This window comes from Citrus clementina, unplaced genomic scaffold (genome assembly GCF_000493195.1).
Source record: "Citrus clementina cultivar Clemenules unplaced genomic scaffold, Citrus_clementina_v1.0 scaffold_1, whole genome shotgun sequence".
NCBI classification, from domain to species: domain Eukaryota; kingdom Viridiplantae; phylum Streptophyta; class Magnoliopsida; order Sapindales; family Rutaceae; genus Citrus; species Citrus x clementina.
The window spans coordinates 23,456,042-23,558,755 of record NW_006263303.1 but is presented as its reverse complement, the minus strand read 5'-3'; the positions used below and the strand labels follow the sequence as shown (position 1 = coordinate 23,558,755).

Here is a 102,714-nt window from a genome sequence, read left to right as displayed (position 1 = left end):
CCACCTTGAGTTAAATGAGAGAATGTTTTAGGGCCATGTGTCATACTTAGGGAAAAAGGAAAAGAATATTCCTTTTGTACTAGGTATATTTTTTCCCATAAATAAATTGAAGTGTCTAACCTTGACTATTGATTTCCAAGCCCACCCAATATAGCAAATTCATCAAAATGGTATTTTATATTTCTCCGGTATTTTGCCCTTAATAATTGTTCATGTATCATTCATTAATTAATCTAAAAATATCATTCCAAATTTACCCCTATACATCCCTCATTTCAATCAAATATATGAGACAAATGTGGAAACCCGTATATGGAGTATAGTTTCCTTTGTCTGTGGGAGGGTTTGGCTTGTCTAAGTTTGCTTCGCTCAAGTTACCTTTTCCAATGTAGAAGAAATTAGATAAGTTGCTTCAAATTATGTGACACCTTATGTTTTGATTTTCAGCAATGCAATTGCGAAAGATAAGCTGTGAGTTCTGAATTGATAGGGACAGTTATTCCTGATGAGGAAGTCTGTGTACTAATTCAGCAGTTGCCTGATATATGTAGCTACAAAATGTAGTGATTAATTCTGATTCTCTTAGAAAGTTCATAAAGTAAATTTTCCTGACCGAATCTTAACATTTTTGTGTCTTCGATAGTATGTTAAGCTTGTTATTATCTATTTATTTCTATTTTTTGAGTTTCCTGTGAAAGATAGCACTGATCATGGAATGTTGTTAAACTCTGCAGGTGAAGGGACCTGCTAGTGATCAGATTCATGATTTTCGTGATAAGATCAGTGAGAAATTTGAGTTTGTGGCCCATCATAAAGGAGTCCACCGCTTCTGCTTCACAAACAAGTCTCCGTATCATGAAACCATAGACTTTGATGTACATGTTGGCCACTTTTCATACTATGATGAGCATGCCAAAGATGGTAAGTGGGTGCACCTTGTTCTTTCCTGTTTTTATCTTCTTCAAAGAGGTGTTCTTACTATTACTCTCTCACATATGTGCAGAGCATTTTAATCCTTTGCTAGAACAGATATCCAAATTGGAGGAAGCCCTTTACAACATTCAGTTCGAACAGCATTGGCTTGAGGCGCAGACCGAACGCCAGGCAATAGGTATGTATTGAGCTGCACATATCTTAATTTTAAGTTAGATGGAAGCTTGTCCAGTTTGATGTTTTTCCTTCAATCTCATGTTTGTCATCCTCAAGAGTCTCAAGCCAAACAAATGATTTTAATGGTGAATTTGTTTCACTAGCCAATTGGATCTGAGGTTTGTGGAAATGAACTTGTCCATTAGATGATCAAAGCTTCTTAACCAAGTGACACCCCTACATATAAAGATTATATCATTCTTTTATTCTTACGCCACTAATGTGATTGGCACGTTAATGATTTTAGTTGTGACCATCACAGAAATGTTCTCCCCACAATCCTCAGACAAAATGATTTTAATTGATATCAATAATCTGTTTCCTTACAATTTTCATTCAATTGGAAATGCAGTAAATGAAGCAATGAGTCGGAGGGCAGTTTACAAAGCATTCTGGGAATCCACTGCACTTGTCGGTGCAAGTGTTCTTCAAGTCTACCTCCTCCGCCGCCTGTTCGAAAGGAAGCTTGGGATGTCCAGAGTTTAGCTCTGGTCCTCAAGCGATGAGTTGTAGGATTATACAGCCTAGTGCTGTTTCGTGTTTTTTGTTTCTTTTGTGATCTGCCGGCCAGAGAAGAACACTTACAGAAACTAAATTATACATTTGAATAGTTATCTCAATGATAATAGATCCAAGGACTTTACATTGGTCTTTTTAGTTACTTGAATCACATCTGTAAGCCACTAAACTTCATCTGCTTCTTGAAATCATGCCCGCCCCGGAATTATTATTATTATTTTTTGTTTGGAGAAGAAGCATGCCTTGGGAAAGTCGCGAAGCCGCATGAAAGTCATAAACGGCAATAGTTGTATAAATGCTATAGTCATAGTCATTTCGAAACCAGATTATTACCAACTTCCATAGCAAGTCGCGAATGTTGCATCACCGATTAATCCAAAGAAGCATTTTCCTTCGAATAGGCTTACGTATAACCCCTTTCAAAATCTAATCACAATACAACAGAAATCATCTTTGTTTCTCTCATGTTCATTATCTTCATATCAACTTTTGCGCTAAATTCTTTGTCACTAAAATCAAGATTCTGCTGTTCAATGCTTTTCATAAAGGCTTTTTTCATAAAAGTTGTTTCACAGACAATTTCAATTCACCAATACAACAAGCAGAAAGAATATATGTCACAAAACAAAAGATCTACAGCCCATAGAACAGAGAAAGGAAATACAATAAATAGCTTGGCTTTGTAATAATAATAACCCACAAAATCAGTACATATAGATACAGTAAGTATTTTTCTGCTTTCCCCCACCATGACTCAAATTTTTACAGCACAAAAACAAATTCCACCACAACTCATCACAGCTCTACAGCTTCTATATTCTTTTAATGTGGGGCACCAGTTACAGATGAAGATACTCTTACATCGAAGCTCTTAAGTGGGCAGGACCTCATCAAGATTGAGCAGAAGGGCTTTGGATGCAGCAAAACCACTTTCGCTGTAAACAGTGCATTCCCACAAACACAAACCATTAATATGCGAAAAAACTTACATGTCCTTTTACAGCCATTAATTTCAAAGAAAAAAGGCTAGTGCAGTGATAAAAACGGAAGACTTACAGGCTGAGGTTTTGCAGGATCCACCCCATGCCTAATAGGAGGATCAACCTTTCCAGGCGAGTCTGGTTTGCCACCTGTCTTTTTCTCATCCCTGGCCTTGTTAAAGATCACAGTAAATCCTTCAGCTGAAGCTGGATCATTGACGTCCCATTCACCAAATTTAGGCAATGGGCGACCCTTGTCCTGTTTGGTGAGAACTCATAGTTGTTAGCCATGGGTAACCATCTTAGGCAACCGTATATTGCAACAGTTCTATTGTTTGCCAAAATTATACGGACTCCAGGAATTCAAATTTAACAAAACTAAGACCTTGCAAGAAATGTTGTCTAGATCAATCAAAGTGCTCTTCCAGGTCTTACATGATTTGATAAAACTCTTCTACAGAATTCCTAATCCAACTTAAAGTACTTAACCACAAAAGATGTCAAAAATGGGCACCATCATCAAACAAGACAATGATAAACAACGATAGCCTAATGAAACAGTTTCCAAGAATTGCAATCCTTACACGCTTAGCCTGATAGGGTCCATGAAGTTGTTGATTGCCAGGATCAATGTACCTCCATACTAAATGAAATTTTTACTATAGTAAACCTGGGTTGAATGACACTAATATCTTCTCTATTGATTAGATATCCAAATGCCAGTATCAATTTGTCAAGCCATTGACAATCCAATCTTGTCACGACACAAACTCAAAAATATAGACAATTGAAGCTGATCATTTTCAGAAAGCCCTGATCACACAAGTACAAAGCCAATGTTCCTAACAGACTGATGGCCTAAGATACATTAAACTGCAAGAAAAATAAAATCTTTTTTTTTTTTTTTGGTACCTGATGTCAACAAAAATGTAGAAAGATGTTGTGAAAAACAGACTAATAGTTGATTTGGAATTCTTTTTAAATTATCTACATCTAAAACCCAAGTTCTAAACTATGAGAACTCACAGTAACCATTATTGTATTTGATAAAAGTGCACGAAGTTAGTACCATACAGCTACAGCAATTAAATAAAAGATACTTTCAGTAGATTGAAAAAATGTCATGTCAAAACATGGATTTTTTTATAACTATAAAACATCTTTACAATCAACTTCGAAGTCCAAGCAGATCTCACAAATAAGCATTCAGAAATATCACTGACCAACCAAGAAAGTGGCATGCACACAGAAGGCCAACAATTTCTGAAAAAAAAAAACTCTACTCTGCCTAACACTTATTTTGCATAACAGAAATGAACAACCAAGAATTTCAAATAATTCAGCAAACCATCATAAGAGAACTAATGTAATTCCACTATAAAGCCATACATGACTCCTCTAATAAAGAGGTCATTCCCATTCTGCAGAATATCTAGCACACAAATCCGTCATCTTGAATGAAGTCACCAAAAGAAAGAAGGAACCAACATCATAAAAAATGGGATTGAATTGCTTCTTGGAATTAGTTAAATGCCCCGTGATAAAACAAATCCAAATTTACAATATTAATATACACTCTGTAACATCTCCATCCACGGCATTCAACTTTGGCACTTCAAAACCACACAAGTCAACAGTTTGCAAGTAAAATTCCATCGACCAACCAAGCTTGCCCTATATACTTTATAGATTCTTAAATGATGCTAACCCATTTAATTCATAACTTCAATCTTCTAATTATATCTGAAAAGACCAAACCAGCTTCTACCATACCACCCACCAAATAATTGTTCCACAACATTTTTGACATCTATACATTAATGAGTAATCTACCAGCTCAAATTACCATAAAAATTTCTTGATTCTCATTCACAACAGGAATCTAGAAACATACAAGACATAACTTTTCAGTTTGAAGCAAACTTCTTCATGTTTCCTCGATCAGATTCCAGAAAACTTCTTAATCATGTACTATTTGATTAAAAACCAAAATTATCACAAGAAAAAGTAATCAATTACAAGTGTAGCAGAAACAAATGAAATAGTACGCAATTCATTAATCGCAATCAAAGATGAACACGAACCATAAAATAACAAGCAGAACTTAGAAATTGAACACAAAATTTAGCATCATTCAAGCTCATCAAAGTTACATCCAAATCAATCAAAGATCACATCAATGAACAATAAACCCATTTCAGTAAATCTCAAGTTGAGCCGAAAATCAACACAATCAACGCTCAAATCGGTCGAATTAAATCAAAAGCAACCCCACAAAAAAAGAGGAAATTACGAATATAGAAACTTAAAAAAAAAAATTAGAAACTTTACAATAAAAATGGAAACTTTAAGGAGAGAGAAAGTGATTACGTACCGACATGAATGAATTCTAGAGAGAGAAAGAGAGGGGGACTTCTTTTTGTTTTCTGGGAAATGAAAAGAAAGAGACAAATTTAGAGATAGAAAGAGAGAATTTAGAGAGAGATTTGTAAACAGTGGAATGGAGTTTTAAGGGCTTATATTTGACGGTGACGGCCTGATGACGGTAAGCTGAAAACGTCGTCGTTTGGGGAGCATAGCGAAAAGAGATAACGGAACGGGAGATGAGCTGGCGAACGGAGGAAATTGTTGGGTTGCGCGGAGGCAAATGAATGCAAGCTGAGTAGCTGGCTCTGTTTTTTAAACAAGTTGGGTTTCCCGAGATTTTGTATTTGTATTTGTATCTGTTTTTGTAATTCAATTAATTAATTGTGGTTTCTGTTTCTGTTTTCGTTTTCTGTTTTCTGTTTTCTGTTTTTGTGTTTTATTTTATTTATTTATTTTTATTTTTTTGAGAGATGTTCAATTAGAATAAAAATTTGATGAGAGCTATAATATCATCAACCAATTCAAATATTCAATGCAATTTCTCAATTGTTTTATTTTTAATTCATGGCATGCATTTCTATTATTCTCATATTTTTTGAGAAGGCAATTAGGAGCGGATACTTTGGAAAACATAGGGGTTTTAAGTTCTTTTTTTATATGGTGGGATTAGAAATGGCAAAACAACCCATAAGTATGGGTTTGTAAGGCCGCTATATTAGGGCTAAGTATAGAATTCAATTTTATTTTATTTTATAAAAAAGATCAAGGATTTATATCTGTTGATTAAGTATATGGGAGTAAAATACTAAAATAGTGTTTACTTTTCGGATTGGATTGGAAATCACGAGAAGTAAGAATCTTAAGATTGAGAGTGTGGAGTGAGAGTGTGAGTATATTGTTTACTTGTACAAAAATGAGAGAGTGGAATAGGAATTAGAATATCATTTATGTATTTATTTTGTCTTAAATTGGGAGTGAATTGTTTCAAATTATAATTTTACCTTTATTTAAAGAATTGTAGCTTTTAATTATAAAGTAAATAAAAAATATATGTGTAAAATAAACTATGTATTTTATTATCAATTTAAATTATATAAATTAATAATAATATTCTTAATTATGTAAATCATAATTTTTTTTTATTAATTTTGATTTTAGTTATGTAAATTAAAAATTATTAATAAGAGCAATACATGAAACATTATTATTAATAAATAATAATATAGTACAAAATTAATTTTTTTTAGAACAAACTATTTGTTATTATTAATTATTAACACTAAATAAATATAATCCTATTAAAATTAAATAATAGTAATATTTATTAATTCTCCATGAATATAATAATATTATTTTAAAATAATTTTTACATAGATTAAATAAATTATTATGTGTAACTAAATATACTAATATTATATTTAATAAAGCAAAGTGTAAAAAAGAAAGATGTGAGAGTGAATTCCCGCTCCCCCTTCCCTCATGGGAGTGGAAGTGGGAATTCTACTCCACGCTCAAAAAATATTTATGATTAACTTTTGTTTTCGATCCTAATATTTAATAGTATATTGATTAAAATTGAACTTAATAATCATCAAATTATGATTAACAGTTGCCTAAAATTGTAAAATTATCAGTTCAACCTGTACCAATTCAAGCACAGAATGGGTAAGAGTTGTTGACGAGGATGTCTTCTACCAAATAGGTATTGCCTATTGGCATCCTGCATAAAACTAGCCTGTTGCCATTATGGAAGTGGGACTGTGGGATGACTGCAAAAGAGTCTACCAGAGGATTCATTGGTCTCTTATGAAACCCTTATCTTTTCTCTATAACAAAATTTTCATTCCAAAAAAAAAAAAAAAGTCTATGCAATTTTATTGTTTTAAACAGTAAATTGTATTGTGTTTTATCTTTTTATTGATTGAAATTGAATGAATAAAATTGAAGAAATTAAAAAGTAATGGGAACTCGGTAGTTTCACTTTTCTTTTGTATATATGTGAATTTAATTAAATTTATTTTTCTGGTCTTAGGATAGCTCTTGACAACAACATCTATAGAATTTTTTTATCAAAAAATATATAAATCTTATGAACTTTCAATTCTTTATGGATTTAAATTCTTTTTTATTTTTGAAAATAATTTATTCATAAAAGCAAACTTATAAAGTACCACAATTAATTGTTGGAAAAATCCTACAATAAAACAGTAAAAGAAGGAGTCTTTAAAACTAATTTAGCTAACCTATATTTAATAAAGAGAACTTGAATTCTTAAAAAAGTTAGTTAAAATTAACATTTATTTACCATTCAAAATATAAATATAAATAGGAATTACGTTGATGAAAATTTTTATTAAATTTTTGTTTTCTTAATGATATATCGGGGCCGGTTAATATTTTTAATAGTTTGAGGTATAAATTGAAGCATATCAATTTATCTAAGGCAGACAAATCCTTAAAAAAAAAAAACCACGTGATATTCTTATAATAAATAATTGATTTATTTATCTTTTTTTAAGAAAAGTGAGAAATTATTGAAGACGATTGACGTTCGCACATCACTTTCATTGAAAGAACCACTAGTTAGGACGTGGGTATCAATTCTAAAGGATGGTGACGTCATAAAATGAAAAAGGAAAATATTTATATTACAATTAAGCAATAATTTAATTCAAGTTGAAGATAAAAAAAAAAAATATAATCGCTTTCTTGCTCTTTTGGGATGGAAAAGCTAAAACTAAAATAATTTGGCCACAAAGAAGCTGTGACGTCTATTTTGAGCTTTTTATTGAACACAAAAGCCGGCCGACCAAATTATATTTTATGGAACCGCACCTAGTTTTAGTTGTAGGAACTGTGTTGGCGAGCTGCATTTCTGGCACTTAAATTAAAAAATATTAAGAGCTTACAATTAATTTCCTTTTTTTTTTTTTGGGAAATATGTTTACAATTAATTAATTTGCTTTTTAATTGGTATGGATGTGAACACAAGATATGAAAGTTCCAACAATAATTAAAAGAGAGAATATTTTCATTGCTGTGGCAACAGAATTAAACTAAAGATAAAGAGATGCATTTAATACTAAAACATATAAAAATCTAAACCGATAACCCAATTAATTAAATGGATGGTACAATAAGATCAATTACATTTCTACTTTTGGGATCGCGATTTTCTCATAATCTGATAATGTTTTGAGTAAATAACTCAATTACTGATGAGTAGTTAATAAAAATAAAAAAATAAAAGAAGTTGAATTTTATCCATACACTACCACTAAAAGACACATGACATAAAATCTTAAAAAACTCAGAAGAAATTTGATCAAGAAAAGATCATTTTCCCTGCCTTTGATATGACACAATACAATCTGTTTAATCAACTCAAGGATGATCATTCAAACCATATTACCTTTTTTTTTCTATATATATTTTTTAAATTTTAACTGTTATAGTCTATATGTATACATGTTACAAGAGGTATATTAGGAAATGGGATACATACATTTATAATTTACCAAGTGATTTACCAAACATAGTCTCGCTATTAAATATTTAGTGGAGAAATCTGCCCCTATTTTATATTTTGTATGAAAAGAGAAGAGCTCCCACAGGCCACAGATGCTTGAACCGGTACTCTCAACAATCTATTTTCTGTAAGTTAAAGGAATGGAGCTGTAAGAAAATATAAAGCTATGAGCATATAGTTGAAAAAAAACAAACGATGAGGATGATTAAATATGATCAGAACCAATACTGTTATTCTATCCCCAAAAAAAAAAAAAGATTATAATTTTATTTCAAAAACAATTATAGTAGGCACATCAAGTTATCTTTGCTAGATTCTGTCTGCCACGCCGATGGCAACGTATCATATTTTGTAAGATTTGAAGACCTTATGCTTCCATTGTCAAGCTCAAATTCCACAGAGAGATTGAGACAGGTTATTTATTAGGTTCCCTTAACATTGAGTCGTTAACTCCATATCTGCTGCACTGCTAGCTAGAATGAGTGCTGGCTTTTCCTGAAATCATTCATACAAAAAGACATAGATCAGGGAAACAATGTAAAGGGTACGTTTTGTTGACGTACGGAGTTTTAGCACGAGTTTCGCTTACTGATTGAGTATAAAGACCCACATATCAATGATTCATGGCCCTCCAATGGCTGTTGAAAATATAGCAAATGCCAGATGTGGTTTGATCCATGAGACTCACATGCAGAAAGGACAAGGCTCTATATTATTATTTTCTTCCTAACACTGGCAATGAGGAACAAACTTGAAGACCTATTCCATTTAATCAGCAAAATCAAAGAAAAGGACAAAAAATAAGCTAGGTCCACAGATCAAAGATGATTTACATTGCTCCGTGTAGCATTCAGTATTTGGTAGAAAAGTCAACTCACTACATATTTGAATACTGCTTTAGGCAATTTAGGCAAGCGGTTCCATCTGCATTCAGGCTAATGAAATGCCCAGGATACCAGCAAGTCATTCCAAGTGTTGCCTCTATGCTGCATCTTGTGGCTGGCCGGAAATTAACCAATCAAAAGCAAGGTAGATCATTAGAAGCCAAGATCAAGATTTAGTGACAAACCAATTTTAGGTCAAAATGGTTACTTAACAATAGACCTCTGCTCAACTAATAACACATCAGATCAGTTCAACTTCAATAAAATTAGTTGCTGATTAAAGAATATCCTGCTAATCAAGTCAATAATTAATAATTGATATCCAGGAGTGGAAAAAAAAAAGAACTATTGAGGCCTTAACCCCCAAAACAAAGAAAGAACCATGCAAGCACATATGTATCAAACAAAGACATGAACATGCATATAGCAAGCAAAGGACTCCTTTAGCATATCAGAAATAGTAGAAAGTCTATATTTTGTTGTTTTACACACCTGCTTCGACATCAATGCATCAAAAACCCTTTCAATATCACAATTCTGAGATTCTCATGACATCCAGAAATGAAGCCAAAAGCTTTTCACCCAAAGAAAGCAAACCGATAATAGACTGTATAAGTAAACAAAAATACTTTTAGATGAAAAACTAACTGAATATAGAACAAACTAAATCATCATCATCGCAACTGATTAACACATGTACCATCTTAGCTTCATTTGAAATCGAGGTTTTTTTTTTTCAAAAACAAAAGCTGATTAGAGTGGAGTGGAGTCCAGATTGAACAGAGTACAATAATTCATTTATTGGCAATTAGCATAATGCAATCTCTATTCATCGTCCAAACCCAACCAACCACCTTATTTTTCTAAACAATGATTTGTTTGTAAATTTCGATGATTGATACAGATTTATATTTCTAAATAAAAAAATTTTGCAGGTATTCCAGAGCAAATTAACCGTAAAATAGAATATTGCTTTACCCGAGTTAATCGTGAAAGTTGGATCAAGGCTTTCAGTGCATTTGCATCAGAAGAGGCTCTACTTTAATTTCCTTCCTTTCAAGCTATCTGCAATAGCAGAAGCTGCTCTTCTACCTATTGTAACCCCAACACCCTTGTCCATCACTGTCTGCTCTTCTACCTTCTTCATTACTTCCTCCAAAGAGACTGCAGGTCCGATAATGACTCTTTGCTTGGACCCTTGATATATGAGCTTCAGCAAGTAATGAAGAAGGCAGCACGGACAAAACAGCTTCTGAAGAAGTCAAAAGTACCTGGAATAACACCAAAAGCAGAAAGGTTATTGCAGTTTGATTAGTAACTTAAAGAAAAATTTAAAAAATGGCACCTCTTCACATAAATCAGCAGGAAAAGTTGCAATAACTGAAGCATTATCCATGTCAACTGGCTGTCCTTCTCCGTGATGAGCCAACCCCTGTGCTATCTGTTGGGCCAAAACTATGCTCGGATATCAGGAGGAAGAGCAGCTGAAAACTGAGGATCGATATCATCAGCAGAAGGTGGTGCGTAAGTTAGGTTGAACAGATGAAGCTTGCTGGGAAGCTAGCACTTCTGCCAGCAAGTCCTCAGGTAATGCCTCCATGAAAGTAGGATCAACTGATCAATGGCACTAGCACCAAGACCCTCATTATTCGTGCTAGTTTGATCAGTCTGGTTAGTGTCCTGAGAATCCAGTGTGTTCTCCCTTGAAGATGAATATTTTGTGAGTCTAACCCATTACATTGCTTTTTACTAACTTTTTGCATTATTTCTTCTATTTTTCTTGAAGGACTTCAACTTTCTCAGGGCATTGATCAAGCCCTCGTGCAAATGTTGAGTGCTCCCATCCCAATTCCAAGATATGAATCCTCTCTCCTGTATATCTTTCAAAAGGATTTCACCCTTCACAAGATTGTTCTCTTTTTTGGAAATGGCATCAATGAGAACACTATAGGTGGTGGAGTTGGGACAAAGGCCTTTATGTTTCATCTCCTCATACAGTTCAAATGCAGGCATAACATCACCATTAGCACAGAGGCCTGAAATTAGAACATTGTAAGAAACTACATCGAGCTTCACACCACTGAGTTCCATTGTGCCTTTCAACTTCAGTGCGTCTACAAATTTTGCTTCCTTGCAGAACTTGTGGATTAGCGTTGTAAACGTGGCAATAGTTGGAACAAGTCGCATCCTAAGCATGCGATTCAAAACCAGCATTGCTTCTTCAACCTTTCCACAGTGGGCAAGGCCCCTTACCATAGCACTTTCAGCTACATCAGAGGAACTGATGCCAAGCGCCTCCATTTCATCTTTTAGCTTGAATGCTCCTTGGAAATTGCCTACCCTACACATACCATTAATTAAAGTAATATATTGTGTGCACTTGGGTGTTAAACCTTTCTCTGCCATTCCACGCAAAACAAAATGGGATTCTTGGAAAGCAGCAATTCTCTTCAGTCCCATTATGATAGCATCCTGGGTATTTGTATCAGGAACAACTCCCAACATATTCATAATATTGAACAGATCAAAGGCCTTCCCCATCTCACCAGCTTCACAACACTTCCTCATGAGCACGTTAAATGTAAAACAGTCAACCATGGTACCTTCCGCTATCATCTTTTTCAAGAATTTAAAACCAACTTCCAACATACCAGTCTCACAAAATCCAAGAATAAGAGAATGACATGTTAACTTGTCAGGCAAAAGACCCTCCATCTTCATGGTATTGAGTAACATGGAGCACATCAATAAATCCTTTTTCTTTGAATAACCATGCAAGAGAATATTATATGTAGCCAAACTAGGGCACAATTTTCTGCTCCTCATTGTGGATAGCAGATCATTGGCCATCATCATATTTCCCATCCTTGAGAATCCATCCATAACTGCATTAAAAGCAATGGTATCAGGGTACACACCTTCTTTGTCCATTATTTTGCTGATATGCATTGCAGCCTTGGATTGGCCAGCCTTGAAAAGACCGTCAACCAAGCAGGTAAACATTACATTATTTGGGGAAAAAGTACGTTTAGACACCACTTTCTCGAAGAAAAGGAGAGCACTAACCACTTTTCCTTTTCTACATAAACCAGCAAGAAGAATAGTATATGTGTAACGATCCGGCAGCAAATTGAACTGAACCATCTCATCAAGAAGAACAATTGCCTCCCATAAATTCCCAGATTTGCATGTCTCAGCAAGGATTGTGTTGTAGGCAACAGTATCAACAGCAGAAGGAATATGGTGAAGGCTATTCAAAAATCTCTTTGCCTCCTTCAAATTCCCACCTTTACACAGTCCTTTAAGTAAACTCCCATATGTGAAAATACTTGGGTGATGACCTAATTTAACCATTTCATCAAACATAGAAAATGCTTTTAACCCATCTCCCAAGGTTCCATAGCCATCTATCATACAATCAAAAGTAATGGAGTTAGGGACAACACCAATCCTCTTCATGTGACCCACGTAATCCTCTGCCTCGCAAACTTTTCCACCTTTACAAAGAGAAGCGACTAGCATGTTACATGTAAAATGATCCGAACCCTGAGCATTGCGATTCATAACTGCATAGACCTTCATTGCTTCCATAACTTTCCCCATCTTGCAAAAGTAATAGATTAATGTAGAATATATGATTTTGTTCGGAACAAGTCCATCTCTATACATTTTACATAATACTGCCTTCGCTTTTCTGGTCATCCCGACTTTGCAAAATCCATTTATAAGTACAGAAAAAGTGATAAGATCAGGATTCAGTCCATCCTTGAACATCTTATTGAACACTTGCATAGCTTCATCAAGCAGCCCACACTTGCATAACCCATCAATGACTGATGTATATGCAATACAACTGATACTTATTCCATTAGTCCTCATTCTCTCAAGCAAACTCCTTGCCAGGTCAAATTTGGCATGTTTGCAAAACCCATTTAAAAGAGCTCCATAGCTGACTTCGTTTGGTCTTAATCCCATCTCTTCCATCATAGCCAAAAGTCTAAAAGCTTCTTTAAAATTGCCCTTGCAGCAATGCCCATCAATCAATTCATTGTAAGTGATACTGTTTGGTGAAAAATTAAGCATAGACATCTCATCAAAAACCCGAGATGCTACCTGAATCTTTCCTTCCTTAACAAACCCATTAATAAGATTATTATAGGTGACTTCATTGGGTGTTATCATCCTCTTCCTCATGTTTTTCAGCAGTAAATAACCTTTGGCACTTCTATTGTTTCTGCACAAATCATCTATGAACATATTATATGTACATACATCAGCTTCAATACCCTTAGATGCCATACAATCAATCAACTTGAAAGCTGCTTTATATCTCCCCTTCTTACAATACCAGTTGAGCAAAGTATTATAAGTAACTATATTTGGAACATAACCACTCTCTTCCATTTTTCTTAACAAATAACCAGCTTTCTTAAGCTTGCCTTCCACACATGAGACATTTATCAGTATATTAAAAGTAGCAACATTAGGACAAATCTTCCTACCAAGCATATCATCAAAAAGCAGCCAAGCCGAATCAACTCTACGGTCTTTCAGCATAAAACTTAACATCATATTACAAGTGTATACAGAAGGGTTAAACCCTCTAAAACCCATCAACTGAAAAGTCTCTAAAGCATACTCAACCATTCCTTCTCTCAAATACACCCTAATCAACAAGTCAAAAACCGAAGGGTTTGAGTTACAAAGTGGATATGTATTCATTAGAGAACCAAAAACAGAGTTTTGACCGATACCCATTTGAGCCAACTGCCTCAATATCAACTTGGCATCCTCATACATTCTAGTTTTAACAAGTACATGAGTTGTCAAACAAAGTATATGAGTTAAGTGTTTGAGTTCCAAACCAGGCTGGTTCATGACCCAGTTGAGGAATTTCAAAGCTAACCTCCCATGAACTGGTCTGAGTGAAGCTAGCTTGTATTCCATGTGGTTCAGCGACTCCCAACGGTCTATGGTGAGAAGTGTGTATATGCTCTTCTCCATATCTGCAAATGAAAGAAAGTTCAAAACTTTGCACTTAAAAGCACAGTGATTGAGGCATAAATACAAACAGAAAGGAAGAGAGACAGGGAGAGAGAGGGAAATACCAGAGGTTTGTGAATAAGTTGAGTTAGTGGCATTATTTCTTAAGTTTTTGCTGTGATTAGAGGGTGCACGCATACAAGAGCAGGCTCTAAGTTGTGAGAATTTGTGGGGAAATTGAGAGATTCTTTTGGCAGTTGAAGAACAACTGAAACAGGACATGAGTGCAGTCCTTGTCAGAGTGGGCAAGTTAGAGAGTTTAAATTCGAAGGACGAAGGGTGGTTGCGCTGCCGCTGGGTGTCTTGCAAATCCGGCCCATACCCCCATCACATAAGTACGTTACTACGTTTGACATCGTCCCTCAAAATTTCTCGTAAGACTTTCGAATTTGAGAGTAACTAAATAATTAAAAAGAAAGTTAAAAAAGTTTTATCTTAAAAAATATTTTACACCCACCACATTTTCATAATTATATTTATATTTTTGAAATTTAAATTTTAAAAAAAAAATCGTAAGAATTTAAAATTATAGAGATAAAAACTATCTAATAAAAAGAAAATAATTCAAAATGTTTATATATTTTATAGATAAAAATATATGGGTTACTGATTGATTTTAATATATGGGTTACTTTTTTCATAAATTAATCTTGGGCCTTTTAAGAAATAAAATTGGAAAAAGGGTGTATAAAGAATTTTAGAAGGGTGTTAAAAACTCTCTAACTCCATTTATAAATTATTATTACTCTTACAAAAATTATTTTGTTATCTTTAGCTAATCTATGTGATTTTTTTTTTCTTATTTGATCTAGTTCATTCTAAATTATTATAGAATGAAGTTATATACACTCTTAACATTTACTTTAAATTTAGAAGGTGGCAAAAACATAAATCTTTAGTTAATTTATATGATCTTTTTCTCTTTTGAGCTTGTCAATTCTAAATTGCTATAAGATAAGGTTTAAAATTTACTCGAAATTCAATAAAATAATTTATTACGTAAATATCTTTTAATCAAAACACCGATATAGATATAGATGTATTTAACCCACGTCTTAAATACTATGAGAGAAACATAAATATAACACTCAATACCACGTTTTAGCAATCCAAAAATATATCTACGTATGGGTATTTTTGTTTTTAAAATATGATTGGATATTAGCAAAGTTGACGAGGAATCTGTGAGTTTGAAAGTGTTCGTGATGAGATTGCTCAAGAACAATACTCAGAGAAATCACTGCAATTGGGTGAATTTAGCATTTGTCGGTGTTTTGTCCACAAATTTTCTAATAGGTATTTTTTTGGAATTGTACATTCTGCCATTTCATTGTTGATCAAAAGCTAGCCGAGACCACCGCCATTTGGCCATAATCTGCCAGAAATTGTGCGACACTATCGTTGGCTATTTGTCCAGCACCACCATCAAACAACTCCTCTCCACCAGCACCTCTTTCTAACAATTTACCACCACGATCGCTGAAATCAAAGTCAACATAAACAGCCAATTATTAGTGATTGTTATTGTAACTAGCTTTTGATCTTCTTCTTTTATCATGAGCATGAAATGAAATGAAGTTAAGATTTTAGGTACAAATAATACATGGAACTATGGATTATTCTTGAATAATGGATTAAATTCATTCGGTTTTAGGAGAAAGTTAAGCCAAATGGGATGTTAAACAGTCTTGGGACAAATTTCAGTGAAAATTGAAAATTAAATTGGATCTCTAACTCTAAGCAAAAATTCCAACCCTTATGAATAACGGTATGTTCATAATTTTATTAACAATCTATAGGTATGCAGCTAGAGGGAGATAATTTCCTCTTTCCTTGGAGATATATCGGTCCTTTTCCTTAAATTTTTTAAAATTTTTATGCGTAAAATACATACAAAACCAATTATTGTTTTTCTCATCATATAATTTTTATTTTCATAACTCTAAACTATTATAATTAAAAAAAAAACATTTTTCATTAAAATAAAGCTAATGGGATGGGTGTCAAATATAAGTTAAAAGAACAATATATTCAAATGTTTGTTAAATAATAATTTTGTAAAAATTTAAATGAGCGTTAAGAGTAAATGTGTGTTCCCTACTGGTCACATCGACATTTCATGCATGAACAGAGCGCTCTCTGTACTACTACAATACCTGTTGGATGCCAAATACTCTTGACGCGCAAGCGCGCACACACACCTCCCCGCTCAATTCATTTACTTGGACAAAAATAGGTAGAAAATTTATAAACCATTAAAAAAAGGGGTGCAAACAAATCTCTTCTATTTCTTATTTATTTAAATGCCCTTATGCTCAAGGCAATGGTCAAAAGAAAAACCCTACTATTAACAATGATACCATCATCCATCAACATTCTATACCCACTTTTGAATCCATTGGCTTTAAATAAAGCCAGAGAAAAAAAATTCCCAGCTCAACATGAATAATGAAGAGCTTCCCACCCCACCACTTTGATCAAAGCATAACTACCATTGCGGTTATGCCGAGATACTTCCAGGAATCCCTCTACAATCTGATTTTGACAATGATTTGCGGCTTGTCCCCCAACTTATCGATATTTCTATCTACCCGAATCAGTTGGCTTCTGCAGGACAACAAAACTAGCCTAGTTTCAGTGGTTAGATGATGATGAACTTTATCAACAAATAAAAAAACTGAACACAATAAGCCTCAGTTAACTCATGAATAAAATATGAAAAATTGAAAGGCAAGGAACGAGAAAGATGTCTTTACTGACATGTACATGGAAATGTGGAGTCTGACGGCTGGTGCTGCTGGCGCAACACTGACGTAAAAGAATATTTAACCAAAGCCAAAACCTTCACTGGCTTCATGTATAGCAAGCAACAAGCGCTCTTGAAGCTGTTCCTTGGACGAATACTCAGGAAGATCTAGTTGATTGAAGCTGAAAATAAAGAAAAAGAAAAATAAAAATAAATGTTAGGTAAAAGACAAGATGATTGCAAGTTTTACCGATAAAAAAAATTTCAAATACAAAACAGAACGAATCAAGTGATTTTCACCAACCATGTATGAGCCGAAGGCAGCCGCTCAGGGGCTCCATATGCCTTGTGAATCTGGAACTTCTGGGGACCAGAGATACCCTGCAATGCCTTGAAACCCTCCAGTGGAACCTGAAAAACCAGAATAATATGGTGTCGTTACTCATAATCAGAATTGTGACCAAGAAAGCTTCGGGTCCTGTCCACTAACCCAAGGATAAATCTCATGTTTATCAACTTATCAAAAAATCATTTTACATAGTTTATCAAATTACCTTTGAAGTTCCAGTGACAAATTGAAGCAGTCTAGCCATGTCTTCTTTGTTGAAAGCTTTAGCAACCTCCCAAAACCACTGGACAACAGTAGATGCTGCTGTATAGCCAGTGTATTCGGTATTGGCCCTTAAGTCATCCACTGCATGGACAATAATATCAGTAAGATACTGTAATTAAATGCAACTAGCTAAACTCATTAAATGTAAATATAGATGAATCTACTTACAATCAATCTCAGGAAGCCCACTGATTAGGAGCTCTAGCTCTTTGTCATTAAATATTGAAATAAGTTCCCGCGGAACCAATTCACCAAAACCTTCCAAGAACGAGGTGATTTGAGGACGAATGGCATTTGTCAAGATATGATCAGCCACAAGGTCTACATACTCATGTTTTGTTTCTTCCGTAACCCTTATGTTTCTTCCTCCAGGTTTAAGCTCATAATCAGTAACCTATGTTTATTAAAACAAAAAAGACAAAAAAAAAGGAGTGTTACATGAAAAGCATTCAGAAATTCTCAAAGGAAATTTTTAAAACATAACAAGTTACTTCAACCACTCCCATATGACATACCTCAGTTTTCTCATACAGAATGTGCTTTTCCTCGTCAGCATCCATGCTGAATGTCAGGTCAGGTATGTCACTCACATCATTCTGAAAGACAGAAAAAAGATAGAAAATGTCACTAAAATTTTTTTAACGTACTACATTTGCAAATTATAGTTGAAAAGCCGAGGAGGAAAAGAATGAAGAAGAAGAAGACAAGATTATAAACTCCGAAATTATATCCACTCACCTCCAGCATCCACTTCAAATTCTTGTAATAATCAGGGTCAACAGCCTCTATGTCATGATAAGTCACCTTTACACCTAGCATGTGCTTATAGAAGGACCTAGTAAAATGAACATCCAAAAGCTGACCATCAAATAGAGCCTTGGCAACCTGCATAAAGATCATGGCAAAACATTATCAATCAGAAAGAAAAATCACCACAAACAAAAGCAAGCTCAAAATTTCATCAGTCCAGGAGAATTACCACACGGCCCACAAATTTGAAGTACGAGAGATGCTCCGTTTGGTAGACAGAATTGGGGTTTGGCTGGAAAGATGCATTGTTGCCCACAGTGGTGAAAAGCAACGCCCCTTTGTCGAATATAACCCTGGACAGTAATTGATACCATTCTCTCGTCAGACCTCCAGCATCAATACCCTCTTCACCTTGAAAATGCACATTCAATCTCCCTTTTAAATCTTGAGTGGACCGCATCCGCAGTTGATTGTATGAATCCTCTAAAACATATGCCCGTCGAACACTGATTCGCAGTGGGCCTGAGAGGTGTTGTTCATGTTGTTGCCTTATTTTTGAGCGGAAATACGCTCTCTTGTTGTCAAAGTCAATCAGCCTTGGGGCCTTCAGCATCATAGATAGTGATTTCTCCAACAAACTGGGATTCTGTCTGATAAAAGCATTCAAAAGCCTGCGATGCTTCTCAGAAAACCTTGCAAATGTGACCGCACCATCAAGCTTTCTCTGAGAATCATCAGAGCATTTAGGGGTCGAGGAATATGAACATCCGGCAGACTCTTTGACTTCTGTTGCAGTTACATCTGCATGATCTTGCTGGATCATAATATGGTTTGCTTGTAGCTTTTCACACAAAACAAAGAAAGCCTCAATGAAAGGCAGGAGTCTCTGAGTTCCTGGCGGAAGAGGTGATGTACTGGAGGTTCCAGGTAGAGGCTCCCCAACATTCATATTTGACACACTCGGGCAGAAAGAGCTCTGACCCAGCTGTGTTTCAGTCATGGTAATACAATCACTCAATTCTTGCCACAATGGCTCCAGTGCAAGATTTAAATTCCACATGGTTGCTTGCTCCTCCTGTTCTCCATCACACCCCTGACCTCCACTCTCCCCAATACTAGCTGATGTGAGCGAGCTAAGTGCTTGTAACACACGTAAAATTGCAGCTCCAGCCATGGAACCAGCACTCAGACCCAGCATATGTGTATCTCTCAGTGTCACAAGCTCATTCACAGCTGAAATGCTCAAACTATGAGCCAGTTGAGAAAGCTCTGAAGCAAAGAACTTGCGATGAAGTGCAGCAACTGAGGCTAACTTCTTTAGCACCTCACCAGCTAACATGTAAACTTTATCTGATAGCCTAAACAATTTATTATAACAGATTAGTCACTATTGTGTTACTATCATACTGCACTAGAGAAAAACATATATGGAAAACATGAAGAGAAGATGAAAATTATGGAAATAGGAAGCAGATACAGCTAATGAGAACTGCTGTTTTAGTTATTTCATAGAATATACAATTTAAAACAACAGTATACTAGAGAGGACTCTATATATAGTACGAGATAAGAATCAGAGAAGAAAAACGTACCCCTCATGACCAAGAAGGCTGCACAGGTTACGCAAATCAGATTGTGGCAGCTTCGAGAGAATATCATATGTGTCAATGCTTCTCTTTCCATCTGAAGAAGATGTCTTGATACAGGCATGTTTATCCTCTTGACTTGACTCTGGTTCAGTCGAAGAAGGATCTTTACAAACATCACCAGAGGCTTCGTCTATCATTGGTTTCTGGGAGTTCTCAACTGCAGGCTCAGATTGTGACTGACATTCTAATTTTGATGCTGCTGTATAAACAATTACATGAAGCAAACCCATGACCTGAACCATAAAGAGTACATCATAAACCACATGTAAAAATTAGAGCAACTGATCAAACTGTAACATAACCATACAGCTATGAATCTCACATGAACGTTAAGGCCCAGCATATGGTATATACATAGAGTCATGTACAACTTTAAGCAAGAGGACCATTCTAAAAAGTTTTATTCATCCAAACAACTATTTTACCTGCTCAAGGTGTGCAGTGCTGCGTAAAAATAAGGGTCGATTCAAGAGTTTCAGGAACAGAACTAAAGGAACATCCCCACCCTCTAAGTTCCCCAAAGGTTCAGTTGAAGCAGCCCCATCCATAATTTTCTCCTTGCCTTTGGCCTTTGTCTCAGAATATTTTGGGCTTGAAGACTCAAGTACAATCGAGGTATCGAAGTAAAACAACATATTTGCAACAGCTGAATGGTTTGTAGCCAAATACGCCATAATCTCAAGAATCCGCCGGAACACCAAAGGAGGGAGACCTGTGCCCAGAAAAAGGAAAAATATAATAATATAATCAATAAAAGGATATATTACATGCAACACAAAATAGTGCAGATAAGAGTGATCATAACAGAGGTGGAAGTAATACCATCCAACAACTGCGACCGGCCATAAACAACATTTGACTGACAACCATAAAGCCTCTGCGAATTAATAGCTGCCAATCCAGTAACCGAACCTTCAGCCTCAGGTTTTATCATATCAAGCAAAAGACGAACTAAAGTTGCCCTTGTAACACTGTGTGCACATAGGTTCAACAACAGTCTTTGCAGAAGACCTTTCCCAAGAGGCTAACAGAGGTAAAAACAAAACACACAATTAGAAACAAAGATGTCATTGCCAAGCAATTTATTGCATCTTCTAAAGATTTTGATTTTGACAAGCTATCTTGAAACTACTAAAACTTCTCTTTAAATTTATGTTAAAAGTATAGAAGGCTTCGGAATGCTTTTTTTTCTACAAAAAATATCCTGGAATCTCATCAGTTGTAGGTTTTTCTATTTTAAAAACAAAAGCTGATTTAGAATAGAGTCCAAATCTGACAGAGTACAATATTTCATTTCATCTATTAACATAATGCAAACTCCATTCATCATCAGTACCCAACCACCCACCTTATATTTCTAGATAACTAATTTAGATGAATTGATATGATTAGAAGTGTAAATTTGCAAAAATAAAATAAAATAAAATATTACTTTACCTGAGCTAACCGTAGAAGTCGGATCAAGGCTTTCAATGCATTTGCATCCAGAAGAGGCTCTCCTTCAATTTCCTTCACTTTCAAGCTATCTGTAATAGCAGAAGCTGCCCTTCGACCTATTGTAACTCCAACACCCCTGTCCATCACCGTCTGCCTATCAAACCCCAAACCAGTTCTTCGACCATTTAGCCGGTGGCTTCCTCCAAAAAGACTGCGGGCCTGGTAGTGACTCATTGCTCGGTCTCTTAACATTTGAGCTTCAGCGAGTAATGGAGAAGGCAGCGCAGACAGAACAGCTTCTGAAGAAGTCAAAAGTACCTGGAATAACAACAAAAGCAGAAAGGTTATTGCAGTTTGATTAGTAACTCAAAGAAAAATTTTAAAAATGCACACCTCTTCACGTAAATCAGCAGGAAAAGTAGCAATAATCGAAGCATTATCCATGTCAACTGGCTGTCCTTCTCCTTGATGAGCCAACCTCTGTGCTCTCTGTTGGGCCAAAACTTCTGCTTGGATATCAGGAGGAAGAGCAGCTAAAAACTCAGGATCAATATCATCTGCAGAAGGCGGTGTGTAAGTCGGAGGTTGAACAGACTGAGATTGCTGGGAAGCTAGCACTTCTGCCCGCAAGTCCTCAGGCAGTGCCTCCAAGAAAGTAGGATCAATGGCACTAGCACTAGGACCCTCATTATTCGTGCTAGTTTGATCAGTCTGGTTAGCGTCCTGAGAATCCAGTGTGTTCTGCCTGGACAATGTCACATCAACACCAAGTTCTGCAGCAGGCATGGGTTGCTCAGTTTGATTTCCTTCAACATCAGCACCAGTCATATCAATATCAGTATTTACACTAACAGAAGAAGCATGAACATCATTTGTATTGGGCATCTCCAAACCAGAATCCAACAAATGATTACCAGAATGATCATCCATTCTTGAAGATTCATCACCGCCCCCTACCGGAGCTGACATATCATGCAAATTTGCAGAAACTTCAGATGCACCTCTGTGCTGCAAATCACCATGACTGTCCGGAGCTGAGCTGATAGTCTCTGGAATTGCCTCTACTTGCTCAGCAGTGGTGCCATTACCTTCCCCAATTTCCATGATATCATCCCCATTTGAAGAAGTGTTCAAAGAAAGCGGTTGAATAACCATATGTTCGTTTTCAACAGCATCAGAATTAATTGGCTCACTTCCAACTGTTGGGTTAGATTGCTGATCTGCTGTTTCACTACCATTTTCTGGATCCAGACCTTCATTTTCCTGCCTACCAACATTTTCACCCTCTGCCGCTGTTTGATCCTCAATGATCGGAGGAATATCTGTTGGTTGCCGCTCCTGCTCTCCTGAGTTCTGAGACTGCCTTTCAACTAGATTGCTTTCTGGAGTTACACTGCGCAATTGGGATACAAAGTGTTCTTCCACTGCCTGTGCAATTGCAGAAGCTTGTGCACCTGCCTGTGGCTGACCATCATCTGTCCACCGACCATCACCTGGCCCTCTTCTTCCTGATAAGTGCAAAGAGTCCATACCCACGGAGTAATCAGTCAAAGGTGGGGGTGCAGCACCACCCAAGCGATCACCAAAAAGACTACCTGAAACGTGATCATATGGAAGAACAGGGGCATCAAACATGTAGAAGTGGGCAACATCAAAACTCCCAGATGACAAAGCTTCTAAATCCCGGGATGAGTTCCCACCTGACCACATTGAGACCAGGTCCCCTGACTGAGATGGCCTTGAGAGGAGAGGATGTTGAAATCCACTTGCTTCTGTAACAGATCTTTCAAAGGACGATCTACCAGCCTGGCGACGACGTTCAAACCCTAAAGGCCTACTGCGAAGACCAAACAGGTCATCCACATTTACCCCTTCAAACGGTTCAGCCGCAACATCAATTAGACCACTAGCAGCTCCAGGTTGACCAAGTACCTGCAAATGATCCAAACCATCAAGGGCCTCCCTCCAGCGCACCTCTATGACACGATTCTCATGAAAATCATCATCCTCTTCATCATTCATCTCATCATTATAGTCATCTCCCAAACCAGTATCATCATGATCTTCCACATCTGTGTCAGCAAGAGACATCATGCCAGCACCATCTTCTGCTATATCCTCATCATCATCATCCCCCTCATCATCATCCTCGTCATCCTCACCGTCATCCCCCATGTCATCGTCATCATCACCCATATCATCATCTGCCCTATTCTCAACACGGAAAGTCATCTCAATTTGGTCGGTGTTGTTTATCACACCACCTTCTTCTATTTCATCCCGCATGAAATCCTCACCAAGCTCCATAGGTGGGTTGGCAGTCGTTGCCTCTTCCACTTCTACTCCCATATCTTGCTCAGCAGATTGGTTTGCATTTGTTTCATGGTTTCCTTCACTTCTAGAATTTCCTTGGTGTTGTTCACTGTCTTCCACATCTGCAACTTCCGGCTGATTGCTCCTATTCTGATTATGCTCCATGGTCCCAGCAGCTGAAGCAGTTAGCTGATCATGTCTTCCATTTGACCCCATTGATTTTTTCTTGTTTCCCCCATCAGATTTAAATACTTGCTCACTGGCATTAGCAGCCCTTGTTAGGCTCTCCAGAACCTTCAGTATAAGGTTTACAGTTTTTGGAGCATCAGGATAGTCCAGATCAATCACTTGAAGAATGCTGGTTAGACATTGAACCATTCCACCATCAATCATGCTTTTTGCTATGTCTGGGGAGCACCCAGGACCAGGTAAGTTGGTGGAAGATGAATTTTTAGACAAGATTGAATATGCCAAATCGACGAACCCATAAACCTTTTTATCAGGCAACAAACTGCTCTTTGTTGAATTGCTCTCCATATTTGAGAACGAGGATAAGGCTTTTACAAGTTCATTAATTACTCGTTTACGACCCTCACCAGAACGACCACACAGTACCACCAGAAACCATGAAGCTTTTTCAGACAGCTTATCTCTCCATTCATCAGGTCCTGCAGAATTTTCAATAGATAGAGGAAGCAACCGATGTAAAACATGATGAATAATTCCTCCATGTCCAAAACCATCAGGATGATTGGATCCACGGAGTAGACCCTCTAAATCCCTTTTCAATATAACCCCAACTGCATGTACATACATAAGGAGAATATCACTCAATAATTTGAGGACAAAGGTCACTTTGGCAAGCCCAGCTGATCTTTCAGATTCAGTCTCTGTCTTCCTTGTCTCATCAATCTTTGACTTACCCTTTACCTTGGTAGCAGGTTCATCTACCTCCATTGAAGCCAAGTCATCTTCCCCACTTTTTGGCAAAGGGTATTTCAACACTATTTCAAGAAGCTGATCAATTACTTGTGTAAGATTAGCAGGGATCTTTTTGTGGCCTTTTGAACATTTAACCAACCCATCTTGATTCTTATTTTCAGAAATCCGAACAGAATCATTAGATGAAAGTCCAAGTTCCATACCTGATGATTTTGATTTGTCCTTGTCTTTTTCTTTTTCCTTTGCCAAAACCACATAGGCCCTCCCTCCCGATGATTCCAACTGACAGATTGCAGCTGCAGCTTTCATAAAAACGACAGGATCTCTAGAAATAACAGGTGCCATTGATGTCAGGAATGTTCTAGGAAGGATACGCCCCGAATGCCGATTTGAACTTAAAGTCTGTCGTATCTCCCATTCCATAGCCGTTTGCAGTGTCTGAGGATCTTCAAGGAGATGGCGTATTATAGCAGATGCAACAGTGTCATATCCCGGAAAAAAACAACTCCTTGGGAGACTAAACAGAGCAACCAAGCCTCCATTTTCTAGAAATTGCAAAGCTAGGGCATGTGTTTTTGTCAGACGAGCACATAGCTGCAAAACAGCCTGCATGATCATGGCCGGCACATGTTGTTTTATTAGATCACAAGCAACAAGTAGCACTTTATGACTCTCTTCCATCGTCAAGTAACCAGTAGATGTCCCCAATACTTTTTCAAATGGCAAGCCTGATTTTTTCTCATCAATATCTAAATCCAATTTTTTCTCATCAGCTGATGCTGGAGTTGACAGAGCATGCTCCCCAGATGGGTCGGGTTGAGGTTCAGTCTGAGCTCCATCAGTGGATTCAGAAACTACTCCAGGCCGGGACTGCAACATATTATCTAAAATAAGCAACAGAGCACTAACACATTTTGGTGCCCCAATTTCATTCCTTATCTCATTTCTAGCTGTAAAATTCATCAAAATATCTACCACTGCAGGCACAACACCATTCTGCGCAGCAATCTCTCGGGTACTTCCATCCTCAGAAATAAGCAATGTTATAATATGTGATATCATACATAATGGACTGGTATCCCTTGAAAAGTCCAAAGAACAAAGTTTCAGCTGCTGCACAAAATAAGATACAACCCGTGGCCGGTCTTCTCCTTTGTTCCGATGGCAAAGAGTCACAAGCAAATCCGTTAAAGGGAATGCCAATGAATCACCACTTTGAAACAATTTGACAGATGAAGCAAGAACATCATCAACGGGAGGCACCTTCACTTGACCCTCTTCAATTGGAACATCCATTGCCTTGTCAACACTGTCAGCTTTTGTGGTCTCCGATGAATTTCCAAGAGACAGAGCTAGTGCTCGCGCCAATTCATCATCCTCTTGAACAGGATCCTCAGCATGAGTTAACAGCCACTCCATAGCCATCTCAACACTGTTTGTCTCCACCCGTCTCAATGCCTCCTCCGCTCTTGGCCTTGAAAAGCCCATGTCAACAATGGTGGCAATGGTATTTTCATCAGGAGGTGGGGGCATGAAACGCTGGCTTGTACTTCCAGCAATACCATTGCGATTTCGCTTTACTTCTCCAACACCAGAATATGCATGTGTAACAAGCGAAATAACAGAAGCGATGAAACCTGGACTGCAATTTGGAAACAAAGGATGGTTCCAGACAGGAAGTATGACATCCAGGACCTGAGACTGCAGCATACGCACAAATGTTTCTGGGTCCCTTGGAACAGGGAAAAGTCCAATTGATAAACCAACAGCCACCGGCTGAACAAGCAGCTGGGCCTGGGATGCAGAGGTTGGAGACAATAGTAAACCTGAATTAACAAAATACTCAAGCACACGGCAGTAACTTTGCAGTGTATCAAGCAGCCATGTGCTGTGATTCAATTTACTGCCTTCACCTGCGTTCTGAGGATCAATACCGGATGCTGGAACTGAAAATGGTAGCGTCCATAACAGCTGACTAGTTGCTTCAAACGTAGTGAGTAGCTCCTTAAAGGTTCCATGGACATAAAAGTTATTAACCATTGCTGTGTAACAAGTACGTCGTCTACTGTCAAATGTAAGTGCTGCCATATCATCCACAACCTTCCCCAGATACCGACACTTCACTGAAAGTGACATATCAAGCCCAGAGCACGAAGAAGAAGAAGAAGAAGAAGAAGAATACTCAGAGAAACTAAGGGCCTCAAGGAAAGTTTTTGCCAAAGCAGTCCCAAGGGTCTTTGAAGCTGAACTCAATGACCCTGAATCAGCTCTACGACGATTCGGCGAGGTGAAACCTTTCACAAGAGCAGTAAAGAAAGCACGTAATGTGGAAGCCAATTTGTTAAGCATTTCCATGACAAGCACATCAGGACTTTTCTTCTTCAAATCCTGCGATGAGGATGTCTCAGGTAAATTAGGCAGAACTTCAGAATCAATGTTTAAAGCCTCTAGGTGCCGACTAGTCCGTCCACCCCGAATGCGTGACAACCCATGTCGATTACGACGATGTAAGCCTTCACCAGCACGAACAACTGATAGAAAATCTCTTTCTCCACCCCATAGTGATTGTGAACCATTCCTGATAGAAACTGGGTTCATATATCTCACTGCTGGAATATTCTCATCATGATCGCTCTCTCTTCCAGTAACAGTAGATGGAGCTGCCTCTACATTCTCAGCCTCCTGATCACCATTCCTCTTTTCATCTGCCTTAGTTTCATTACATAAAGAAATTTGCCAAACTATTTCCCGATATGTTCTCCCAAGATCTTTCAATACATCAGCATCTGCAGTGCTCAATTCAGAAATAACAGTACTAGTCCCCTTCAACAAAAAATTTGAGAGCGAAAGAAGACCCTCAAGACTGCAAAGATGTCTCAAAATCTTATTTTGCTTTCCAGATTCTACAGCAGCAAGCTGAGTACCTCCAAGAGAAAGTAATAGCTCATTTGTTAATTTCAAATGTTCTCTCAAAAATGAGCATACAGTTCGAGCCAGAGAAGCAGAATGTTGAGGCGAGAAGTTCTTAAAAGCAGCAGAGATACTCTGACCAACTGAAGCAGAAAGAGGCATTAAAGGCAAGGTAAACAACTGCAGGACAGCATCAATCCCCTTCTTCTCAACAAATATGCGACATGTGTCAGCATTCTGAAGAATTGTTTCAAGAAGACGAGCAACATTGCTAACACAATCAGGAAGAAACAGTTCAATATTCACTAAAGATGCATCAGAAGACGACTCAGCTGATTGTTCTGAACTCTCCATCTTAGAAGATTCCCTATCATCTGGCAGGACCAAGTTCCTATCTTCAGCATCAGTTTCCATGGGAACAGGTGCAGAATCAGACTGAGGATCAGTGGACAAGCCAGAAGCATCAACCCCAGATCCAACTTTTATTATGGCATTCAAGATCTCAATCACCATATCTACTCCAGGACTACGCAATGAAGAAGCATGACGCATAAGTTCATCCAGTCCACTAGAAAGAGATCCTGGTGTATCACCGGCAAGGACACGAGAATAAGCTCGGGATGTGAAAATTTTAACAAAGCACCTCAACGCATTGCGATCTTTCACTGCCTGAAGGCCATTATTGTTTAGGCACAAGGCATCCAAACACTGAGGTATGCATATTATGGCTTCTGCAGAGCAGAGAACTCCATCCATTATAGCATCTAGAAATGCAGAAGGAAGGCCTGCTGCATCTAAGACAGGATAACAGGTAGGATCTTTGTGAATTAAATCACTCATAACAGTTGCTGCAAGTGAAAACACCCCACCACCAAAATCCTTTGCCCTTCTAAAAATTATGCATAAGCATTGCGGCAACAAACTCTCCTCAGAGCCATAAACACGGGCAGTGTTTCCTGGAGCATAAGTTCCAAGAGATATAGCGCGTAATAAAGCTTTCATAAGAAGTCGCCGGTGATATGAAACTAATGCTTCAGAATATAAAGGTTGCATGTTGTCTAGATCTGAGGAAGAACCTGCAACAATCTGTGAACTGTTTCCACTACAATCAGAATCTTTCCGTTGCTTTGAACCTGCTTCTACATAGGATACCTCTACATTTAGGCGATATATGGTATCATCTAAACCACCCAAGTCTCTAAACAATGCAGCAGCTGGATTACTATAATCCATGAAAGCTTCCAGAATATGCACAGCTGTGCTGACCAAATGCAGGTGCTGAGGATCTGTGTCTTTGAGAAGAGGTAGAAGAGTAGGAATAAACCCTGCCTCACGCATAGCTGAACAACCCGATGATGATGAAACCAAAACAGTGACAAGAGATAACAAAGCCTCAGCAAAAACAACGGACCACTTTGAGGAATTGCTAAGGACTGAATCGATAGTTTTCTGCATAAGGCTGGATAGAATGCCACAATGCCCACCAGATGTCACAGCAGTCAACACAGTTGGTTGGCGAGATCGATCCTGACATAGGGCAACCAATGAAAGCAGGCATAGAATCCGAATTTTCTCAGGCACAGCATCTTCATAGCTCAACAATGTAACTAACTCATTGACAAACTCAGGCTCAGAGTTAAAGAAAGAAACTAGGTCATCAGCATCACTGCTTGCTTGAACCAGAACTATGAAGGCATATAGCCGAATGCATGTGTACTGCTGTCGAGCAGCTAAAGAGCCAAAAGCCCTTGCAAACCGCAATCTTGACAAAAGAGAAAATCTTAAACTGGCAGGAACCTTGAACTCCACAACCAGCTTATTTAAAAGCTCCAGATCAGTCTCTGGACGAGTGTTGATGTTTGGCAAATGAATGATTTGTAAGCCTCGGGTTGACTGTTCTTCAACAGAGAATTCTCCTGATGACTCATTCAATGCATAGAACTCAAAATGAAAGGTACACCCCAGCTCATAAGCAATTGGGTCACACCCATCTTGTACAGCACATTCAATTAATCCAAGACCCTCTTCCTTTCCCCCCCAACCTTGGGCAAGAGCAAATAACTTTGAATTTAATGAAGAATCTCTAATGGTATATTTCCCAATGGTTTTCTTCAAAAACGCAGCCAAAGTTTGAAGGCAAGCCTCAACCACATCAGGATCGGTGGAAGCAAGCAGAGCTGAAAGATGCTGCTGCAATAACATAAGAACGAACAAAAAGAAATCTAAGCACAGAGATTAGGGAAATAAGTGAAGGAAAATAAATGAAGCACTAGCAAATACTTCAAATCATTAAAAATCATGTTGAGAAAAAAGGAGTTCACATGCACCAGATAAAAAATACACTAAAGAAATATGCATTAATAAAATAGGCTAACCACCATAGAAGAGATAAATTCTCACTTACTAAACACAGATCATAAATGAGTAAAGAATGATTTTTAAAACAGAAAAACATACCTCGTAAGAACTATAAAAATGCTTGTTTGTACAATTCTCCAAAATTATCCTTATTACACGAAGAATTTGAAGAACCGCTTCTCTTGGAAAAGGAGGATCGGATTCCAAAAAGTTATCCTCAACCTGCAAATCCTTTCTGGATTTTATGTGCTTGTCAAAAAACGAATCAAAATGGTTGAAAAGATCAACCCAGTGATGGAAATCTCCCTGCACCAACAAGCAATAAGTATAAATCACATTGCATTAAAACATCAACAGCATTACACTAGATAAAAGCTATAAAGGCACCTTATCAAACTCCCATAAGAAATTTTTTAGTGGCTCGTCTATATTCTCCAACGGCACAGCAGTGATGCTATTAATGACGGATCTGATCTTGGGAGGCTGACATAAATTAAAAATAAAAGAGTTAGTGATAACAATAAGATAACAAATTCCAAGTCAAATTTATATCTCACTGAGAAAGACATAGGGGCAACAAATAGATCACACATATAAGTGTGTAATAAAATACATACACCGATAATAGCACTTGCCCACAAGTGGAAAAGAACCTGGCTGCCTTACTCCATATCAAGGATAATATATTACTTAAAAAAAGAGTTAAATATAAGTATCACATGGTTTCTACATAATTTTTATGATCAATATAAATTTTTGTGTAAATTTCTAAAAGTTGGGACACATGTGACCATTGCACGGTGTAAAATTGTCAAGTTCAAAGAAACATATCAGAACTAGTACACACATTCTTAATGCAATCTAAAGCATGAAAAGCAGTGAAAAAGGCCATTGTCATTCCAATTCAACAAGTACCAGTACAATCACGGACAAAAAGTCACAACTTAAAGACCAAAAACAAATCCTAAGCAATCAAAAGAAGTTAACAGACTAATAGAAATTCTATAGAACACATGCTAACGAATACCTACACAAATAAATAAACATATATGTATACAAGTACAAATGCCCACACAAATAAATAAACATACATGTATACAAGTACAATCAAATAAAGAACAAATGAACAATATCTGCAAGCTTGAATAATCCCAAGATTAATATTATTTATAAACCTTCTAAAAATCAATGAATCATACACCCAAACAAACATAAAAATAATTGAGATATTAATTCTTTTTACATTTCCAGCATCCCCCAATCACTGCCTCAGCCATCCAATAATCAAAACAAACAAGGCTGCATGAAACTACTCTTTAATGCTATAAAAAGAATTTTAATTTTAACATCTAAACAAAAACCTAGGTAAACGAACAAACACATATAAATAAACAATACACACCCCATACAAAAATAATCATTAATTCTATGACCAAAAAAAGAAATCCATTTTTGACAAGCTACACACTGCCTCAGCTACGAGGAAAGGGGGGACATTAACAATACACGTACAGACACCCGAACATTAGTTCAACGAAGATAAAGCATCTATTCAACTCGATGCATGAAATAGCTAAGTTCAGTACCAACCAAGCTATAAAAATAACAAAAATTTAAACATTTATACACAAAATACGTGTAGCAATACAGAAAAAAGTAAAATTATATAAATATTAAATAAAAAATAAAAAGTGAAGAAAACTGTACCACTTCTAGAGCCCTCCGTCGTTTGAGCTTCATCGTGAAACAAAAAGCATTGCACGAACCGGAAACAAAGTCAGGAACCGATCAATTCTCAATAAATCGAGAACTGATCGAGAATTGAAGAGGTCTGAAATTGAGATTAAGAAAAAGGTAGGGTTTAATTACAAAATTGTGTACGGTTCAAAAGCATATATATGTATACGTATGTGGTGGTTTTTGTGAATATACAGTTTGATGACGATGATGATCGGATGATCGGACAGCCGAAATTCAATTGAAAATTAGGGTTTGGAATTGAAAGTTAGGGTTTTGCGATGAGATCGCAGAGAGAAAGGAAAAAATTTTGCAAGTGAAGAGGAGAAGGGAAAAGAAGCTAAAGTGTTTGTGTTTGGCTGTGGTGTTCATATATATATATAGGAGCAGCAGATTTAAGGGACAAAATATTAATAAAACAAAACTTCTGAAGGAAATGGATATTCTATTTTAAATATTTATTTATCTACTAGAATTTGTTTTGTTGATTAAACATATTTTTTATTATTTAAATTCTTTGATAATTCTGAGATAACAAGGGTTGATAAAATCTATTAGTGCAAAAAATATTTAAAAAATAAAAATATTAAAACTAATTATTTTTGTTTGATTAATTTACATGTCTAATCTAGCAACATGGTGTGTGGCAATTCCATGTAATTGTTACCTTTAGAGGGTTTGATTGGTAAAATGAGTCGCAAGCCTTTGGCTGGAACTTGCTTAGTAATGAAGCAAGAGTTATCGAAAAGATTTTAAGGTTTGAACAACTCAAGATTATAATCAATGCTCAATTCTAAAAAAGGCTATTCTTAAAACTGTTTGTCAAAAAATAATCTCGTGTCAATTGTGACATAAAAATATAACACAAAATCGGGAGAAAAGAATAAAAAAGAGTGATGATACAGTCACAAATTCTTATACAAACTAATATGACATTAATTTATTAGTTGAATGAAAATATAAAATAATATAAATAAATAATGTGGGTCAAGAGATATTTAATTCAACCAATGAATTAATACCACATTAGTTTATACAAGATAAATTTATACAAGAGTTTGTGACTATATTATTACTCAAAAAAAAAATCCAACTACGATATTGTGTTAGCTAAATTAATTTAAAAATTGAAGTTAGAAGAACAAAACGTGACATGATAATATCATAATTAAAAGGTACATATCAAAGCCACTAAAATTAAATAGAGATTCTATGGCAAGACTATATATTTTTTTTATAATATTAACCCAAATATTCTCATTTTGTATAGGAAAATCGTGTGCCCTTGATAATTGTGAATACATGAAGTGATAATATTTCCCACATAAAATATTTACAACTTTTGATAATACTTCCCACATTAAATGTATACAACTTTCTCACCCAAGCCACCAAGTTTCTTGTTACTTTGGGGGAAAAGATTCCTTAAAGAACATATTTTCCTTATCAATAGTGAAAAAGTTCATAGAAAAAAGTTAATGCAATTAAAGTAAACATTGTTTTATTATTCCTTTCTTTAGATTCAATTCAAACTCAGCTGGGAAATAAATTAAAGCCCACATGCAGGGGCATTTGGCTTTATGGTTTCACTTCAAAGCTTCTTATATCAACAGCAAGCATAGTTATTTACACGGTGAATTGATGGAAGATAACATTTGGACAGGCGCTTGCTCCACTTCACTGTGCTTGATTACAATGAAATGTTTACAACAAAATCGTAAAAGACACTTGATTCTTGCCCCTTAACCAAACTTGATGTGACTGATGGTTTCTGCCGCAGCTTTTCCTATGCTTAGCTAGAGTGAAACCCTTTGTTTGGCTCCATAGTTCTCACGCTTGATTAACACTTGGGTTACCAGCCTGGAGTGTTCTTACACAAACTTGATTACAGCAAAGAAATTATATGTCAAGGTGGGAATCCATTGCAAAATGGGATTCATTCATTGAGACATGCATGAACTTATTGGCTGCAGAAAATGAACACCTATTTTGCATGAGCTTGCACTTTAAACAACGCATGTCAGGTTCACCAGAAGGTGCTATGGAGTTCTTCAGTCATCGCTGTCACTGATTTCAAAGGCTAAATATTTAGCCATAGATGAAGCACTGCCGTGTAACAGTTTTTTATTCTTCAATCTGCAAATTGAAATTGTGGGGCTTGTCTTACACACAGAAATGCTGATGTTCTTTGAGGCTTTTACAAGACGTTTCCCAACCTGAGGTCCACCAGGCTTATTCCTTGATGTTCCAGGCCTTGGTTTGGTCGGCAATGGAAAACTCGACATCCTTGGGGGAGATTTGACTGCAAACACTGGCAAAGCATTTACATGTATGTTTGTACAGTTATCGTCCCTTTCAGTTATCAGTTGTTTATGCAAGTGATTCTGACTGGCCATCCAAGTAACATCAGCACTTGAAGGACAGCCAAGCCTGGCCATCCCACTGTAATTTGATAAACATCTTTTGACACAATCTGCCGCAACTACTGTTTCCAATAATCTCTTATCAGGGATATCTACCAATCGGCTAGAATTGCATGCTACTGCAGACTCCACTCTCTTTTCTTTCTTCCCCTTTCTCTTGCACAGAGATTCACTTCTTGAAAGCTTTTTTGATACAGATGCAGTGCCACAGGCGCCTTTTATCCTCCCCGCTTCACCATTGCTTATGATGTGATTCTTTTCAGTGCTTTTATTAAGATTATGACGCCTAATGTTTGCATCCATGAACTGATGTAAACATGATCCATCCAAATCAAACAAAGGCTTTGCTTCCCCACGAAGAAACCATGTTCCTTTAAGACCCTGGAAAGCATGCTTTATAGGCACTGAATTGGGTAGATGGTAAAAGCTCGACTTCCGCTTCACCTACTAGAAAATGGAGTGTGTAAATGCAGCATGGACATAAAAAATAAAATCAAGACAAGGAAATATTCTAATAAAGAAAAGTACCAGTAATCCATAAACTTTGATCTCCCCAAATTTTGGGAAACAACTTAAGTGTCTTCTCTCTAGTTCTCCTACAAAAAATCATTTTTTATCAGATTACTTTGACATGAATTGGAGAAAATTAACATGAAAATACACTACAAGCCAATGACTAAGCATCAATTCTCAGAGCACATAAAAGACTGGGAACGCTTCTTCCACAGAAGATAAAGTCTGAGACCTTTTTGTGGGAGCAGATGAGACTTGAGAGCATAAACAGACAAAAAAAGGACTTGATGATATATTATGGAATGAATCGGAGGTCTCCTAATAATTAAATTGATAAAATATAGATTAGATATGATACCAGCTATAAAATAAAAACTACAGCATCCAAAGTGAGTTTTGTTTTGTATATCTTATAAGAAAGTTTCTCCATTGACATTCTGCAACTTTATTTTTCCACAAAAATCTAACCCGTGAACATCTGGTGTAAGTTCAGTGAGCAAATTAATGATCCATGTACAAACTTCTCTCTCCAAAAATACCATTATCAATGAAATAAACATGGTTGAAGGTAATTTTTGTCAAATCCATTCAATCTCCAATGTGACAGTGTCGTAAGAGTTGATTGGAGGAAAAATGTTCATCTCAAGCTGCAACATCAAAAGTTCAATTTCGTAATTCCCTTTCCTCTCAAACTTCTCATCTTTCATTCATATTTTCCCACAAACAAGCCCTAAGTTCCGTTACCATAACTAAGTTTGAAGCGGAGCCTGAAGCAGCCATTCTTGCCGAAAACATAGAATGCTAATGACCAATAAATCTTTAGCCCATATAGAATACGGTATCGTATAAATTTCAATAATCTGAACAACTAACGAGCTATGTACAGTTTTAAAGAAACATACAACAATCGATACAACAAGAAAAAAACTGAAAAAAAAAGAAAAAAAATCTGAACCCAATCAGCAACACCCAGATAACAAAATTTCAAAAAGAAGTGATTTTGGAATTTATAAGTAAATAATGGAAGAAGTAGAAAGTAAAGATAGTGTTCTGTGAAGAGATTTACTCTTGAAATCTCCAGCTTTGATGTCTGGAGAGACGGGCACGGCAATGTGAGTTCCTAAGTTTGTGTCTGTAAAAACTGCAATCTCTTTACTCGTCGATGAAGCCATACGCTTTCTTTTCCCTGGAGCAATGGCTCCTAAATGCTGCAAGATGATATATTTCCTGCAATTTTCTTAGTGGACATTTTTGGAGCAAAAATAGATAATACATCTGGATCCCTATATCGTAGGGAAATGACAAATTAATGCACAGTCTTTATTTCTTTTATTGGGGTTACCAACGTCAAATTCTACTAAGACTCACTTTTAATCATTTTATTCTTGCCAAACTAATTTTATTATTATAAAAAAACTGATGAAATGTAATTACAAAAAATTATTATTTTAACTTCATTATTTTGAGCGTAAGAAATATATAAGGTATGTGTTACTTTGCCAATTAATTAATAGAGTATGACAAATCTAACATATACATACTGATAAATAGGATGGGTATAATTTTAAAAAATTAGTACATAAATCTATTATTTGTGTAGTATTAGAAATATATAAAATCATCTTATTAAATTTTAAGAGTAAATTAGAGTTCCAAACTTCTTTAGAAAAATATTTTATTTTATCTTAAACTTTTAATGTAACTAGTATTTTTTTTACAGTATACGAATAATTATTACTATATAAAAGCGAGTTTCTTAAGAAGAGATTTAAAAAGTTATAACTTAGAAGAATATGATGTTCATTCTTATTTATAACTAATTTAAATTAAAACTTAAATTTTTATGCCTATATAAAGGTTATTCTTATATAGAACATTACTACAAAGAAATATTGTTGTAACACCAAAACTAATAATTTAATAATAATATCAGTGATACCGTATTATTTTGGAGTAACGTATGTTATTTTATTTATATATTCAATCATATAGATGATATGTTGTATATAATTTCATTTTATATATAAAATATCATTTATAATTTCATCACATAAATGTTTTGGGGTATATGCTTTTCTCCAGGGTAAAATTTGTACGACATAGCATTTTTACCAGTAATATGACATGTCGTTTATTGATTTATCACATAGATTCACATTGTAAGATCACAGTCCGGAATACTAATCTATTACCCCCCAAACCAATTCTGTATGTTTGTGTCATCCACTGTCCAGCGGGAAAAGAAGTAACCATTATCACTTATCAGCGGCATGTCTATGGCACAAGCTGTCTCTCTTCCGAGAATTCTCGTCTCTACAGACGCAAGCAAAGCTTTATCTAAGCAAGCGGCGAGCACCCGCAAGCCCAGAACCTCCATTTCCACAAAAAAAAGAGGTAATTTGACTTTCTTGTTTGGTATCGGAAAAAATAAGCTTAAGAAAAAGAAAAAGAAACTTTTTAGACCGGCTAAAGTTAAATTTTTTTTAGCCAAAACAGACTATTATAACCCATTTGGCAACCTGGTTAGAGTTGACTAATGAATAACGTTCATGTTTGTTAGTAAGGAAGTAAGGTTTCTGTTTGTTTTCCTAGAAAATGCAGGAAAAAAGAAGGAAATTGTTTTAAAACTGAGCTTAAAATCAGCGTATAGCTCAGTTGACGTTGATGGGTAGTGCTAAGCACTGTTTTAAGGAATTATGACAGTGAATATGGTTTTGCTTGAAGTTTAGTGAAAGTTTTGTCTTATTGTGTTTTGCTAACAACAATTTGGTATTCTGTTTCCAGCAAAAGTGAGTCCTTCACGCAGAACTCAGAATTTGAATTTGGAGGTTTCTCCCCATAGAGCTGGTGATTATGTCTTTGCTCTCATCCTCTTTTTCATGTTAAGATTGATTTTGATGTGTTGCTAATGCTCCTCTTTGAGTTGACCCGGTTAATGATTTTTATTTTTGCTTATGTATTGCTCATATCAGTTTGTTAATTTTGTTAATATGTTGTGGATTTATTTTTGGCTTGTATAGTGTCTGCCGTACGGTTAATGAGAATACAGTTCGGTGGTGCATTTGCTGATCTTTTAAACAAGAAAGGGAAAGGGTCTGGTGATAATGAGATGGGATATGTTGAACGAACGCTTGGGTTTCGCACCAAAGATTTGGACGATCGTGATCTTAGACTGGTGTTCTCTCTTTCCCATTCTCTTTTCTTGTACTTATGCATTCTTTTTACTCCATTTGTGTTGGAGGTGTTCACTTAAAAATGATTGGAATAAATTTTAATCTGTCTAGGAGGATTGGACCATGTAATATGTCTATCATAAGGGGAAAAAATATCTAATTAAATTGTATTAATCTGAATCCAGATTATACAATGAATGTAAACTCATTTCCTTCTTTTAATCAAAATATATAGGTCACTGACATTGTTGGAGGTACAATTCGTTGGAGGAGATATCTTGATCATTTGATCTGTTTACTATGCCATGATGAGAAAACATTTAGCAGTATGGAACCTCTACTGTTACAGGTATTTTTGCTTTGTATATTTCATGTTGAATTTATTTTCATTTGCAATGTCAAACTACTAAGGTTGATTACCTGCTACATGGAAAAGTTTAGAAAATATTAATAAGACATACTAGAGTAAGATCCTCTACTTGCTATATATGCCAAGGCAAATATTATGAGATTGACAAGGAGACAGTAGTTCCCTCAGCCAACAATAGCATGATTTCTGGACTTATTTTCAACTATTTACCTAAATTCGCCAGCTTTCTCGTTGGTGGAACATTGATGATCACCAATTCCATCGAGTTACATTCTTTTCACAGAAGTTGTTTGAAATATTATTGGATGATAGATCTGCATTAATTTCCTTTGACTTTATTTATTTATTTTTTTGTGCTTGCATTTTTCAGATTCTTCGAATTGGTTTCTATGAAATTGTCAAGCTTGATATGCCACCATATGCTGTTGTAGATGAGGTATATCTTATTCTCCCCCCAACCAAAAAAAAAAAAAAAAACCTATAGTCTTGAAAAGTTGAACTATATGATTTATTGCTTTATCACTACGTTTGTTAGATTTCATGAAGCATAAGAGGAATTCGAAGCAACACCCAATTTTATAGGACTTTTGGATTCTTGTGGTGAATATGCTCTTTTTTTTTTTTGACTTACCTTTTTTCCTTTAAGTTGGAAATACATTATCGGAAAATTTGTATCTGAATATTTTATTTGTGACATTCATCATCTATGTGGTCTGGGATATAAAAGTTTATGAATTTTGTATAAAGTTGGATTTTTGTAGTCTATTTCTGGCCCTAATGCTCATTTAGTCTTAAGAACTTTTAACATTATTTCACTTTTAATGCCCATGTTTCATGCATTTTGAGTTGGTGTCTCTTGGAGAAAACAAAACCAGACAGCCTTATATTTTTGTTGATGACCAGTTATGCATTTGACTGCAGAACGTAAGACTAGCAAAGGTTGCCCTTAGACCTGGTGCTGGTAACTTGGTAAATGGGATTCTGCGAAAGCTAGTGCTACTTAAGGTTTACCATTTTCTACCCATTGTGGTTAATGGAATAACACTTGCTGGTTTTTATGAACTTGTAATTTTTTTTTTCTTTTGGGTTCTAGGACAATAATTCCCTTCCTCTGCCAAAATTGGAAGGTAATGATCGTGCCCAAGCACGTGCTCTTGCCACTATTTATTCTCATCCTGTTGTGAGTTTATTCTGCCACCTCTCCTCTTCTGTTAGTTACAACATTACTTGGTATTGTTACTTGATTGTTTTATTGGGTTTAGATTTCTCAACTTGGACTCAAGTTCCTCTAGCAGGTTGAGAATTCTTAATTACTGAAACAAAGATTTATTTTTAGTGGATGGTAAGGCGATGGACAAAGTATCTTGGGCAAGAAGAAGCAATTAAATTGATGGTGTGGAACAACAGTGATCCCAGTTTTAGCTTGAGGTTTCTGGCTCAATTTGTGCTTTCATTTATTTCTAAATCTCACAGATCTTATAGCTACATATTCTGATATTGTTGACAGGGCAAATAGCAGAAAAGGTGTTACAAGAGCTGACCTAGTGATGCAGCTCAATTTGTTGAAGGTGCTTAAAAGTTTTTCTTTGATTTCTTTTCAGTTCAATTGGTATCCATAAGATATTGATATTCCTAGATCTATTCTTTTCATCTTGAGTTTCAAATCTAGATAGCAATTACTAGTGTTCTGCTCTTAAGCTGCAGGTTCCACATGAGCTTTCATTGCATTTGGACGAATTTATCCGCGTTAAAACAGGATTGCAGGTATGAGCAATATACAGATCTTCTAGTTTCTTTAATGCAAGGGTCTAAACCAACGGTTTAGTTTATTTTGGTGTCAAATACAGTTACCTCCGCTGCAGTACTAGAATGAAATACAAATTTGTAATGTAGCTAATTGTTAATGTTTGGAGATTTACTACAGTGTTCTTCATGGATCAACACAGTTGATTGTCACAGTTATAGCTTCAGTTGTAGAGTTTGCATTCAAGTGAGATACCTTCATGGACCAACATTGAGTTTGCCTTTGCGTGGTTTATCCCCTGTGAAAAGAATCAATGATAAGTTTATGTACATGGACTTAAGCCACATTAATAATTTAGCCTCTCTTTTAGCAAGTTAAAATGCTTCTCTCACAGAAGAGCATGACATCAATGCACTATTGCTTACTGACTGATAGTGGGGAAACAAAGTACAATCGAGGTCCTAATTAGCTCATTTTCCTTGCTTTAGAATGTCATACAAGCGGGATTACTGAAGGAAGGTCTATGTGCAGTTCAAGATGAGAGTGCAGGTTAATATTTTCATCCTTCTTCCAGTACGGCTTTACCTAAGGCATTTGGTGCTGTAGCAAGTGGTTTTCAATACATATATCTTTGGAATTTTTGTACTTCTTCCATAATCTAGTCATGTCTCGGTCAATTTAATGTTTTCATCAACACTGGCTCTAGTTTTTTCATTATAACTAATTGGACCTTATATGATGGCATTCTCTGAATGTTCATGTCATAAAATTGCAGGCCTGGTAGTTGCTGTTGTGGATCCTCAACCTGGCCAGAGCATTGTTGACTGTTGTGCTGCTCCTGGAGGAAAGACACTATATATGGCATCCCGTTTGAGTGGCCAAGGTAATTTATTGGCTTAGAAAGGACAACCTGCCAGGTTCAAGTGATTGTTGATTCTTTTATCTTAGTAACCAGAAATTCATTGTGGCAGAGACCCTTTCCTATACTTATCCTTGCTTAACCCACAGAGTTGGCTCAATTGTTCGGCTACAATTCTATTTTCTTGGATGTTATATAAACCCTTTTTCCTTGAATGATCTGGAGCCAGTGATAAAACTACATACTTATGTTCATTGATATGATTTTGCTGATGGCTTGTTGGATTATAGGCCTGGTATATGCAATTGACATTAACAAAGGACGGTTGAGAATCCTTAATGAGACAGCCAAGTTGCACCAAGTTAATAGTGTTATCCGAACTATCCACGCTGATCTTCGTACATTTGCTGTAAGTTATCAAATGGTAGAAACATAGTATATCCAGGAAGATTTAATTTCTTATTTATTGCTTTCCTTTTGTAAATCTTTGTTAGGACAATAGTACAGTGAAGTATGATAAAGTACTCTTGGATGCTCCATGTTCCGGACTTGGTGTTCTTTCCAAGGTACATCAACAGATGAACTGTGAATATTTTAGTTGCATCAAGTTGACACTTGATAACATTAGGACTTTTGTTTCATCTATCTTTAATATCTTTTATTCTCTCCTATGACTTCATATTTTAAATGAAGTTAAGAGGTCTATCTAATTCTTGAGTTCCACTTTTTACCTTTTTGAAGAGGGCAGACTTGCGTTGGAATAGGAGATTGGAGGATATGGAAGAGCTTAAGATATTGCAAGACGAGCTTCTTGATGCAGCATCTTTGTGAGACCAAATATCTCCTCTTATGATGCTCAACATCATGCTTCATCTGCACACACGTACCTTTTAGTTGAAAAATAAAACTTGACAAAATAGACTTTCTGAAAAAGCTACTCGAACAGCTTTGGGTGTTCTGTTGTATTTTTCTGAAATTAGAAGCAGAGCAGCATATATCTATTAATGGTGTTAGACTTCTAGTCTTTGATCAAATGTATTATTTTGTTGGTGCTCTAAAAATGTTTTTTTTTTCCTTTTTTTTTCTTTTTTTTTTACATTTATAGGCTGGTAAAACCTGGTGGGGTCTTAGTTTACAGTACCTGCTCTATAGACCCAGAAGAGAATGAAGAGAGGGTTGAAGCATTTCTTCTCAGGCATCCTGTAAGATCTCTTGCTCTATATATGTGCAAGAGTGTGGTATATATATTTGCGTGCCTTTTCTTACTTTCGTACTCTAAGCTCATACATTTTAAACATACTAGTGTTTTCTAATATTTTTGAGGTTTCTGAGGATAATTTCAATCTTTCCAGTTGAATCGCTGAGTAGCTGAGTAAAATACTTTTTCTGATATGTATGATGAATACCTTCTTATATACTGGTAATTATTTCTTTCCCTCTTGTTGCTAGGAATTTTCCATTGATCCTGCTGATGGATTAGTTCCTTCGGATTTTGTAACAAAACATGGTTTCTTTTCCTCTGACCCCGTAAAACATTCATTAGATGGAGCCTTTGCCGCTCGTCTAGTTCGGGCTTTCTGATGAAATGTAAGGCAATGCTAGACTTTCTACATTTAAAACGTTTTCTATGATTACAAACCATTCCTGCGCTCACCGATGATTTATGGTGCTCTATTGCAGATTAGCAATCCTTGGAAACTATTTTGGAAGATGAAAATACAGAGACCGGTTTACAACAGTGCATGTCCAAAATGCAGGATTTGTGCTAAAAGCTAAAATGCTTGTGAAGTGTGCTCTGCATAGTCCTGCATACCCATTCTGGAAACAAAACCAAGATGATGAGATGAAAATTTAAGTGTGGTTCACTAACTGGATTCTGATAAACTCTTAACACATTGAGTGATTACATCAAACAGCTGCTTGGGGAGCTCCTAAGCATGTATCGTGATAAATTTGGACCTGGAAGCAGAGCCGCAGAACAAGCTTTTGTAGCATTAGTTTCTCCATCTATGAACTGCAAATATTTACTAATCATAACCATTCCTAAATTGTTGTCCTTATGCTGCACTGCTTCCTTTGTGGCAGTGACTTTGATTATTCTGTAAAGCTGCTAAAGTATGTATGCATACGTACGTTCAAATGCAAATAGCCTTGCTTGTAAACTTTTGATTTGATTAATGTATGATTTCATCGGTGCTCTAAAATGTTTAATCAAGTCCGGTAAATAAATAAATAAGTCAACTTTACATGTTAGTTAATTACAGACGAAATGAACTCATATTTATTATGATTAAAGAATGAGTTAAAATGACAATATGATTTTAAAACGCTGCGTTTTATAGAGCGTTTAAAACAGCGCCGTATCCCTCTCTTAAACCCCGAAGGCAACTGTCTGGCTATCCCCCCACTTTCCACGGACGCTTGCGAATGAAGAAACGATGGCCGATTACGATTCTCTATCGCGCCTTCAGCTCTTCGACGACGTCGACGACGGCGTCGTTTCCTCTAAAACACGTGAAGAAATCAAACTTCGACTCGGCGCTCAGCTCGCTTCGCCACCACGTCCAGGCCGCTGATTTCGTTGCAATCGACCTCGAAATGACCGGCATCACCAGCGCGCCGTGGCGCGACTCCTTCGAGTTTGACCGATTCGATGTTCGCTACCTCAAGGTAAAAGATTCCGCCGAGAAGTTCGCCGTCATTCAGTTCGGTGTATCGCCCTTTCGCTGGGACCCACTCAAGCAGTCCTTCATCACCCATCCGTAAATTCTATCTCACTCTCTCTTTCGGTATAATAAATTAAGGTGCAATTGCTAGTGCTTTCGTTATAACCTCTTCCAGTTAAATGGCATTTATGTGAGAAAGCACTTGCGTATGGCTGAAATATGCAAAAGTGCTTTCTCGGAGCACTGAGATTACAAAAAATACCTAGGTAGTATTGTTACGCTGATGCATGTGTGCTCTATCCATTGCTGAATTTTGATATGATGGCGTTTTTTGGCAGACACAATTTCTTTATATTTCAACGTCAAGAGCTTCCACTTGATGGTGCTGCTTATGAATTCCTTTGTCAGACAACATCAATGGATTTCTTGGCCAAATACCAGTTTGATTTCAATGCCTGCATTCATGAAGGTACCTCATTTTATCTTCTTTTATATTCCCAGGCTGCTTTAAGTAATCAAAGTTGTAATTGTAACTTGGTAATTGATGTGAATGCTTGCATTGGTATCATGGGCATTTTTAAATGTTAAAGTTTGGCTTGCAAGCTCTAAGTTGAAATACGAACGAAGGTGTTGTTTAGTGGTGCTTTTGTAGAAAGTTCTTCTTCAGTGAACTCTTTCCACAAAAGGAACAGAAAATCCCTTTTTTGAAAGATCACCTGTCGAGTGCCTCTCCATAAGACGCTCCTAATATATTCTGACTTAAAAAGTGTGTTGAGAAAAACAAATCTCTAGTTTGTCTTCAAAGATCATTTCATAAGCTTCTTCAATCTCCAAATGTGCATGTGTATTTATGTATTTATTTAGTCAAAAACTGCCAAATGGAAATAAATGTGTTTTTGGCAATTTGAAGTTGCCTTTAATAGTGCTGAAAGGATTGCCTGAGTTGTACTAAATACTTATCTTAGAATGCTTTCAGTTTGAGAATTTACAATCTTAAATAATCCCAGGTGTATCTTATTTATCCAGAGAACAAGAAGATAAAGCTCTTAAACATGTGAATTCAACATATGAGGATGAGTCATTGGATTCATGGCATAGTCTAAAGGAAATTAGAGATACTCATTTGTTCAACATACCTGATATCCTCTTTGCCGAAAGAATGAAGGACAGATTGAGTGAATGGCTTGGTGGATTGTTGCGGAATAGAGATGGAGGTTCTGAAGTTCAACCAAGTTTTAATGACTCGAAGCAGCAGTTTGAAACCATTTTCTTCAAGATGCGTCCTGCGATTAGTCTGAATGGTTTCACTTCTCATCAACTTCTGTTGATTCAATTGGTAATGTTGTTTTATCTTTGAAATCAATTGGTCGTGCTATCTTTTTATCTTACAGTTCTGTCCAATATGCTCTTGAGTTCTCGTCTCAAGATTGTTGTGTTGAAGCATAATTATAAAGGGATGGTGTGGACAAGACCATTTGGTTTGTAGTACCTGCGTTTTATATGAGTTTTTGCTTGATTCGTTTAAGTGTAGAATATCTCATTAATGATCATCCACTGTGAAGGAATTGTATTTTCCCACATATACTATGCCCCTTTTCCTCTCATAATGGATTTACCTTTTAATAACTGAATATGTTAACTGTACTAATGAGTGAAACTAATAATATCAGGTTGTAAGAAAGCATTTCAAAGATCTTGCTTATCTTCGTGTCAGTGGGGAAAATTCTTGTTCACAAAACGTTATAGTGTATATAGAGTCAGAAAGTGACAAAAAGATGCTGATGGTAAGTAATGACTTTGAGGAAGTATATATGCCTTTGTTTCAGATGTTCCTACTATCCATGTCATCACTTGCATCTTATAGAGGAGTTGGTGTCTCATTGCCTTAAATTTTTTCTGCAGAAAGAAGTGAAGGATGAACAAAAAATAGATGCAGAGATGAGCATCAAAGCTTCTATTGGATTTCGCCATGTTATTGACTTGCTTTCCTCAGAGAAGAAGTTGATTGTTGGTCACAATTGCTTCCTTGGTATGAATATCAGTCTTGAGATAGATGAAGATTGTTATTTATCAATTGTTTCATTTAAATGTTTCTTTCATTGTGATACAGATATTGCACATATTTACAGCAAATTCTTTGGTCCTCTTCCTTTGACTGCTGAAGAATTCATTTCCTCTGTTAACAAATACTTTCCGCACATCATTGATACCAAAATATTGTTGAATTCAAATTCTATTCTTCAACAAAGGATGAAGAAATCTAGCACTTCATTGTCCAAGGCATTTTCTGTTTTGTGTCCACAAATTGCTCTTGGCTCTAAAAGCACCCATCTGGCTCTTCAGCCGTCTGTGAAAGTAGAGGTTGAAGTGGATGATATAAGGTTTGTATTTTCTTTGTTCCCTATGAATTATGAAGTTGATACTGCTCGATTGTATTTGTAATGGTATTTACTGGGCTCTATATAAAATATTTTGCATCAGATGAATAATGTGTCTTATTTACCTTAGTGACAATTGAGGGAGGCCATGAACTCAATTTCTTCAATATTGAAGCTAATCATTTATTGATTTCAGTATCTTTCCCGTTTATTTAGTCCATATAAAACAATACGGGAGTGTCCTTTAAGATAATTGTTAATTGATGTTAAAGTGTTCAAGACTTGCATTGTTGATCAAAAGTTACTGGTCTTTCCAGATTTCATATGTTCATTGGACGTTTGATCCAGGCAACAATAATTTTGTGTGATAATTTACTTGATGAAATGAATTAATAATTGCTGTTTCTCTCTTTTCTATTAAAGTCTAATGGAATCTCAAATTTAATATCTATTTGCAGGTCATCCAACTGGAACTCTGGAGTGAAGCATGAAGCTGGATATGATGCTTTTATGACTGGGTGCGTCTTTGCTCAAGCATGCAGTCACCTTGGTATTGATTTTAAACAACAGTCATCCTCTGAAAATTTAGCTCACAATGAAAAGCTCCGGGAACACGTCAACCTTCTGTATCTCAGTTGGACTAATGGAGAGATTATCAATCTAAGCACTGGAAATAGGACTTCTGAGTCTTTGGCCTCTAATAAGCGCAAAAACCACTACCCAAAGATTTTATTTGAGTGTATTGTTATAGTATGGGGATTCCCATCTCACCTCAAGGCTTGGGACATTAGAGAATGCATCTCTAAAGTCTATGGCCCTACCTCAGTGATTTCAGTCTATCATGTGGATGAAACTGCAGTTTTCGTGCAGTTCAGCAGGGCAGAAATGGTTTCCAAATTTCTTGATTTGAAGGGAAGCTTAGATAGAAATAACGATCCAATCTCGGTTTTGCATCCTCTTGCAAAATTGCTCGAAGGTGGAAATACCTGTGCTGCTAGCTATGAAACTTACAAAGAAATATGTAGTTCAACTGTCTCAAAAGTCTTATTTGCGGATCAAGCAAAGGCAGTTGGTATCAAATGGAAGACCAAGTTGGTGGAATCCTCGGATAAGACCAAAGAACATGAAAGTCTCCGTAAAGTAAAAGCAGTGAATTCTGATCCAAGTTGTGGTGAAAGAACTAAGAATAAGAATTTTGATGATGTATCAAATGATTCATCATACAGCCAATTATCATCTGATGAGATCATTGATTCCTTTTATACGCGGGAGGCAAAGCAGATTTGAAGCAGTAACTTTTGACTTGGACTTTAAAAAAAATTATGTTTTATTTTACTTTTAGGAGCTATTTCTCCAGTTAAGCTACAGATCCTTAGCGCAATTCTTCTGCTTGAAATTGTCATTTGGGAGCAATCTGTCATTGTAAACTAGTTATGATTGTAACAGTATTATCGTTAGGAAGCACTGGAAAATTTAACTAGTATTTGGTATGTGTTTTCTTTTCTTTTTGAATCCCTTGGTATGTGTTTTCGAGATGGCTATTTTGTCCATCCAGATTGCATCTTCAGTATATGATTCTTTTTTTTTTCGTGTGTGTTTTTATCAGTGTCTGATTTCTCCTGGCTCTCTATTAATAACAAAAATTAACCACACAAGTAATACTTTTGTGAAAAGAGTTCTTCAGTAGTCCTGGGTATACGCGTGTGTGTGAACGTGTGTATATATTTATATGAATAACTTTTTATGGTATATTAAAATCTCTGTTTTCTTTTTTCTATGATTCTTTGAGACACATAAAACCCAATTCTGATGTGTTTATAGTTTATTGTTGTCTTTGCATTGCAGCATCCTTGTTCATTCAATGGCAGCAGAAGAACCAACACTAATCTTCCGATCGAACTCCTATCCGAAATCTTCGAAGAACTCACAGACTGTGAGAATATCTCGCACCGTGCAGCAGTATGCATGTCTTTCATGGCAAGCTGTCATCAGAACTTTTTACCATCGACTTTCATCTCCTCTTCAATCTCCTTTTTACATTGCTCTCATAATCATCATCAGAATCTTGCACTCTCTTCCAACGTCCAAACACATAAACATCACCAAATGTTTCTTCCGCAATTAAAAGAAAGCCGGTGTGCTTCGACTTCATACGACGGCTGGTTGCTAACACTACCCTTCGACAGGAAACAGAATCTATACCTTTCAAATCCTTTCGCAAGAGATCGAATCAAGCTCGGAACAGCACAGGCCTTAAGAGTGGTCACGTCAATCAGCCCTTTGGATCCTAAATGTGTCGTTCTTGATATTCACAAATGACAATATAAAACTTAGACGACTGATTATACCAACAATAGCGGTAACTGGAGTCGCAGTTGGGGTGATGCTATTTGTTGTAAGGGTGAATTTTAGGCTGAATGTGGAAGTGGAATATATCATTTAAAATTTAATAGTTACGGCGAATTGCGGTGAGAAAAATTATTTCGTGGAGTTGGATGGTGAATTGTCACTTGTTCAAGTAAGCGTTAAAAGTCGAATTCCTGCAGACGATTGTATATCTAATGTATACATTTACAGGTTGGACTGGCTGGGGAAAGATTGGATTGAGCTGAAACATATTGCCCATAATGCAATTTTATTGGGAAAAACATGGTTCCAAATCGCTTGGAGGAGACTTCAAAGCAAATTGCATTTATTTCATTACTTCCTTGTCAAAAAGCTGTTGTTTATCACTTGGAAAAAGAATCATTATGTGATTCTTCATCAACTTTCTTCGATTTGTACAAGTACTCCAACGAATTGGCTTATACTTGAATCATCAGCAGAAATGTAAGTGAACTATTACTTTTTCTCTGGCATATATTTGTAATGCATTTGAAAATTATTCAGTAGTAATATACTGATGGTACTAATTCGACTTGGCATTGGTTTTAGAATATTTTGCTATATTTTGGGTGCAGCATGGCTTCAAAGGATGATCAAATTGATTATTGTTGCTACATGGCCAATTATCGAGGAGCACTTTGTTAAGCTACTGCGCAAAGTTGCGAAATATGAATTATTTGTAAAATTCGGTAAGAGATATACATTTTCTAAGTTATATGATCACTTATATGTAGGTTACTACGTGAATTTTCAAAACTTTGGCTCATCCGAGCATGGCTTGGGATCCAAAGACCAACGGAGTTTAGGCATGCAGATGAAGATGTTTAGGAATAACAGAGCATCATCATGATAACTTTCTAAATCATCTCTGTTTCAATTGTGCAGAAAAATCCTTTTGGAAAGCGATTTCGGAATAAGGGATTCAAATACTATCATCTCTGCTTAATGAAAGTATTACCTACAGACAGGTAAGAGCATCAACGTGTACTTTGGTATTAAAGATGGTGCAGAAAACATTGCCAATAACAGAGCATCAAAGACACCTCAAACATCAGTGATAGATTCATAAAACCTCCTTTGGAGGAAATGAACAATTTCATCAACTGAAGAGGGTAACAAATTAATATTGGAGGTTATATAGGGGCGATTTGGGATGTCTACGTTAAAGCTTGTGATAATTTATTATTAAATACGGATTGGAGGACAATGACTTAATAGTCCATGGGTACATTTTATTTTGATTATTATGACTGTCTTATTTTTTAATTATGTCACAGAAGTATGCAATTTAAATTTTCATTTGTTATATGCGTTTTACTTGTGAGAAATTATGTTCGTATTATTATTGCCTGCATGCATGTCTGCGAGTTGGGTTCTTGGCATATGACGATGGGTTGTGATAGAATGCTAGCTAACACAGCAAGTTATAAAAATCACGATATCAATTAATCATTTTTATATAAAAAGTTCAAAAGTTATAAAAACAAAAATTTAATTAATAATTCCTATAATAATTCACACACATATATATACACACACGCGCGCACATGAGAAACCATTCAAAAGTCAAAACCCTAATCTGGAATGTTTAATTAGGGTTTATAAGTTGTGTTGCAGGCCACCCTTCTTCATTCAATGGCCGCACCAGATGAAGCATTATTATCACGAAGATCATGGTCATCGGATCTGCCCGTGGAACTCCTATTCGGAATCTTCCAAAAACTCACAGATTGTAATGATATCTCGCAGTGTGCAGCCGTCTGTCTTTCATGGCGATCCGTCATCAGAAATTTTTACCGTCAACTTAAATCTCTTCAGTCTCCTTTCCTATTGCTCGAATCATCATCAGCATCATATCTTGTACGCAGCAGGTGCTCTTGCACTCTCTTCAACCCGCAAACACACGAACGCCACGAAATATTTCTTCCTCAACTGAAAGAAAGCACCTCCACTTGGAGCTCATATGACGGTTGGTTGCTAGTGCTTCCTTTCAGCATGTTAAAGAATTTATGCCTTTTGAATCCTTTCACGAGAGATCGAATCAAGTTACCGCCACATCTTATAGAATTCGACTCCGACGAAGGTCCGGATATGATAAGAGTGCTCGCATCAACCAGCCCTTTGGATCCCGAGTGCGTTTTTTTTCTTTTTGAAAACGGAAACTTGTTCATCTGCAGGCCAGGAGACAAATCTTGGACCAAGGTGGTCATCAACAATACCAGTCACAAACATTATCGCCGTTGTGGTGATACGATTTGCTTTAAGGGTGAATTCTATGCTGAATACGAGTGTCGAATATATCATATAAAATTGAATGGTTCTGGGGTCGCCGAGGCTATAAAATTGCCCGTTCCTTACATTGCCTACGGCTCAGCATCAGATAATTATCTAGTGGAGTTGAATGGGGAATTGTTACTTGTTCAAACACTGACTGGCCATCGAATCCTTGAAAACTGTAGTAGTGCAAGCGCATCTGATGTGCATGTTTTTAGGTTGGACTGGCACAGGAAATTATGGATTGAGGTGAAAAATATCGGCCCCGCTGCAATCTTATTAAGAAATCATGGTTCCACGACGCTCGATGTTACAAATTTTGGAGGATACTTCAAACCAAATTGCATTTATTACGTTGATGGTTATAAGCAAGAAGTGGTTGTCTATAACTTGGAAACGAATCACTCCGAGACTCTTCATCAATTTTCTTCGTACTGGGGAAATACTCTACCGGATTGGCTTAGAGTTGAATCAGCAAAAATGTAAGTGATAAATTACTTTTCTTCGCATATTTTGTACTTTTCTTTCTTTCATTTTTTTTTTTACGACAAAATATATTTATAATGCGTTTTTAAACTGAGTATTAATTAATAATGAGATACTAATTCGATTTTGGATTGGCCTTAAAACGTTTTGCTATACCTTGTGTAGCATGGCTTCAAAGCATGATCAAATTGATGATGTTGCTCCATGGCCAATCATTGAGGAGCACTTTGTTAAGGTATTGGACAAAGTAGCAGAAAAGGGGCTTCTAACCTTAACTTGGGCGGAAGAAAGGGCATGGGCTACCATCGACGATAATATATTCGAGGAATTTGGCAAGAGATACACAGTGTCTAAGTTGAAGTCCAAATATGATCACTTCCGTACGTTACATCATGAATTTTCAAAACTTTTGGCACATTCGGGTATGGTTTGGGATCCAAAGACCAACATAGTTCGGGCAGATGAAGAAGTTTGGGAATCTTACGTCAAGGTCTGTGTATACATATATATTATTTACCGTTGATGTAATCATGGTGATGGTTTTTTTCTAATTCATCTTGCTTTCTTTCGAATGTACAGAAACACCCTTTCGGTAAGCGATTTAAGAGTAAGGGATTCGAGTATTATCACTTGCTTGGTGAAATTATTGCATACACTCAATCCTCTCAATTCTATAATACGAAGATAGGGTTGAAGATTCGAGGGATTTCAGACGCAGCAAATGTGTACTTCGAAATTAAAGGTGCTAAAACATCAACATTCCCGGGAGGAAATGAAGAATTCAGAAGACAAGAACATCATCCGTCAATCGAAGAGTGCATTAAAATTTTGGAGGCTATGGACGATTTGGATGATAATATACACGTTAAAGCTCGCGAAAAATTTATTAGTATAGATTGGAGAAGAATGTTTGTTGCAATGTCCGAAGCAAAGAAGAGAAACTGGCTTTATAGTCTAACTTGTAAAAGTCCCCGTTGGAGGTATTGATTTTCTTCCAATCATATATATCTTTACAAACCTTTGATATCTCACGGTGTCATCATCGATGCAATCAACTCAAATCTCTTTTACCACCTTTCATATTGCTCTCAAACATAGACTTGAGACGGTCCCGCAACACTATATATGTGGAAGGACTCAAGGCTTAGTCATTGACTCGTGGCTGGATTTACAAGTTGAATTGGCAAAGTAAAAATTCGACTAACTTGGAAATTCTATATTTTAATTATCGACTTTTTAGAGCAAATCACTTATCACTTATGTGTCCTTGATACGTGATTGCCCCGGTTCACTACTTGATCAATAGTAAAGGTGTTTTCTACTTGGCAACCAATAGTTTTCACTTGTTTGGTTAGTTTACTTACTGATTCCGAAAACTCCAACGCACTGGCTGAGTTTAAATTTAATTGTTATTTTCATGGTTTTGATCCCTCTAACTCCAATTAAAATGATAATCATTTTACTGGAGATTGATTTAGAAACATATATACTTGAGGTAAAGAGAGAACCAATGAGAACAGGCACACATCGATTGCGGCTCTCGCTCACAAGCAGAAAGCGAAACGATAATAGTAGCAATCATTAATTAATTCTTGAAACTTGGTATTGTCAAGCAGCAACATTGGGGCAGGGTACCAAAGAGTACTCTGTGCAGAGTTCAAGCAGCTTGGATCCTTATTCTGATTCAATAATGATGATATAAGATATAGGATAATATTATTTCAGGAAAGAAATTATTTTTCAATATTAAAAAAAGAAAATAGCAATCTTATTTAAAAAATTTAATTTAAATAGTTTTTTAAATTTTTATCGTGGATGTAACTTTTAAAATAAGCAGTGAAATCTTGAGTGTTTGGGCAGTACTCATTTCCTTAATGAAGTTGAGGATCGGATTTTACACATGCTTGTGAGTGGATTATTTATCATTTTTCGTATCAGATTACTCCATTTTAACACATATTTTGTGACTGTATAATTTATTTTGTTGGGTGCAGCGGATTCAAACCCCAATGGCACAATTGCGAAAATCATTTTTGAAGGTAATAAAAAACAAACTGAATCCAGTGAGGGATTATCATTTTTATTTTTATTTTATTTTTATTTTTATTTTTTGTCCCCTAAAGCAACCAAGTCAGGTGCCTTGACCAAGCAGGCAAGTTCAAAGCCAAATCGGAAAGGGAAAACCCTAACACAATACTAAAAAAGGAGCAGGGTTCTTCCAGACTCTTCCGTTAAAAAACCAAACTACCCTCCGCCTCCCCCTTTTGCAAGTCCCCTTATAATTTGGAGGCCTCAAAATTTGGGTGATTGCTGTATTGGGCAAGCTTCGAACCACATTTTAACTAGGTTTTCAAAGAGATCTTGGTGTAGCAGCTGTGTATCGTCGTTTACCCATTTTTCTAGATCTAGCTAGTTCCGCAAGTGTACTGGGGCAGTAATTCGGAGTATCGATATTTGAATCAGCTGGAGCACCCGAAGATCCACCCATCATATTTTGCGTATTTTGGTGAGAGTTAGAAGAAGGAAGTTCAGGAGTGGAGGCAGCAGGGTTTGAATTAGAGCTGTGTAATGGAAAATTATTATTCGGAGCAGTGGTAATGGAACCCCAAGATCCATTGATTATATCTGTCATATTTTGGCAAAAGTTAGGAGGAAAAAACAGGGGTTGTTCAAAAGTGACGGCTACAGGGTTTTCAGTAGAGTTTAATGGAGGATTCGAATTAGGAGAACACGTTTGACTGATCAGCTGTGTCCAATCAAGATCCAATATTTGGCATATTTGGGCCTTAAAAACCCTATCTTCGGTTTGTTGTTTACGTTGCGTGTCCTTCTTCATAATGGCGGCAGCAGAACCAATGCTAGTTAGGTCATGGTCCGATCTTCCCATGCGACTCCTATCCGAAATCTTCCAAAAGCTCACTGACTGCGTTGATATCTCGCACTGTGCAGCCGTCTGTCTCTCATGGCAATCTCTCCTCAGAACTCTATACCGTCAACTTGTATGTCTTCAATCTCCTTTCCTATTGCTCTCCTCATCATCCCACTACTCATCTTGCACTCTCTTCAACGCCCAAACAAACAAACTTCACCAAATATTTCTTCCGCAATTAAAAGAAAGCTGGTGTTCAAGTTCACACGACGGTTGGTTGCTAATAATTCCTTTCAGGAGGGAAAAAAATCTATGCCTTCTAAATCCTTTCACGAGAGATCGAGTAGAGTTACCGCCACATTTAGTAGAATCATCGTCCGGAAAAGCAAAGGACTTGAGAGTGGTCACATCAACCAGTCCTTTGGATCCCGAATGTGTGGTCCTTGCCATTGACGAGCAAAAGTTGTACAGCTGCAGACCAGGAGACAAATCTTGGACCAAGGTGGTGACCAATTATAAAGGTGTCTGTAATCACAGTTGGGGCGATACGGTTAGCTATAAGGGTGAATTTTATGCCGAATATGGGTGTCGAATATTTCATATAAAAGTAAATGGTTCTGGGGGCGTCGTCGAAGCTGTAGATTTGCCCGTACCTTATGTTGTGTACGACTTTAATAGTTATTTAGTGGAGTTGAAGGGCGAATTGGTACTTGTTCAAATAACAATTGAAAATCGGTTCCGAAAAGACTATAGTCTATCTGGCGTACGTGTTTACAGGTTGGACTGGCACCGGAAGCAATGGATTAAGGTGAAAAATATTGGCTCTAATAATACTGCATTGTTATTGGGAAAACATGATTCCACGTCGCTTTGTGTTACGGATTTTACAGGATTTTTGAAAGCAAATTGCATTTATTTCATTACCATCCATCAAGAGATGGTTGTCTACGACTTGGATACGGTCGTCATGAGATTCTTCATCAATTTTCATCGACTTGGACATTTACTCCACCGAATTGGCTTAGAGTTGAGTCAGCAGAAATGTAAGTCATCAAAACTTACTTTTCTTAATTTCAGTATTGCATATTATCTCGGCTTCTTTTTCTTTTTTTTTTTTAAATTTATGACAAAATATATTTGTAATACGTATTTTTAAATTAAGTGTTAATTAATACTGAGATACTAATTCGATTTTGGATTGGCCTTAAAACGTTTTGCTATACCTTGTGCAGCATGGCTTCAAAGCATGATCAAATTGATTATGTTGCTCCATGGCCAATTATTGAGGAGCACTTCGTTAAGGTACTGCACAAGATAGCAAAGAATGGGCTGCTAACATCAACTTGGGAAGAAATGGCATGGGCTGCCATCAGCGATAATATGTTTGAGGAATTTGGTAAGAGATACACAATTTCTGCGTTGAAGTTCAAATATGATCACTTGTGTAGGTTACATCATGAATTTTCAAAACTTTTGGCACATACGGGTATGGTTTGGGATCCAAAGACCAACAAAGTTCGGGCAGATGAAGATGTTTGGGAATCTTATATCAAGGTATGTATATACATATATATATTAATTACCGTTGATGTAAATGTAATCATGGTGATGGTTTTTTTTTTTTTTCCCCTAATTCATCTTTATTTCTTTCTTTCAAATGTACAGAAAAACCCTTTTGGTAAGCGATTTAAGAGTAAGGGATTCGAGTATTCTCATCTGTTTGATGAAATTATTGCCCACACTCATCAACCCTCTCAATCCTATAAAACAAAGATTGAGTTGACAATCCGAGGAGTTTCAGATGCTGCAGAGGTGTACTTTGATATTAAAGGTGGCGTAGAAAGCATTTTCGACAACAAGCGACATTGCTCTCTAAACAAGCTAAAAGATATCCTTGCCCAACAACGAAAGCAAAGACAGTTCGACTACGAAAGTTCGATTAATTCAACTAGTAAAACATCCTCCGAAGCAAATGAAGAATTTAGAAAACAAGAACATCATGCTCTTGTTTTTGAAGATGCATCCATTGAAGAGTGCATTAAGATTTTGGAGGCTATGGACGATTTGGATGAAGATGTCTACATTAAAGGTTGTCAGAAACTTATTAGTGTAGATTGGAGGAGAATGTTTGTTGCGATATCGGATGCAACCAAGAGAGAGTGGCTTTATAGTCTAATATGAGTATGTTTTATTCTTTATTTTTTGGGCTGTAGTTTTATTTATGTTAGTGAACCATGCAATTTGATTATTTATTTTAGCTTGTATTTATGGAATTAGTAAGTGGGATTCTTATTTTTAGTTTAAAGTCGAACCCCATTCCTTCAAAACAAGGTTGCTTGCTTCTAAGAAATATTATGCTGACTATTTTAAAACTCTATATGTTATAGATTAAATTATGTACGGAAATAAAAGCGTGGCTTGTTCCCAATGCTATACTGATCAAGTGATACTGAGGATATTTATTTCAATATCTAGTTTGATTCCCTACACAGTGATTTACTGCTTTAGATGGCTTAGATTTATCCTACAAGTTACAGAGATGTACTCATTATAAATATATAAAACTGTGGAACTCTCGCTCTAACACAGTTCCGGTATCAACTCTTAAGCTCAGGTTTCCAGATCCAATCAGCAACAAAACATGTTCTTTACGAGGACTGAGTATGATAGAGGAGTGAACACTTTCTCTCCAGAAGGAAGATTGTTTCAGGTCGAATATGCTATTGAGGCCATTAAGCTGGGTTCAACTGCAATTGGGTTGAAGACGAAAGTAACAGCTAATTATATTATCCTTAACTGTAACTTATTCAAATATTTTTAGTTTTGTATTTTCTTCCAAACTTTTCTCAACTGTAAATATAACAGCACTAGTTTTAAGGATCTGTAACAATATTAGTTTTAAGGGGTTGTGCTTGCTGTCGAGAAACGCATTACTTCACCGCTGCTGGAGCCCAGCAGTGTGGAGAAGATTAAGGAAATTGATGAGCATATAGGATGTGCTATGAGTGGATTGATTGCTGATGCTCGTACACTTGTTGAACATGCAAGGGTTGAAACTCAAAATCATAGATTCTCATACGGTGAGCCAATGACCGTAGAATCTACTACACAAGCACTCTGTGATCTGGTGCTACGCTTTGGTGAAGGCGATGAAGAATCCATGTCTCGACCATTTGGAGTATCCCTTCTTATTGCTGGATCTGACGAGAATGGACCTAGCCTGTACTATACAGATCCATCTGGCACATTCTGGCAATGCAATGCAAAGGCTATTGGTTCAGGTTCAGAAGGAGCTGACAGTTCTCTCCAAGAGCAATATAACAAGGATTTAACCCTTCAGGAGGCAGAGACAATTGCTCTATCAATTTTGAAGCAAGTTATGGAAGAAAAGGTCACTCCAAACAATGTTGATATCGCCAGGGTAGCTCCAACGTATCATCTCTATACCCCTTCTGAGGTGGAGGCTGTCATCAATCGCCCTATGAGTATCCGGAGAAAATCATCTTTAAAAATTCTTCCCTGGCTTCAGCGGTGTTTCTTCAGTTCTTTGCAGTGCAAGTGCACTTCGTTGTTTGTTTGTTAGGGGAAACAATTATATTTGTTTATGATTGGGATTGCACCCATTTGAACCTTTCTGTTTTGGTGCTGGATTTGAGCTGCCTATCATACCCCCGAAATCTGTGTCCGTGCATAACTGAAGTACTTCTCAGTTGTATAAACGATATGAACCTAATGGAAATTTAGACTATAATCTTGTTTTTAAGTTAAACACATGATGATGCTACTTCGTGCTTATGATAATTTAACGGATGGTAATTCCATTTTTTCTCTATCTTTTTTTTTTTTTTTTTTTTTTTTTTGTATTCTTAAAACTACACTAATGCCTAATGACATAGCTGAATGGTTTCAAATAATATTTTTTATTGGTCATTTGGATTCAAATCCTGGTGAGACAGACAGCCATATTTATCAAGACTCTCCTATTCCTATATCATCATCAATACAATCAACTTGATCAAATCTCTTTCACCGGCACCGTCTTATGTGGAAGGACTCAGGCTCAAGTGCTGACTCGTGGTTGTACGACAAGCTTGGTCGAGTTAAAGGGCGAGTTATCACTCGTTAAGAAATTCAGCGAACATGTTGAGATTCACAAGGTGAATTGGCAAAGGAAAATTTGGATTAAGTTGAAAAATATGGGTGCGTGATAATGCATTGCTATTAAGTAAACACAATTCTACATCTCTTGCGATTGGAAATGGATATTTTTAACGGACTTTTCAGAGAAAATCATCAAATATTTCATTTCGTTGAAAATTGCTCGGGTTCACTATTTGATCAACGTAAAAGTGTTTTCTACTTGGCATATAGCAGCCAGTAGTTTTCAATTGTTTGGTTAGTCTTTACCGCATTGGCTGGTTCACTATTAGAAAATAGAACAAGATCTCCTGCATCAATTGATCGAAGAGACATTATTGGAGGCTATCAACGATTCGGATGATGATGATGATCATATAATGAATAATATGTGAGCTCTCCTCTTGAAATCGGGGTCATGAGAATTAGATATCCTAATTATATATTCATGTTTATTTCATTATTTGATTTTTTTTTTGTTTTTTGAAATATGATCCTCTTTTCATTAGATATCCTAAGTTTTATCTCTCCTTTTATCATTAATTTTTTTTAAAGAAAAATTATCCATGCTTATTTAATTCTCTCTCTATTCATATGAGTCGAGTTCAAATTCTGAATTTCTGAATAAATATTCTTTAAGATTCAAGCAAGTTAATGAAAAATAATATTGGGGATGGTTGATAAAAAATGAATGAATAATTAAGATTATAAGATGGCATTAGTTAATGTCAAAATTGGTGTTAAAAAACTAATGTAAAAGCTATCCACATATGCTTTCACTTGCACGGGGAGAGAGTTCCAAGTGCTCATAAGCTCATATGTAAACTTATTGAATCCAACTGTTTATAAGCCCACGTGTCAAGCCTTGACTTAAATATTAGGTTTAGGGTTTATTGTTTTCAATCCAATCATAATTAAGAATGGCAGCAGCAGAACCGTTATTACGAAGGTCATGGTCATCGGATCTTCCCATCGAACTCCTTTCAGAAATCTTCCAAAAACTCACAGATTGTGAAGATATCTCGCAATGTGCAGCCGTCTGCCTTTCATGGAGATCTCTCATCAGAACTCTATACCGCCAACTTACATCCCTGCAGTCTCCTTTTCTATTGCTCTCCTCATCATCATCATCATCATCATCATTAGCATTAGCATCAGCATCGTCGAATAATGATAAAAAGCAGTGCTACTCTTGCACTCTCTTCAGCACCCAAACAAAGAACCTTCACCAAATATTTCTTCCACAATTGAAGGAAAGATGGTGTTCGAGCTCATCCGACGGCTGGTTGCTAACAATTCCATTCGACAGGAAAAAAAATCCATCCCTTTTGAATCCCTTTACTAGAGATCAAATCAAGATACCATATTTAGGGACATTCTGCAAACCACAAGATTTGAGAGTGGTGACATCAACTAGCCCTTTGGATCCCGAATGTGTTGTTCTTGCTATTGATGGTACTAATTTGTACGTCTGCAGACCAGGAGACAAAACTTGGACCCCGGTAATGATGATCCATAAATGTAACTACAATGGTTTCAACTGGGGTGATACTATTTGTTATAAGGGTGAATTTTACGCCGATCTTGCGGGTCAAATATTTCATTTAAAATTTTCTAGATCTGGTTCTGTTGAAGCAGTTTCATTGCCCGTATCTTCTACTGGACCGTACGGAAATAATTACTTCGTCGAGTTGAAGGGCGAATTGTTACTTGTTCGAGTAAGTCAAAAATATGATGTTTATAGGTTGGATTGGCACAGGAAACGGTGGATTGAGGTGAGAAATATCGGCCCTAATGCAATCTTCTTGGGAAAACATAGCTCCACATCGCTATGTGTTAGCAAGTTTAGAGATGACTTCGAAGAAAATTGCATATATTTCGTTACTAATACTCGAGATGTGGTTGTCCATCACTTGGGAACCAATAATTATAAGACTCTTTATCATTCTTCTTTATTTTGCAAAATCCCACCGAATTGGCTTAGAGTTGAATCAGCAGAATTGTAAGTCACAAATTCATAGTTAATTTCTTATATATGACCAAATATATTTTGTAACATTTTGCTGTATTTTGTGCAGCATGGGTTCGAAGGATGAGCAAATCGATTATGTTGCTCCATGGCCAATTATTGAGGAGCATTTCGTTAAGCTACTGCACAAAGTAGCGAAAAATGGACTGCTAGCCTTAACTTGGGAAGAAATGGCATGGACTTCCATAGAAGATAATATGTTTGAAGAATTTGGCAAGAGATATACTGTTTCTAAGTTGAAGTCTAAATACGATCACTTGTGTAGGGTACATCATGAATTTTCAAAACTTTTGGCACATACGGGCATGGCTTGGGATCCAAAGACCAACATAGTTCGGGCACATGAAGATGTTTGGGAATTTTATATCGAGGTTATAATTACTCTCATCCTATATATGATTAAGATATATGGTTTTTGGATAGTATCTAATTAATTTATCATTCTTTTAAATGCACAGAAAAACCCTTTTGCAAAACAATTTCAGAATAAGGGATGCGAGTATTATCATCTGCTTGATGAAACTATCGCGTACATTCAATCCTCTCAATCCTATAATACGAAGATAGAGTTGAAAATTCGAGGGGTTCTGGATGCGGCAAACATGTACTTTGACATTGAAGGTGGTAAACAAAGCATTGTGAAAAACAAGCGACGCTGCTCTCTCAACGACCTAAACAATCTTTGTCCAAGCAAAAGATCAAAGACACCTCAAATATCAGGAAATGAAAACGAACGCTCTCCTCTTTTTCTTGAACATGCGTCCATCGAAGAATGCATTCAAATATTGGAGGCTATGGACGATTTGGGCGATGATGTCTACGTAAAAGCTTGTGAGAAATTTACTAGTATAGACTGGAGAAGGATGTTTGTTGCGATGTCCAATGGAAGGAAGAGAAAGTGGCTCCATAGTCTAAAATGAGTACGTTTTATTTTGATCTTTGGGACTATATTCTTGTATAATAAATTTTAGAACCATGCAATTTCAATTTTATTGTTATCTATTTTACTGCTTGTGAGAAATAATGGCTGTATTATTGTCTGCATAATAGCCGAGCAACCTTCGATTTATGGGGTAGCTTTTGAGATATGGTCAGTGGTAATATACCTGGGGCTGAGTGATAATTTACTTGATTTTTGAATAGAACAAAACATACAGAACGTCGCTTCTGTTCTGCACTGAGGCTTTGATAATTTACTGAGGAAAAACATACAATTCACAGCTTGTTGGATGGAGTTGAAAATGATAATTCACGTACAACTTTTTTGGATTTGAAGATGAGTTGATATTTTTATTAAGATTCACGGATCTTAGTACTGAAAAAAAAAATTCAAATTTTGTTATTTAGTAACATTGTCACATATTAATTCATTGATCCAGTAAAAAAATATCCTCAATTGAGAAAGCACAAATTTCCAGGGATCTGGTTGGCATATTTCAATGTCAATTGGGTTATTTTCCAACCCGGGTCCGACTGTCAATTGATCAACCCGGCGGCCTAGCCCAGCCCAGCCCGTTTTATCCCAAAATTCAAATTCCCAAACGCGCTCATCACAAAGTCAATCTCCACCGTCGATCACAGAACGCGCAAATTCCCTCGCTGGTCCTTCCCCTTCACTCTTGCTTTCTCTCTTAAGAAGAACTCTATCGTCTAGATTCCGAATCTATCAAATGGAGTAGAAAGAACGTGAAATAAAGGAAGAGACAATGGGAACGATAGAGAAGCTGTTCGTGCAGATCTTCGAGAGGAAGAAGTGGATCGAAGACCAGGTCAAACGCCAGACGCTTCTCTTCGATCATCAACTCGCCTCCAAATGTCTTATTGACGAAATCGCCCCTCCTCCTTGGCTCTTTTCCTGTCCTCCCAATGGTAATTTCACCTCTTCCGTTATCTTTCTTCTTCAATCCATTCAATTTGTTGCTATCGTTTCGGAATTTTTTAAATAATTTCTGCTTAGGTTTCTTTATTTTTTCCTCCAATTTATCTTCATTTTTTAACTTTATTATTATAATTTTGTAGTTTGTGCTCCGATTTGAGTGTTAATTTGAAAATAAAAGCAAAATTTAAGTTCTTTTTGCCTCTTAAAATGAGTAATCAGTAAGCTTTGGGCTCTTGAAACTGAGAATTTATGGTTGAAGTGTCGAGTTTCGGATGTAGAAATATTTAGGGCATTGTTTTGGTAGTGTTTAGGAGGTGAAATTTTGCATTACTTTTTGTTCGATTAGACTGATAACTTAATAGGAAAAGGATTAGTCACATATAATTTAAAGTATTTACACTGAACATAGCTTGCTAGTTTGAAGAGTAAATAAAATTGATGTCACTGGACCCTTTTACTTTGTTATTAAGGCTTTAGTTGAATTTACAACAAATTTGAAATTTGATGTTTTCTACTTTTCTTTGCTGATCAGTATCGAATTTGGTAAATAATAAACAATTGTGTCTTGAAATTTTTTGATTGCTGGGAATTTTTTATAACATTGGTTAATTTATAGTTGTTTTGTTGACGTCATGGCAGATTTGAATAAGGAGGAACTTATATCGGGGCTCTTACTCCCACGTCCACCGTTGGCAGTGCCATATTCCGGCAGTTGCTGCTCACTCTACAACAAGCCTGATGTCCCAGCTGATAAAGGGGATTTTCCTGCTAATTCATTCACAGAAGTTCACACTTTGTCTAAAGGTTTTGATGCAGGAGACCGATTGTCTGTTTCACCTCAGCTTCCAGTTAATGATGTTGAAGGTGCCTCAAATGGCGTTCAGAAGGGGGATTCTGATGATGTTATATCACTGCTGGATCAGGGATTTGAAAAACTGTCTAATGATTCTCCTGAGCCAGCCCAGTCGCTGGAAAACTTTCAAAGATCCAAGTCAAGGCAAAGGGCTTTGGCTCTTCGTAAGAGTGCAAAATTATTTCAAAGTAATTTACAAGATGAGAATAATGCTGGTGTTTTGGATGGTGGAATTACAGTTTCTGAGAGTGCTCCCGTACAGCATGACCATGTACAAGAATTGGAACTGGATGAATCTGTTCATATTAGTAAGGAAAGCTGCAAGGTGGAAGAAGCAAATCTAAGTGAATTCCATGGCAAGGAAAATGGTATGGTTCTTTTAAGTGTTTTATGTTGTCAGTTTTGCATCCTAAATCCTTTTTTTAACAGTATTTTTCATGCTTTTGAAAGCACAATTTCAAAATATTTGTGCTCTTATAAACAAGCAACGGAATTATTTTAGTATGATAATGAAGAAGTACCTAGGTGATTCCATGTTTGATTTATTCTCAAGTAGATGTAGGCGGGTAGGGTTAATCAATCAAGTGATCCACCAATAGATCAATCCTCAAGTAGTCATCAGAGAAAGAAGATATGTTACCATGGAGAAATAAAATAGTGCTTGAGAAATCATTGTTTGTCATTCAAAAAAAAAAAAAATACGACAGAGAACTTGAAGGCTTTTGCACCATGTTTTAGTATGTTGTGAAATATTGTAATTTCTAGCATTTGTCATGATAATTAAAATTGCAAAAATTATATGAACTTGATGGCCATAAGAGTGGTGATTCATTGGACCCAACCTTACCATGAGAGATACCACTACATGTCGCTGCCATAGATATAAGTGGTAAGAGTTATCTCGGTGGCTTTCCTTAAAAATCTTCGGTATCATTGCAGAGTCATGTGTGGAGGAGCTTATTTCACCCCTAATCCTAGGTCTGCAGCCTGTGACATCTCGTTCCAGCTATAAATGTGTTCCCTTCAATAAGCTGGCTGTTACGGATGAAAATGAAGAGCCGGTAGATGTTTCAAACAAAGAACTTCATGCTTCAAACAAAGGATTAGTCGCAGAAGATGGTCTGTCTAATCTGCATCAGTTTACTGTCAATGATACTGTGTGTGACTCAAATGGTGTGCTCAAGATGGATTTTGGTGCTGCATCTCCCCAAGATCAGATAGGTTCAAGAATTTCAGACATTGACCCTGAGCCACTTCAATCATTGGCCAGGGTTCAAAGATCAAAATCAAGGCAATGGGCTCTAGAGGCTCGTAATAGTGCAAAAGCAGAGAAAATTTATTTATCATTTGAGAATGATTTTTGTGTAAATTCTAGCCTATGTACGAGGTCTGGGATCACTTCCCTAGAGTTTGATCAAATTGGTTGGTCAGAATTGGTTCAAACTGCTGATTTTGATAATGAAAGCTGTGACGTGGAAGGAGGAAAAGTACATGATCTCGTGAGCAAGGAAAAGAGTAGCAATACTTACCGTGGAAATATTACAAGATCTAAAAAATCTGTTCAACTACCTAGCTCTATGGGAGAGTCCTCACATGCGGATAGCCTTTCTTCTGCTGGGAAATCTAGTAGGGATCAAAACAATGTATGTTGTCTTGAATCAAATGAACAGCAGATTGAAGATTCTGATTCCTTTGGCTCTGGCATGGTGAATTCATCAAATCAGCTCAAGCAAAGAAAGGTTGGTGGTAGGCCAAATTATGCTGTATCTTCTGCCCCAAGCTTGAGGGTAAGGCCACACACACACACTCACACACACATAATTGCAGCCATTTTCCTTATGAAGATAACTTGGTGCCTGATGTAGAATGTCACTACTTTTGCTTGTCTCAGGAGGATGATGTTGTGCAATTAAATAAGGATAGAAGACCAGTTGACAAAATGGATCATGTGGATCAGATCGTGTCTGAAGGATCTAAATCATCTCCAGTGGGGATTTTTCACCTACAACTCAACCAGATTCATGAATCAAAGTTGGTAGAAACTGCTGATTTTGATAATGAAAGCTGTGAAGTGGAAGGAGCAAAAGCACATAATTATGATAGCAAGGAAAGGAGCAGCAATATTTCTTCTGGCAGGATTACGCGATCTCGAGATTCAGTTCGACAACCTTGCTCTATGAGGGAGTCCTCACATGCAGGTACCCTTGCTTATGCTGGGAGATCTAGTAAGACTGACGACAATGTAGGCAGTCTTGAATCAAGTGAACAGCAGATTGAAGAGAATTATGCTTCCTTTGGAAGGGGATTTGGCTCTGGCACGGTGGGTTCATTGCCTGAGCTCAAGCAAACAAAGGTTGGAGGTAAACTATTTGATGCTGTGTCACCTGCTCCAAGCTTCAGGGTAAAGCCACATCTGTGTGTTTACTATCATTTTATTTATGAAGACAACTTAGGTTCCCTTTGCTATTGTGGTGTTATGGCTTAAAAGCCATGGCTGTTGTAAAATGAAAGCTGAAATTGTTTGATAGAATACTTCTAAAGTTAATAGTTTTAAAACATGGTAATATAAGTTTTCATCAAATATTATAGTTAAAAATCATCTTAACTTACAAACCATAGTGGTAGGTGTTTGCGAAACAATATTTTTCCTTTTCATTTTTCTTTTTAAATTTTTATTCTCATTCAGCCTAACAACTCAATTCCCTCCTAACAATGAAAGCGGAGCTCGAACCCTAAACCTTTTGTTTTTTCATCACAATAGTTTTTACCGACTCAACTAGTTGGCACCCACTGACACTTAAAAAGCCACAACTGCTAAACATCAATGTCAACAAAGCCTTAATGCCTGATATTAAATGTCCATACTTTTCTTTTATCTCAGGAGGATGATCTTATACAATCAAATGAGAATAGTAGTCCAGTAGACAAAATGGAGCATGTGGATCAGCTTGTGACTGATGGATCTAAATCACATCCAGCTGGGATTTCTCCCGTACAGACTGACCAATTTCATCAACCAGAATTGATAGAAACTTCTAATTTTGATAGTGAAAGCTGCGAGGAGGAAGGAGCAAAAGTATATGATTTCCAGGTCAAGGAAAAGAGCAGCAATATTTATTCTGTCAGGATTACGAAATCTCAAAGTTCTGGTCAACAACCTAGCTCTACGAGGAAGTTCTCACAAGCTGGTAGCCTTGTTTATGCTGGGATACCTGGTAGAAATAACAACTATGTAGGTTGTCCTAACTCTAGTGAACAGCTGATTGAAAAGAATTCAGTTTCCTTTGGAAGGGGTGGCTCTGACTTGGTGGGTTCATCGCCTCAGTTCAAGCAAAGAAAGGATGGAGATAGACTAACTGATGCCATGTCTGGTGGTTCAAGCTGGAGGGTAAAACCATATCTTTATGTTCTACAATCATTTATTTGTGTGTGATTGAAAATGTCATTCCTTTTGTTTATCTCAGGAGGATGTTGTTTTTCAATCAAATGAGGATAGAAGTCCTGTTGACAAATTGGACCATGTGGAAGAGATCATGACTGAAGGTTTCAAATCATCTACTGTTGGGATTTCTTCCCTACAGCCTGTCCAAATTCATGAATCAGAATTGGTAAAAGCTGCTGATTTTGATAAGGAAAGCTGTGAGGTGGAAGGAGCAAAATTATATGATTTCCTGAGCAAGGAAAAGAGCAGCAGCATTTATTATGGCAGGATTAGAAGATCTCAAAGTTCTGTTCCACAATATAGCTCTATGAGAGAGTCCTCATATGCAGGTAGCCTTGCTTATTCTGGGAGATCTAGTAGGACTGACAAAAATGTAGATTGTCCTGAATCAGGTGAACAAAAGATTGAAGAGAATTCTACTTCCTTAGAAAGAGGTCTAGGCTCTTATATGGTGGGTTCATTGCCTCAGTTAAAGCAAAGAAAGGTTGGAAGTAGAACTAATGCTGTGTCTGCTGCTCCAAGCTTGAGAGTAAGGCCATATCTGCATATTTACAATCATTATAGTTATGAAGACAACTTAGTGCCTGATCTAATATGTCAATCTTTTGTTTATCTCAGGAGGATGATGTTGTGCAATCAAATGAGGATAGAAGTGCACTTGTCAAAATGGATCATCTGGAAAAGGTCGTAACCGAAGGATCTAAATTATCTCTCGTTGGGATTTATTCTTTACAACCCGATCCTGCTTATGAGTTGGAATATAGCAAGCCTGCTGATGCATGTTGTGAAAGCTGTGTGGTGAAAGAAGCAACCATTGGTGATATCCAGAGTGAGGAAAACAGTAGCATTGCAGGTTCTACTGGGATTACAATATCTCAAACTTATAACCAACAACACTTTTCTACAACGGACTCCTTTAACAAAGTTAACTCATTTTGTACCGAGAGGTCTAATGGTGAAGACAAGAATGTTGATTCTTCTGAATGGAGGCGGAAAAGTGGAAAGAAGTCTATTCTGCCAGGAAATAATTTTAGCTGTGGTGCAGAGGATTCATGGTCTCAGCATAAGCGAAGAAAAGTTGAAGGTCACCTCAATGACTCCCTTTCTGCTTCAGCAAGCATGAGGGTAAAGCCGCCTTTGTCTTTCACAGGCTTCTTATACAGTAGAAAATTAGATTGTGTAGATGATGAAACTAAAGGCTGTTTGAAATATCAATGCTTTTCTATATCTCAGGAAGAGGTTGTTGCACAATCAGGTGTCAACAAGAGCCTAGTTTGTGAAATGGATCAGAATGGGCATCACAACATGAAAGTGGAATCACAATCTTCAGATAAGCTGCAAGTTGATGAGGTACTTGACTGTCTGTTGCATTTAAAGCCTTTTAGCACCAAAAAAGAGCCTTTAACCAGAACTCTTGTGAGATGTTCCTTTGATCGCCTGAGATTTCAAAGAATATTTGGGCAGATCAGTTAATATGTATACAAAATGTTTTCATTGATTCGTGGCCCGAGTACTATTTGACAAGCTTTAGTCTTCTATTTTTCTATTAATATAAGCAATTTTTAACCTTATTATAGAATATTTTTGCACTTTCAATGAATCGTCTTTTGAACTTTTTAATTAAAATTGCAAGTTTTTGATGCATTATAACATGATCTCATCATGAAGTTGTCATCTTTTAAATCACAATCCAAACTCATAGAATTGAATGGGCATTATTTTATGCATAGATGGACTGCTTGGTTGGTGTGATTTTTAGCCGATCTAATGGGTCAGAAGAGGAATAGGTTGTTTACGTATCTGGGGGCTACATGCTATTTTAATACTTTCTTCACTTCATAATAACAGTGCTTGAGGGTCTGGACCATGTTTTCACAGAGTACATGTGTTTGTTTCCTGCTTGTGTTGCAGCTCTTTTGACTGTTTGTATTACTGACAGGATAAATCTAACTCCAAGGAGAGGGACAGTACCCATTTCTCTTTTGTACAGGAGCTGGAAGTGCCATTAGTTTCAAGTTTCAACAATCAGGGTGCCAATTCTAAATATTGTTCAGTTGTGGAAGGAGCTGTGTCAAATTCAACTAGGGCTATCCTTGATCCAGATAAGCAGCGTGCTATGGGTGGGAATGAAGCCCTATTGCATCTTAGTGAGAAAACTGAACAGTGGAATTCAGAACACTTAAGTTTTGATGAAATAGGCATGCAAGAAGGGAAATGCCATCTGGAAGGAAACGGCAGAGCTTCACAATGTTCAGTTGGCTCTCCTCAAAGAAAATTGGTTGATTTGATTGGTTCTGACCAAATTATGCCTGAATTTGAGGGGTTCATTTTGGAAACAGATAATGGGCATTCAGGCACGGCTGGAGAGGATATTAACTTCGATAAACTGGACCTTCCAAAAACTACAATAGAACGTGCTAGTGTGTTGGAGCAGCTTTGCAAATCGGCTTGCATGAATACACCATTATCCCATTTTTTCACTACATATAAATTGCATCAAGCGCCAAATTTATGTCAGTCAGTTCCGAATAGGCTTTTAGAGTGCATTGACCTGAGGAATAATCCCTCATTAAATGATAATATTGTCAAACAACTTAAGGCTAGTTATAGTTGCTTTGATGAGGAAGCCGACCATGCTTATCAAGGAAGGTCCTATTCTGACTGCTCACTGTTTTCTAGTATGCAGCCGGCCTCGGAAATCAGGAAACCTTTTGGATCACCAATTGGGAAATTCTGGGATAGAATCACATCAAACTCTGCAAGTTCAGAGAAGCGAGGTGGTTCAAATCCAGAGCTTCCCTGCATTAGTGAAGAAAATGAAAACACAGATGAGGTGGTTAATGTATTTCAAGAAGGCATCAGTTTGGAAGTTGCATCACCAGTTGGGGAACTATGGGATTGGACAAAATCAAACTCCTCAAGTTCAGATAAACAAGGTAGCTTAAATCCAGAGCTTCCCTTTATTAGTGAAGAAGATGAGAACACAGACATGGTGACTGGTGTTCATCAAGGCATCAATTTAGAAGTGATGCCTTCCTCAGTCAAAAGAGAACCACTTGCTGACATTACCAAGAATCCAAACCTTACTGGATCTGTTCCCAAAACAGATGTATTTGCAGCTAGAAGTAGTCTAGAATCTGTAAAAACAGAATTCAGTTTCTCCAGGACTGTTAGGGCAAAGCAGAAGCATGTAGAGCATATCAGCAATAAGAAAAATAGAAGGCAGGCAAAAATGAGCCATGGTCCATTGTCATTTGGAGAAAATTGTGTAAATAGGGTGAGTCATAACAGGTTCACTAAGCCAAAATTATCTGAAAAACCCAGTTTGAGAAAAGGAGGCCCGAGTTTTGCAGATAGAGAAAGTAAGCATAATAACATTGTATCCAACATCACTTCCTTTATTCCGCTAGTTCAACAAAAACAAGCAGCTGCAATTATTACAGGTAATTTCAGCAATATCGTGATTTGCAACATAAATGCATAGTACTAGAAGCTTTAAGTTATTGTACTGGATTATGAGCTCAGGGATAAATCATTGGATTTTTTCCAATGGTATTCCTGTTGGATTTTTTTCTGATTGCTGAAGCTGAAAACTACAAGTTCTGTAATGGTTTGCAATCTAGGGCAACTAATTATATGAGATTTATTCATCGAGTTTGTTATTGGCTAAACGATCGAGTGACTGAAGATGCATGCATCACTTTCTGGTACCCTTTTATTTTTCTTGTCCTTCCTGGCTTGGTGTCTGATTTTTAGATGTGCTTTCTTTAGGGAAGAGGGATGTTAAAGTGAAGGCACTAGAAGCAGCTGAGGCTGCAAAGCGACTTGCAGTAGAGAAAGAGAATGAACGTAAGATGAAGAAGGAAGCCTTGAAACTTGAGCGTGCAAAACTAGAGCAAGAAAATTTGAAGCAACTGGAGCTGCAGAAGAAAAAGAAAGAAGAGGAAAAAAAGAAGAAAGAGGCTGATATGGCTGCAAGAAAGAGACAAAGGGAAGAAGAAGAAAGGAAGGAGAAGGAACGGAAAAGAAAGCGTGTTATGGAATCTAGGAAGCAGCAGCAAGAACATGAGGAAAAATTACGTGCAAAGAAAGAAGAGGAAAGAAAGAAGAAAGAGGCTGATTTGCTGATGGTAAGATCTCTTATGATGCGAAGTGCTTTGATTGCTCTCTCATTGCTGTATTAGGAACAGATATAATTTTTGGTTTCTGTTACATGATGAACAATTAAATTTAACGAAGGTATCCAAGGATGAAACATGGAGGGATTATAAAAGGGTAAAAGACCAAGGAGAAGAAAATCCTGCAAAAATGAAAAAGACTGAATCTAAGGCAACTGTGGTTTCAACAAGCGATGCCAGAGAAACAAGCATTGTCCTTCAAGTTAGTGAGCCTTCAACTGATTGTGGGGATAAATCAAAGGTAATTTATCTGTTAGAATTGATTTAATCAAACTTTATTGTGAATTACTTCATATTATATAAGATTAGTAATAGTTACAAATAACTTGAAGATGCAACCTATATAGATTGAAGTCATAAAAATTTATATTTCTTGCATTACAGACTCATGCTAAGACATCATTTTCTCTTTTCTAGGCAACAGGCCATTTAGAGAAAGCAACAGAAAATGACCTTGTCACCAACCAAAATCAAGAACCGTCATATGATATCTCCCCATATAAAGATTCAGACAATGAAGAGGAAGAAGATGATGACGACAGACTGAATACTAAATTTATTCCTTCATGGGCCAGGTATGTTACTTGTTTGTTGTGTATAGTTAAATATTGTATTAAACTTTTAAAGCAGAAGAAGAAATGTTAAACATTGCATACGCAACCTGCCTTTCTGTTTTTCAAGGCTATATTAGACTATTGCTCATATTACAACTCATATTATATGAGATTACATATTTACAATTACATAATTACTGAGACTAGTTGAGAAAGGAAATTAAACCCTGATAATTACTTTTTGTGAGGGTTCGAACACTTGATATTCTCTCAGTAGGCCTATTGATTGATAAGATATTTACAGCACGAGTCTCGGTGAGAACCAAAAACTCACGTGTCTTTGAGGCTGTACCTTGGGTAATTAAACATCATAATTTGTACTTTCGTTATGCAGTAAACGTGCCTCGGCTCTGATCATTCCATCTCTGCTAAGTGTAAGCCCAGAAGTGATATTTCCCCCAGGAAGTTTTTGCAGCATATCTGAAGGTAGTGCTCATACATTATGTGAAACAGTAGACTATATAAGCTATATTGCTGGACTAAATAAGGAAAACTTCACTTCTTTTTTGTAGTTCTCTTGCCTCGGAGACAGCAGCAAAAGATGAGGCCATGAATATAATCAGATTGTGTTGATTCCCGTATTATGCTTATTATTCAGTCAATGAGACAGGTTCTTGTTCTCTTGAGGTATGGTTTTCCAACTGCAATGTCTTAAAACCACTGAGTCTTGATTGTGACTATGCAATCAATTTCATTTTTTTCCCTTCTTGTTCATTGGGCAGGTTTCGCAGCAACTCACCATGAAGAAGAGTTAAGTGGCAGGTAATTCCTGTTGAGCTCATTGGTAGCTGAAGATTACACAGTTGCAGCGATGTACATACTTCCATCATTTCTAGATCAGACATTTGTGAACTTAATACAACTAACAAGCTCAATTATTTAGTTGCTTCTTGGTATGTTTTGTAAAAATACGAATGGTCCATGAAGCACTAGAGCAGATGTAATATATCTGACGAAAGTCCCTCTCGTAGTTCCTAATCCTTAATGAACCTTTTGCTTGTCGGTAGCTTATTAACTGCCAATGCGAAAGCAACATTAACTTTTAATAATTAGAATGTATTTTAGCCTTGTGATGTTGGCAAGTGGAACGACCTCAGCTTACGAATTTTGTTAATGGTCTTCTACTAATCTCGGTTACGAGATTTTAAATTTAAAAAAAAAAATCAAGCAAGCTTTATGCTTCTTATTTTACACACTTGATTAGCAATTAAGCAATGCGAATCTAATATTCTAGGCTTTATATTAATTTATAGCAATCTAATACGCTGCTGTTGTTTACTAACTACGAAGAAATGAATGTATAAAATATGTACACTTTATAATCTTAGTAACGGCTATATGGCCTGTGATGCTATGATTTCCCTTTTTGAAAAATTGAATTTGGACCGACGTGCGCTCACATGGTCACCTTATCTTTGTCAATCATAGTGACATTCCAGTGATCCCCCGTCCGAAGTTCAGTTCACTGAATAATTTTCCAATTGCTATGTTACCGTTTAAGATTCCATTTTTCTTTTTAAATCTGTTGTTTGATTTTCTCAAGAAACGTCATCGTCATCGTCATCGTCCTTCGTTAGTTCCCTTATCAAAAGTCTAACTAAAGTACAAATTGTAAAATTTTGTGCCCTAAAGGCTAAAGCTCCTTCCACGTGGGCAAAATACTTGGGATCCCACATTTTTTTTTTTTAATTTTTTCTTATCAGATTGTTATTTCAATTGACCTGTAAGATTAATGGGGTAGTGGTGGGTCAAAGTGAACGTGGCTTTTGATTGATAGCACTAGCAGGCAGCAGCAAAATTAAAGAACAAAAGGAGACCAATTCCCTAAGAACGGTCATCTTTGAACTCTCTATACAAAAGCCTAAAATGTGACCCACATCTGATGCTTTTGTCAAATACCCAAAAATCTTTGACTCAGTCCAATCAAAATTCATGAAGAAACACCTCTGCTCGCATCCTGAAACGCTGTCGTTTAATCTGCAATTTTCTTGATAACCGTTATAGACCCATTAACTCTCTCAACTGTTTAAACCCCATTTTCCCACCCAAAGATTCCCACCACCACATTCTCTCTCCCTCTCCCTCTCTCTCTCTCTCTCTCTCTCTCTCTCTTCCATTAAACCAATCTTCAAGAAACCTAAAAACACTTCGTCTTCTTCAACAACTCCTTAGCTAATTTCTCTCCATTCTTGAAATTTCTTGAGCAATTTCAAAATATGCCTCCAAAAAAGCTACTTGTTTTCTTCCCCATCTTCTTGCTCAACTTCTCTTTTGTTTTATCAAATAACATGAACTTCGATTTCACTTCTTTCAATCTCCGTAACATCACTCTCCTAGGTGACTCTTATCTCCGCAATGGTGTCATAGGCCTTACAAGAGAGCTTGGTGTCCCTGCTTCAAGCTCAGGCAGTCTTATCTACAACAACCCGGTTCCCTTTTTCGATCAAGAAACCAACACCACAGCTTCTTTTACCACAAGATTCTCTTTTTCCATCAACAATGTGAATCCAAGCTCTTTCGGCGATGGTTTAGCCTTTTTTATATCCCCTGACAATCAGATTCTTGGGAGTGCTGGTGGGTGTCTTGGTCTTGTTAATTCTTCACAGTTAACCAAGAACAAGTTTGTAGCTGTTGAGTTTGACACAAGGCTTGATCCTCATTTTGATGATCCTGATGAGAATCATATTGGTTTGGATATTGACAGTCTTGAGTCAATCAAGACTGCTGATCCAATCTTGCAAGGGATTGATTTGAAGAGTGGGAATGTGATCACAGCTTGGATTGATTACAAGAATGATTTGAGGATGTTGAAAGTTTTTATGAGTTATTCAAATTTGAAGCCTGTGACGCCATTGTTGAAAGTTAATATTGATCTCTCTGGGTATCTAAAAGGCAATATGTATGTGGGGTTTTCAGCTTCAACAGAAGGGAGTACTGAGCTTCATATGATTCAGAGTTGGAGTTTTCAAACTTCTGGGTTCCGGCCTGTGCGGCCGAAATTGCATCCTCACAATGTGTCTGATAGTTCAGTGGTTGTAGAAACTGATTTTCCCACATCAAATTCTACAAATAAACATCACAATAAGATTGGTTTGGGTCTTGGGATTGCTGGCCCGGCCTTCTTTTGTGTGGTTCTTGCAGTTTTTGGTTACATTTCTATCAAGAAATGGAAGAATATGAGAACGGGAATTTGCCTAAGAGCAGACCTGGTGCCAGGACCAAGGGAGTTTAGTTACAGAGAGCTACGTTCAGCCACTAGAGGGTTTCACTCAAATAGAATCTTAGGCCGTGGAGCATTTGGGAATGTTTACAAGGCCTATTTTGCGTCATCAGGCTCTGTGGCTGCTGTCAAAAGATCAAAACATTCCCATGAAGGTAAAACTGAATTTTTAGCTGAACTGTCGATTATAGCTTGCTTGAGGCACAAGAATTTGGTTCAGCTCCTTGGTTGGTGCGCTGAGAAGGGTGAACTGTTGCTTGTTTATGAGTATATGCCCAATGGGAGCCTTGATAGAATGCTATACCAAGATTCTGAAAATGGTGTATTGTTGAGTTGGTATCATAGGTTAAACATTGTGGTTGGTTTGGCTTCTGCTCTTACATACTTGCATCAAGAATGTGAACAGCAAGTGATTCACAGAGATATCAAGGCTAGCAACATAATGCTGGACGCGAATTTCAATGCAAGGCTTGGTGATTTTGGATTGGCAAGGCTCATGGATCATGATAAGAGTCCAGTTTCAACGCTTACAGCAGGAACGATGGGGTACCTTGCTCCAGAGTATCTGCAGTATGGAACAGCAACTGAGAAAACTGATGTTTTCAGCTATGGCGTTGTTGTCCTTGAAGTTGCTTGTGGGAGGAGGCCAATTGAGAGAGAAACAGAAGGTCATAAAATGGTGAATTTGGTTGACTGGGTATGGGGATTATACTCTGAGGGAAGGATCATTGAAGCAGAAGACAAAAGGTTGAATGGGGCGTTTAATAAGGATGAAATGAAGAGGCTTTTGCTTGTAGGATTGAGCTGCGCAAACCCCGATAGCTCAGAGAGACCTTCAATGAGAAGAGTCTTCCAGATCCTAAACAATGAAGCAGAGCCATTAGTTGTGCCAAAGTTGAAGCCATGTCTTACTTTCTCTAGTGTGTCTTTGACTCTAGAGGACATTGTTTCAGAAGATGAAGAGAGTGATTGAGAACTGAAGTTTGGTTAACATTTCATATTCTTTGTTGCTCAAAGTTTATTCATTGTTTGATTCTTTCATTGTTTGTCCACCTTTATTGTAGTGTTGTCAGTTTGCCACTGTAAGATTCGACTGACCTGAGTTCAAAACAATTCTATTGAACTTTGTGGTCTCTGCTGTATCCCCCCCCCCCCCCCCCCCCCCCCCCCCCCCCTTTCTCTCTTTTTATTCTTCCTTTTTACCAGAAGTTGCTTTCTTTTAACAGTTTTGTATATTTTGGGCTAAGCCCTAGTCCAATTCAATTGACAAGTTTTTTTGGGCATTATCTTTTAATAATTGATTCTAGCTTCCACTGTAAATATAAAACAAAACCAATTGAAGAAGCCCTTCATCTTTTCAAATTGATTGTATGGCCAGCAGAAAAAAGTTTCTTTACAGGTTAATGCCTTTTGGCTTTTACACATTATGTCATGTGATTATTATGCATTGCTCGAAAATAATAATTAACTGTCATTTGAGTTCAGATACAGACGACTTTCTCTGATATAATCGATCACCTTATCTTCAGTCAGATACTTTATCGACAACCCTCTACAAATGCAATCCCTGTAATAAAACGGGGAAAAAAGATCATTATGTCATTGCAGTAGTAAGTAACTACTCTTACAGAAGGCCAAGAAAGGATGCCACTCACCTTATCCTTGTTGAACTAATTTGATTTGGTACAAGCTCATCTACAAGCTTGATATTGCCCTGAAAACGGAAAAGGAAAAGATGAACTAATAATTGTAAAACAAGGCAGCGTGCAATAAACAGTGAAAGCAATTAGATGTGCAATTTTCTTTTTTCCTGAATGAAACCACTCAAAAACTCCAGTCAAGACAATTATGAATTCTGAAAACTTCATGGTGATTACTGAAGCTTTTAACGTTTGGAATTGTAGACAAGTAACAACTTTCCATACAAAATGTCCAATAACCAAATGACCTGAGATTTCTTTTCAAGGTTGACCATATCAACTCATGAATTGTGACCAAAATTAAGACATCAAAACCACTTTGAACTAACAAATAAAAGTAGGAAAAGTCATTAAAAAACTCAGCCAAAATAATACGGTAGTTTATTAACACGCCTACTCACCTTATTTTTATCCAATATTTCGTTGTCAGAAATGATTTTCTCAACATCTTGTCCTTCTCTGCGTATACAAATCACACCAAAATTTCTGCATATGGTCCATACCTAAACAATGAAAACTCTTATAGTTGAAATTAGCTGTAAAAAATTTCCAAGAATTATATATTCATATTGATGCACATTTATTCATCTAGAGGTCCAACTACCATCCCTCTCTTTTACCTTGCAGCTAAACCTCCAAAAAAATGTGTTTTCCTACCACCTAAAGAAGCCATTCAACTATCACATTCTTATGGATTAGTATCCCTACTGACCCAATAATCTTATGCACCTATCTATATAAATCACGATATGGAACAAGTAAATACCTGCTCAGGCATCCAAAATCCAGGAATGGCAAAAGACTCAAGTAAATCAGAACCACATACAAGCATGACCTTGAGGGACTCTACAAGAAGCACAGAAAGCCAATGTCAGGGTTGCCTTGGACAAACAAATAAAACACGTACAAACAAAATAATTCTCCCGTGACGAAGTCAGTGACGCTATTAAATCTATACATCTTATTTTGAAGCTAGAACCAGAGTTCTACTCCACAACAACCAAAATAAGAAAAAAAGAAGGGAGGTCTCCAAATTGTGAACCACAACATACCTAAATTCTCTTGAAGTGTATTATCTCTATTCTTAAGACCTTGTACAAACACTTAAAGTTAGCACAAGTAAATACAAAGTACATCCAAATGAGGGTAGAAGGCATAGGAAGTGTTCTGTGAATCAGAATCACTATCTAAATCTTCGATTACATCAAGAAAATGATTATGCATTAACTTGCCATAACATTGACGATTCAATTTGATGCATGTGCTAGTATGAAGTAATGTGTTTATCTGTTTCATATATACATGAATACTTGTGGAAGATCAAATAAATTAAGCATAGACTCACACTCATGCAACTCAATTCCACAGACGCAGAGCAAGGGGGGAAAATGTAATTCTGCTTCTTACCCGTGGATATCAACCCAGCCTCAATCAAAAAATTCTTGACTCTTGACAAAACTGTCAAAGTGCGCTGATAGCCACTCTGGTTTGCCTGCAACATCATTACGATACTAATATCATCTTACAGAGCCATGAAAAGATGATATAACTAATTAACAAGCACTATAAATTATGACATAACAAATAATGCTAAAAGATTAATCATTTAAATCATCATGAATTTTCACAATGAAGTGTGAGAGCAAAAAAGCGAGAATACCTCCCATGGATCAACCATGATGAAGTCAGAACTTTTGCAGGCCAGGTTACACAAATTTATACGATGTTCAGCAGATATAAGGCCCTGTATCATGTCAATGCTTCAGCAAATCAAATTCATATATGGCCATAGAAGTAGGAACAAATTCAACCAAAAAACTCTGAGCACTGCTAAGTGACAACCATTAGATACGGTCAAAATCAGATTTATTGATTATCAACATCCCAGTAACTTGAATAGAACATTGATTATTGCAAACACCAGTAAAATATCTGAATACTAAAAAAAGCTCCAATAAGTTCGACCTCTAATTACAGAAGGTACACGCTAATCTGCCTACAATCAATCACGAAATCTTCTCCATAAAATAAAAATGACATCCATCACCACTACATCCCTATCAATATGCTACAACAAAAAGCCACATACCCTTTTCTTGTACGCATCATTAACAGGCGACATATAGCCTCCAATGACACAATAGCCCTCTGAATTCAGTGTGTCTCTCGCCAGCTCTAGGCATAAAAGTGGAATGATCAATTGCACATAGACCAGTATTTCCCAATGAAATACTACTTACTAATATGATCAAAGCAGAGCAAAGGCAAAATAAAGAAGTGGATATTAGCAAAGTCTCAAGGGTAAGTGGAAAACTTACCAAACATACGTAAGTGCATAAAAGTGGGCGGATTGAAACTTCCAGTAGCAACTAAAACAACATAAGTTTTGCCCCTACTTACAGATAATTAATCATAAAAAGAATGATTTCAATATATGATCAACATAATAAAAATAAAAATAATAATTCTTAGCAGAACATGTAAACATGATACTTTGCTGAGATATATAACTTACTGGGTTTTGGATTCTAGTGATAATTTTTCCAGTGGCAATGGAACATCCATGGCACCTGAAAAAAAAAAATCTCATATAATGAAAATAAGGGGACAAACCAAAAAAAAAAAAAATTCTATGTTCACACTCGTATTGTCCTATAATTCCTATAAACGTTGTAATCAACGCACCGTTTCAAAGCTTTTTTTTTTTTTGGGTGGGGGGAAGTACAGGTGGGAGCAGAAGCCACAACTTAACAACCTTCCAATCGAGCTTCCCTTAAGTAGCCAGCAGCTGACAAGCAAAAGAAATGAAAGAACAGAAATCAGAGGGTTATTGACCCTGCAGTCTGAGTGGCTGACCGCAAAATCAAAAGGAAATTGTAGTTTGCAAATCGTGTCAAATAAGTCCTACGTGATTCAAAATTTCAAAGTTTTAGGTCCATTGGTCAAGTTGACCGTTATGAACAAAGAAACCGAAATTTGAAACATTTAATTTTACCCTCGAAATATGAAGCAGACAAAAACGACGGCAGAGCGAAAGATCTTGAAGCATCAGCAACAATATAAGGGGATTCACCCTTTATTCATCCTTCAGTTCAAAAACTAGCAATGTGGAAAAAAAAAAAAATCAACTTTCTTTGTATCTTTATAACCAAAAAAAAAAAAGGGGGGCCGTCGAACGCCGGGGACCGTCGACCGGAAGAGTGGCGGCGGTCACTTGGGAGCTCTTTAGATTTTTTTAATGATATTTTTTAATTGTTCACAAGTGCTAATATCGATTTGAAATGACATTATTGACCTTACATTGTTACTATGTTTGACGGTCAACTTTAGTTAAGGGACTAATGTGGAAAAGACAAAACAAACAAAACTTGTTTGACAAGATTCGACCTGTTTGAGATTTTGTTAGGGTAGTAAGATTTTGACGGGGAGTTAAAATTAGTATAGCCGGCAAAACAGGTCATGAGGTTATATTCATATAGTATTATATTTATATTAAATTAAATATGATCAATTTAATAATTGTGTTAAGATATTGAAATTTTAACCCAACATAAAAAATAAATGAATTATTTAATAATTTTTTTAATGTTTAAATATCTAATAAAATTTATATTAAATATTTGTACACTATATATATATATATAATATTTATTGATATATATATATATATATATATATATATATATATATATATTATTTATTGATATTATAAAATATACATATCTACCAAAATATTACATATTTATACTATTAAAGTTCTAAATCTATATAAAATTTTATAAATGAAACATTTTGTATATATTCATTCTTCCATAAAATAAAAATAAAAATAGAGAATCATATCTAATATTTGAGTTCTGATGAAAAGAACTTATAAATTGATTTAAAATATAAAATATAATCGTATCATTAATCTGGTAAATAAGTTCAGAATTTTAAACTTTAACCCGACGTGAAAAAAATTGTGTTGACTCGAATCTAGCCCATTTAATAATCATGTTAAATTTAATAACTCATATTCATTTATTCATGGTGTGTTCGTATCGAGTGATCAGATGGTGTTAAAATATTCAGATCTGGTCCAAATCCCCAAAGATCCTGAAGATCCAAATCCAAAAAAATCTGGTTCCACACATCAAAAAAATGCAGATTCAAATCCTAAAACTTAGAATCCATGCAGATCCAAATTTAAATATGGATGCAAATGCATCTGAAAAACTAGATATTCGAATCAGCATTATTTATGTGGATTTGTAGTGTTTTTATAATTTTATTTGTAGATTTGTGGTAGTGTTAGACTTAAATTTATATTATTCTTGATGTTTGATTTATGTTGTGGTATTTTTATTGGTGACCTTATGGTACAATATGTTATTATAGGTATTAAATTGTTAATTATCGAATTATGATTGTATTTTATTTGATATTATTAAATAAACTGTTGAATTTTAAATTATATTGTAAATTATTAAATTATAATTTCTGCAAATCTAAATATCCAAAACATTTGCCCCAATCCGTACAAATATTACTGGCATTTAGATATGCATATTTTTTTTCTCGTATCTGAATGCAAATCCAAATAAAAACATATTAATTCAAATCCTGATTCGGGTTCACCTACATCCGGATTTTACCATCCCAATTACTTTGTTCAAATTTACAAATAATCTCATCACTAATGGGTCCTAACATATAGCTCCCTGATTTTGGAGAAACAACATCCAAGAGCATAGTTTTCATTTTGTTTCAAGTACGTCCATGAAGTATTGAAACGTCAAGGCGGGCAACCTCAGAAAAAACACCACCAACTTCATATTCATGGGCAATGACCAGTTTCATTAATTAACATCCTCGCAGTAAAATTTAAACATTGAAATAAAAAAATTGAAATTCAAATTATGCCTTCCTCAACGCATAAAAGTACTCGTTTTAGATTATTAAGCTATCTTCCCTGCAGGAGACATCATAACAAACTTCCTCGAATCTTTATTAGTAAACTGAATTCTCACAAAGTTTATTATTGATCAAATTATCATCTCATCGGTAACCTCTATTGTTGTGAGATGGTTTTGCAGAAGGGGTTTTTAAAAATTTCACTAAGCATATGATAACAACGAGGTCCCTTTTCGCCAAGTTTTTTCTCCATTAGGATTTTCCTGCTCACTTGAAAACAAATTAAAAAGGAAATTGGAAAATTACCATGCATTATGACTAATTACAGTTAACAACTCTTGAAAATAATTTGTGCATGATTATATTTAATTTTGCTTGACCTTCGTATAAGACTGCCAAACATCTTCACATGCATGGATGGACTCTGTTGATCTTTGAATCCCTCTACCCATCCCCTCACGAGCCTTGAATTTTTTAAAATTACGATACAACTTACATAATTTGATCATATTTTCACTTCAGATTATTGACTGCATATGTCTTACAAAACGAATTTAGTGAAGAGATGATTGCCAAATGCGACCCATGCTCTTCAAATTTGAAGTTTAATTGCATTTCCCATCTTGTTGCTTTGTAGAGTATCTTAATGAAACGCTCGTCTATAGGCATTGTCCACAGAGCATCATCACCATCCTCTCTCTTTGAAGCCCTGCTAGCAACATCTGTTAAAACCTAATCAATATAGGTAGGTAGAACGTGACAATACTGAAATTTCAAACCCATATAAATTATTTATGCTTAATAATTAATGTCAAGTAAGAGAGGTGTTGCTGCCCTCCGAGACCTAAATGTTATGCTCGTTTTAACATTCACTTCAGCAAATACATAAATGCACACAAATTGGTGGCTTATTGAAAGTAAAAACAGTAACTTAACTTGAGAGACTCTTTTTATCAGCCAATGAGAGACACACAAAACAATTAATAATATACAGGTGTGTAAAATCTTTAAAAGTTAAAGGAGACAGAGATGAGTCGATCAACTTTATCCCTCCTGCAATCCCACTTCTGTATATGCAACTTATATAAGCTGTAAGCAATTAATAAATTAATAAAAGAAATAAAGCAGAAGCACTGACAAAATACATGTATATCTGTACTGCTAGGTTACGCATAAATGACTTACATTTTTTTGTCCAACTCTCAGCCGATGCGGTAGATTTTCCCAAAGCAAGGGAGCCTCCTTGTGAAAAGATTGACAACGAAGGGTCTTAATGTTGAAGACATGCACCCTTACAAGTTCCAAAAAGAACTCGCGGGATTAAAACTCATCATCAATGAAATAAATGCAATTTGCTTCAAAGTCGGGTCCACTACTAAAATGCCCAGTGGCAAGAGAACAATATTTCATTATCACCCATATTTCTCGCCTCAATCCACTCCAATCTTGGCCAACCCTACCTGTAAACCTAAAAATATAGGGTATCCTTGGAATCGTAGAACAAGCAACAATTCACCCTCCAACTCCACCAAGTAGCCTGTTCTACTAAGCTTCTTAACATCAGTGACAAGCAGTTTTATTGCTTCAGCCCCAGAGTTAACAAAATTTATATGCAAGAGGGCACCATGATGATAAGCACCAAGGGCATAGAATTCATTCCTGTAACATATGATATCATGAAAAACTTACATTATTCCCATTTACCCTCGTCTAGTTACTGTCTCCAGGTCTACAATTACTCAATTTCATGTCACATATGTTTCTAGCAAGAACTCAGCAGTCGGAGTCCAAAGGGTGATCAATCTAAAATTCTGATCCGGTCAGCAGCTTGGCTCTTTCGTTGTCGGTACTGGCGGTGGCGGTAAATTGATTCGGTCCCTGGTGAAAAGGTTTATGAGGTAAATATTTTTATTTTTGTTGATTCTACTAATTATTTACTAACTTTGATATGATTATCTTAGTTGTGTTATTTTGACATGTATGGTTAGTAGGGAAGGAAGGATTTTGAGAAACAAATCAGGGCCCCCATCGCCTACATTTGTCAATAAAACTAATGTAAATATCGTTTGGCACACAAACAACGCATTTCTTCAGTATCCTAACATATATTATGTATGAACAAAATTTAAAAGAAACAACGAAAATGTGTTCTTTTTCTATAAATTTGTATTAAAAGAATCCGTATCACTATTAATCTTCTCTTTTCTTTTTTCTTTTCTCTGGTATGTGATAAACATTGTTTTATACTCTCCTAATAAATTTAATACTAATAAAATAATGTTAAAAATATAGGTACACAGATGAAATATTGAAAGAAATTGATCTTCTAAAAATTTTTGTCGAAAAAAGCCTATTTAACAAGTAGGGTGATTTCGATGGTGGTTCAAACGACTTAGGTGAATAATAACAATTGACTAAGAAAACAAGCAACTAGTTGTTCAATTTTTTGCTGATCTAAAAAGTTGAAGATGTGTTATGCTGTAAGTATAATGTATTATGTAAGAGAATAACTACATTAATTTTATTTCCTATGAATATATATGTAGATAATTTTATTTCCTAAAGATATGTAGCTACTAAAATTTACAATAATTAAGAGCAAAAAAAAAATATAATTAAATGCAAAATAATAAATAATTGTAACAATGAAAGTACATATATAGTTTAAGAATAATAATAATAATAATTTGATAATGAGTAGATGAATATCCAAAAATAAATAAATAAATAAAATTATGAATTTCAAAATCTCTAAAAGTTAAAATTACGCATAAAAAGATATGCAAAGCATAACAAATAATTAAATGACAAATAAAAATAACTCAATGACAGGAGAAGAGAGAGCACACTCCCAACAAAAGCAAAGACTCTTTAGCTAATGGCGGGTTGTACTCTCTCTCTTCTGTCATCAAACCAAGCTATTAGTTAAGCAAGTTACCATCAATGTAAATATAATACGCACACGCTACACAAATTAACAAACAAAGAAAACGAAACAAGCAGCTTCATCATGCGAGATCATGATATTTTCTGAAGAGATCAAACAAACAAGAATGAAAGGGAAAATGAGAGAAACGTACAAGCTCAGCACTCCATCGTTGCATTTGCTCATACTTGATATATATGTAGAATGAGCTAGCGCCTTTTATAGAGATTTTTTTTTGATCGCTCACCGTCACGGTCACGGTCACGGTCACGTTCACAGTCACAGTCACAGTCACCGTCACCGGACGCTAGCCAATAACGCATGCATTGTAATTAATACGGCCTATAAGTAAGCAGCTCTGTACTTACTTGACCGTTTCTACACAGACAAAGACTCTTCTCGTAAGCAATTGGCTTCTTTCATTTAATTAATTAATTGTCGCATTCAATTATTAATTGCCTTTTCCAGAAGATTTTGCTTTTGCTTGTTCATGCACAGTGCTTATACTGCCAAGAAAAGCGACAGACAACGAACCCTGAGACGGTGACCGCCTACCGCAGCTGCCCACACAGTCGCGACCCTGGGCTGCTCGATTGGGACACGTGGTTTGCATGCCGGATTGACCGTCCCGTCCCGTCCCGTCCCACACGGATCACGTAATCTTGTCAAAGTTGACTAATATTAGGAACCGCCTTAATTTATTTGATATTTTGCTAACAATTAATTAATGGGTTCCCTTAAATGTAACTTACTACCCACCAATTCACTTGACTCCACTAGTTTGTTACTCATTTTTATACTAAAATATCTAATTATAAGTTAAAATAAATATGACTTAGAAATACCTTTAATTAATATGTTCTGGGGCTGACAATGTTACTGAATCACCTGAAAATAGGTTTGCCCAAATTTGGAATGGCTGCTGTATTGAGAATTTGACGTTATTTTGTGCAGAAAAAACTACAGAGGAGCGTGCATAGAAAATTTGTCAGGAATATGGAAAAGTAATTCTCATATTTCCTAAAACGTAGCTGTGGCCAAGTTTTCGATCTAGTTTAATTAAGGCAACTTCTTAGGTCACCGTGACATTTACAAGCCCAAAGATCACAGCCGTCCAATTAGCTGACCGCATCACAATTCTGAAATAATTAAAAAAAGATATTTTTAATTCAAGAAAATTAATTTCAACCATCACTGTTTTTTCCTCCCCAACGTTTGTATTAATGATTTCAAAATACAAATAAATAGGGATAGGAAAAATAAATTATTAGAAAATCCAACCAATGTCATCTTTCCATTCTTAAACAGTTTCAATTGTGTCTTATTATTGTAACAATAAGAACTCTGGGTTCAAAAGCCAATTAATTAGCCCAAATCATTTGAACTGAGCAAACGGGTCAAAGCCGGGAAGATGATTATGACCGGTAGCCTGGGAGGAGGATCCACTGCCAGAGCCGGACCCTTCCCTCAAGAACCCGCCGATAGACGGATCGAAAACGCCTTGCTGGGGGCCCATGTTGAAGACGGGCCCAAAAGGGCCGGGGGGCAGTCCAAACAACCCGTAATCCACAGAAGGGCCGCGCCTCGGCATTGGTATGGGCTCCTTGTGTTGAGCGGCAGTACGCTCGTGCTCACTGTCGCGGAACCGGTTCAGGAAAATAGAGAGCGGCTCGACGTAGTTGTCGAAGCCCAATTTGCCCATGGCCCAGACGACATCCTCGGCGGTGATGGTCTTGCGCTGCTCGCGATGGCAGCGTTCGTTGGCCTCCCCAGTGATAAAGCTGATGTACTCGGAGACACACTCTTGGACGGTCTCTTTTGCGTCGTCGGAGATTTTGGCGTGAGGCGGGAGGATGCGACGCATAATGCGTATCACGTTGGCTATCGGCATGTATTGGTCCTGCTCGCGGACAACGCATGGTGCTCCGGCAGGCGGTAGCAGTGACTGCAATGGAAGCTGTTGTTGTTGCTCATTTGGGACGTTGTTATAGCTGCTGCTGCTGTTGTTGTCGACGTTGGCGTGTATCGCGGCGGCGATGGCGGCGGAGTCACGCCTTGGATGAGTTGTCGAGGCTGAAACCAAATGTGACACCATTAGTGCATGTATTTGTACTAAATTACTACCATGTTATGAAATGTACATGATAAATAAAATGATATTAATTAAATTAAATAATAAAAAAAATGTGTTGTTTTTTTTTTTAAAAAAATTTGGCTGGCAGCCACGTCAGCAGAAAAATACAAACGGAATAAACCTGAAATAGTGGGAAAAACGGACGCCAGGTCATACATTTGCGCGGCATACGTGGCGAAAAGGAGCGCATGCCAGGCGCAAAGAAGGTGTGGGGGTCCCGCGAAAGGCAATCTGAGGATTAGGGCCCCACCACTTCACCACTGTTGAGATTCTTTGTTTTATTTGTTGTTTTTGTCAAAGTCAAAGCCTTTTCCTCTTCTCCATGGTGAATTTATTATTAAGGGTTGAATGTTCCCTATGAAATCCGTGGACACATTCTTGATTTGAAAGGAAAAAAATGTGTTTGTTTTCATAGAAAATCAAAAATTACGAAAAGAAAAATGAGTTTAATTTTTAGGGTTCGTAGTTATAATTTATAAATAAATCTATTAATTTGCTGATTGGAGGTCCACAGTCAAGGAGACTTCATGCATGCAAGCCATGTCAGTAAAAGTATAAAAGAGCAAACAATTGTTTCGAGTATACTTTTTCTGAATATATTTATGAAGGGTAAAGATAAAATAGAAGATATATTATCAAGAGAGAAAAAAAAAACACTAAGCAAAATAGAAACAGAGCCGACCAGCCGTTACCGTAAAATAGAATGGAGAGCAAAAAGGTGGCTAATTTTTTTTTCTTTTTTTTTTTTTAATTTTTGGGGGCAAAACTCAGCCTAAGATGATGTTCGAATCACGTCAAATCATTACGAAAAGAAAGGAAAAAAATCGAAAATGAAGAAGAAAAACGTTTGCATGGGTATCTAATAATTAACACAGGTAAATCAAAATCTGCCCAAAATCAAAAGCATATTAATTTATCTATTTAGTTTCAAATAGAAGATCGATCAATTGAGGAAAAAAAAGCCATGCATGCATGAAATAAAGAATATGAATATACAAAATTAGATAAAAGTAAAATGAAAAAGTGTAGAAGAAACAAAATCTAACTAATTAAAAAGCTAGGGTACATAAAAATGTTGTTACCGGTACTTGCTCTTGCAAGCTTGTTGGGATAGCCTCTGAATCCGTCTTCACGTTCCATAGGAGCTAATTATCTCAAAATAATTTTATAATATAGTTTATTTCTCTCTTTCTCTCTAAGGGCTTGTGTTTGGGCAGACAATATACCAATAAGCCGTCGAGTGAATTTATAGAGAGGCTCCGTTGGGAAACCACAAATGGGAAACACGGCGTTTTTACCAAGAATAAATAACCCAGTATTGCCGGTGAGTACAGTCTCTCTGATTGGGAACTTGATGCTTTTACCGGGAGTAAAAGGTGGAAAATTTACAACCCCAAATAGATTGATTTTCTTTCAAATACTTACAAAAAGGTAGTACTAAGCCTTGTTTAATGATAACCTAACTATGGAGACTTGAAACTTTGAGAGAGAGTGTGGTAATTTTCGGTGTTAATTTGAAATTTGCCATATTTGAAGAGTGTTTCTTTAGCCATGCATTTATTTTTGAAGTTGGTGGAATTTTTTTTTTTTGTGGGAGGTTAAATATATATGGGTTTGTCTTAATAATTTACAGAATTCTAGTGACAAAACCTAATAAAGACATTTCTTTTGGGTTGTGTGATTCTTTTGTTTTACAATTTTCAACGCTGAGTCATTCCTTTTTAAGTTGGTGAATTTGCCCCCCGCAATGTAAATATTTCTTTTATACCCACTTCTCAAAATGATTTTGTATGTTTTCAAATTTATAATATGTGTATGAAATGAATTTATGATAAACGTAAGTAAATTGAAATACATTACAATAAAGATTAATAAATTTTGGTATGTTTCAATATATATATGATTCTAGTTATCATTATCTTAATATGAATAGTTGTAATTTGTCGTGCGCAATAAATTTATTATTAATTCATTAAATGAAGTAGTGGAATTGACATCTCATATTTTGTTTTAATTCTGAAACATCATGTTCATGACCTATTTATTGAATTCGAGCCAATAAAGCATCGGCGCATGTTGAAGCTAGCCGTTAAACTAATCCGTCATACTCAATAAGAATTCCCAATATTAATTTACCGGACGTACATGTGCATAATAACTATAAAGCCAGCGATATCCATTGAGCAGCCGAACATCTTTAATTCTTCGTCACCTTTAATCAATTGAATGTGTCGTCCTAATAGCATTTCACCATGAAGCCTAGGAGCTGGGAAAGTATACTGCATTAAGAATGTGTTTGTCACTATACATTGAATAAATGATACCACTAGCAGCTCTTTGAGAAAGGCCTGCTATGGGTCATCTAAGCATTCAAAATCTGGTGAATCAAGTTGCCGTCTATCCTAACCCATTGCTGGGGGAGACTGAGTGTGAAATCTAACAAAATTCACTCAGTTCAAACTTACGGGTTTCATTCATTCAGATGAACTATGACATATGTACAAGTACCAAATTGAAAGCCTAGACCTTATGATCTTGATTTACGCTTACGACTATTTGACCGCTTCTTGGATGTTTCAGTACCATTCACACCATCTTTTAGCCATTTCAGATCGCCGTTACTCAGACAATTGGATTCAAAAGTTTTGACATTGCTTACAATGGCATAGACTGTGACCTCACTTTTGGGGGATGATAAGACCTTTCTCTCAATTACTTCATTCTGGCCACAGCCTAAATCTTGAAATGCTGTCTCTCTTAGCCTTTGGAATATGTCGTCCTTGTCAAGTTCAAAACACTTGGGCGGAACCTGCACAGCAATAAGGAGTTATGTTGTCAGGCTGGCATAACAATGCCACCTAGAAATATACAAACAAGTACGACAAAATTCAGTTGGGTTTCCTTAACTCCTCTCACCTTAAAATCAAAAGGGATATTAATTTGGGTGCAAGGACATCCACAACCATCGCTAAAGTTGAGTTTCAACTTGATGTCAAATGTTTCATTAATAACAGTTCTCCTGATAGACAAAATGAAAATGTGAGAGGAGAACAAGTTTGAATAAAATGTAAATGTTTGCATGAAATCAAACCCATCTTTCTCAATAAAAAGGTAAGCTGCAAATATAATTTTTCAATTGTATTTTACAGAGTGTAACAAAGGATAGGATAGGATTGGATTTACCTTTTCAGCTGAAATGGCTGCTTATCCAAACTAGCTTCTTTGTACTTTTGCCTGTCTGAGAAGGAAACCTAGGATGCAGATCAAGCAGAAAGTTGAAGAGTAGGTAAGATAACAACAACACGTGAATTAGCTACAACAATGTCCATTTGAAACAGGCATCATGAGCAATATAATCAACAGTGTCAACAGTTGCTGTGCGAAGTAAAATTAACATGACTTCACAAAAAACAATCCAATAAACATTCCCATCGAATCTTGTGGTCCTTGATTTTCATTAAGAGAAAAGCAAAACATGGCAAAGAACATGGTGCTTGACTGATATCAAAGGGACTTCAGAGAGTACTTCCAAAAGAAAATGTGCACAATGGCATGGCAAAGGAAATTCACCTCAACAGACTTGATGAATGGCAATTGAGCAGTTTGTCCATGTACACTTGTTATCCGAAGAGTCCAGTTCACAAATTTTTTATCTGTAATATTAATGAATGGACCATGTGAGAAAGCTATAAACTGAAGCCAAAAATGCTGGACACGGCAAATAAAATAATGGTAGATGTTTCACGCTGCCAACAATCTTGGCTCACTTAATTTGATTAATTTGAGATGCATGTAAGGTTCTTGGTTCAAGGTTTTGTTATGTTCTCATAATACATAGATCAGGAAGCATTTTATTCTTAAGGAACAGATACTCATACATTTCAGTGAAACAAATAGACATCATTTTGCAAGTGGTATGAGAGTCATGAAAGCCATAGACAACTCGTTCTACAAGGGACATCGTACAAGACTCATGAAAGCTGGTCAGCTCGTTTTACAAGGGACATCGTACAGGACTTGCGAAAGCTGGTCAGCCAAAGAAGAAGCTCTATCACCAGATCCAATAAAAACAAAAAAGTTCCCATTGATAATCCCAAGAAAACTATTAGATCTATTGACTGGTTAGTAACATTATATTCTCTATATTTTGTCGATGAACCATAAAAGAAGAATAAAATGCATTGGCCAAGCACGTAGAACATGCATGAATATGTACTTCTCAGTATACCTGGACAGAATAATTAATTGATGGATTACAAACTCAGAAAAAGATACCTGAACTCAAAGATTGTGTTACAATGATCTGCAAGAGGTCAATCCTGATATATGGAGGAATCCGCAAATTAAGCAAGTCCATCACTCCTGCAACAACCTGTTCTTTTCCAAATTAATATAGGATATATGGATAAGGAGAATTATATTGGAAATGCATACTTTAGGCGAATATCTAAGCTAAAAGCTCCAGGTAAGTATACTTTTCAGTTTTCACTGCAAAAGTAGCAGAACAGTAAACGAATACCAAAAATATATTGATATTCTAAAGTGGATTTTCAACTTCAGCTGCACTGAAGGAGATAAAAACTTTTAGGTAAATGCAACTTTAAGGCTAATTCATCAATTTAGAGCCAAGGGGGGAACTCCAAAGGAAAAGGAGGAAGAAACAAATGAAAATCATTCGGCCTCAACACGAAAAATCAATTACCTTATCTACAAACCCATGGATCACCAAACTTGCTTTCTTGTCCTTCGGAGTTTTCTGTGAAACACAACACAACGCAGCAAACAAGGTAACTAGAATAGCATTGAACAAGAAGATATGAAAGTCAATAGCCTTACAAAAAAAAATATATAACAGGGAAACAACAATTAGTTATTGCATTACTTATAATCCCCATAAAATTACAGCATTTTATGTGATTTTTAGAGGTGTAAATATGACAATTTCTGATTGTGGTATAATTCTATCGCGAAGGTTTGTATAGCTCAGCACTCTCATTAGACAAAGTACAAATTTATGGCACAAAAGTTCGGAGCAGTAAATATAAAATTTAAAGGTAAGCTGTACATGCAATTAAACACAGAGGAGTACCTGAAGATTCACAATTACAATCTTTCCCCCACCTCGGAGACATTTAAGAGGCAAATTGCATGCAGGAGTTATCTGCAAACTGTAGAATGTAATCATGAATATGTGTGAAGGTGTTTATGTAATTGTCTTTAGCATGCTGCACATTCATTTGTTAAGGTGACACAAAATAACGACAACTCTTTAGTGCAATAGTAAAAGCCTTGGGCTACAAAAGTGCAAGTCTTTTGGGAAGGTTTTTGCCTTTGCTTCAGATGTCGATACTGTTTAGCCCTTTCAAGATATAAACTTTTTTCATTTATGAGATGCTCTCTTATTTGTAAATTCTAAGGGTGTTTTTGGGGCTAGTCGACATCTTGTTCACCTTTCGTAAATTTTTATCTATAAGCAATCTGCCTAACTATTTTCTAAAAAGAGTGGCCACTATTTGCAGAAGATTAAAACCGTAAGGAACCTGCTTTGACAAGACCCATGTCAAGTAATGATCAAGGTATGATAGAGTAAGGGATCAGGTTGTCATGTTAATTACATAAGGATCATCAAAGATGACTGATGCATATCGAAGCAATACATAGCTCAGATGTATACCCTCAAGATTAAAACATGTACAGTTAATATTGTTTGCATAATTGTCGTAATGCAAACAAATCCAAAAAGGACCGCCTGTTAAACAAAATAATCTTGATCACAGAACCTTTACTACCTAGTACCGAGGCAAAGTACAACATCAGCAATTTTACAGTGCTTTTCTGCTGGATTCATCTCCTTGGGGGGCAGAGCATCCTGCACAGAGAGAGAAATTTTCAGCAGAAGTTATTTTGTTTTCCAGAGGATTCAGAATGAGCTAAAATAAGATCATAGAGCCAGCTGTCTGTCCTAAGAATTTCGTTCATACTCAAAGCTATCTTCTTAAGTCTGTCAAGTCTATTTATATTAACCAATGCTACAGGATTTGACTATAAATTTGCTTTTACTATGGAAGCTATGAAGACATATTCACGCATAATCCTTCACTAACAGAAATTCACAGTGATGCAACTTAAAAGAAATGGCTAGATTGTCTATAAACGTATCAGGAACAGCCTAATATTTCTTCGGTTGCAAGGAACAAAAAAACAAAACATAAAGATTCAACCAGAGAGTATGAAACATAATACCTCCCAGTCAAGAACTGTATCCCTAAGTTTTGCTCCACATTTTAGATCAGAACAACGTCGTGATGTCTCTTTTAATCCAATTGTTTCCACCTCAAAGTCACGGAAATACCTTTAAATGTTTAGTAAGAATATTATATTCTGAGAATAGAAATATAAGCATATCAAACAAAACATTAAGTATATAATCAACTGACAGTTGATTAAACAGAAAAGCTCCGCGTAACCACTTTAACAATGACACCTCAAAAAAAGGAATTATGTAATGAAAGGGCACACATTATATCTAAAGAATAAGCTTAGACTTAAAATAAAGATCATGTCTTACTCGCTTCCACATGAAGGGCAAGCCTCCATGAAGGAATTCCCATGCAATTCTGCAAGCTTCTCCCTTGGAATTCCAGACCGAAGATGAAGGCCATCAACATTCTAGCATTTAGAAGTGATTAAAAATATAAACTGAATCAGATACCTAAGCTGACATGTCTTATTCTAGAAAGAATTCATGATCCATTTCTAGAAAACTAAAGAGGAACAATAGATTTCATCCAAACTCAGTGAATAAACTGAATGAAAAGTGGAGTTAGCAGCAGGTAACGACAGCACCAACTTCAAATTTGACAAACAGGCATTCAGTAGAATAAATAATGAAAAAGGTAAACTTTACTTGAGCATCATCAAAATGAAGTATTTCATAGATGTAGAAAATATAAGAGAGATGACTAAAGAATGGAATGACAGAGATCTACCTGACTAATAACAAACTTTAAAATGCCAGCCTTCTCTAATTCAACCAAAGCCATGTGAGTCATGCCTGGCATAGCGCGATGAAATGGTAGGGAAGCTTCAGGTAAGGGTTTTCCCTCACGCTATATTCAGTAAAAGTGAATCAGGAAGAAGTTTACACAGTTATGATTATATTGCTTACTGCTAATGCAAGCCATAGTAACATGCAGTATGATACAGAATTCTAGAAACAGCTTTGAAAGGAAATGGCAGTATACCACTTATTCCATGGAATAATTCCATTCAGAAAAATAAATTAAAAAAGGCACCTATAATTTCATCATAGTCAACTATGAATACCCATATCTGTGTCCGTGTCTAGACTACAATTATTTTCTATTGGTTGCTTATGTAAGATGCCACCATTCATGTTCCATGAACGTTTTCCACCTACCTATTTCCAAAGTGAAATACTTGGGAAAGAAGTTATATCATCAAATTAGAAGCATTCTAATTGCTACTAACATGAGCCCTAAAATATAGTCTGGGTATTACTTTTCATTTTCCACATTTTTCTTAGTATCTTATAGGATCCCTCCTACTTCATGCTCAAAATACCTCTACCCTCAAAACATGTTGCTGTTACTACTTAAAGTCAATATCAAAGTACATCAATAGAAATAATTTGAAAATTCTGAGGAGTGCTCCAGTGCAGACAAGGTCAAGTAGTCAAAACATGGTCAAAATCAAATTATAGGCTAGATGAGAAGAGGTGCACACATGTGGAACTAGCCATCATATGTCTAGATGGGACAGCTGAGAGCATTGTGGTATATCTATGGTAATCACTCATAAAGCAATTCCCATAAACTGCTTATCCTATTCAAAGTTTATTGAAAGATATTGAGGGAGCATCATTACTGAACAGATGTTATCCTAAAAAAGAACAAGGAATCCATAACAATCCTGGAATCAAATAAAGTTGACAAATTCACCTGCAGTGTCCAAATTCCATTTGGACCTCGAAAATCAGGTATACCACAAGAAGTTGAGATTCCTGCACCTGTAAACACCACTAGATGCTTGCTCTGCAAGTACAAACAGACATCTTAAAGAGGCTGATGCAGATAAATAACAAAAACAACACAAACAAGAAGTCCAGGTTACTACAGATTCGAACCTTCTGTATTAATTTGGCAAGTTGTTCAATCTGCCCTCATAAACATGAAAACAACTTCAGGTTAGCATAAAAAGCATAAAACATGAGACAATCATATCATTTTGTTTCAAGGGGAAAAAAAAATGAGTACCAAAAGCCCTTAAAAGATGAACCATATTAGAGAAAAGATTATGACAGATTAATAATAGTTCTACTGAATTAAATGGAGAGTGCTAAGCATTTAAATAGAACATACATAATAACCTCTAGGTCTACTCACTCAACCCACCTTTTTGGCCCATCTTTAAGTTCTAGCTCAGCTACTGTACTCAGCAGCGGAATATCAAGACATATGAGCCTAAAACCAATAAAAAACCAGACTCGCATATAAAAACCCTAGGTGACTAGCAATCCCCAGCCATTCAATGGGCCTAGTCTTAGCCGAACATAGATGAATCATGATCCACATTGTTGTAAAATTCAATCTCAAGCTAACCAATGAATGTCTTTCTTCAACAGTCAACGATAAAAAGCATAATTCACTCTATTACCATTCTTCAAATACAACTCATCTCTCTGTTCAACCCATATCCAGCATAATCATATAGTAAATAAAAAACATTGCACATTCCCATCAACTGACCTGCAACTGATTAACATTGCTTCAATAAATAAACCACGATTGCCAAAGAAACAACATAACCAAATCCTTAGAGAAGTACCAACCCACCACTAATTTTCAATTCAAGCACCGTTACAACTAGCAAAATTCACTTCTAATGAGCTCAAAAGCCATTATCCACATACCAGATCTCATCAAACAACATAATACAGGTCAGAAACAAAGGCTCATAGCAAACATATGCTATATTGCGGCAGTACTTTAACATAAAAACCTAAGAAGCATTGATGGGTACAGCTGCAAGAATAACAAAATCATGAAAACAAACAAAACTTTAACCAAAAAAAAGAAGAACCAATCCAAGTGTCAAAATGGACTAAAACGAAAGAAAAACGCCTCACTTTTTCTTGCAAATTTTGAGGTGAATCGAAAAATTCAGCCATTCCAACGTTGCCCACATCTTCAATGTAAGAAAGCTTCTCTGCATAGCCTAAAGACATGGCTGTTGGTTTCTCTAATACCAAGTTGTCTCAGGGCCCTTTTTCCGTGTCCTTGTGCTCCTGTTTCTTTTCTTTCTTTGTTCTTCTGCTTTTCTTTTTCTTGCTCAAAAGCACTTATTAGAAGAAGCCTTTTGCTTCTTTTAAGGAGACCCCAAAAGCCAAATGATATTCAGCTTCACTGCATATATGGGAAAGAATTTTTCATGGACGCAATTACTTTAATGTCCATTACTTATTTTACTAAATTATAATTTGATTTAGTTTAGTTCTTAATTTTATTTTTAAACCCTAATAATGAATTAAAACAATATGTGGTGTTAATGTCATTTCCTCTGCAACCATTGCAATGTGATGGTTTATGACAATAGTGTCCCTGGGGCGTTTGCTGGAAATTATCCAATTAAATAGATAATTTTTGCAGATTTAAATACATTTGTATATATTTCTTAACTAGTATTTTTTGTGAATTTATTGTTCATACATTTTATGCAATGTGAAGCCAAGAAAATGTGTGATAAACATAATTTTTAATAGCAGAGATGTTGGTGTTAAATTGCCAAATAATAACCTTTTTTTTAGATTAAAAAATTACTTCATGGGCTGGCTAAATAATTTTTAAAATATTTTTATTTAGTAAATTCGCTCACAATTTAAATTTTATTTACTATCACTCTTTTTTTTTTTTTTTTTTTTTTGAAAACGTGTGACAAGATTGATGTAAATTGTCAAGGAAAGAAGTGACATTTGGCAACATAATTTCTAAAAGCACGGCAATTTTGAGTTGAGATAGGGTTGTTTACAAAATTCAAATTTGCGGAGCTTTATCATCATTGTTGTGATTGACCATGGTTTGAAATAAAGTGTGCATGGCTTATTAGTTATTACAATTTAATGCTTCCAAACGAGAAAAGCAGAGATGGGGTAGCCATGACCAATTGTTCTTGCCATGAGCCCATAAGGCCATAGCGAGAGACGCTCCTTCTTTTTGTGGAGACACATTATGCTTAAATTTGGAAATTATTTATGAGTTTTCTTGGCAGAAGTTGCTTTAAATTTCTATCTTTGTAAATAATTATTTACATTACAATAAATTTGCCATTTTGATTCAAAAATTCATAGCCTCAACTTCAGCGAATTCAACATCCGCACAAAAATCTGTACTCATTGTTACAATTTTCAAAAATATTATAGTACAATTGACTAATGTTATTATGGTAGATTTTTTTTTTTTATATTTATAATGTAAGTGTCTGTTTGGTGTTTGGTAATTGGTATGACTTATTTAATGATTACAAATATGTATTTAATCTCATAAACTTTTATCAAAATTTTTGTTGTTATTTAGTTTTTTTTTAGTAGAGTTTTTGAAAACTAAATAAACTATTTTTCAAGTATTAGGAAAAGCTCAAATGAGCTTTTGGAGTACAGATTGATTTTTTTTTTTAAATAGTAAAATGTCTAAAATATTATTTATTTATTTAACAATTTTATTTCATTATTTTTAAAACATAATTATAAAAAAATTCACCTATTAATATAATTTTTAATAAAAACTCTAATTCACAACTAAGTAATTAAAATTTTTTTTGTATAAAAACTCTACTCATAAAAATTTTACGGAGAAACACTCATTTAAAAAGTTGTACCGTGAACTAAACGGAGCCTAAGCTAATTTTGTTGGTGAAATAGAATCCTCAAAGCAAGACATGCAAATTACTCTTAACAGCGTATTAGTTAGACAGAATCCTCAATGCAAGACATGCAAATTACTCTCAACAGCGTATTAGTTAGACATATGCAGTCTGTAAATATCTGAGCTCAAAACAAGTCGGTTTCCAACAATTTGAAAAACAATTTTCTCCTAAAAGAAATTTTGTATATATGTACTCGAATGATGATCATTCCATTTTCCATTTTCCATTTTCTATTTGTGGCTCAGGATGAATTAATAAAGGCGAAGCTTTATCTTTTTCTTGCATCTGTAGCTAGGGGGATCCACATGCAAAACCAATTTGTGGACTACTCTACAAAAACCCGACAGGTGGTCTGCCATGCGGCACCAGAACCGAAATTCAGAAGAAAGTATAGAATCTTCTTCATAATTCAACCCCCCCATTACATTTATCAAGCGAAAAACTCAAGAGAGTACAGTCGGTATTTCTTGTTGTTAAAATTTCTTCAATCAGGCGAACTCTTTCTTTCTTGCTTCTCAGTATTTGAAAAGTAAGGAAATCATGGTTCCACCAAACAATCCTGTTATCATTTATCTATCACTTGTTTGGACAATATTGGTGTTTGTTCATTTTGATTTTGCAAACTCAAGGGTGATTTCCAAACATGATGAGTTGCCCCAACAAGGTGACTGTGTCAACTGCCACGGTATGTCCCCCCCTCTGCCGCCTTCTTCAGGCTCCGAGTACCCTCTATATGGAGCTCCGCCGCCGCCAGCCTCCGCTTATCCGTCATACGGAGCTCCTCCGCCGCCTGACCCTCTAGGTCAAGGCAACTGCCCTCCTCTTCCACCTCAGTGCTGCCGTTATCCCCCTCCTACCCCTCCAAATACTTACACCCCTCCTGCCCCTCCAAATACTTACACCTACTTTCCAAGTGACAGTATTTTACCTACCCCTTTTCCCACAATCTCTTTAGTGTCCATTATGATGTTTCTTGCTTCATTTGCTCTTTTGTTCTAGTCTTGTTCTTGCATGCTCTGTTTTCAGCTTTTCGTATGCTTAGATATGTGTTTATATAATCTAAACTTCAATTAGTTTGTGAAACTACATATGTCCAAGTAGTACTTGTAATTTAATTGTAATCCTACTTTTATTATTTGTTATCAATCTGTAATTTTCCTCTCCCAGTGAACCTTGCCGATCATCATGGATCATGTTTCTGTGAATGAATTTAGTATCACAATTTACTGTGCATAGTAGTTTGCTTTACCTTTGATAGCAACTGTTGAAAAACTCAGTAGCATTTGATAAACATGTACTTTAATTAATAATTTCTTTTTCTCAACCAACCGCCTATTTTCACAGTAATTAAGTAATTCTATTTAACATCAATTATAGATTTTAAGTCATTTTCATCTCAGTACCACGCGAGCCCCTCATCCCCTTTTTGACTCTTCGAGCCTTGCTAAGTGTACTATATGTGAATTCCTTGCGGTTACATTGACATGGATCCAAGTTTGGTTTGTCGCTTTTGGCGGCAAATGTGACAGGCAGCTTGCCTTATCCTTATTACAAGATTAAAACTTATCCTTTCACATGTAATGCGCGACAGCATGAGGGATATACTGAATCTGGAGAATGTATCACTCATTGTTTGGCAGTCTTTGGTGAATCACCATGCATGGGCAGTCTTGAGAAGTTTCGCAAATCAATTATCGCTGCACCTGCAGTGAGACTGTCGAAAAGACAATTTGATAATAATAACTTCGGTGAACCGTTTGTATGGCAGCTAGGGAGACAAAAGGGCGCGTAGTATCTGCCCAGAACCAGTTTTCATCCTAGGATCTTTCATTGGTTGATTGAATTTGATTGGTGTTGAGCGTCCTACATGGTTGCCCCTTAGCATTGCCTCATGAATCCTTGTGTACTTTAACCTGATTTCACACAAATTGTCACACATCTCACCTTAATATCTCATATTATGTGGATGCATCCATATTCCCAATACAGATACAGTCGTTTGGATCCCTCGATTGGATTGGATTGACTGACTTGTAATGTGATGACCAGCCAGTTAAATGGTAAATTTTTTTTTTAATATTGATTTACATGACTAGAATTGGAACATGTACAATTAATATTTATAATTATATTATATTATTAAAACTCGTGTACATTATTATTCTAAAAATATGTTCAGATTTTTTACCTTCGTTTACTAAGGAGTGCTATTCTAATCACATTCGTGAGAGAGGGGAAAGTCACTGTTCAATTATAAAATAACTAAAAGGACTGCAATGCCATAATATGGTAATAAGTTATGACAAAGGAAATGTTGTCATTTGTTTCCTAGAGTGCTAGATGTAGTCAATTGAATCCTTTGAATTATCATAGTGATCATGTGATCACTGATATATAATTGGAAAATGTTTGGTATAGAGAAGTACGAGAGAAAGACGGAGAGAAACAATGAAAAAAGAAATAGAGAGAGAGAATAAAATTCTCTCGTCTTTCTCTCGTGCTTCTCTCTCTCCAACACTACTCATCTCCAGAAATGCTATAGATGACTCTAGTCTCTAGACAGGTTATCAAAAATAGTAAGTCTTTTATAAAACGTTTTTTTTCTTTTTCTTTATTTTTTTAAAATAAAAGAACATTTCCCGAAGAAACACATGAAAAATACTTGTTCAAGAAGTTACACCAACCAACTGGGCTAACATAGAAAAGGAATTTTCTTGTGCCACAAAAGTTCTGCTCGTATAATGTTGACCAAATGAACTCCAATGCTCTTGTGGGGTGCGTGTGTGGTAAGATCAAAGCAAAGCTTCACGTCAAGAACATGACATGTTTACGGGCCACGTTAGAAAAAGTTAGTATTCACATGCTTTGATCTCATGCTTTTCATCTACAGGAAAAAGCTGTTGGAAAAAGAAGGAATTCTTGGCCGAAGCTAGAAGCCATTTTTCTGCTTATGGGTATATGATTATCTATTCCATCAACAAAAACACAAACTGAAATTGCCCAAAGTGAGACAGTGAAGTCTGAAGATTACAATAAAATGATATACAAAGTACACCAATCTCAACAATTAATCTGTATCAGGGCTATAAATGATGATTGCGTGCAGCAATTTTATGGTAATAAAATAGTGACACGATCCTAATTTATCTTAATCACAACAACAAAGTGTATACATTTAGATGTACAGCCTTTGTCACAAAACAGCTTACACCCATGACTCCATGAGAAAATAAATAACAATCTTTAGAGAAATACAAAATCCTCCTCCAACACAAAGAGAAAAAAAAAATTGAAAAATCACCACACCAGAAACAAATATCTAAATGGGAAAAAAAAAATGAAACACAATTCATTCGGGTATTCACTGATAAAGCGAACATATAGGCCTCACTTATTGGTCCAAAAAGAAAAAAGAAAAAATAGACTAACCAAAAACAGAGAAACTTACAACAACAAAAATCCTAAGCAGAAGCTTAACCCAACAGCAAGAAATCTTGCAGTGCCAACCTTCACACCAGCATTATCATCAGCGGTCTGATCCGCCGGATCATCATCCGGTGAATCAGCAGGGGCATCTGAGCTATCAGATTTGGGGGAGGGTGCTGCTTTCTTGTGCTTATGAGGCTTGGGTGCATCAGCTGCCTTTTCAGGGGCAGGAGCGGGAGCAGGAGTTGGAGCTGCCTTAAATAGCTCCTTAGGCATCAAAACCTTGTCAGTAGTGTACATAGCCACAGGCTGCTCATCGATCAAAGTCCCTGTAATTTTCACAGAGTTAACCTTGGTCTTCAGTGTAACCTCTTCTCCTTCATCTTGCACCGTGAGATCAAACTTCTTTCCTCCATCGGTAGCCAATGTGTTCAACAACCCGTTATTGGATTTCAACATGGACAGGGATTGGTAAACCGGCACACCCAAGAATTCAAGAAACGAAGTCTTGTCCGCCGCACTCAAATTCTTAAACTTGGGTAAAAATGCCTTGAATGGATCATCAAGTGGGCAAAACACAGTCAATCCTCCTATTGCAGCATCCTGCATCAACAATTTCAACTTCCCAATAATATATCTACACATCTCGCAAGTAACCCAGATCTACAAATATTTAAAAAAAATACCTAAATTTAACTAAGATTACGCAAAAAAAAAAACACACTAGTCACCATCACAAAAGACCAATTTTTTTTTATACTACTCGTTCTTTCACATCTATGTATTTCTTCTGCAAGCATACTTTCAGAAATTAAAAACCAAAATTTAAAAATGAAAAAATTGAGATCCATTAGCTGACCTGATAAGTTTTGGAAGCGTCAGCATTAGCCAAAAGAGCATCAGCAAACTGCTTACATCCATGAGCAGACATAATCCCAGTGAGATTAAGCTCAGCGGGTCCCGGCGCCGGAGCCTCCGCCACGTCAGAAGACAAGACCTTGCTGATCTGAATAACGGAAATGTTATAAGGCTTCTCCTCAACGGACTTAACAAAGAGGGCATCGAGTTTTCCACCATTATCCTTGGCGCCAAAACCGACTTTCCCGCCTTTCAAGTCGGTTATGTTAACGAACCCAGATGAGCCGGGGGCCGAACCAGTTGCCTGAAACATGGTGGCGGCCAATGCGGTGCCGTTTGTGATCTGGTGGAGCTTTTTGGCGCCAAAGTAGTCCAAGAGGATGTGGAGGGAGAGGACGTTTTTGACGGTGGTGATGGACGGGTGCTTCGAGAGGAGCTCCGACATGCCGGCGTTGTCGATGGCGCAGACGGTGATGGTGGTCTTGCGGTTGATCTCGTCGGCGAGGTGGGTCACCGACAGGTAGTGGTTGAACGTCGAGAATGAAGGGTGGCCGGCGAGTATGCGGGTGATGTTGTGCGCTTGGGCCGCCGAGACGAGGAGGAGAAGAGAGAAGAGGAGGAATGCCGTTTTGAGCTGCGGCATTGTCGTTTTCGAGGAGAGAGAACGAGAAGAGAGAAACAGAGGAGTTTGATTTTTGAGTTCTTTTGGTTATGGAGCTTGAAGGGAAGTGGAGGGGTTAAAAGTGAGGGGAAGGGTGGAGTAGTTGTTGCTGGAGATAAGGCTTGGATTTGGAAGATTTTACGAAAGATGCCACTGTGTTGGTAAAGCTTAATGAGAGAGTTCTGATACAATCAGATTTAGACCAAATAATAACAAGCAAAGCAACTTCATTTTAGAAATTAAATAACTAAGAAACCCTATTCCATTTCCAATGAGATATTAATAAACCTTGATTATATATAATTAGTTTTAAATAGTCTCTAGAGAGAAGGGAGTAATGTGAAAGTAAGAATATGTTTAGGATTGAGTGTTATAAATTTTAATTTTTTTTACTTTTAATTAGTAATACAGATATATATATATATATATATTATTAATCATAAAAAACGTGATGATTTTAGTTAATGATATGTTAACTATCTAGATTAGTATGGGGGTTTGCTGGAAATTAACTGTTTATAAAGAGGAAATCAAACAACATTAGGGTTTGTTCAATAATTGCTATGGCCTAAACCTAGGACCTTTTGGTATCATAATTTAACGTTTTGTTAGACATTATTTTTGTCTAGGGTTGTGCTTTGAACTCCCTAAAATATAATATTTCTTTCTTGTTGCTTATTTAACAACATAATGTGTTTGAATATTTCAAGTACCGCATTATAACTTGTAAGTGTTTAACAATGTTAAATTTTTT

At 36.4% G+C, this 102,714-nt stretch overlaps 15 protein-coding genes across 34 annotated transcripts in view; 7 read left to right on the top strand and 8 right to left on the bottom strand.

The window, feature by feature from the left end:
* LOC18055159 (transmembrane emp24 domain-containing protein p24beta2) overlaps positions 1-1,882 on the top strand; it is a 4,070-nt gene extending 2,188 nt beyond the window's left edge. The window contains exons 3-5 of the mRNA XM_006452549.2: positions 735-921; positions 1,004-1,111; positions 1,502-1,882. Coding sequence (XP_006452612.2) covers positions 735-921; positions 1,004-1,111; positions 1,502-1,635 — 429 coding nt within the window. The 3' untranslated portion in view covers positions 1,636-1,882. The remainder of the gene's footprint in view (positions 1-734; positions 922-1,003; positions 1,112-1,501) is intronic.
* Positions 1,883-2,311: 429 nt separating this feature from the next.
* On the bottom strand, positions 2,312-5,142 carry LOC18055158. Its single transcript, XM_006452548.2, has 3 exons — positions 5,023-5,142; positions 2,725-2,907; positions 2,312-2,603 (listed from the first exon to the last, which is right to left on the bottom strand). Exons 1-3 carry the CDS (start codon positions 5,026-5,028, stop codon positions 2,559-2,561), a joined length of 234 nt encoding a protein of 77 aa, XP_006452611.1. The 5' UTR covers positions 5,029-5,142; the 3' UTR covers positions 2,312-2,558.
* A 3,697-nt stretch (positions 5,143-8,839) lies between these two features.
* Positions 8,840-14,781, bottom strand: LOC18055157 (pentatricopeptide repeat-containing protein At5g55840). 3 transcript variants are annotated; one of them, XM_024177607.1, is made up of 7 exons: positions 14,537-14,781; positions 10,774-14,434; positions 10,407-10,699; positions 9,921-10,035; positions 9,423-9,543; positions 9,134-9,303; positions 8,840-9,039 (listed from the first exon to the last, which is right to left on the bottom strand). In XM_024177607.1, exons 1-2 carry the CDS (start codon positions 14,691-14,693, stop codon positions 11,178-11,180), a joined length of 3,414 nt encoding a protein of 1,137 aa, XP_024033375.1. In that variant the 5' UTR covers positions 14,694-14,781; the 3' UTR covers positions 8,840-9,039; positions 9,134-9,303; positions 9,423-9,543; positions 9,921-10,035; positions 10,407-10,699; positions 10,774-11,177. The 3 variants fall into 3 exon arrangements, with proteins under 3 accessions (XP_024033375.1, XP_006452610.2, XP_024033376.1); XM_006452547.2 differs by lacking the exon at positions 9,921-10,035; XM_024177608.1 differs by lacking the exons at positions 8,840-9,039; positions 9,134-9,303; positions 9,423-9,543; positions 9,921-10,035 and having other exon boundaries at positions 10,690-10,699; positions 10,810-14,434.
* Positions 14,782-15,618: 837 nt separating this feature from the next.
* LOC18055156 (E3 ubiquitin-protein ligase UPL1) lies at positions 15,619-32,285 on the bottom strand. Of its 6 annotated transcripts, XM_006452543.2 has the most exons (17): positions 31,897-32,285; positions 30,577-30,672; positions 30,289-30,495; positions 22,581-30,021; positions 22,060-22,472; positions 21,667-21,984; positions 21,052-21,253; positions 20,655-20,941; positions 20,173-20,462; positions 18,810-19,938; positions 18,569-18,715; positions 18,346-18,426; positions 17,999-18,224; positions 17,772-17,911; positions 17,522-17,628; positions 17,232-17,399; positions 16,740-17,078 (listed from the first exon to the last, which is right to left on the bottom strand). In XM_006452543.2, exons 1-16 carry the CDS (start codon positions 31,927-31,929, stop codon positions 17,297-17,299), a joined length of 11,220 nt encoding a protein of 3,739 aa, XP_006452606.1. In that variant the 5' UTR covers positions 31,930-32,285; the 3' UTR covers positions 16,740-17,078; positions 17,232-17,296. The 6 variants fall into 6 exon arrangements, with proteins under 6 accessions (XP_024033371.1, XP_006452606.1, XP_024033373.1 ...); XM_024177603.1 differs by lacking the exon at positions 16,740-17,078 and adding an exon at positions 15,619-15,950 and having other exon boundaries at positions 22,060-30,021; XM_024177605.1 differs by having other exon boundaries at positions 16,740-17,099; positions 22,060-30,021.
* Positions 32,286-33,469: 1,184 nt separating this feature from the next.
* Positions 33,470-36,135, bottom strand: LOC18055155. The gene is made up of 3 exons (XM_006452542.2): positions 35,929-36,135; positions 34,878-34,945; positions 33,470-34,793 (listed from the first exon to the last, which is right to left on the bottom strand). Exons 1-3 carry the CDS (start codon positions 36,032-36,034, stop codon positions 33,978-33,980), a joined length of 990 nt encoding a protein of 329 aa, XP_006452605.1. The 5' UTR covers positions 36,035-36,135; the 3' UTR covers positions 33,470-33,977.
* Positions 36,136-37,048: 913 nt separating this feature from the next.
* LOC18055154 (probable ribosomal RNA small subunit methyltransferase B) lies at positions 37,049-43,199 on the top strand. Of its 6 annotated transcripts, none has more exons than XR_002904065.1 (19): positions 37,049-37,256; positions 37,647-37,709; positions 37,883-38,037; positions 38,271-38,384; positions 38,776-38,841; positions 39,327-39,410; positions 39,499-39,585; positions 39,742-39,833; positions 39,913-39,973; positions 40,104-40,169; positions 40,330-40,395; positions 40,638-40,698; positions 40,925-41,032; positions 41,299-41,417; positions 41,503-41,574; positions 41,750-41,835; positions 42,114-42,210; positions 42,361-42,428; positions 42,552-42,595. XR_002904065.1 is itself a non-coding variant. In XM_024178668.1 (19 exons), the coding sequence occupies exons 1-18, from the start codon at positions 37,133-37,135 to the stop codon at positions 42,587-42,589; spliced, it is 1,647 nt and encodes a 548-aa protein (XP_024034436.1). In that variant the 5' UTR covers positions 37,049-37,132; the 3' UTR covers positions 42,590-42,595; positions 42,689-43,199. The 6 variants fall into 6 exon arrangements, 5 of the variants coding, with proteins under 5 accessions (XP_024034436.1, XP_024034435.1, XP_024034438.1 ...); XM_024178668.1 differs by lacking the exon at positions 42,361-42,428 and adding an exon at positions 42,689-43,199 and having other exon boundaries at positions 40,110-40,169; positions 42,458-42,595; XM_024178667.1 differs by lacking the exon at positions 42,361-42,428 and adding an exon at positions 42,689-43,199 and having other exon boundaries at positions 42,458-42,595.
* Positions 43,200-43,369: 170 nt separating this feature from the next.
* On the top strand, positions 43,370-47,554 carry LOC18055153 (poly(A)-specific ribonuclease PARN). 3 transcript variants are annotated; one of them, XM_006452539.2, is made up of 7 exons: positions 43,370-43,770; positions 44,013-44,143; positions 44,682-45,010; positions 45,345-45,458; positions 45,577-45,703; positions 45,785-46,055; positions 46,511-47,554. In XM_006452539.2, the coding sequence occupies exons 1-7, from the start codon at positions 43,436-43,438 to the stop codon at positions 47,337-47,339; spliced, it is 2,136 nt and encodes a 711-aa protein (XP_006452602.1). In that variant the 5' UTR covers positions 43,370-43,435; the 3' UTR covers positions 47,340-47,554. The 3 variants fall into 3 exon arrangements, with proteins under 3 accessions (XP_006452602.1, XP_024034276.1, XP_024034275.1); XM_024178508.1 differs by lacking the exon at positions 44,013-44,143 and having other exon boundaries at positions 43,395-43,770; positions 44,701-45,010; XM_024178507.1 differs by lacking the exon at positions 45,345-45,458 and having other exon boundaries at positions 43,395-43,770.
* Positions 47,555-56,641: 9,087 nt separating this feature from the next.
* Positions 56,642-57,770, top strand: LOC112095813 (proteasome subunit alpha type-5-like). Its single transcript, XM_024178171.1, is given in 2 exon segments — positions 56,642-56,836; positions 56,945-57,770. Coding segments are annotated over 2 exon segments (834 nt in total). The 5' UTR covers positions 56,642-56,707; the 3' UTR covers positions 57,650-57,770.
* A 4,004-nt stretch (positions 57,771-61,774) lies between these two features.
* LOC18055147 lies at positions 61,775-72,389 on the top strand. 2 transcript variants are annotated; one of them, XM_024192376.1, is made up of 15 exons: positions 61,775-62,101; positions 62,751-63,332; positions 63,904-64,703; positions 64,856-65,365; positions 65,846-66,352; positions 66,429-66,935; positions 67,025-67,531; positions 67,640-67,756; positions 68,346-69,849; positions 70,178-70,536; positions 70,646-70,825; positions 71,002-71,159; positions 71,533-71,624; positions 71,711-71,825; positions 71,921-72,389. In XM_024192376.1, exons 1-14 carry the CDS (start codon positions 61,939-61,941, stop codon positions 71,749-71,751), a joined length of 6,027 nt encoding a protein of 2,008 aa, XP_024048144.1. In that variant the 5' UTR covers positions 61,775-61,938; the 3' UTR covers positions 71,752-71,825; positions 71,921-72,389. The 2 variants fall into 2 exon arrangements, with proteins under 2 accessions (XP_024048144.1, XP_006452596.1); XM_006452533.2 differs by having other exon boundaries at positions 63,904-64,751.
* A 900-nt stretch (positions 72,390-73,289) lies between these two features.
* Positions 73,290-75,564, top strand: LOC18055146 (probable L-type lectin-domain containing receptor kinase S.7). The gene has a single exon (XM_006452532.2). The coding sequence runs from the start codon at positions 73,415-73,417 to the stop codon at positions 75,389-75,391; it is 1,977 nt and encodes a 658-aa protein (XP_006452595.1). The 5' UTR covers positions 73,290-73,414; the 3' UTR covers positions 75,392-75,564.
* A 206-nt stretch (positions 75,565-75,770) lies between these two features.
* LOC18055145 (nicotinamide/nicotinic acid mononucleotide adenylyltransferase) lies at positions 75,771-79,348 on the bottom strand. Of its 3 annotated transcripts, none has more exons than XM_024192286.1 (11): positions 79,114-79,348; positions 78,804-78,906; positions 78,634-78,688; positions 78,437-78,513; positions 78,208-78,293; positions 77,779-77,862; positions 77,526-77,610; positions 76,885-76,964; positions 76,520-76,621; positions 76,074-76,132; positions 75,771-75,985 (listed from the first exon to the last, which is right to left on the bottom strand). In XM_024192286.1, exons 3-11 carry the CDS (start codon positions 78,681-78,683, stop codon positions 75,883-75,885), a joined length of 726 nt encoding a protein of 241 aa, XP_024048054.1. In that variant the 5' UTR covers positions 78,684-78,688; positions 78,804-78,906; positions 79,114-79,348; the 3' UTR covers positions 75,771-75,882. The 3 variants fall into 3 exon arrangements, with proteins under 3 accessions (XP_024048054.1, XP_006452594.1, XP_024048055.1); XM_006452531.2 differs by having other exon boundaries at positions 78,437-78,510; XM_024192287.1 differs by lacking the exons at positions 78,804-78,906; positions 79,114-79,348 and having other exon boundaries at positions 78,208-78,291; positions 78,437-78,510; positions 78,634-78,650.
* Positions 79,349-85,315: 5,967 nt separating this feature from the next.
* On the bottom strand, positions 85,316-86,035 carry LOC18055143 (nuclear transcription factor Y subunit B-9). The gene has a single exon (XM_006452529.1). The coding sequence runs from the start codon at positions 86,033-86,035 to the stop codon at positions 85,316-85,318; it is 720 nt and encodes a 239-aa protein (XP_006452592.1).
* Positions 86,036-88,341: 2,306 nt separating this feature from the next.
* Positions 88,342-95,461, bottom strand: LOC18055142 (NAD-dependent protein deacetylase SRT1). Of its 3 annotated transcripts, none has more exons than XM_006452528.2 (14): positions 95,223-95,461; positions 94,221-94,250; positions 94,036-94,128; positions 93,064-93,183; positions 92,643-92,743; positions 92,318-92,426; positions 91,864-91,943; positions 91,164-91,242; positions 90,777-90,830; positions 90,350-90,446; positions 89,645-89,727; positions 89,258-89,325; positions 88,991-89,093; positions 88,342-88,883 (listed from the first exon to the last, which is right to left on the bottom strand). In XM_006452528.2, the coding sequence occupies exons 1-14, from the start codon at positions 95,319-95,321 to the stop codon at positions 88,602-88,604; spliced, it is 1,398 nt and encodes a 465-aa protein (XP_006452591.1). In that variant the 5' UTR covers positions 95,322-95,461; the 3' UTR covers positions 88,342-88,601. The 3 variants fall into 3 exon arrangements, with proteins under 3 accessions (XP_006452591.1, XP_024033901.1, XP_024033900.1); XM_024178133.1 differs by having other exon boundaries at positions 94,221-94,255; positions 95,223-95,301; XM_024178132.1 differs by lacking the exon at positions 94,221-94,250.
* Positions 95,462-97,555: 2,094 nt separating this feature from the next.
* On the top strand, positions 97,556-98,014 carry LOC112095764 (vegetative cell wall protein gp1). Its single transcript, XM_024177895.1, has one exon. It carries the CDS (start codon positions 97,556-97,558, stop codon positions 98,012-98,014), a length of 459 nt encoding a protein of 152 aa, XP_024033663.1.
* Positions 98,015-100,367: 2,353 nt separating this feature from the next.
* LOC18055141 (fasciclin-like arabinogalactan protein 1) lies at positions 100,368-102,040 on the bottom strand. The gene is made up of 2 exons (XM_024177428.1): positions 101,301-102,040; positions 100,368-101,044 (listed from the first exon to the last, which is right to left on the bottom strand). Exons 1-2 carry the CDS (start codon positions 101,940-101,942, stop codon positions 100,460-100,462), a joined length of 1,227 nt encoding a protein of 408 aa, XP_024033196.1. The 5' UTR covers positions 101,943-102,040; the 3' UTR covers positions 100,368-100,459.
* Between the last annotated feature and the right edge of the window lie 674 nt (positions 102,041-102,714).

Coding starts and splice junctions, on each gene's coding strand:
- LOC112095764 (XM_024177895.1), top strand. CDS start 97,556: ATGGTTCCACCAAACAATCCTGTTATCATTTATCTATCACTTGTTTGG.
- LOC18055155 (XM_006452542.2), bottom strand. CDS start 36,034: ATGGCTTCATCGACGAGTAAAGAGATTGCAGTTTTTACAGACACAAAC. Junction 34,946..35,928: donor CAAAGCTGGAGATTTCAAGA/GTAAATCTCTTC, acceptor GATTTTTTGTAG/GAGAACTAGAGAGAAGACAC. Junction 34,794..34,877: donor TCAAAGTTTATGGATTACTG/GTACTTTTCTTT, acceptor ATTTTCTAGTAG/GTGAAGCGGAAGTCGAGCTT.
- LOC18055143 (XM_006452529.1), bottom strand. CDS start 86,035: ATGGTGTCACATTTGGTTTCAGCCTCGACAACTCATCCAAGGCGTGAC.
- LOC18055157 (XM_024177607.1), bottom strand. CDS start 14,693: ATGTCCTGTTTCAGTTGTTCTTCAACTGCCAAAAGAATCTCTCAATTT. Junction 14,435..14,536: donor AACTTATTCACAAACCTCTG/GTATTTCCCTCT, acceptor TTTCATTTGCAG/ATATGGAGAAGAGCATATAC.
- LOC18055145 (XM_024192286.1), bottom strand. CDS start 78,683: ATGGATGTTCCATTGCCACTGGAAAAATTATCACTAGAATCCAAAACC. Junction 78,514..78,633: donor TCACTAGAATCCAAAACCCA/GTAAGTTATATA, acceptor ATTATCTGTAAG/TAGGGGCAAAACTTATGTTG. Junction 75,986..76,073: donor ATTAGTTCAACAAGGATAAG/GTGAGTGGCATC, acceptor GTTTTATTACAG/GGATTGCATTTGTAGAGGGT.
- LOC18055142 (XM_006452528.2), bottom strand. CDS start 95,321: ATGTCTTTAGGCTATGCAGAGAAGCTTTCTTACATTGAAGATGTGGGC. Junction 94,129..94,220: donor TTGCCAAATTAATACAGAAG/GTTCGAATCTGT, acceptor TTGTACTTGCAG/AGCAAGCATCTAGTGGTGTT. Junction 92,744..93,063: donor TAAAGTTTGTTATTAGTCAG/GTAGATCTCTGT, acceptor TCTAAATGCTAG/AATGTTGATGGCCTTCATCT.
- LOC18055147 (XM_006452533.2), top strand. CDS start 61,939: ATGGGAACGATAGAGAAGCTGTTCGTGCAGATCTTCGAGAGGAAGAAG. Junction 69,850..70,177: donor AGCAGCTGCAATTATTACAG/GTAATTTCAGCA, acceptor TGCTTTCTTTAG/GGAAGAGGGATGTTAAAGTG. Junction 70,826..71,001: donor ATTGTGGGGATAAATCAAAG/GTAATTTATCTG, acceptor TCTCTTTTCTAG/GCAACAGGCCATTTAGAGAA.
- LOC18055158 (XM_006452548.2), bottom strand. Junction 2,604..2,724: donor ATCCTGCAAAACCTCAGCCT/GTAAGTCTTCCG, acceptor CACTGTTTACAG/CGAAAGTGGTTTTGCTGCAT.
- LOC18055156 (XM_024177603.1), bottom strand. CDS start 31,929: ATGAAGCTCAAACGACGGAGGGCTCTAGAAGTG. Junction 19,939..20,172: donor AGCCTTCTTGGTCATGAGGG/GTACGTTTTTCT, acceptor TAAATTGTTTAG/GCTATCAGATAAAGTTTACA. Junction 18,716..18,809: donor TCAAATTTGTGGGCCGTGTG/GTAATTCTCCTG, acceptor ATCTTTATGCAG/GTTGCCAAGGCTCTATTTGA.
- LOC18055153 (XM_006452539.2), top strand. CDS start 43,436: ATGAAGAAACGATGGCCGATTACGATTCTCTATCGCGCCTTCAGCTCT. Junction 45,011..45,344: donor AACTTCTGTTGATTCAATTG/GTAATGTTGTTT, acceptor TAATAATATCAG/GTTGTAAGAAAGCATTTCAA. Junction 45,704..45,784: donor TGGTCACAATTGCTTCCTTG/GTATGAATATCA, acceptor ATTGTGATACAG/ATATTGCACATATTTACAGC.
- LOC18055154 (XM_024178667.1), top strand. CDS start 37,133: ATGTCTATGGCACAAGCTGTCTCTCTTCCGAGAATTCTCGTCTCTACA. Junction 40,396..40,637: donor GTTGTAGAGTTTGCATTCAA/GTGAGATACCTT, acceptor TCCTTGCTTTAG/AATGTCATACAAGCGGGATT. Junction 41,836..42,113: donor CTTCTTGATGCAGCATCTTT/GTGAGACCAAAT, acceptor TTACATTTATAG/GCTGGTAAAACCTGGTGGGG.
- LOC18055146 (XM_006452532.2), top strand. CDS start 73,415: ATGCCTCCAAAAAAGCTACTTGTTTTCTTCCCCATCTTCTTGCTCAAC.
- LOC18055141 (XM_024177428.1), bottom strand. CDS start 101,942: ATGCCGCAGCTCAAAACGGCATTCCTCCTCTTCTCTCTTCTCCTCCTC. Junction 101,045..101,300: donor ACGCTTCCAAAACTTATCAG/GTCAGCTAATGG, acceptor TTGTTGATGCAG/GATGCTGCAATAGGAGGATT.